Source organism: Pempheris klunzingeri, chromosome 5 (assembly GCF_042242105.1).
Source record: "Pempheris klunzingeri isolate RE-2024b chromosome 5, fPemKlu1.hap1, whole genome shotgun sequence".
Classification (NCBI taxonomy): Eukaryota; Metazoa; Chordata; class Actinopteri; order Acropomatiformes; family Pempheridae; genus Pempheris; species Pempheris klunzingeri.
In genome coordinates, this window is record NC_092016.1 from 20032746 (window position 1) to 20167836 (window position 135091).

The following is a 135091-nucleotide window of genomic DNA, read 5'->3' on the forward strand; positions in this document are numbered from 1 at the left end:
TCACACCAGTCTTCAACTCCCGTTTGACTCAAATGTGTGTGTCCTCTAACTCTAACAGGACAGAGTGCAGGCTCCACTCTGTCCTGAGTCAACACAAACATCGGCATCCAATACTAAATGGAGCTCACAGGCGAGTAAATACACTCTGCAAGTCTCTGTAATTACAGTGGCTTTAATTCTATCTGCTGCATATGTTCCATATTTTTCATGCTTAATGACAGTTTATGTTCTTTACTCACCCAGAGAGAGTGGCATCATATATCAGAGACTGGAAACAAACCCTACAAGGGGGCTCTTGTTGCAGGTGATCTGGCAGGACATGCGTGACCAAAAACAGTAAATGGGAAAATGAAAAAGAAGGTGATAAGAAGGCGCTTTTTTTTTTTCCCACTCATCTTGCTTTGATAATTGATGCCTACATGCTGCCCACACTTATATGTGTATATATGTTCAGTTACTCAATTAAAACCCTTGAGACGACTGTATAAAATATGAAACGTATTTGCCACGGGCCCCAGTGCAAATGTTTTTGTGAAATGTTTCCCTTTCAATGTGCATTGAAAATGTAACTCGAAAAGTTTGTTATGGTCGAGATTTGATCGAGGACTTAAGGAAATAAGTTCTGGATGCAGGCAAGTGACAGTTGGTCTCAAACTACGTTATGTGTGCTACGGCTGAAGAACCAGTTAGTGTTAATAGGGTCCCTTGAGGCCTGGGGCCATATCATAGTTGCACATCCTGCATAACTGAAACATGTCTGTGTCTTTTTCCCTAAAATGAAATGAGTAACTTTTTAAAACCCCACATTTTCAGTATCAGTCTTGTTATCCGTCTCTCTTGTTATTCTCTGGCTACCTTGACAGCCGACCTCCCGTCGCTTATCAATTATCAAAGCTTATTTATTGTTTAGAAGGCGATATCCACATGCACCACATCCGCCGATGTCTTATCGTCCCTCACTGGGATTTGCAGCTGAGGCTTGTGAGTCATAATTGTCCTCCATGATGAACTTGGAGATGCAGTAATCCAAATGTAATTGCCCCGGACCATCTGTCTGTCTGTCACTCCGTTCATTCATCATCTGTTCGTGTGTCACGCAATGTCTTCAACACTCCTGACTGGATTTGAATAAAACCTCAATGCACAATTATTGTGTTTGGACATCACTGACATCACAGTGTTGCACGATGGCAGCATTTTAAAGTTAAAAACGTTGTTTTTGAGCTAGAGGTGCAGTCGTCCATTTAGAAGAGCAACACAAGCAGTCAGACAGAGTTTATAGCTAAAAATTCCCAGCTTTACGTAAAACATTTCTTGGGAAGTGAAATTGAACTTTTAAGTAATTTCCCAAACCATTGGGAAATGCCTTTTGCAGAGCTGCATCCTGGTTCACCTTTGGCTTAGTGTGTACTTTCATAGCTGAGAGTGACCACAGCTCAAATACAGTGAATGATTATGATGAATAAGTGTGTTCACATTTCCACGTAAACTGAGTATAATTAATCTAGTGAGTACAATTTTATCAATATGAATGAAGGGTAAATTAAAACCACGGCTCAATTAAAAAATGGATTTAATTGATTGGATTTTAGGAAACATAGAAGAAGAGGGGAAGGGTGTGTCTCACTCCTCCATTTGACCAGTGTTATCATTTTTGACTGTACAGCAGAACACGGCTACAACATTTATTTGGTCATACACAATAGATCACATGTTTCTAGTCAGATTAACAGGAAACAGGAGGAGGATTTGTATCATTTCTCTATTTCAGGGTTGGTTGTCCTTGTGTGACAGACTGACACCTGCTCATTTCCTGCTGTAAAGCCAACAATTGAGAGACATTAAGTTGGTAATTTTCTTCTTTTTTTTAAAAAAATATTATTATTATTTATGTATTTTTGCCTTAATGCAGCCCTGCACAACCTGTTGGTCTGTTTAGGCTAAAACATCCTTGCAACTACAAAAACAATATGTGGCCAGATACATACTATATTAAGACAATGTACTATAGCATAAGACAGGGTGGGAATAATTAAGGGCCTAAACATGTGGTTGGGGTGCTTTTTTAAAAAAAAAAAAAGTATTTGTAAAGTATACTATTCTACAGATTGTTTCAGTGTTGTTGTGTTTTGCATACTCTGTACTTGTAGTATTGAGAGGCTCACCGCAACACACAGCAGGTCCCTTTAGGAACATTGTAGTGATTTTTGTTGAGGAATTAGCATGAATAAACAATGCACTGCTGATGGGAGAACTGCCTTACTGTGCGTTTCAATGCTAAACAAACACCCAGTGGGCCTCTCAGACCTCCTTTTATGCCTGTCCTGCAGTTAGGCCACATCACCACATGGACATGCAGTGGTCAGCTCTATATGATGCGTGTGCAGGCTGCAGGCCCTGTGACATACTTCAAATGAATGAGTAATTGCGTAACTCATTACAAAGCTGCATGGCTTGGGACATGCACAGTATGTGCTGAGGCCAGATCATCACTGATGGGGATTTCACAGTGACACAATGGAATTAATTTTCATGCTACTTTATGTTTTTGGCCTCCTATGGAGACCTGCACTGCTTTCAATGTGATGTTCAGGTTGGCGTACTTTAGGAGGCTATAGGGTGAGATTGCTCTGCTCTAATGCACTGCCACATTAACAACCGCCCACATGTCTAAATCGACATTTTTAATTTAGAGGTTTGATGCGCATGTTGCTGTGAGTGCATTTAAGGGTCGCTGGTAAATGACAGATTACGCACATTTGTGTGAGCCTATGTAATCCGATTCCGCTCCAGTTCATTCTGTGCAAATCTCATGTCGTCATACTGTAGACCTACAGTAGGAGCGCTTCAGCCTCACGCAGGCGCGACCAAACGACCGCAGAGCCATCCGACCATGATGCACTTTGCACGGCCGTGAGTGATGTCAACAGCTGCTGGACCACAGCCACATCACGTCCAGATCATGTGACATTAATTAGCCCGAGTCACGTGATTTCTATACATATAATTTTTTTTCTAAAATATTATTATTATTATTATTATTATTGTTGTTGTTGTTGTCACTAGTAGTAGTAATAGTAGTAATCAGGTACACTTTCAACACAAAATATAAGCAATAATATATATTGCATATAATCAATACACAGTCCACAATAAAAAAAAAAAAAAAAGGAGCTGTAAGAAACTTATAAACTTATATTTCATTCTCAAAATAAATAAACAACTTGCTTGACAAGTAGTAGTGGTGGGCTGGTAAGGCCTCGTAGTACTATAAATACACTACCCCTGCGCTTATTGTGTATTTTTATTTTAATCTAATATTGTTTTATTTTATTTGAATATTCAATTTCCCCTTTCTGCACTGTGTTTTAAATGTTGTCCTGACGCATTTCTTCATACACTGAACCTGTGTTTAAAATGTGTCCCCAGAAATAAACTTGCCCATCTCTACAATGGCTGATGTCCCCTTTGCCTTTTTACAGAAGGTAGTCCGACCATATATTTATTATCTGTGTGATTCTCCTACGAGCTCCTCTCGGTGTTTGTTTTTGGACTCCGATGCGTCTCCTCGTTGCCTCCATCGACTCGCTCGTCGCTCGACTCTCTCACTGTACACCAAACTCGCTGCGCTCTGACCACTGCAACTTTTGCAGACTCCTCACTCCACAGACATGTCGCACAATAGCTGAAGTAAACCGGTCACCGAGGCTCATCATCCGAGCCTGCAGAAACACACCGCAGGTGGGATTTGGACTGCACGGCCTCTCCTCCGGCGCTCCCCCCGCATCGGACCCCACGTTTGAAAACGCCTGGATATGAATTATGAGCATTTTCCTCACTAATGAACTGGGCCAGTAATGCAGGAGACCGAGGCGACTCTCTCATCAGTGTTTCAAGATGGCAGATTTTCATTGAGTTTTGAACAGAAATCTCGCTTTATTTTTTGCCATGAATAACAGAAATCCTTGCACCGATGGCCCCTGTATACGAAGGTAAGAGGGTTTAGAGAATGTGCTGTGTTTTCCCCCTGCGCGGGGCTCAGTCACTGAGCCTACTGTATCAATTGTGATACCATTGAATTGCGGCTGATACGGAGGGAGAGATGCGTTGCACCCTCTCCTCTTTCAGTCAGAGCCATTAAACATATATTTACATTATATTTTCCAAATCTCCCACAAGTGGGCTGTCAGATCCCCTGCAGCTGTGCGCATCAGTGCTTTTGGTCCCACTTGAAGAATATTAGTAAATACTAGTGTGCCAGTCGGAGCTGTTCCCCCGTTAAAATCGCGCTGATGAGGCTGCAAACCTCCCCAGAATAAGGTCAAAGACGTGTGTGTTTAACGTACAGTGGTGTGTGTGCATGTGTCCACACACCTGGGGGGATGTTGTCTCCTTGTCCTCGTGTTTGCTCCCTTTATAGACATTCTAACGTTAGCTGTGCTTAAAGAAGCGGAGGGAGTGAAAGAAGGTCGGAGACCGATCGGTCCGAGTCTCGCCTCTGATCACTCTCGTTCCTCCTCTCGTCGCTTCCCAATATTTCACACCGAGCTTCGAACTGACAGACTTCGGCTGTTTCGATGCGTTCATCTCAATGTTTTTAATCTTTCTTCCGGAAACCAAATGCAAATGCAAAGGCTTAAAAATGCAGCATGCTCGGTATCGCTGCAGCATCGTAGCTGTGACCAAGCCAGTGGAGAGAATGCAACCCCTCTAAATTGTTTGCTGTCATGCAGGTTTTTTTTATTTATTTATTTATTTATTTATCTATTTAATGATTGTTCCGAGAGAGTAATTCACACACATAAACAACGCGTCTTCTTTGCAATGTCGTTGCAAGGTGGGTTATAAATGTATAACAATGCAAGCGGCCCATTATAATCCGTGCATGCTCGGTGGTCTGTGCATGGTCCAACTGCAACTACACAAATACAACCAACAGATTAAATACTGTGATAAAACTGGAGCGTTACTATTATGGCCATGCATGCAGGTTTAGGTTAGGTTTTCATGTGATTCGGCTGTAGTAGTGTATCATTCAGAAGTAGTCCACTGTAGCCTGCAGAGATGCTTATTTGCCATACAACAGGACCTCCATCAGTGTTTAGAAAGGAAACAGGGGTTTGCAGTTGATCAGAAGCTGAGCAAACTGAATAGTAGCACAAAGCAAATCATGACCCTCAGTGTTTCCAATATTTATTTTTGAGCAGCCTCATGTTTAATATCTTTGTGACTACTCTATAGTCCCTCTGCTGGTGTTCAAGGGAACTCATTTTCTTCTCAAAAGCACCATTGCGAAAAGGAATAATTGAAAAAGTGATACTTTAACACATTTTAAAGTGACATTATAGAAACACCCCGAGCACAAGCGGGTCCCAGCAGGAATATATAGGTTATAGTATAGAAGGTGCAGTATCATGAGCTACAATAAGGCTGCATCAAACTCCTCACTCAGTGCTGTTATGTCACTGTAGGAATATTGTAGTGATTTTTCATTAGGGGTGTTGAGGCTTAGAGGCATAGCCTGAGACTACGGCGTTTCAACATGAAAAGGAAAGTTGAAATGAGACTCCTATGCAAAAGGTAATTAGTGTAAATTACATTCCCCGGCTTTTCCCTTCACCACAGAGAGGAGGAGAAGGGAAAGAGAAAGAGGCGGCAGGGGGAATTAATTACCTTGCCTGTCCTCCTCAGTGTTGGAGAGGGCTGTTATGTAGTGCAGTCATGGAAATGACCAAAGTCTCTGGTGAAAAATAGCTTTGGGAAGGGGGGAAGGGGGGAAGAGAGAGAGGGGGGGGGGGGGGGTGCCTACAGGGCAACTAATAACTTAAATCTATATGATTAACTACTTCTTTTGATAGTTTAATGTCAAGCTTGTTGAGGGAAAACATTTTACAGTAGACATTTGTGTTTTGTTTGCTGAACCCCATAATCATTTATCAGGAAGCATTTCTTAAACAAGGTTCAGATAGTGTTCATTATGCTTGTCTGCTTTTTCTTTTTTTTTTCTTTTTTTTTCACGTGTTTGCCTTTGGTCCTTCTTGGCCCAGACAGAAGGCCATCAGGCGGGCCCGCTGGCAGGCAGGGCAGTGGTCTGATCACCCTGGGAGCCTGGTCTCATAACCCGAACTGACACCTTGATGGATGTCTGATGAATGGAGCAGGTCCAGCAGCCTTCAGCTGTGGAAAAGCTAATATTCAGACACCGCCAAACCCTGCCTTCCCGCCTGCCCTCTTCCCTGGCTAGATATGGGTTTTGTGTTGTGCTGCGCTTGTGCGTGCATGTGCATAGGTCTCAATCTGTCTGTACACATGTGCCGTCCCCCATTTGTAGGGCAGGCCCACGAGAGGATTAGACAGCTGCAGAGCTGGGCACCAGGCAGGAAGGCAACTTCATTTGCAGATCTGCCCCTAACGGGTCAACCGGTATGAGTCCAGAGAGGATTCATTCATTCCTGCCTGGAAAAATGGACAGAGTATGACTCAGAGGCCGATGATGATGATGATGATGATGGTGGTGGTGACAGGCGCTGCACCATCACAGGCAGATTAATGTTTTATCTATCCACACGGCTATTATGTGTTAATGCGACTTTGAATTACCTTGTGGTTTCCAGGTATGGGGAATGCACCCTGCCCTTGCTGAGGGGACGTTACTCCTCTGAGAACAGACGGACAGAGAGAGACAGAATTTCTCAGAGAATGTCCTCAACTCCCTCCGTCTCCCTCCCTCTTCCCCTCATGCTTATTTGGAGCTGCTTGATTGATCTCTTCCTCACAGGCCACGACCCAGGCTTAGACTCCAAGGTTGCAGCTTTTTAAACTTTGATTAGAATTGCAGGAAGAACCCCGGGGGCCCTCGGAGGCCACGGCAGGGCCGCACCCCATGGCAGAGTGAGGGGAACCGAGGAGGGGTCTCTCTTCCTGACTGTTATGACAAGCAGGGTGGCGTGTTTAGCTCTTCACTGTCCACAGTGGAGAAAGGGAAAGGCCTGGGGAGGCAGGATAGCTAAACAGTTGGTAAGAGATGGGGTGATAGTTAAATAGCTCTCAGGAAAGAACAGTCATCGCTGTGCAAATCCTCTTAGGTGCCATTGTGAATGTTTATCCTGTTTTTCACTGAAACTCAGTGGCAGTTTTGATCTGTTTGTTGACCTCATGCATAACCTTATGACTTGTTTGGAAGGAGAAGAAGGAGTGATGAAAATGGATAAGCTGTCTTTACAAGTTTCGCTTTTGCATTATTCAAAGCTTCCTATCAGAAAAGGAAGCGAAATCCAGTGTTCGGGGATTCAATGCGCTATTGATTTGCTGAAGCATTTAGTAGAAGAAGCTGAGGCTTTAGAGGGAGATAAAATGTGAGTTCTGTGCGAGATGAGGTGTGCGTGTAGATCTCAGCTGAAGACGGGGGAATATGCGAGCTCTCTGATGTGCTAAAATAGTTCACAGGTGTGATCTGAAGGTTTTGGAAACAGATGGGGGGGTGGGTGGGAAGGGGAACGTCAGCCTTAGCTGAAATGACAGGTTAGTGGAGGCCAGTCTGACACAGGAGGCCCAGCCCTGAATATGAGCAGAATACCTCTGGCTATTTCAACAGGCTCAACTTTTCATATACTCTTTTCAGCAAATTTCTCTGGAGTAAAACTGCCTCCAGTATTCCAGCACATCGTTCCTCTGGCTCTGTTTTCACTTGGAGGAAATTCAGTTGAGATGCAAGGGGACTTTGCAATTCTCATTTTCTCCTCATTCAGTAAGCCTCCTGTTTTAGTGCTCCTGCCATATGTTTCAGACCTCTCTCGCGAAACGACTCTGAAAGCCGACCCCCGAGCTCCTTGAAGCGGGAGACCACATCAGTTGCTGACATTAGTTCATTTTTATCGAAGGGGAAGGGGGATGCTGGCTGGGATGGAGCCTCAACCCTGTCGACTGCTTACACAAGGCATTTCCGTGTTGGTTGTCATGCATGTGTGAAGACCCTTTCTTCCCCCCGCACTGTTGTTTCTCACTGTGTACGGTGTCAGCTTGTGTGGAACAGCTGCCTCTGGCTCTCCTCTCTCACAGTGTAACGTCTCCAGGCTCCGTTAAAGACGGAAACCAGTGTAACAAGCATTTTACAGTTAGTTTATTTACTGGCTTGTAACATAAAGTTGAGACCTTTTGTGAGGAAGTTGCAAAAATTTGTTATCTGCATTTAAATACTTGAAATCTATTCTTATGTGATGGAACAGAACACATCAGAGTACTTTTAATTGCCAGCATTAACACTTTAACACCCATAAGACATAGTATTTTAATGATTTAAACAAGTAATTTCTTCTCTAAATGAATTTGTAGTATTTTGGAAACAATTCTCTGGTTCGTGCTCTATTACCTAAAAATGTTCGCCTCTTGTATTTGAGGACGAGAGTGAGGGGAAAAAAGGGTAGATTAATGTCCATCTTAAATTTAAATCACATCTCCTGCTTAAGTAATATAGTAATGGCTCTGCAGCCAGGATGAGAGTAGCATCTGTGAAAAAGTACGATGCTGAGAGTATCTGCACCTTGTGACACATCCATTGCTTTGATCTGCCGTGAGAGCCGTGGTTCAGACAAAGGTTCACATTTTACTGCTCCTCAGCACAGCACAGAGAACGAGGCCTTTTGTTACCTTGGGTCTGTTAAGCGATAATTACACAGGGATTCCTACGGCATAATGGACACTTTATATGCCCAAGGTGTCAAATTGGGTTTTTTTTATTATATAGGTGAATCGTATTGCACAATGTAGCATGAGCACAATCTGCATTTTCAACGCATACCATATATTGCATGTTCACTTTGCAATCATCATTCGCCAATGACCACTCCAAATCCCACCCCCACCCACCCCGCGTTTCCCTGCCCCACCCCCACGTCTATCTCTTATCTGCCCTTCCATCCCGCTCTGTTTGTTGATAAGCCGAGAGGCCATTGGCCAGCACACATGGTGCCCATGTGACACTTCAGCAACAGCCTGATGGCCAGATTGGAAGCCCCCATGTATGTGTGTGTGTGTGTGTGTACATGTGTGTGTCTGCGTGTGTAATTGGAAGCTGGTCCGGGATGAGATTTAACTACTGAAGCTTTTTTGTTCGCCGTAATCATGACCCCCACCTGAAAGCCCCCAGACTCCCCCGTCGCTTCCCGCCTCACTCAGTCCCCCCCGGCTTGTCTTATTGCCATCACTAACCCCCCCCACTCACACACACACACACACCAAAACAAACCACGGGCTTGTTTTTGGTGCACATCGCCGCAGGTCTTAATCCTATTGTTGGTGATAATGCCACCCCCCCCCATACCAGTCCATTTGACATCGCACTCTCTGGAAGAGAGCTGCCACTGCTGGATCTATTTATCACTGGCACATTTGGACTTTCGACTTGACATGTCACATTGCACATGCACACGTGGAGCAAGCACAGAAGTTGAACAAAGACCTCAAATGTGGTGCAGAGACAACAGATGATGTAAGGTGCTTGAGCTGCATGATGAGGGCAACTACCACGCTCACAGCCACTTCATTTAAACAAAAGATCCTAACTGTCTCTTCATATTATATGAAGTGCGGGGTGAAAAATGGGTTGCAGTTTTTAATCAAGCCTTCCATAACCTCCACATTTTTCCTCCTGTTCCAAGGGAAAGACACATGGTGGGAGGGTGAGGAGGGTGAGGATGGTGAGGGAGAGGGGGAGGGGGAGTGTTGACATACAGTTATTGAAATGAGAAGAGAAGGACTGAATCACACAGTGAGATTAGGACTCTGAGGTTGGGGTTTTAGGGTATATGCACTTGTACTCATTGACACAGCTATGGGCCTTATCATGTGCGGTCAGCCAATGTGGACTAAGAGCCGCCACCAGCTCCATCACCACTACTGGCTTTGGCCCCTCTCGGTCATGGAAGGGAAGTGGAGCGATGGGTGGCTGCTGGCGGCCCCTTCACAGATGGCTGCAGGTACAGCGCTACGCTTGGCTGATAACCAAAGGACTTCAAAGCTCAGACGAGCACTCAAGCCCATTTCTGTCCAGAGCCAGGAGGCAAAAGGCACAGAAGAGAGAAAGGAGAGAGCAATAGTCAAGGACTGAGGTAGTCAAAAGAGTCAACAGGCATGGAAATTAGCAGCTTTAGCCCTTTCCTTTTCCCCCAACTTGCTTTTTGTGTAATTTCTGCACTCATATTTTCTCCCTCTTTGCATCCTGTGTGATTTTCATTATTGTATTACTATGAAAGCAGTCATATTGATACACCCCCATGCTAGCCAGAAATGGAAATAAGATGTGCAGGTCACTGTTACAGATAGGTGCCCCTCCCTTTAAAATTTTTTTTTTTTTTCCTAATTGAGTTCACATCAGGTATTCTCTTAGGAGTCCTGTATTCCCTGTTTCAGTACACTGTAAACTAACGAGATACAAAAGGAGCAGGAGGTGGAAATGACAAAATGTGCTGATAGGAATCTCTCAGAGGATTTAAGAAATATTGTTATGGGATGTAGTAGAATTGTCTCTATATCTCTTTAATATTCACATATTTAGAGAAAAGGATGTCTGCAAACCTGCTGAAGGCTGGAAACCAAGCTTTTATGAGCTTTTAAGGGATAATGTAGAAAGGGAGAGATGTTAAAAAGTCATTGATTCAATTAGACAATCCTGTGGCTCCTCTAATACCACTCCAGTACTCACATGAGAAAGCAGTGAATCTCCTAACTGTACGAAATGTTTCCTCACAGCATCTCTGAAGACATTTAGTAACATTCAGCTGCAGTGTAAGTGAATGATTATGGTTGTTTAATGGCAGTTGGAACCTTTTTTTTTTATCGAAAAATACAGGGTCTTTAGAGGGTTTTGACATGGTTTAGCCTTTACTATTCCTATTATCTTATACTGAAAGTTCTTCTGAAAGTGCCTTTTTTTTCTCTATTGCATTTTTGTAGATTTGTAGCTGAAGCACGTTTAGCCGTGACAAACTTTTGTGCTCACAGAAGAGAAACAATACTGACATTTATTGCTGAGAATGTTCCTCATACGCTCCTCGTGTAAGCACGGCCCATTATTATAAAGCTTATGTAAACTTAGCCAGAATTCAGGAAGAGCAATAGCAGTACCTGTTTATGTTTCTGGGCCCTAAAGTGTTTTGCAGCTTAAAAACACAGGCTGCGCACCTTTTAGATCCACTCCTCACTTCAAAGCCTCAGGCACATCGTGACCAGCCAGCAGCTCTGCCTGGCAGCCTTTTGAACTGACCCCTCCGTTCAGCATGAGAGACAGAGAGTGAGAGGGGGAATGGCAGAGAGATAAGGAGTGACAGAGATTGAAAAAGTAAGAAAATGGAGGGAGGGAGGCATTGGAGCTGAGGTGGAGAGATGAATACCCTCTTCTGGGGGCCCATGGGCCTCAGGGGCACTGCCTGAGGTCAGGGGTGCTTTGGAATGGTGGGGGGGTTGGGAGTTGGCTAAAGGGTGGGTGGGGGGGTCACTGGTCTAAGTGGGACTTTGGTGGTGTTGGGGGTCGTATATTTTACCCGTGGTCTCCTCTAACCTGTCTCCCTCTTACATGTGGCATCAGCACTGTCCGGTGAGGGGCCTGTCTCCACAGCCCCCCTGACAGAGCCCAGCAGCTGCTAGCACACACACACACACACACACACACACACACACACTCCATCACGTTTAGAGAAGCTGGCCCAGAAAAAGGCCAAAAGCTGACCTTTAGCTATGAGGACCTGTTCTCTTTCCTTCCCTGCTCTGGAGCGGCCCAGGCCAGGCAAGTTGTTTTTACCTCATTAGGCCGCTGTGAGACGGAGGCAGCGAGTGAGGAGCAGTTCTGCATTCATATGCATTAAACTTACAGACATTTGGGGATAAACATGGCAGCATTAAGTGGCATCCATCTCAGCAACATGGACCTCATTCAGACCCTTTCAACGGCCCAGACAAAAGAAATATCTCAGCTAAACTAACAGACTACCAGCATTTCTTTTATTCACAGTCAAGCATATTACAGTATGATAAATCATTATTTACTGGGTCCCCACAGCTCATCTTTTCCATCTGTTGAAATCCGTCTCAGCTGCCACTGAACTGGGAGTTTAGAGACAACTCAGACCACTGGAGCAAACCCAAACGGGCAAACTCTTACAGTAGATGGATCTTTTGTGTTTTCTGCTAAACAAAGTTTGGACACCTAACGGTTATGATCGTCAAACCTGCAGCTCCACTCTCCTTGTGAAGGTGTCTGCCTTTTATGCAAGCCTATTCAAATGTGTACTTCTCATTCACGGCCACTTGATATGTGGGTGTTCAACTGATGGTCAGACTAGCCGTTTCCTGCCTGTTTCTGTCTGCTATTTGTGACTGTGAGGACACTGTAAACATAATCGGCTGAAGTCATGATTTTCACGCTGAATCAGACGCAGAGGGCTGAGTTGGCTGGCCATATTTATTTCCTCAGCTGTGTGGCCAGAAAGACTCAACAGCCATGTTTACGACACACTGTCAGTTGGATTAAGGACACATATGCCTTGCTAAATTGGTATGTGAGCACATGTTTGTGTGTGTGCGCCATAATCTTTTAGAAGCTGTTTGAATATATAGCACGGTGGGCCCCTTTACTCATTCAGAAAGAGAGGAGGGACAGAATAAGACACGCTGAAGAAGGGGAGAGGGTTAAAAAGAAAACGACGATGAGAGATTAGGAGATTGAAACAATTTATTGAACGTGCATACGGATGAGTCATTTATGAAGGTATGAAAAGAAAGTATGAAGGCAAGAGTGCATGTTGAGGCATTTTAGAGGGAGAAAAAGGCATCTGTAGTTTAAATTAGTTTGATCTGTGGCCTTAATAGGCCGTGAGCAGCAGCTTCACACACCCCGCTGAAATATCACACACTCTTGTCGCCTGGGGAGGCATGTGCACCATCTCCAGCTTGTATTTGATAGCAGAGAGCATAGGGAGGTGGAGTATGCTCGAGGAGACAGGGGAGAAGAAGGCCGGCCGGCTGGCCGACCACATTTGGGGGGGGGGGGGTGGAGACAGGGTTGTAAAGAGTTCTGATGTGAGATGGCAAGTGACGACTGAAAAGCACCGGAGAGCTGAAAGAAACGATCAGACGTTAGTGGCCTCTTTCCAGCTGTCTATAAAACAAACAAGTAAAAAGATGTGAAATGTGTAAAGCATTTGCATTCAGGTATATGTTTTTCTAGCTGCTCATTCCTCTCTCTTTTTAAAAATAAGAAGCTAGACATCTGTATCAGTTTGCTGTTTTAATACAGCTGTGTTTTGGAAATACTGGAAGTGCTTTGCGATCGGTCCCCAAGTGCCTAGTCAGGTTGGACTGGTTCCTCTCTTGTTGGGGTTCATTGCAGGGTTTCGAAGGGGTGGGGCATTAGACTAATCCTTCTGGGTGTGTATGTATGTATAGGTGTGTGTGTGTGTGTGTGTGTGTGTGTGTGTGTGTGTGTGTTATGGGCTGGTGGTTTCATGCATGTTGTTACTACATAGCTTCAAACTTTGGCAAATAGTTAAGGAAGGCACCAACAGTCGTTAACTTGCACACACACTCACACACACACACTCACACACACTCTCCTGCTGACATGTGCATGCATGCATTCTGCACACATGCAGAGGGTTGTGCGTGCGGTGCTGGGTGCATCCTCGGCAGAGGTGGGCGTGTCGAGCAGGAAAAGCATTATTGCAGCTGTCTCTGTTGGATATTAATGCAGCAGCAGACTTTGACCCCTGAGTTCAGGAGCACACCCAAAACCAATTCTTAGCAGACTGTTCCATGGCACAGGACAGGACAGGGCAGGGTGGCAGGGTGGCAGGGTGGGGCAATGATGCCGTCTCCTCCAAACACTGTCCAAGGCAGTGCTCCCTCCAGCCGACAGCATTGCATGTGGCTGTCTCAGTCTCTGCCCTCAGCTTCACTCTCCCACTGTTTTACTTTCTCATTCTTACTTTGCACAACTGCACCAGTACTTTACTCACCTCAATTTGAGCTAATATTCCAAAAATGTCATAAAGAGTAAAGACAATAAACTCTTTAGGATGTGATGATCATATTAGTGTGACTAATATAACTCTGAACCTCGCACAATGAAATCTATTAGGCATCTTGTGCATAAATAACAATGAATCACATAAAATGCATTTTTCCCCAACATTTAAATTCTTTTGTTTTGTTTTTTTCTCTGTCAGTCGATTATTTTTGTCTTAGAACATAATTATATTTGTGTGTCCAGGAAGAGGTTAGACCCTTTAGAAATAAAATTAAAGTCTCCATCTCTGAAAGGTTCCTTTACAAACCTCATTGTACTCTGGGCCTTTTGCTGAGAAAACATCACGGTGAATGATGACTGAAATGTAGATAGCAAGCTGACAGGAACCTGGCTCCTTCTGTTTGTGTTTGCAGGCATGCTTGTCCCTTTGGCATCATTGTATTTCGTTTTGTGTTTGCATATCACTGGGCTTTGTCCTCCACTTACTGAAGCGCCATCTTGTCAAAACCTGGTGCGTTGCAATAGCAGCAAACAAGGCCGCCTTTCACATCCACACTAAAACCTCATACTTTGTCAGTAGATTATAGCACAACACAGTCGGCATGCAAAAAAAAAAAAAAAATCCATACTGTACTGGCCCCTCTCAAATCAATTTGCCATTGTACAATGTTTTCTACCACAGTGCACTCATCTGTGTGTCCTCCCCCATTGTTTTCTATGTTGGCTTACTGTTTCTTGCCTGCAGTTCTCATATGCTGAACTCATTACAGTACATTGTGTCCAGCTGTCATTGTTGATCCTAATGACATAAGAGGAAGTGTGGTGAATTGGGGCGTTTCTTGCTGTGTGTAAATGATAAGCAATGTAGAGAGCGGCTGCTTATCAGGTGTGGTGTCCCTGTGTGGCCCTGCGCTGGGTTTGCAACTGTAGTCAAAGCCACACAGCCTGATGCATACAGTGGGTGTCAATGGAAGTTCAGTCAAGCCATGAGTGAACAGGTGCCATTGGTTTATGGTTGGGCACGTTTTCAGCCCCCTCCCTCTCATTTTATACTGCCACACACAATACTTCTCACAGAATACGTTTTTTCTTATCTGTTCCACATAAGACCTTTTACCTCGGCTTCAGCAAGGGCATACATTACCAGGCCTCTTTCTTTCTTTTTTTCTTTCTTTCTTTCTTGCTTTCTTTTGGCAGGGAGGAAGTTGGGTGCTGTGCTTTGTACACTCGCTACACTCGTGATTTGATTAATAAGAAATCCAGTTCAAGCAGAGCCACTCTGCCACCACTCCCCCGCCCGCACTCCTCCTCATCGCCCGCTCCTCTCCTCCACCCTGTGTCTTGGTTCAGCGCCTGGTTGGGCTGACCTGGCAGTATAAACAAGGCAAATGTTTTTCTCACACCAGCCGTTTTACGACCACACTTACAACGTGAAAGCAGCCTCCTTATCTACTAACGGTTGCCCAGGGCACCCAGGCTTTTCAGCTTTACTTTAGATTAGAAACGTTAACATTTTAACTTATACTACACAAGTTATCGCTGCTTAGATAGACCCTAGGAAAGCTAATAACATATTCAGAGTATTTCCCATCAGCTGGTGTAAACTGTGTGCACCTCTTTGTACTGGTGCTCCTGTGTGTACCAGCATATGGACATTTGTGCACATTTGCTGGTGTGTGCCCGTTCTCGCTCATGTATCTATGCCGGCGTATTTGACCAAGTGCTGACGGAACATGTTATCTCACAGCTAACAGAACATGTTATATCTTTGGCTGTTTGCTTCCAGGAAGGCGAAAGTTGAGGGAGTGTCACATTTACAGCAGGCATGTTGCTGATTTACAAGCTGAGAAGTCCTGTGTGAGTCTGTCAAATAGCATTCATATTGGCCTCTTCAGCTGTCAATATGCCAGATGGATATTTGTCCTCTTTTGTGTATTTGTAAGAGAGTGGAGAGAAATGGCGAGGCAATACCAACTGGTCAAATACTGTGGTCAGGATGAGCATAAAGGCTGATGGAGCAGCAGCCTGCGTGACAGTATCTCCCCGAGAGCTCGTCTGATGCATTATTCTATAAATAAGCAGAGATGAGAGAGCTAAAAAAGCAGACAGGATGGTCAATAGTGGCCGTGGGTGAGAGAGGGAGAGAGATGTGCAGTGTCAAGCTCCAGCTTCCCCACTGAGGGCAGAACGCAGGCAGGAGGCAGGAACACAAGGCTAGGCTGCTCTGTATAGTCAATATGTTCCTCTTCACTGGTGCTTTCAATGTTTTGCTTTAATCCAAAGTCTCATTCGCTGTCCCAACTTCAGGTTTCCACCAGTGGTTCATTTAGCTATGACGCCCATGCACATGTAACAGATGCATATGCAGATGGGTGACAAATTAAATTGAGTTAGGAAACAAACCCAGATACAAAGTATCATTACAAAATACTTGTTATGGATGCCCAGTACCTTTCTCAGACACATCACGTTGGTTTTTCCTTTAGTTTGTTCTTCCATCTATATGTGTCAGAGTGTTCAGAGAAGGGACGGAGGTGTGGCATGCGCATGCAAACAGCAGCGAAGGGTGAGATAATGCTGTGTCTAGACAGCCAGAAGTTGTTTCATTAGCCCCCTCCATACCCAGTTCTGCACTGGGTTGTCCAGTAAAGAGATAGGGTACTTAGAGTGTCTCTATCAGTGTCGGTAGCCATTAGGCCTCAGGAAGTAGTCCAAATATATCCAGGCCAGGGGACACTGACCAGACGGACCTGACAATCTCTGGATAGTCTCCTAGCTGATGGCTGTGGTGTATGTTAGAACTCATTACCCTGATTTTATGCTTTTTACAGAATGTCATGAAATAGTACACGTCTTTCTATCTCAGCCTTAGATCGCTTTAAATTATGATTTGTACAAAGCGCAGAACTCTGAAGACAGGCACGGTCGAGCTGAATGATAAGCAGGTTTTATGTTGAAAGACTATTTGTAATTACAAAGGACTACTTGGCAGGTTTGGTGGTGTCTAAAGGCTTCCTCATCAATACTCTCTGTCATGTTGTCAGCGGAGTATAAATGACGGGTTTAATAAAAGAGAGCAAACAGAAACAGGTCACAGGCTAGAATGTGAGGGCCACTCATGGCCACGCTCTTTTCTGCTTCCCTCCCTTTCAGTCCGTCTCTCACCCTCACATGGCATGCAGAACGGCCCTGATCCTCCCAAAAAAGAAGATTAACAAACCCCTGACAGAGAAGTAATCTCTCTGAAAACATTGACTACTACCATTTCAACATGTTGCCTCTAAACAGTGGAAAAATGCCTCTCTGGCATGCTTAATTGCAGTATGTGGGACACACAGCGTTCATTTAGGTATGCTAAATGGAAAGCCTTGGCTACTGAAGGCATTCCTACATTGTAAATGTGCAACAATGGACCTTTACAGTTTTGCGCTTGGCATAGAGTACAGAAATTCAAATAAACTTCAAGAGGACATTTTCAAGGGAAGGTCTTTTGCACAGTGTTGTTTCTGACAACACTGTAGAGGGTTTGGTTGTTTAGATTCTAGATCATAAATATGTTTGAACTTCGCTTTGGGTGAAGAGTGATTTATGAGGACTGGAGCCACTTTCCCAAAGAAGTATAATTGGTCACATTGTTGCTTGTGTATGTTGTCATGAGATAACATTCCAGCCATTTGACCTTACTTACTTTTGGTTCATTTAATTACTTATCTGTGTTCCACACTGGCCTCCAAACTATTGCTGCTTGGTGTTTGTACAGCTTGTGACAAAACCAGCTGTGCAGAATTTCTTAACAAGGCAAAGCTGAATTTCCTTTGCATTTCTAAACATTTTTGTCAGCTATATTTGGGAGACTTCCCCAGTTTAGGGGAACATCTGTGTCCCTCAGTTCATTGCACTGGGTGGGCAATGTCAAGTGAACTCTTTGACCACTGACAGAGAGTCAATGAGTGACTAAGATCAGGGTTGAGGAGGAATTCATGTGATGCTAATGCAAAGAGCAGCTAGCCCTGATCTGGCCTTGTAAAGCTTCGGAGCTATCCATAATCACGCCAGCAGATATTTAATGTTGGAATTTTCCATAAGCGGAACAGGCTAGCTCTGTGTCTGTCCATCCATCTTTGTGTTCATCAGTCTGTGCCTGTGATTATCCTGTCAGGCTCCCAGTCACACACTGTTGACGCGGCTCTGTGACGCAACCCATCATTCAAATTATTTTTAGAGTAAAGTCCAGGCACAGGAATTGGTAATCCAAGGAGTGACATCTGGCCTTCAGGGTTTATGTGATTAGCAGAGAGCCTTGCCCCTAATAGCCCAGCGGACGATCTTCATTACCTCTCTGGACCAGCCATACATTCAGGAGTGACCGTGAAGTGATTAGACGTGGGCCAAAAAAGGAATACATCTTAATGATCATTCAGAACGCAAGGTGCGAATATCACGGCTGAGGCTTATGATAATTACTAAAGGAGGCATAGAAGTGCTATGCTACATCAGCTACTGTACAACCCCTGCCAAGCTCACAGTGAGCCCTCTAATGTGCACTGCAGCTTCAATCCAGCAGCATTAGGGCTAAGACCAGATGACCACGCAGATAACTAGTAAGTCCAAGCAAGGCCACAGAGAGACAAAAAAAAATCTAAAAAGGAGGAGGGAGAGAGATTAGGAGAGTTAAAAAAGACAAATGAAGCAAAGTATAATGGAGGGCTGCCAACTTCCTACTGAATTAATCTTCATCGCCACTCAAAGGGCTAATAATGACAAAGTGACCAGGCATGTCCTCTCCTCTCTGCTCTCTGTCCGCAGAATAGAGACCGCAATTATGGAAGTCCTCACGTCTTGGAGGGAAATGGTCCTCTAATTATCTTTGAACAGAGCAAACCTTCTCAGCTTTCAAACCGTCCATTAAAAACATAAAAGCAGTGTTTTTTCCAGCAGCAAACAAAGTTTAAGGGCTGTCTGCATGCTCGGATTTTTGTTAGTGTTTGTGTGCAAGCGGAGACCCTAACATTCTTTGATTCATGCAGCAGTTAATCAGCAGCGAGGCCTAATTGTGTGGGCGTTGGCATGGCCAGGTGGAAGCTCTTAGGTTGTTAGCAGTAAACTAATTTTGGGTTTACTGGAAACTGTTTAAACGTAGCATTACTACAAGTCTCATGTAGTCTTCCTTGTGTTGTAATAATCATTTCAATGTTGCAAACAGGCCTGTTTGCAAAGAGAGAGATAAAGAAAGGGACTATTTTTGGGCAGTTGTTTGCTTGGAGAAGCTTTTGCTTATTCTGAGGCAGCTTGTTCCCAGGAGTTCAGAGCACAGCCTTGCTGCAGTTTTGCTTTTGTTTTGTTGTCTTCGGGATCTGTAGTTGAGAGGGAGTTCAGTGCCCCTCTCCTGTTCTCATTGTTACTTGAACAAAATTTCTGCCACCACCTTCTCTAAACTGAGTAATTGTGTACCAATAAATGCAAGGGCTGGGTTGTGTAGTGGGGAAGGAAATTGCAATCATTCCTTGAGACTTTCTTTATGTGGGCCTGTTTTTGTGTACGGTTTTATGTTGCTCTGCTGTCTCTGAGGAGTGTCCCATGAAAGGGTATTCTTTTAGTATTCACCCAGCCTATTTACTTTGCTGCAGATGGGAACAGTGGGGAAATGGCATTTCCTTTTCATTCAAGCAGTACTCTATCTAAACCTGCTTATCTTTCTGCTAAACACTGTCGCTTTTATTTATGTTTTAAAAAATATAAAAATCAAAACAGTGACTTTCCGTGACGCAGTATCTGATGTTTTGCTGCAAAATGATTAGACGACGGTACTACTTACAAGCAATGTAATGCCTAACAACAAATGCTTAATGACATTTTGATTGTTATTTAATGCTTGTTACTTCACTGTGATGTTGAAGAGTTCAAGAGGTTAACCTGCTGACACATCAGCATATACGCTTGGTGTTTTAGTGACCTGCTCTGACCCAAGCTGTCTTTATTTAAAGCTACGTGCTACTGCTCGTGTTTCAGACACTCTCAATTTCCTAACCTCTCACTTTCATTCCCCTCCTGTCCTCTTTGCTCCACCCCTCTTTTCCCCTCCTGTCACAGGTATGGCCTCGCAAGTGCAAGTGTTCTCCCCTCACACTCTCCAATCAAGTGCCTTCTTTAGCGTGAAGAAACTGAAGGTGGAGCAGAGTTGTAACTGGGATATGACAGGGTACGGCACACACAGCAAAGTCTACAGCCACAACAGCAGCAAGAACTTGTCGGCCGCCAGTGGCCCCCTAGGCATCAACAGCTCCCTGCAGGTCGCCAGCTCCACCCTGCCCTACGAGCAGGCACTCATCTTCCCAGCCAGCGCGGGCCACATTGTGGTCGCCTCAGCCAGCAGCACTTCAGGGGCCGTGGGGTCTCTGCTGGGCAGCGGGGGTGGAGGCAGCAGCAGCAACAGCAGTGGTGGTGGCGGGGGCGGCGGCAGTGGTTTGGGTGGTGGGGTTGGTGTTCACAACCTGACACGCCGCAGCACGGTCAGTCTCCTTGATACCTACCAGCGATGCGGGCTTAAACGCAAGAGTGAGGAGCTTGACAACAACAGCAGTGTGCAGATCATTGAGGAGCACGGCCCACCGATGATCCAGAACGGAGCAGCCAGTGGAGCCACGGTGGCTACAGTGGCCACCGCCACCTCCACGGCAACGTCTAAGAACAGCGGCTCCAACAGTGAGGGGGACTACCAGCTGGTGCAACATGAGGTGCTCTGCTCCATGACCAACACCTACGAAGTGCTGGAGTTCTTGGGGCGAGGAACCTTTGGGCAGGTGGTTAAGTGCTGGAAGAGGGGCACCAACGAGATTGTGGCGATCAAGATCTTAAAAAACCACCCGTCGTATGCACGGCAGGGTCAGATTGAGGTCAGCATCCTGGCGCGTCTCAGCACGGAGAGTGCGGATGACTACAACTTTGTGAGGGCCTACGAGTGCTTCCAGCACAAGAACCACACGTGCCTGGTGTTTGAGATGCTGGAGCAGAACCTGTACGACTTCCTCAAGCAGAACAAGTTCAGCCCTCTGCCGCTCAAATATATCAGACCCGTGCTACAGCAAGTGGCCACAGCGCTAATGAAACTGAAGAGCCTGGGGCTTATCCATGCTGACCTGAAGCCAGAGAACATCATGCTCGTGGACCCGTCTCGACAGCCCTACAGGGTCAAAGTCATTGACTTTGGCTCTGCCAGCCATGTGTCCAAAGCAGTCTGCTCCACTTATCTACAGTCCAGATACTACAGGTAAGAGCTGGAACTTTGGAGTACTAATTTGTTTGGTATAAAGTGGACACAAAACACTTAATTCAGGTATTTTATGTAACATTGCGGATGCAAAGAGGAAACTGCACAGAGATTCACCCTGTTCATTCTGTGTGGATGGTTATTGTGCTGTCTGCATCTTGTTTGATTTATCCCTGCTTTAATAGGAATGTTTTCTTAGTTGAGCTGATTATTTGGCCAAACACCCAGATTTGCTGCCAGCCTCATGAGCTGCTGCTGAGGTTCTCTCTCTTCACTCTGATTCCGATTCTGCTTTTCTTGTTAGCTTTTATCCCTTTAGTTTACCCCCCTTCCAGTGTGGGATAGGACAGTAAAACTCAAAGGCTTGCTGAGTAGCCAGATGTTGTGTTTAATGTGATAAAACAAGCATGTTTTGGTGTTACTTAGGTCCTCCAAAACTTGATGGAGCTCCGGTAAAGATGCAACAGACTACAGGAAGTGTCTATGATAGGTTTAGGGGAAGAGTTTTCAGTAGAGGATTTTTGAAAAGAGCTCAGAGAAACTCCCTCATTGAAGAAGGGCACCAATCATGTGGGGTGGCAGCCGGCCCACAGGCTTCTATTCAGCCCTCTGCTCCCCAGGCCCCCGGACCCTCAGCCCCCCATCACCATGACTGGCTCCCATTTCCCCCGGGATAGAGATGAGGGGTCAGCCTGAGTTCTCCTGTAATATGTGCCTGTAATCCACACCAGTGGGCCCTGCATTAGAACCAGATGAGTCTCTGGGAAGGCCTTTCTTTCTTCTCCCGGTACTTCTTAAACAGTCTTTCTTTGCCCATACCAAACAGTGTCTTTAGGTTTCAGCAGAGGGAGCGTTGGGGGAACTGTGCGAGGAATCAAACAGTGTCCATGTCCATACAGAGACAAGCTTTGTTTGGGGCTCAGGCCTGGTGCCGGGGCTGAGGGAAGAACAGGTGTGTGTATGGCTCCACATACGTAAACACACACACCCCCACGCACACATGCCAGGTGGCGGCTCTGCTACTGCGCATAGTGCAGATTCTGTCGAGAGAAGTTCGTGGTCCCCATTTAGTGGATTCTGTTGATAGAAGAGTTTGGTTTTGTTATCTTTACAGTTTATCACTGGCTTTTTGAATATGCTACACTGAGGACCATTGTTTCCTGTTAAAACAGGAAGGTGGTAATGCCTGCAGAACTTAGAGTGAACAGTAATGGGATTCAACTGCTGCATTCACAAGATAAAAAAACCCGTTATGCTCAGAAATCTTTTATCACCTCTGACAGGTGTATTATTTTATCTGAGCTATAGTGTTTATTGAACTGTGTTTTATAAATACCTCTCCCCAACTGTCTCCTAAACCTACAGTATATTAAGATCCCTGTAGGGGAATTGGATTGTACATGTCAACAGGGCCGTGCTGTTATATCAGTTTAAGTAGCTCATCCTGAAGTAAACACCACTAGTAGCCTGCTGTTGTTGCTCCTGGGCTGTAGGTCAACAAGAAGGCCATAAAATGTTCCTGTTTATTTTCTCGGGGAGTGACGAGTGGAGGAGAGCTGAGGAGATCATCCCTTCATTTCCTCTTGGCAGCGTAGGAGGGAAAAGAAAGGCTGACATTGACCAGAAAATTACCCACCAGCCACCAAAAGCTAGACCAGGGACTTGGTGACCCTGGTTTGAGGCACTGGGAGTGGTGTGCTTGTGTGAGTGTGTTTGTGTGTGTGTGTGTGTGTGTGTGTGTGTGCGCATGCGTGTGCACGTCTCAGGGTTTTCTGTGCGGTATAATGTCATGCACATACAGTATGTCAACAACAAGAGTGTGTGTGCTTTACCAGGGCTCATTGTGAGGAATGAGGCAAGTCTTACAATTCAATTCAAAGAATGAGCTCATGGGAGATGAGCACCACGGGCGTCTCAGCATCGCATGCAGTTTGGGCAGCAAACAAACTTTGGCTGCGGGTAGAGTTCATGGTGAGTTCAAAAGCGTAGAGGAAAACATCAAACCATCTTTGATGATTTCAGATGAGAAGATAGCAGGATAGTTTCTGTGTCTGTTCTGCAGACAGTACCTTTACAGGGTTGATATTACATACAGGTGGGATTTGCCAGCTCCGACCTGCTGGCTGTGTGTTACACGATATCCTCCACAATAGTGAAAACATCCCCCTGTCGTATTCTTTGATTCTTTTTAAATAAAACATTTGTGTCGTGTCTTGAGCTCTGTTTTTTGATTGATGTGGTGAAATAACATGAAACTGGGATAATGGTTGAGGAGGAATCGTGCTTCTCCTCCTCCTCTGCTCTCATGTAGATGAGACCGAAAGGGGAGTCATTTTAAGATCATGGCTGTTTGCATTGTGGATGTCATAGATGGCGAGTGCTGGTGGTGTCGTATGTGCTGCGAGGGCCTTGCAAATGACTTATGGATTTCCCACAAGGTTGACTCATGCAAATAAAACACCAGCACTCAAGGTAAACAAGTGATGTGCTATTTGCAAGAACAGCTCTCAGGGTGCTTAGAGTTTCAACTTTGTTCGCTTCAGTGCTTAGCGAATACAAGCTCATGTATCTGAGCTCATCTATCTTTGTCAAATAGGGCTGTCGGTAGCATTTCTACACTTGGTGCCACTGTACTTGAATACAGTCTCCCTAATATTATTCAAATGTATTATACAGCGTCTCTCTGTCCTGCTCTTAAATATAATGTGCTGTTTATGCCCTGATTCCATCAACTTGTGACCTAGCCATGGTCCTACTTTTTTTATCCTCCTCTCCTTCCCTGCTCCCCTTCTCCCTCCTTGCCTATAGCTAATGATGTAACAGGTAAGCCGGCTAGTCAAGCTTACCATGTGCCAGATAAAGGGATTATTGTCTTGTCCCAGTTGGGCTTGTTTGTCCTATTTATTTCATCGGGTAAAGGCCATGAGATGAGTGGAATGCAGCAAGACATTATTTAAGTTAATGTAAAGTTTCCTGAGGCGCTGCAGCTGGCGTGAGCCGGCCTTGCAGTGGCTGCTGCTGCTGCTGGTGAAAGGAGGTGTAATGTGCAGACAGAAGCAGGGACGTTAGGAGAACCCACTCTCTCGCGCTACACAGCTCTCAGCTGGACTGTCAAAAAGGTCACATGAGTGCTGTGTGTTTCCTTGTCTTTACGTATATCCGTTATCCATCTGCAGCTATTTTCATAGGGAGTCTTTCTTCGGTAGAACGTGGTTCCAAAGCTAAATGCTCACTGTAAGACATGTGGTTTATCCAGAGTAACAGAAATTGTCTCATTTTTAATTGATTTGAGGGCCACCAGCAAATTTCCATTTCTGTAACTTCAGGAAACCAGGAACAATCTGTCAATCACACCCGCATCACGCATGGACTGGTCAACGTATGCGTATATTTGAGAAATTAAGCAGGGAGAAAACGTCTTTTCTAACGTCTTGTGTCCTGTACACATACAGAAAGGCTTCCTCGCAGTGGCAGTTTTACAGCAGCTTGCTCAACTGGCACAAGACAGAGGGACAGAGAAAGAGTCTGAGCAATTTCCTCTGGTAATTAAATATCTCAACATTAACAACCCAGAAGCCTGAAGCTCTTTTGCACATGCTGTACACATGTCAGCACTTGCCAGCTTGTACCTGTTATTTAACATGCACACATCACAGGCTTCATACTCACACACGCATGAGCAACCTATATAGTGCATAACACTACAGTAGTAGAGCCTGAGGAATTAGCCCATTAGACATTGTGGGTGAAAGGAAAAGGAGTCTACAGTGTCCGAGAGGGAGCGATGGGCTTGTTGATGTCACCAGTGATTCGAAGTGGCCAGTGTCTGTGTACTCTCAGTGCCATCAGTGTGAAGTAAAAGGCCTCTGGCAGGAGAGATCTGAACGCATCCAGTTGGAAAGTTCAGAAAAAGCCGATATTATGGCATGTTGGCAGTAAAGATGGGTGCAGCTGATGCTACAGTAGGATCTTACAGCCTGCCTTATGTCGTAGCCTTAATAACTGATGAAATATGTATCTGTCTCCATCAGGGGTGGTGCGGTTAGTTCTCGTGCTGAGGCGGCCGAGTGTAAGACGAGCCCCTGCCCCACCTGTCTATCTGTCTCTCTATCTGTTGTTAGCGTTGCACAAACCAGACAGACAGGGCAGGCGTTCCAGCACATTTACCCTGCCTCTGTGCGAAACATCAAGGGCTGTTTTAATGAATGAGGTTGCTATTAGTTACTGTTCTGTGAAGCGTGTGTTTAAGTGTGCGTGTGTGTGTGTGTGTGTGTGTGTGTATGTGCCGGAGAGGGAGAGAAAGGTAGGTAAACGCCAGGATCGGGTTGCTTCAGACGAAAGATGAATTAGAAAAGGACGGAAAGGCAGATTCACTCAGTTGCTGTTAATAGGGCAGATGTTAATGTGAAGAGTTCCCACAAAAGTATCTTGAATGGGAAGAAAAATGGGGGAGACGAGGGTGAAGTGAAGGAGTTGGGGTTGTGTAGAAGGTCAACGTTTGCAGAACCAGCAACACAGTTCCCTTGTGGCAGATTATTAGGTTCAGCCTGACTGGGTGGCTGCTGTGGCATGTTGTTACTTTTTTGCTGACTTTCTGCTTGTGTTTTTTTTCCTTTTTAGCTTTATATTTCCAGCTTGTGACCACTCAGGGCCAGGGCCATCCTGTTGTTGTGGATCCTGAAATCAACAGCTATTATCAGGATCTGGGGTATAAAAGAAAGAGCCCTAAAATGATAATTACTGCTCCCTGTATTCACTACTGTGCTTTTTTTATGACGGTCATAACACCTTAGTATGCATGACAGAGTCCTAATAACCTGTTTCTCATTTATAATTTGCCTCTGGGCAGCTCTTCCATATGTCTCCACAGAGCAGCCGGCAAACAGGAGACATGTAGCAGCTAAGCTAATTAAATGCTGGTAGTCAAGCATATGCATGGGAACATATACAGTAGTCGACCGCTCACAGTCATTTTGCAAAATAATGAATGAGAATTATTTAACTCTTAAAGAAAAAGTGAACTTAACCACCTAGCTGATGGATACACCTATCAATACGCTGACAGGCTGCCCGTGTGTGTGTGTGTGTGGGGTTGTGCACCCCTGCTACTGTGGAACTGTGTGCTTCCACGATAAGACAGAGCTTTCTGAGTTTCACCACATCGTTTCATCCTGGCTACTTGTCTTTGTTCTCCCTCGCAGTTCAATTTCCATACATTTCCCAGGATATTAAGCTGACGGAAATTAAGCTGCCTTGATAAAACGCAGCGAGCCGCCCACTTGAGCTCACTAAGGCTGCGATCTGTCTGCTCTATATTGATTGGCTTATTTGAAACGTAGGATTTTTCCTCACCTAAGCTTTTGGGGTGGTTAGCAAACGTCGGCAGCAAACAAGGAGGAACTTGTTCAACGTTACAGGTGTTTGTCGAGCTGCTGCATAACACCGAATGCTATGTAAGAAAATCACAAAGCGGAAGGTCATTAAAATGTCCAGATGCAACTGTAAGGTAGACTTTAGACCACAGAACAATGGAATTTTCTTCTCACTTAAACCTGAAAATCATTAACTGGACAGGTGAGATGTCTCACAGCAGAAGTCTTCTATTAATTTTCTTGCTCGCTGCAGATTTGTCTTTCTTTTCTGGATTCAAGCACCAGTGTTTTGGCAGGGTGATGGCTGCCATCAGCGGCTGACTGGCACAGGTGCCCCCGGGTCTAAATAAATCATGAGGCCTCCTGTGGATCCCCCCCTTCCACCATTCCTGTATGCCCGCCATCCCACCGCAGGGAGCTCCAGAAAGGGGGTAGCCCCCACCGCTGCACGCTGCCTCTGCTCCCTCCCTCCTGCCCTCCTTCCCTTTCTCTTCTTTCCCACCTCCCCTCACCTTTCTTCACCCCCCCCCCCCCTTCACCTCTTCCATCCACTTACATGAATATTTAAAAGCTAACACCAGGATAGAAAATAAGCAGCACATGCAATGAAGACTTGCTAAAGAAAAAAAAAAAGAAATGTTCATTTTGAGATGCTGAATTTCCTTTTCCTTTACTTTAAGGCAGGCCATGGTGGTATTGATGAAATTCAGAGCGGTCCAATTACAGAGGGAGAGAGTCACACAGAATGGAGAAAAACAGACTATCAACAACAGTCGGAAAGAGAGACAGACAGAGGGCAGGAGAGACACTGAGACTGATCCAAACTATAGCTGTCCAGCTGGGAAGAGGATTGGGGGGATTGGGGAGGCCCGGCAGGGACCTGCAATTGGCTCCATGTTGGCTCTGTGTGTGCATGTGTGTGTGCGTGTGTGCATGTGTGTGTGTGTGTGTGTGTGTGTGTGTTCGGACTGACTGCCACTGTGACAGAGAATGCCTGGTGTGCAGAGGCCCATGCAGGCTCCCATGAAGTTTTCAACAGAACAAAACAGATGCATTTGTTTTCTCAATTGTAGGAATTTGCTAATGTGCATATACGAGGGTAAATAGTTTGGCTAATTTGTGGCAGGCAAGTGGGCAGAGCTCTCCGTCGCTCAGCCAGCCAGCTGGGGCCCCTGTATAGAGAGAAAAAGAGGCTTTGATGACCCCCCCTCCCATCTCTCTCTCTCCCTCTTCATTTAGTATCATCCCTGGCTCAGCACAATAACTTGATTTTCCTCTAACTACCATTTTAACGAATTTATCTGCCTGCCTCTGTGTCCCGCCTCTCCCTCCCTTTTAAATGTGTTCATCGTGTTTGATAAAAGATGTTCGACAGCCTAGTTAAACATAGCTCATATTCATGGTGACAGTTGTCGCTCCATAAAAATGTTGCTATTTTTCATTGCAGATGGCAGAGTTAAATGAGGCTCTGTTCTTACCACAAGGGCTATTTTCAGCACCGCTCATAAAGTCGTAAAGCAACATTGCAATGTTACTTTCAGAGTCCAATTATTAACGCCACGCTTTGCTCACATTTATGCTCGTCAATTTCAGATAAGATCAGAAATGTGTTATAAAAGATCTCTCACAGAAGTTAAGAGGGAAAAGTGGATGTGCAAAGAAAAATTTGTAAATTGAAAGTGCATTCAAAGACATGGCAACAGCAAATAATATCTCAGGTTTGAAGATACATAATACAGTCCTGATTTACAGGGAGTTTTTTTCTATTAGAAAAAAGAAACGGATGGTTCAACAAATGAGTAAAGGGGCAAGGGAAGTTGATGAGGTGACATTTATCAACACAAAGGCTCTGATGTAGCTATCTGTGATCATTGTGGAGTAGTCTGGGCCGAAGCCTTACAGTACATAGCAATCTTGTTTAGATGCCATGGCATCGGCATTCTTTTATTGACCTTGCGTCTCAGTGATCTCCTCACATATGGATGTCTCCAAGGGTTTCTGAGGATGACCCAGCGGATCTTTTGATAAAAATGGCTTTTTTTTGTATTACAAAGGCCACTCAAGACTCCGTTCAAGCAGTATGCTAGTCATAAAACAGGTCTGAAGCAAATCCTATTTCACCCTAGCCTGATAAATAATTTAAAATGACTAATAGCGCCTTGTGACAGAGAATGTATCGCTGTGGTGTATCAGATTGCCGTGGTTTTGGCCTGAGGCGTAATTTGTTTTGAAAAATAATTACTGCTGTATTGGATCCTGGTTAAATATTAAAAGGGTTAGCATTAGGAATGGGGCAGCATCCAAGGGTGTTTTAGTTTACTTCTGGGCAAACCCGTTTCTTTAGACATCACTACTGCAGGCTGCCTCATATGGGAAAAAACTTTATATATATTTTATATTTTATTGTTATATTCAAACTGCTACATTGCAAAATTTCAGGGGAAAAAAAGAGAAGTGCAAACTAATGAACTTCTCTGTGTGCCTGGCCACCGAGCTTTGAAGACTAATCCTTCTGTTTTATGAGCGAGGAGCGTCGGATTGTCTGTTGAGTTCAGCTGGTTATTGGGTGTACAAGCTGGGAGGCACCAGAGAGCATTAAGATGCTATATATCAGCCCACAGAGGGAACAAAAAAGCATGTTCCAGTGAGATTTGTAGATAACAAAAGGAAGAAAAAGCAGAAATACTACTACTACTAAAAAAAAAAAAAAATTAAAACACCAAAAACAAGAAAAACACAAGAGCAAGAGAGCAAATTAATCACTATAAATGTGAACAGTAGCTGCTCAACCGTACTAGGCAATTTGGCCTGCGTGTGTGTGTGTGTGTGTGTGACTGGCTGATTAAACACAGAGGTTATGTCCTGTCCCGCTACACACAACCTGTTCAGTGTGCATAACCTCAAACCACCGAATGGCCTTGCACGATCAGCTGATTTACAGCATACATATGTCCTAAAACATATACACACACATACAGTAAACACATGCAATGTGGCACCAGGTGTTCCCCAACTGGCCTGTGATTGAGCTGAGGAAACACGGCATCTCAGTGTGTGTTATCAGCATGAACTGGACATAACTCACATCACCCCTTTAAACACAGCAGGGACGTCAGGGAAGCAGCAAACACCACCACACAGTCTTTCATTACAACCAGAATCTATATATCATCAAAAAAGATGGCCTCCATTTAAACAAAGACAGTGTTGTTGTCTAAAGGAGAAGAAGTCTCCGGGCATCAGCCAACTTCAGACACAGGACAGCTGAGGCAGGATCTGGAAAGATGAGATCTTGCTGCACCTTATTAAAAGCTCTTACTATAACCGTGTGCTCCAGATCTCATCTTTCCAGATCCTGCCTCAGCGTTGTCCTTTTACCCAATGAAAGGGAATTACACGCATCTCCACATCCTCTGTGGTTCTATTTCTGATGGCATTTCTATATACACACTGGCTCCAAGCAGGCTCTACTTGCCATTAATATACATACTTATGAGACAGAATTTGATAGGTCATTCACCAACACCACTCTTTCACTTCTCACAGTAATCCAGAACAACTAAGGCTTAAATGAAAGTGGATACAGAAGGATTTCTGTATGTATTCACACCCTAAGCAGAAACCAAGGCTCAGTACACTCAGTATAGACATTTTACACAAATGCATTAGCAAGCAACCCTGGATTCTGCACAAGCTGCTTTCAGCACGCAAATAAACTACGACACCATGCTCTAATTTGAGCAGGAAATACATTTAACGTCAATTACTTAAATAAAATGTCCTTGCGCCTCTGAAAAGTGTATACAAACCTTTTCTACCCCTTTTCTGTTCTGTGTTTTGCTTGAAATGAATGAAGAACATTAACACGCATCATTTCACATGAAATCTAAAAAGAGTCTCTCTGTTGCGGCTGTAGCCATAGCAACCAAGGCTCTTGTTCCAAAATTGTCCGTTCGCCTCTGAAGGTGCAACACCTGAACTAGACCGGGGCTGTTTTGATCTGCCTGCCTGCCCCAACCGACAGCTGTGTACTTTAGGGACACGGAGGGCCCTTGAGCCACACTCTCATCTCGATGCTATTGTTTGCCCAGGTGGGCCAGGACGCCCTGTCCACCCCCCCACCCCCTCCTTCGCTCTCTCTCTCTCTCTCTCTCTCTGCCCAGCTCTCCTTCTCCTCCCTCTCACTATCTCATTCCCTTTCGCTCTCTTCCTCTTTCTCTCTCGCTTCTCGCTGTCTTTGTTCCACAGGGACCTGTGGTCCAACTGAAGCTCTCAGTTACACAAAGAAACCAAATTGGCTTTCATCTACAGCCTGTTACCAACTGTGTGCATTGTGCAGTTGTGCTCCCTCTCAGCGCAGAAAAAGTATAGATTTTACCCATGACACTGTTATTATTATTGGCTTTGAGTCATACTGCTCCTTGCAGAAACACTTTCTTCTATGACAACTCCAGAGCAGGTTTCTAATTTCTTATTTAAATCTTTGGCATGACTTTGCTGTTAGCAGTACTGTTAAGTGCACACCCATCTTTCTGACTTTGAAGCAGGTTTTAAATGCAAAAAAAGCAATGATGTTGAGAAGCCCCCAGAAGCACATTTTCTACTTCCATCCTCGGTCAATATGTGTACCAAGCTCTTGACATAACACATTAGGTGCTGGAGGAGCACAAACCCCCCGAGGCCCTGAGTCCCGCACCAACCCTTTTGTTGGGAGTGTCACCATGGTGACAATAAGGCCTCAAGTTAGATACAAAGATGTGTTTTTTAGGTGTGTTCATTCAGTATTCATACTGTGTGTGCGTTTGAAAGAGTGAGGAAGAGGGAGAGATGGCCCACTTAGCATACCCAGGGTTTCTGGCCTTGTACGCAGCACTTCTCAGGGCACAGAGAAGAACAGCTGAGAAAACAGCAGGGAACTTTCATTAGTGATCCCTGCCCCTTGTCCCCTTTTCCCCCCCTTTGCTTCTTTTTACATCTTTCCATCCGTTGTCATCCTCCCTTAACCTCCCTCCCTACCCCTCTCCATTTCCTTTATCCTGACCTCTGCTCCCCCCCCCCCTCACACAAATCTGCCTGGCATTTCAATCATCACATCCAGAAGTCATATAGAATGACAAACTCAGAGTCATCCCTCTCAGCTGGCCATAAGTGCGGAGAGCTTCGATATATGCGACGATGATGCATTTCTGCATGCAGTCGTTGCCTTTTTTGTGTGCATGTTTCAGAACATTCAACAGAGCCTGGGCTCGTGACGTGTATGGACTATAAAGGAGTGAAAAACAAATATGATAACTGAGATCTTTTGATATATTTATACACAGAACATGTGCATGTTATATGGCACAGGTAAGTTGTGGAAAAAGTGTAAATATGGATACAGTTCTTTCCTTTTAGTACAGTACACAGGTGGTTAAGGGGAAAGGAGGTCACCCTTTGTGCAGGAGTGTGTGTGTGTGTGTGTGCAAACAGGTGTCCTACAGTCAAATATCTGTACCCACAAGCATCACAGACGCTGTGCTGACGAAGTTAACTCTGCTGCTCTTGAATCAGTCAAAAGCAAGCGTTACCGCAGGAGGAGGAAGTTTAACTGACTCCTTGAACTCATGTGCACGTCTTTGTGCTCGAGTCCTCCCTTTGACTCGTCGGTGCGCACTGCAGCTCGAATCAATCAGAACTACAGCACCTGTTCTGCAGAAATGCCGGCATCAGTTATAAAGGCCCTCTGTTGGTTTGTTTGTCTGTCCGTCTGCCTGTCTGTTTTGTTTGCATCTTCTTCAAGGGAGCGCGGGGAAAAAGGAGGAGAATGGATGACTAAGTGCAGTGAATCATAAATGAGTTGAGGAGAGTGCTGGTGCATTGGAGACGCTCAGTGTGATAGCACCAGCTACCTGTCACATTTCTGTCTGCTCTTTGTTTTCAGCCGAAATAAAAAAAAAGAGCTTCTTTCTCTCCTTCACAAGCTCGACCAGGTCTTGATTTATGAAATGAAGCCATTTTGTCGAGATAATTGCATAAATCCGGCAGCTGAAGCATCTGAGGACAAGTCATAACAGCTCTTTTAGATATACTGCAGACAGCTGAGGCAGGGCTGACACTGGACTAGAGCAAATCATTGGCCACGAATGTTGAGCCTGTGCACTACAGATGATGACCCCTCTGTCTGTTTCACCATATGAGTCCAGTTTTTAAAGGTTTATTTTACAGCAAGGCGGCTGGAGCAGAACAGTGCACCATAAGAATATATAAGGATTTATAGATTTTTTTTCTCCCAGAAACACAGTAAAGCAACTGTGTTAGCTGAAACAACCAGCAAATAAGGACAGCAGCATACTCTAACACACATCCTGCCTCCTTTTACCATTGTTAAGTTGGGAGTAAGCAGTGCTATTTGCATTACAAGGTTCCTGTGGAGCAGAATAAAACGCAGAGAGAGCTGTGAGCAAAACGAACACTCGCAGGGTGGCCCTGTGCTAATTGCGACCAGGGTGCATTTACTGATTATAGTTAAGTGGTCCAAAATGGTCCCCTGCTCTCTGTTGCATTGACCCACTCCCTCCCCTGGTGGATGTGGTCAATAGCAGGCCTGTTGAGATGCCTTTCCACTGAGGGAAGAAAACAGGGTCCAATCGTGCCTGTCTCCCTGCTTCATCTCCCGAAGCACCCGGGGAAGGAAAGTCTGAGGGAGGAGGTGCTGATTTTAAATGAGAGTTTGTAACAAGGTGAACAATGGAGTGGGGACAGCAGGAAGCAGCAGGCTGCTATTTTTCATAATTGACATGCCTGGTGAAATAAACGTTGAATTAAAATACAAATACCAAATTGGATCTGCAGAGGCTAAAATGTTTTCCCTTAAGTGTGAACAATGACTGAAAAAAAAACAAAGATTCAACCCATTTTTGTTCTTGAGGGTGTATATCTTTTTTTGTCAGTGCATGTGCGGCTCATGACTATTCATGCTGCCTGCAAAAACATGCAAGTGTGGTCAAATGGAAATTAATGGAATGCAAAGTGGAATGTAAATGTAGTTGCAGAGGGGAGAAATTAAATCCTTGAAAGAAACCCATGGAGGTTGCATGCGTATACAAGACCAGGTCAGCGTGTTGTATTCCCTCTCTTCCCTGTTGCCTGCACCGTAACAGGAGGCCCCGCAGTGGGAGAGCAGGCCGGGGGTGATATAACAGCCACTGGATCACACAGGCTTTGATCTCCCCTCTGGGTTTCTGAGCGACTATGGGATAGACTTTAGGCCTACTGATGAGGAGGTGGAGATCTTACACCCCCTCTAGTGCCGGCTCGCTAGCAGGTCTCTCCTTTTTACCACACAGAGCATATTTAGCCTGGGTGACTTTTTTCCTTGGAGTTGCTAGTGGATTTGTTTTCAGTTTCCTTCATTCACATGCATAAGCATAGAGTGGTGCAAAACTTCACTCTTCCTCCGCTTTTCTTGAATGTTCCTGATGCCCATAGCTGACTGAAGCACAACGAGAAACATTCCGGTTAAACTAAATCAACCATCTCTGGCTCTGTCTCTCTTAAAGAGTTATTTCCTTCCACATGTTTTTCTCAGAGGGGGGTTGGGTCTTACAGCAGGTCTAGTGTTTTACATAACCCCAACACAGTGATGTAATTCCTTTCCCCCTTTATGTTGGTGTCAGAAACACTGGGCTGTGTCCCTCTAGCCATTCAGTCTGCCCTTGTGTCATAATCTCTCTCATGGCTGGCCTGATCCTGCTCCAATTTATGTAATTAACTGATGTCACTGCTCTGGATTGCTTGCAAACATCGTATCACTGCAGCCCTGGTTTCCCTAAAAGTAACAAATCCTTGCAGACCTGTGGTCTATTAAGGCTGTTATTCACATAGCTTACAGTTATATGAGCGGGGATATTAAAAAGTCAGAAAATAACAAGCCCCATTACATAAACATGGAGAAGTAATTGGGGTAGAAAAAAGTTTCTTTTATTATAGGAGCTAGCAAAATTACTACATGCCAATTAGAGAGTGAGTGTTTTATGAGTTTGGCTTGCTGACGTAGGGCAATCTGTGTGTGTGCGAGTGTGTGTGCACACGGGTGTGTTGAGAGTTAAGGGTTAGCCTTGTGCGACTGATACAACACACAGCCTGTGCTTTTGAACACAAATACTAACAAGAGCACATAACAACCAAGCTCTGCCTTTACAACAAAATTTGAAATACACATAGCTAGGTGGGACTCCTTTTGTTTGTGTACATGGTTGGCTGTTTGCACTCCTGTATGCACATCTGTGTGTACAAGCACAAACAAACATCCAACTGTGCTGGATGATTAGATTTCCAGGGCACGGTCAGTGGCTCGTGTGAGTTCATGCATCCATATAGTGCAAGGCAAGACAGACTCTCTGCCAGGCAAGCAGACCTGACCTACAAACACTCAGACAGACATATGGACAGACACTAAAACCAAATAGACCAGCAGGACGACGGACAGACAGACTGGCAGTCTAGCAGATTAGTGAGAAACAGACAAAGAGACCTACAGACAGACAGATAGAGGGCAGGGTCTGGCTGCAGGGAGAGACACACTCTTTGAGTGAACATTTAGGTTAGGCAGACTGGGTGAATGTGTCAGGCTTTGCCGCTGCCCTCAGACATAGATCAAACATAGACCCAGCCATCCAGGACACATCACATCGCTCAAGGCCCAATGGCGGCCCTCCTGACTGGGGCAGGGACTCTGCCTCCCTCCCCCCGAGGGAAGGAGATCCAAGGACGTCTCCTGAAGTTTCCATGGTTGCATATCTCAGCTAGATCCAGCCTTGTTTGTTTCGCCTGCAACATGCTCCGCTGCACCGACCCACATTAATAAAGTGCTCGCAGACTTAACCCTTAGGTGGCCAGCTAGACGGCCAAACTAGCACGCATTTGCATGGCGCCATTTGTTCGGTGTTCCCATTTCATTGCTGTCGTGACATTTAGGCTAACATGTGATGGGAAATGAGCTTGGTTTGTGTTTGCTGTGTCCCATGCACCATACCTGATGATAATGAGGTGGAAAAAGGCCAGAGGAGAGAGGTGGGGTCAATATGCTAATAGTGGGTGTACATTTTGATGCCTCACTACCAGCATGGAGTGGTTTGGAGAGACGAGCTATCATTCTCCATCTCCTTTCCCCCTTATTATCCCCCCGTGTCTCTCTCCATCTCTGTCCTCCCCCATCCCCTGCTTTCTGCTCTCATCCCCTTCCATGCCCTTCACTATCTTCTCCCCCCCCACTCCATCTCCCTCCTGGTACTCCTCTACTTCATCCACCCCCCCAAATGCCTCTCTCCCACAATATGAGATACATTTGTTTTCCTCCGCCAGGCTGTGAGAGTGGGACGCGTGGCATGCAAAGTGCTGATGTGTTGGTTTCTGGGTAATTATAACATCCCTCGGTCTCCAAGAAAACTCTAAACTAATGTTTAATTTGCCTCTCCGCTCAAAGGAAGCCCTCCTTTGTTATTGCCGTGGCAATTAGCTGGAGCCAAGGCCCAGGCATTTCCTGTGATTGTTGTGATTTGCATAGAGAGCGAATCAGAGAGAGTATCAAGACCCTATACCCCTCTTCTCTCACTGCCATTACAGCCACCCACTCCTCCCATCCTACCTCTCTCACTCCTCCCTCTGTCCCTCTTCCTACACTACATCTCCATCAGTGGAGCAGAAGCCGAAACTTGTGTCCCACGTATCTGATACCTCTCTACATTGTGACTGATTGAGAGGAGGAAATGACTAACTGGGGGGCACAGCACAATGATTTTCTTTTCTTTTTTCAAAGACAAAAGAGTCAATGGGTCACATGTCTCTTCTCTGCACAATCCCTAATGGTTATCCTCTGGTTTCAGCCAATATCCTCTAATTAACTGCCTGTTTGTAACCTAGCTGATGGCATCCCACCGAGGATGGCGCTAATGGAAGTTGTTAATTAAAGGAATAAACATACTGTCTGTAGATGAAGATATGCATACTGGACACACACATGCATGCATTGTTTTGGATGTGGTGCAGCAGCAAGGAGACCTATGTGTAGTTAATGAGATCACTAGTCAAAAAGTAAACTGCTCGATGCTGGTGAGCACGCTGGCTTTGGTCCCGAGGGGAAACCATTAACTAGCATCGCTGTGTCATGGTTACTATTGCGTTTTCTGCTCTGTCCAGATGAGAGATAAATTCCCACTAAGTGTTTGATCTCAGGGCATATGCAGCTGCCGTGTTTTATGGCAGTGTTGTTACTGTGTGTCACAGTTCAGAGTAGTTCACAACTGGCATGCATTAGCCTACTTTATTAGCAGTCATGCCATGTTTGTGATCAGCAAGTACCTTTGTATCTCTGGATTTTAATGTTGCCGAAACTGGCCTTAATGAACTACGATACATCAGCTGATTTCCATTGAGGCCCACCTTTGCAGCTCTGCTAAGCTTTAGTGTCATTAGAATACCTGAATGAATTTGCATTACCTTATCAGCACCTGCCTCTGTGTCTATGCTTACTATAATAGTACCGCTGTGCGATATGATATCCACATTTCCTCCGCTGCTTCTCTCTTACGCTCTCATCAGATTATTAGAACTGGTATTTTCCCATTTGTGGGTTTTAGTGCTGAGAGCCGTGGCTTCGGGGAGCCTGTTTTAGTGGAGAGAGAGAGAGAGAGAGAGAGAGAGAGAGAGAGAGATAGGGGGAGAGAAAGCGAACGAGCGAGGGAGGGGTAGGCAGGGGGCTAATGGTGAGATGGAGGGTAAGCTGTAGGGGCTGTTAAACCTGAGGAGTGGGTAATCCATGAGACGGCACTCTGCACTCATCTGCTCTGGACTGGTGTGGCATGGTCGGCAAGTGGCACATCCAGGGCCCCAGCAGTCAGACATAGCCTCCTGATCTATATTTCAAAGCTGAGAGTAGAGAGGAATTCAGTAATGAGCTCCCATCTTCCTTTTGGTAGAGGAAGACTCTCTTTGTGGAACTAATTGAAAGTGGCATGTGGAGCGCCGGGGAGCTCTTTGGGGGCTGTGCTGCGTTTCAAGGGATGTGGAGAGATAAGCCTGCATGCCGCTGTGGCTTTTGTGTCACAGGTCTGAAATAAACAGGTCTCTTAGAGGGGAGTGGTGCACTTTACGGCTACGATTGTGGGTGCGGGGGGGGGGGCTGCCGGGGGTGCGGGGTGCCATGTTTTTTTGTGTGTGTGTGTTTTTGTCTACAGCAACCTGTGTCCATTGCTGAAATTACACCCCCACACACATTCCGCATCCCTCATTCTCTCCCTCCCCTTAATAAATCTAGTTTTCTGTGTCAGCTCATCAGAGATGTGATGTGTGTGTGTGTGTGTGTGCGTGTGTGCTCACATTTGTGCAGACACGTGTATGTTATTTGGGCTCTCTGAAGGAGGAGTGGCTCTGATGGGAGATGGACTTTTTCTATTACAGATATGGAAATGGCCCGAGACGTGTGCAGTTAGACTGATATACTGCGTGGCATTTACTGAAATGATGAAACAGAGCCTGGCCTTAAGTATTTACAGACACACACATCCATGAACACTAATACACCCACATGTGCGCGCACACTCACATTCAGAGACCTTGTACGTGTATTGCCATTTGGGGGTGTGTTGGTCAGATGTGTAGATTCAGCTTTTCTGTCAAATCGGCCTGCTGTGTATCATTTTTCTCACATTTGAGAACCTCATGGACAGGAAGGACCCATGTCGCTGAGGCTTCTTCATGAGTCTTTTTTCTCCACAGTGCAGCTCTGCACATTCCTTTGTGGTTAAAGCTGTGGGAAATGTGCATTTTCTCCTTGTACGTCTGCATCTTAGGGTTAAGTGGAGTTGGGGAATCAAAGTATACTCTGATGCTGATATTTAATCAGACCTGACTCAACACATCTCAACTCATTCTCAACTCTGACTGATAGTTTGTTAAATGATAGCACCCACCCTCTTAATGTCACTGCTGAGCTGATATGAAAAGGAGATGAATGGATTGTGAGAAATGTCATATCCCCAAACTGAATTTTCGATGATCCCCTCTTACGATCTCACCAGGGTCCTGTTTCTGTGGAGCTTCGCAACTTCTCCACTTTTATTTATTGCATTATGAGATCGGTTTCATATATCGACTGCTGTTGCTGCTCACTGGCAACAAGATAGCTTCATAGTCAGGGATGAAGTTATTAGGTTGTGTAGTCTGTTTGCTGACATGTCTTTTTACCCCTGTCAACATGACACACCTTAAAAGAAATTGCTGCTACAAGGGAATAAAACGCTATTCAATAATGGCAGAATTTGAAAGAACTCATTAACATTACGGGAGCTCTTTTTCATCTTGATCCGCTGTTGTTGTGGCCTCAGCCACTTTTGTCTAACCTTGCTGTGTAAACTGTGAATGAGCTGACTGGAACAAAGAAAGGACAATTTCTCCTCAAGAACAATCCGAGACACTGATGCAGGGGTGAAAGAGGGATGTGTTCTGTTTCGGGGTGTGTAAGATGGTGAGCAAAAGGGTGGGGGGGGTGTAGGAGGGGATGGTGATGGTGAGTTTCGAGCCAGGGAGACAGGGAACAGCCCAGCTCGGTGCCCAGCTGTGAAGCTGCCCCTGGGGCTTGGGGAGGCTGTGGAATGTGGCTGATGTGAGTCTGGGTTTGGACTGGAGATAGCAAAGGCCTGGGGCGTGCAGCTGTGAGCAGTGATGTCTGGGCGAAGGGTGTGTGCATGTCTATACCTAAGTGTTAAAAGAGGTAGAACAGAGGAAACTGAGAGATAATTTGTGGATGCCTTCATGTGTTTTGGCCTGTGTGTATGTCAGCTTATGGGCACGTTTGTATTTAGAAATGCCATGTTGTTTGCAACCCTGTACTCGCCACAGCTGAGGCCCCATCCCAGGGAAAGGAACGACATTCGGACTCATTTCCTGTTTGATGGTTCAGGGCACGCTCTTTCGCCTCGCTCACCAGAGACGTCTGGAATGTGAGACAGAACCAGATTACAACAAGCTACCTCCCTCAAGGATTGGTTGGTTTGCCAGTCAGCTGAGAGCAGCTTTGTTCAGAGCAGGCCTGTCAGGCGGAGATGACAGCTAGCTTTTGTTCTGGAGATTTCCTGTCCTGTCCCGACCAAAGGGTCGGTTAAAGTGCATTGAGGAGCCGCAGCACCACTCCCTTACCCTTCCCAACTCCTAGACCCCCACTCCTGTTCACTCCCTCCTTTTTTCCCGCCACTCGAATCCCACTGGTCATATTTCCCACCCACCAACCAATTATAGTGCCCTATGTGTCTAGGAGAAGTGATCTGATTGGCTGTGTCGGGGGTGTCTGGGAGGTCAGAGCTGTGTTCATTTCACACTGTGTCCTTTTGGACTCCCTCCAGCAGCACCCTCAGAGCGCTCACACAGACAGCAGAGGAAGAAAAGTGGAGAGAGGCGAAGAAGAGGAGGAAAGAGGGAGACAAATAGACGAGAAAGAGAGAATTCCTCTGTACACAGCCTTCAGTGTGATATGATTTCTTGCCTGAGAAATCGTAAATGTGTCATGTTTAGCACTGGTTTAAAATTCACATTGACTTCGGCAGGCACCTCCAGTGCTGCTGCTCAGCACAGTTTCTGCTTGTACTGTAAAACTGCCTGTTTGCTCTGACTCCACAACAAAAGGAAATGCTCAGGGCCCGAATACCTTTGTTGTGTGCGTGTGCTCAGCAAAAGAGGACGGTCTTCCCTCTGGGCAGAGTACGCTAAGACAGGAAAACACCTGGTTAAAGAAGGCAACCATCAGTTATAGAGCTGTCACAGGACATGCATATCTGTGTGGAATGTTTTTATCACATGTAAGCCATGATGAAAGCATATTTTTCGTCCGTTTCCTGGTATGAATTGTCATGGAAAAAAGATGTCTCTGTGTCCATGAAAGAGCTGAGCTGTCTGTCATTAGACTCCCAAGGGCGACAGACTCCAATCTCAGGTGGCACTATCAGTTCTTTTCATGCTTTATCATTTGGCTTGTAAACATGACCTTACTCCTGTAAGTGTCTTTGTTTATAGGTTTTTAACTTGAGTGAGAAATAAAAACCAAAGGCTATCATGTTTAAGGGCAATCTGACTTGCCTAGCCACCAGAAAAACACAAGGTGCTCAGCACTCAGTACGTGCAGCATATCCATGCATGGGTTTGGCCGAGTATGTCCCGCGGCCGTTACCGCATTATTCTGACCTTATAATAATAAACCTTATGTATAATATAATATATAGGCACAGTTAATTACTGACAACAAAGCAATTTTAAGATGTGATCTTGCTCTCTGGGAGATTAGGATTGATTCATGACATTTTACAGACTTGAAAGAAAAAACAACAATAAAAGTAATTCTTGGTTTCAGATCAAATACTTGCCTCCGAACCAGCAAAGCCCCTTGACTTCTAGTATTAACCCCTTCATCAGAGGTAATATGTACATCTTCTGGGATGTTCACTCTCATTTGTCTTTACAATCGCAAATCCACACCAAGCTGCCTCTTAAATTGATTTCCCCCTCTTGGTAAATCCAGCACAATGACACTTGCAAGGCAAATTCTAATTAAGAGAATAAATGTATGCCACTTCCTTCCTCAGTCAGACACATAAACGTATCCCAGCTGTGAATATGGCGGACATAGCAATGTGAGAGCCTCAAAAGATCTGATAGCAATCTGAGTTTTGTTCAAATTATTATTTAGATGGAATGGAATCTGCTTGCATGTCCTTGAGTGTGGCCACAGCAGCAGAAATAACATTGTCATTTTGTCCATAATAATTGAATCTTCAAGTATGGCTACATGAAAAGGATAATATTGTATTGATTGTTGCGATACAGTAATTGTTTTCCCTCTATAGACAATGTATAGCATATTAAATGCCAAGCATGCCTTCATTGTTTGTCATGTTAGATTGTATAGTGGACGGGAAGAAAATTATCACTCTCCATATGACAGAGAGAAAGAAGAACAGTACATGGGTATTGTTATTGAGAGGTGATTAACTTCGACTATACTTATAAATGACTGCAGGGAATTATTGCTTTGCCAAATTAATTACCTGTCATTGTGACTGATTGTTATTGAAGACATCTCTTATTATTATTCCTGCCTGCACTAAAAAAAGAGTTCTTACTGCATTTCACCAAGCAGTGGCAACATAAACACTAAATAACATATTATGTGCCTGTATCAGATTCATATGTGGCACAGATAGAGATTCGCCGTTAAATTTTAGGTGGAAGAATTGCTCTTGCTGTCTCTTAAAGGAAGAGGAGTGTGGCTTTTATTGAATGAACGTAACAAACACGGCCTGACTCATGCCCACACATATCAATGCATGTGTCTGAAAACATTTAATTACCAGCAGCAGTTTCTTAGCCCGAGCCCTGTGTATTAATGTGGCTTAAACTTTGAGTAAGAAAGCACAGAGGCAAACGCTAATACCTGTCCCCTGTCATGACATGGCTTTGTCCCCTCAAGGACTGATCCTGACATGATAAACTGTAGTTCCCATTTACTGAAAACACACCACACACACAGCACGACCCGTCTGCCTTCGTTTGTCTCAGCGAGACTGACTTCTGATGAGGCTATGAGAGGCGAATGGCCTATTTGTCCAAATTCCTCCCTAAAGCCTTAATAATCCTGGTGTTGTTTCTCTACGTGATGACATTTCTAATTCTTGTCAGGGAAGAATGCAGCGTGACAAACGGCGGTAAGAGTGTCTGAAGGCACAGCAGGCAGGTTGCATGCTGGGGCAGATAGAGGGACACGAGTCTGAGGAGGGAAGACTCGTGATTGGTAGAGGCTTCACCTTTCCCGAAGGACACTCTGGAGGAGACCGAATCTGCAAATTTTCCTCAATGCTTATGTGATAGCTGTCATGTACATGTGATGTTAATTGTGGCAGAGGGACAGGGGGGGGTTCGGTCGTTGTGTTGGATTAAGATCTGACCACATCTGGGTGACAATCGTGATCAGCCTCTGTCAGTCCGTCCCATCCGCTCTCTAATTAACCATGAGCCTGCTGCGCTCCAGGGACTCACCGAAGCACACGCAGGGAGCTGCACTGTGCATAGACAGACAGACACACACCGAGGCAAGCAGACAAACAGGCAGATAGGAAGAAGTCTGGGGAATCATATCCAGGAGGTCTGTCCCTGTGTTAAATTTTAGAGAGAGATGGGGAGCTGCTCTATAGGATCTGTGTGAGGTTTAGTTACAGCTCTCTGCGGCCCAGTAGCTTGTCGTGAGGCAGCGCAGCCTTGGGCACCGAGAATTCATGTCACACACAGCGGAATTTGATTAGGCAGGAGATGGTATTACTGCCCGACTGGGTGGGAGGAAGGAAGACGGTAGTCAAACAAGGGATAGTGATAGAAAAAGGGAGGGGTGAAGGGGGGGATGGGTGGAGGTAGAGAAATGTAGCTCATGTACTGTATGTCAGTGCACGCTGGGTTGGGGGTAAGGTGGAGGGGAATTTAGTCTGCCTTGCAAATGTCTCCCCCATGTGCTCTTTCACTTGCCCCAGAAATAAGGAACTAGTCAACCAGAGCAGCGTTTATGATTGAAACTGTGTATGTGCATGTGTGTTTTGTGCATGTGTTTGTGTGTATTGAATGGCAGGGAGACGTATGTCATTACAACAGTAGGACGGCGCCCCCGCGGCTCCTAGCTATATGTTCTCAGGCGCCGCATTTCCAAATGGATTTTCACCGTCTGTTGTTTTACCACATATCCAGTATGTACGGCTCCGCCAGCCAACCACATTGATTGAGCCCCGTCTTTCTCTCCCCTATCACTTGATCTCTGTCTTAGTCACCCTAAATCAACAGAATGGGACGTATCGATGCAGAGCCTTGCAGTTTCTTGCTCTGGACCGTAGTGGACGAAAGCAACTGCTGGAGAAAAGTAGACAATAAAACGACAATGATACCCATCAACCAGACAGCAGACAGACAGTCAGCCAGGCGAGCAAGCAGATGAGATTGTGATTGGTTTGGCCAGCAGTTTACATAACTGTCATGCTGGGCTTTTGACTGAAAGTCTGCAATAGAACATTACGATATGATATACTGTCTGTCTTTCGGTTTTGGCTCTGGGCCGCACTGGTTGTGGCTTGCACTGTGCTGAACAGATTGGAGCCAACCGAAAGGTTTAAGTCTAGCTCACTGAATCCCTCGTACACTCTAATTTGATGGAGTGATCAAGGCTTTGGTTTAAGTATCCCTCTGCCACAAGCAGACCCAATCTCATCTGCCTGACTGACCGCCTGTGCCTGTCTGCAGAGAGTGTGTCGCTGCCCATTATGCTGCTTTCCTGTCTGTTTTGGTGAATGTCACAGCCATGGTGACAGGCTTGCCAGCTGGTTAAGCTGGTTGACTGAGTGACTTCACGTTAGAATGTGTTATCATCTGTCTGCATTTCTGCCTTTAGTTTGGCTCTACCCGCTCCAAGCGAGCTCTCTGAGTGACCCACATATTTCCTCTGGGCTTGTTGACAGTGGACAGTCGTGACTAATAGAATATGAGGGTGCGATGGCATCATTCTTAAGGGTCAGCAGCGGTGATTTAATATTTTCCAAGAAAATCTCTCTTGTAAGATATACTTTTTACTGCCAGCAGGTGATATCAATTACCCAGTTATTATGTAGAGATTCCACTCAAGTCTTATTTTCATGGGGACTCAAGTCTCAAGTCAAGCAGAGCTGCACATGCCTGAGGTTTGGGTCAGTGTCTGGCCAGAGGCTGGTAGACTGGCCTAATAATGTCTGACCGTCAGTCCGCTACCCGGGAAGAGCTTGGAGAGTTGAGGCTCCTCTCTGCGTCCCCCACATTGTCTCTCCAGGCTGTCTGCACAGAGAGCATCACTGCATGACAGATACCCGTCATTTACCATTCGCAAATCCTTCCCGGCAGTCTTCCCAAGTAACGCAGAAGGGACAGAATGTGTGCATGCGTGTAGGTGGGTGGGTGTTGATCGGAAGGGCATCCATCTTCCATTGTTGTGCCCGCCCCACCCTCTCCTTCTTTTCCTGCCTCATCTCCTTTCTGTAGTTTCTCCCTCTCCCTCTACCTCCACCCAGTTGAAGGAGGTCTGTCCCTTTGACCCCTGCACCAGACGATGGGGGTTGGTGGCGTAGAGGGTACTGCAGGGAACCAGGGACAGCCCGCTGGTTGCCGGTGGAAATGAGATGTATTACTTATAGGATCAGCCGCATGCTGGAGAATAATAATAACCACAGGAAAGAGGTAATTACCAGCTGGGAACGATGAAGCACTGCATAGACGTCTAAACAACCTTAGCTGCGATGAAGCTCCGCTCATTGTTTGGTTTTTGTAGTTGTTAGTGTTGCTAATGGAAGCTCTGTGAACAGAGGGAGTAGAAAGAGAGGGCAGGAGGAAAATGGTACTACACTGCTTCTCCAAGGGGGGAGAAAGTCTCCATAGCAGCAAATGTATTTCCAGGCCAATAAAATGTGTGTTTGATGTTCTATATTACCCAACACTCAATCTGATACCTTATCTAACGCTGTTATGAACACGCTCAGTTAAAAAACAGCTTGTGTGTAATGACACAGGGTGATGCCATGTGAGAGAATGTGGCATATCCTGTGTGCTAATATTGAATGTGCCACACTGCGACGACAAGGCTCCATGCGCCATTTGTGCCACAGTGACAGGGGTGGCTTCCTGCCCACTGAATACTTCATTATATAAAACGCCTCAAAGAGGAGGGAGGAGTTACATGTGAGACTGGGAGAGGGAACTGGGACAACCTTTGAAATTTACAAATATTATCTATGTTAGCTCTTAGTTACAGCTGAGGCTGCTGAGGTGAACTGTACTTCCAAGTTGTGTTGAATCAGCATGAGCATACATGCTGCTGTCGCCCCGTATTTTACATTAGCCTGCTATCATGCATTTGAGTTGCTGTAATCACAACTTCTGTTGAAGTTGAGTTGCCTATCCCTGTTGCTTTCCGCACTATCTTGACAGTGCCACGCTTTTAAGGGGCAAATTATTTGGATGTCAATCCCTTTCTTGTATGAAGCATCCTCTCTCCCTTTTTCCCTCTGTTGGCTTTCATTTGCCTTGTTCTATTGCATTGCTTGACTCGCAGGGAATGCTTACATTTTTAACAGGTAAAACAGTGACAGCCTCGTCAGCGCTTTTGCCTGCCTTTTTCTGCGAGCGAGAGAAAGGAAAAAAGAGAGGGAGGCCTGTTTTCAAGACCTTGAACACCAGGAATGTCGCCCCTGCTTAGGGAGTGAGACAACATTTCTCAAGGACTCTGTGAAAAAGTTTGCCTTGTCCAGATATCCCCCTCCCCCTGAACCATCTGGAACACCCAGTCTCTAAATTTAACCACCATCTATGTGCATTTACACGAGCACTGGTATGCCGAGCCTGTGCACTGTGCAGCAATTTCTGATGTGATGAGAGCAGGTGGAGTGGTTGGAAAGGTATAGTTTATATTTATGTGAGTGTGTATATGAGTGCATGTATGTGTGTGTCTTGGGTTGGGGCAGGTCCCTGCGAGCCACAGGTGCACGGCAGGGGATGTAACTCTGCACATTGATTTCACAGTCAGCGACCACCATGCAATATATCTAGAAAAGCGCTTTTCTCTATGGTGCATCTTCAAAGAGGCTGTGGAGGAACCTTCGAGGGCATGACTATGCAAATGAATACCCCGGGGGAGGCAGGGAGTCATTCACAGCTCCAACCCGAGCCGTTTACATTAGGCAAGGGCAAGACGTGGGATGGAGAGAGGGGAAGAGGCAAAGAGAAGGGAGGAAATGGAATGAGGAGAAGGAGATAGAGGGTAGAAAAGTTAATGGCAGGCTCTTTTCTCTTGAAGTGCTTTTTCCTGTTAACACTGGATGGCTCTCTCACTAACCAGCACTATGCCACAACAGTGCTCTTAACATACCTGGTATAAGATCCTATATAGTATACATGCTGCTCTTTACTTAAAACTGCCTGCCTATTGAATAAAACATAGTTAAATAAGGGCCAATGATGAAGTCTTTGAAATAGAGAGGAAATAGATCAAACCATTACCATAAACTGGCTGACCCGTGTGTATGTGTGTGTGCTTGTGTGTGTGTGTGTGTGTGTGTGTGTGTGTGTGTGAGTGTGTGTCGTTGTATATGTGTGTAAATGCTGCAGGGTTCCAGGGATCCATCAGTCTCCCGTTTGGAGCCAAGCTAAGGGAAGGTCAGCCTGATGGATACATCCTGACATGCACACAGCCTGTGATGTCAGCTGTGTGTGTGTCTGCGTGTGTGTCTGCATGTGTGTTTATGTGTGTGTGGGCTAGCAGGCCAGCCAAGCGGAGGCACGGTTCAACAGAGCAGAGGGCGGACAGGCGAGCAGGGAGGGCGTGCTAGCCTGGCCTCGCCGCCCTAGTTTGAGGGGTTTGAAGGGGCTTTTGCTGGCAGAGGGGTTGCAAGGAGGGGGTGGATGGTGAGGTGTAGGGGTTGGCTGGGCTGGCAGAGGGGGTGGGTGCAGGGGCTGAGGTGTAGGGGTGGGTTGGGATGGCAGAAGAAAGGCTCCATTCATGAGTCGTGCCATCTCTGGCTCCCAAGGGGACTGGGGCTCATCAATGACCAGGCCAGCTGGGAGGATGTCAGCGTGCGGACTCTCTCCCTGTCTCCCTCCCTCCCTCTCTCGCTTTCTCTCTCTCTCTCTCTCTCTCTTTTACCATCCCACCCTCCCCCTTTCTTTTGTCTAGGGCCAATGCTGTCAGAGCCACTAGCCCGAACACTGAGGCCTCTCATGCAGTTGGGTCCCCACTGAAATCCAGAGAAAGCCTCTGGGTAGCCGGTGGTTTGCACACCGTCTGTACTGTATGTGACATCTATGGTCGGCAGCAAGAAGCTCACCACCACCCTCTGAGAGGCACCGTCTGTGGTAGCCATGCCAACTGGTGATGAGCGAGGTGGGGTGCAGCTTAAAGGGTGATAAATTGGCAGTGTCAGCTGAATGTAGCATGCTCAGATGGTCTATCCAAGCACTTCAATTCTGAGATTACCAGTTGACAAGAATGTAGTTTTTATCCACTCTAATGGTGTGGCTCTGTGGATGGCAATGTGATCCCTTGATTTTCCTTGTAGTGCCATCATGAGGTTGACATTTGTGGCAGACATTCATGTCCACCTCAAAATGAATTAATAACTTTGGAAACCGTCTGACCTTTAATCTATCGCCACCATCGGGTCACATTTTTAATTAGCTGCTTTTGACCAAATACCAGCAAAACTAATGACATTCTCGCCAGCCTTTTACTAAAAGAAACACAGAGCATAAAGGAGCCTCACAGAGCTTCTAGCATTGTTTTAGACCCTTTGTCTTGTTTCAGTCTTTGACCCACAAAGAGACATTGACAGACTGAGCATTAATTTCTTATAGACCCTAGAGTCATTCCTCCAATGTCCTTTTATGTATTCAAATACATAAGTTACATTTTGATTTAAATACCTTAGAATTCTTTTTAACACTAAACGCATGGCTGCGTGTGTACCTACAACAGAGATTAACTATGACATCCTATTGAGCATCAAAATCTAATCTGCATGAACTGTCAATCTCTTATGCTCTACTACTTTAGCAAGGAAGGGGGGGGCAGAAAAAGAACTAAGGTTTGTGAACTGTGCAGATGTGTCTGCTGTTTATCACTTCCAGTGAAAGGCCTGCATCAGCAGCAGCTGTGGGGCGCTTTTGCATGCGATGGCAGCGAGCGCGTTGGTAGGGGCAGATTTGCATTTGTGGTTTTATATCACGAGCGACGTCGTGTTACTCCCTCTCTCTTCCTTCCTCCCTTCCTTTGCTCTCTCACTCTCTTTCTATCGCTGTCGTTTGCTGAATGGGAGGAGCTTTCTGTGAGAGGCAGAGGAGCCATGAGAACAGGCAAAGTAGAACACTGGAGCATAACCCGGGAAGGCTCAGGCTGAAATGGATCCAAGCATAACATCAACACTAGCAAATCTCTCCATCACACACAAGGCCAAAGTCCATGTGGCCGTGGCACACAGCTATAAACACATGCATTAGAAACATTGTACTAAAGTTGAAAACCCAGTATTAATTACACTTGGCTGAAGTTGGCTTTTATGAAAGCCACCTTTCTTTCATATGAAACGTGGCACGTTATTTTTTTTTTTGCTTGTTTGTGAGCTAGTGTGAATACCATACCATGAGGATGATTGGTGTAAGAAGTTACTTAGCTCAGTAACAACGGGGAAAGTTTAAGGTCCTGCGGTCTGCATGTGTCCACAGGAGTCACAGTGATCTGAAGGACCATCTGATGAAGGGTTTCCTGCGGCTTTCATCTCCACAATGCGTTTTGATGGGGGAGAATTTCCTTGCAGCGAGTGAAAAAACAGCCTCATGTTGTGAGAACGGCCTCCGATTTTTTTTTTCAGCTTCCAGTGGCTCATACATATTTTTGGTTTCTCAGAGTCAAATTAGGTTTTTTGAGAACTCATACTCATGCAAATAAAAGGGTAAATGTTTTGTGTTTTTCTGTAGGAATGCGTGAATCCTATTTAGATGACAAATTCATTGCAAAATTCATTGGGCTGGGCTACAGTATATTGGTTTCATTATACTGTAAAAAAAAAAAGAATACTGCAGAACACAATTTTTTGTGATGATGATGGACTGCTGACTGCCTCTATTATCAGCTTCTCCATATACAGCGTGATAAGCAACGAGCTGAAAGTACAAACAGAATGGTATTTGAATATATAAATGGAAGAAAATCCTCTTCCGCATCTTTGTATTGTTTCGTGTTCATCAAGGGACACACAACCGTCCTGCAAGACCTTTCTAGTGTGCTTGCCTCTCAGGGAGGTATTGTTCCTGTCCGGCTTTTATTGTTCCCTCTCCCTCATGTCCACAGTGAAACTCCAGCCACTCTAACAGGCTGTTAGAGGAAGATCGTGCTGACCCCAGTCCTGGTGTCCATCTCTTCTCGTCCCTACCTTCAGTAGACCTCGCTGTTCCCTCTGCTATCGCCTCCTAGCAGGCTCCTTTATGCCTCTTTGGCAGCCCCTTGATAGACGTCTCGGCTCATTGTGTGTGAAGGTGTCTTTGTATTGGTGTGTAATGGTGCCCTAAGATACTGTTGCTAGAGTGCTGTCTTGGTGTCTGTTCCGCTGCTGCCCTTGAGACCCCAATAACCACCCTCTGTGACAGGAGCTCTTCACTGAGCGAAGCACTGCTCCCCCTCATTTGCTTTATTTGTGTCTCTGCCGCTCTTGAACTCTTTTTCCTTATGCAGTATCTCATCGTCTGTCCCCGCGCTGTCTTGTGCCTTTCTGTATTAGACATATCTCAGTATACGGTGAATCGGCTATGCCTTCTTTTCATTTTGCCCTTTCGTCAGCAAGCAGTGAATAGATGGCAGGGGGCTACAGTTGAAAATTTGCTTTTAAGTACGTGAGGTTTGTTTATTCATTCTCCTCTAAACCCCCCAGCGGCACTCGGACCGCTCACCCATCGACCCCCTACAGGCCTATAAAGTGCTATAGCGTCCCCTCATGCTGTTTTCACCATTCTTTGTTTCCCTGGTACCTACAGTTCCAGCGGGACTGAGGCCAGGCCCCCTCGTCCCTCTCTCTGCGACCGAAACTCTGCCAGAGCCCGCCTAGGCTTAGGGGGGAGCGCTAGCCTAGTTACCATGGTCACGGCAATCAGCATTGTGAACTTCGCTATGAATGAAAAACTTTCCAAGATCAGCCTTGAGCTCCCAAGATCTGCGTTTCATGCTGTTAATATGGCATTAATAGATAAAGAGGGATTTCAGTTTTAGTAGCTCCGTCTAGATTGAAGTTATAGATAGGACAAGAGCTCTGCCTATCACCCCCCCTCCTCCAGACTGTGTTCTCGGTTATTTTAAGCCCCATCAGAGACGTGAGTTTACAAGATGTGTAATAGTCTTTCTGACAGGATATAAAACATGTTGAATGAAAGTTGGGAATTGTTTTGGACTTCAGTGCTGCTCAAATGAGTGAAACAACATTCCTTCTTTTTTGTCAAATCATAGATATTTATCTGTTCTACCAATGAAGTGGTTTCTTTGTGGATCACTGTATGCATGTGTATGTGTGTGTGACTGGAAAAGGCCATTGTCTTGCAGTTAAGGACTGACTTTATTAACTCACATGTAGCCTACTAGAAGCCTGGATGAATCTCTTTGCACCCTCCACAGTATATTTATACTGGCCTTATATTTATAGCACAATTGCCTCCATGTTGCCTTTTGGCTGTGGTCTATGAAATAAACATACAATCGTTCCTCTATGCAGTCGCCATGTTTTGATTACCAGAGATGGAGCGCAGTGAGTGGTGGTGTTATCAATCAGTTGTCTGCAAGGTTGCACCTTGGAAACTGTCTAAACAGCTGATATGAAAAGGAGCGCTCTATTGACTTCAGTGAAAATAAATTTCAAGCTTTTTTCCAGGCTACACTGAGTGATCAATATTAGGATAACAGCCCTCAAACACTGCAGATTAATTGAATTATCTGTCTTGGTGTGGAACTGTAGAACAGTGTCAGTCTGTGAGTAAAAAATGTGTGTTACGGTTGTCTAATTAAATTTCATTGGCGTTGGGAATGCTGCTAAAAGTTGTGGACAGTCTCCAGCTCACTTCTACATATGCAGCGTTTATTATTCCCTCTTCTGACCTGTGCGCACCACACTGGGCTCTGAGGAAGTGTGAAAACAAGGCTTTTGCCGTTATGACATTTATGGAAAATTGCAATGTGGTCGAGTCACGAGTTACATTATGTCTTATTTTTCTGTCTCACTCGCAGCAATATACCTTTATAGCATCAGCTCTGCTCTGTGTGTTCTTATTCATTTAGTATAAGAGAAAAACATCTCTTGTCTAACCATACTGTGTGTTTTCTCTATCTAAAGGGCTCCGGAGATCATCCTAGGCCTGCCGTTCTGTGAGGCCATAGACATGTGGTCCCTGGGCTGTGTGATAGCCGAGCTCTTCCTGGGATGGCCCCTCTACCCCGGAGCCTCAGAGTACGATCAGGTAACATATAATGATTGCTTGGACCTTCAAACTGTCTCCTGACCTCTGAGCAACTCATGATTGTGTGTGTTTGGGTGCTAGCATACTTTTGAATCATGTGCAGTTATGCTCATGTGTATGCATTTGTGTGTGCTCTCTCTCTCCACGAGCGTGTGCTCGTGAGTGTGTTTGGGAGGGTGGGATCGCTTCTCCAATCCCCCTGACAGCCCCTGATGATTCTTGCGCAGCCTCCCTGTTTATCTGAACAGATGCCACAGAGCCACTTGTCCAATTAGCGCAGCCCCTGTGCTCCAGAGCAAGACATTGCAGCGTTCCCTTCTCTCTATCAGTCAGACGAGGCTCAGTGGGAAAACCTTGAGCAAGTTGTGCTCCATCACTGAACAAGCTTGGCTGATTTTTCACATGCCCGAAAACTTAGCAAAGTGTCTCATTTACAAGTCTCAAATCAATCTTAGACTCTTGAGCTGAGGTCATGTTTGGGTGCTATGCATATTTCAGCCACATAAGTCTGGAGTAGTTAACGTCAGCCTAGATTTTCAAACTGCCAAAAGAACATCCATCCTGAAGTTTTAGCCTTTTTTGTCATTTGCAGGAAAAATTCACAGCGTGCCCCAATTAAATGCAACTTATGGTTCAATCATGCATATGATGTGAAAATTCTCAAATGCATTTTTCATCCTCTGTCTTGCAGATCCGGTACATCTCACAGACACAGGGCCTGCCTGCAGAGTATCTGTTGAGTGCAGGGACAAAGACCACCAGGTTCTTCAACAGAGACCCAGACTCCACCTATCCTCTCTGGAGACTTAAGGTACAGCTGAAATGATACCAATGCATGCACACAGGCACACAAAAATTTCAAGCTGGTAGCATCAAGAAGATCCCTCTAGGAGCAGGTGATATTTCTGCCAGCAAAATCTGTCATTGATGTTCCAGAAACTCTGGCTGCACTGTGTGAGGCATTTACAGCCTTGTGTCTGGCTATAAACAAAGTGAGAGGGTAATGAGAGCAAAATGGATCTGTGTGAGAGGATTTGGCAAAAGGAAGGCAAGCCTGATGACTCCAGCTCAGAGTGTGTCTGCTCTAACCCCGTTCCACTGTCCCTCTACGTAGGCCACTCAGTGCGGAGGTCCGCTTCTTTCTTTTTTTACCCTAATTAACTCCAGTTGAACTTTAGTGTGCCGCACAGTGAATTTACTCACTTGAGTTCTTGATCAAACTGCAAACACTGATCCATCTCTACAGGGCATGGTGTTGTTTTTTACCAGTGTTATTAAGATTGATCTCTTCCAAATAGCTCAGTGCATTTGTTTCTTATGAATCCCAGTAACATACCACACCGACATATTGCATATGTACATAGTGTACATGCTCACAAGTCTGCTATCCTTGGGCTTTTAGCAGTGTCAGGTAGAAGCGTTTTCACATTCTTGCTCAAATTTAAGAATTTCTAAGTCCATTGTTGTCTGAGTTGATTGCAGCATTGCGGCCAATTCAGTGACAGATTATTGATATCAGTACTGTAGCTCATAATTTTCCAGTGTCTTTGGTATGTGGAAAGCATCAAACGTTAAGGCGCCTTGTCCACCTTTTTTTTTTTCCACTCTGGAGAGACATTGCTTAGCTTTAATTCAAACTCGCCATGTGTTTCCATGTAACAGCAGCTGTGTTGCTTTGCTGACTGTAATTAAAAAATATCATGTGTTCAGTCAGGAGGTTTCTATAGTCAACACAGATTAGCTTTGTGTAAATCTAATTCCTTTGAAAAGGAATAACCACACGTGTTTATACTAAATGCGTGTCCTAGTGCACTTGAGTAAAATGTGTGTGTGTGTGTAGTGCAGTTTACATTCTGGATATTGTCTCAGTGATATATTGTGCGCCTCCACATGCAGTTTCCCTCACCTTCCCTGGCTGTTAGATGAGTGTTTGTGTGCTACCCCAGGGTTGCTCAGAGGGCAAGCCGAGTCCTGCTGCACATCAACAACAAGAGGCTGTAATGAGCCAAATGTAAATAGTGCGTTTCCAGAGGGGAAGTGTGATGGGATTTGAGAGGAACATCTGCTTCTTGTCTCCCGCAGACTCCAGAGGACCACGAGGGTGAAACGGGGATCAAGTCCAAGGAGGCTCGCAAGTACATCTTCAACTGCTTGGATGATATGGCACAGGTATGCTGTTTCACCCTCACAGAGCATGGCTTTCTTCCTTCCCACAAATAGACATATTACTTGCTTTTGCTCTGTCTTTTTCCTTCAATCACTTCCACCTGTCTCACATTTGAAGCCTCGAGTGATGGGCCTACTCAGGTCCGAGCCGAGTTTGATCCATCACATCCCGAGGATTATCTATCATATATCTGAAATCCTACGGTTTTTATTCTGCCAAGACTTGAACTCCAGATGCGTTGTAGCTCTGCTGCTGTATAGAATTTTATAGAGTGAAATGAAAGCAGCTGTTCACTGAAACCCCCTCCTCAACTCTGCTCTGCTCTTCATTTTGCTTAACCGCTGTCTAATAAGTTACAGACTGACATTTGAGCTGAACATGTGGCGAGACTGGTTAATGCGTTTGATATGTACAGTTTGCTTTCTTATTTAAGCTGGAGTGACTGTTGTGGCTATGTCTCCTCTTTGTACATACACAGTGCATGTTAGCATGTTGAGGGCAAATTGCTGTACTTTCTCTCTCCCCCATCGTTCTCACTTACTAATTCAGGCACACATTCACACATTCCAGAGGGTCCCCACCAGTTTTTTCGGACCAGCTTGGTCAGACCCTCACCATATTGTGTCTGCATGACTCAGCTGGTTAGCCCCCCTCCCCCGCCCACCCCCCCGCAGCCCAGCATGTCACCTGTGGGATTGTGCCTGTTTAGAAAGATCTTACATAACCTCAGGAAGTGATTTATATATGGAAAAGCACTGCCTCTGTACACGTCGATATCGAATGTCACTTTCCTCTATGACTCAGAGTGAATTCATCGCTGCACGGTGGGAAAGTTCACGTGTAGCTATGACATTTTGATAAGACGTGCCTGACAGTGAGACGATAGTGAGTGTTGTTTTGCTCACCCTCACTTGGCCAAATACTGGTTCTGCTGGCAGATATGGCAGCGGTGATGGAAAATTACAACGTTTTTTCTCAGGCCCCTTCAAATCTGTGACAGTACTCTCTTGTCATCATGCGCCTCGATCCTGCCTCTGATAATGACTAGCCAAGAGATAAGAGTTAAGCAGGTGAATTATTTCTTTGGGAATATGGCCAGTTTGGTACACAACCAGCAGCAGCCTCTGGAAATTGTCCATGTGGATACGCAACACATGTAGTGACTTAAGTGATGGAGACAATTATGGTTGTCCAGTAGCGCCTAGGGCCGCTGTCAGGCCTGTCTGGAAATAACATGCAGTCGGCTGGGATAAGATAGCATCGCTGCCTGGGCATGTTGAATTTACAGTTACTGTACCGCAAGCACACACACACACACACACACATGCTGCACAGAGTTTAATGAAACCAACCTGCACTGGTATGATATCCCCTGGGTCATCTCTGTCTCCTACGCTTCAAGCTCTGTGTCCCATCTTCCTCTCGCTGTCGCAGCCAGACTCAGTTTACTACAGAAACACAAAGGATATACAGCAGAGCTGCACAATCTTAATGTGGGAAAAAAAAATGCCTAGTTTGCCCCATCTCACTATCCTGACCATATAAACAAGTCAGCATTGTGGACATCTGCCTCCGCGTGTATAATGGATGATATAGCTGAAGGCCCTGAAAGACAGAGGGGCTGGGTGCCAGGAAGAGATAATGAACCTCCTTTCAGACGTGGGAAATGTGGGGAGGCTTTAGTCACAAGTATATCTAATTTGAGTAAATCAGAGACCAACTCACAGCGAATGCAGGACCTCGCTCAAGGCCTGTAGATGGAAGGAAGGCCGGCACTGCTCGAAAATGGATTCACTTTGATCTCCAATCCTTCGATATCTCTGTTGATAGAAGCGAAGCCATAGCAGGAGGAGCAGCATGGTCTTCACCTTATCTTTCTTTTATCACATTCACATACAAATACACTTTTCCTTTCCTCTATCGCTCTGCCCACTGACAAAATAAAGTTTATGGGTAAATCTGCACATGTAGCGCTGTGCAGAAGACAGGCCTGCATCCTGCATGCCCGGCTCCACATCTCCTGAGGCATAGCCCAATCTGTCTCACTGCTCGACATCTGCCATCCCTACCCTTGCTCCAGAGTGGCATGTCAGTGCTCCTCACGGCACAGATGTGGCTCCATAAACAGCCGTTGAAATGCAAGACACGCAAGGCTGACCGTCTTAGTTGAAGCCCTTTGTCTTTATGTTTTTTAGTGACCATTTTCTTTTCCATTTCCATTCATGATTAGAAAATGTCAGATTTTTGCCTCTTGCTGTTACTGAAAGGAAATGATGTATGAAAATATATTTTCTATCCAGTGAATTTATGTATCTTAATTTAATGGATGATAGGAAAATTCTTTTACCTCCTCATGCTTTTTCCTATCCAGTCTGATTATTGTGGCACACCTCAGCCAACTCCCACCTGCTATGCATGTGCAAGCAAACTGTGTACATTTCCCAAAGTCATCTCTGCCACTAGCAGAGGACGATGTGATTATTTCTTACCCCGTTCTGCAGATTATTCCTTTATCACAGCCAGCGGAGATGGCAAGCAGAGAGGAATGGTTACAGAGCCTGAATAACCTGCATAGAAAAAGAGTATTGAATCAGATTTGCAGTGTTGACTGGCAGCACATCTGATAGTCCCTGGAGCAGGCCTACAGATAAGCGCTGCATCTTTATTAAAAACAGGCCTGCTCCCTCTGCATGGCAGTCACAATAAACAAGGCTGTCTGTCTGTTGCCACTGTCCGTCTCTGCCCTCGCACCGCCTGACAATGTGCTTGTTCACTTGAGTCTGGACCTGCTATATCATGACCTTGTCCCACTTCCTTCATTCATCACCTCACATGACAACCCTAAAAGTAAACCCAGGGCCCAGAATTAGTCCCCTGCCTAACAAATCAATTCTCCCTACTTATGTAGCTTTTCACTGGAGCAAAAAATCTGCACAAATCTGCTTTGCCCAGTATTTATCCACAACCTAAGCCGCAATGTTTAATACAGATGAAGCAACATGATGTTCCAAGGCAGCTTCCCAGAACTGCCTCAGAACATATTTAGGTTAAGTTGTCTCATTTCTCCGAGGCGCTCGCAAAATGGTGTCCTTTGTGAACGGGTTTTTTAACGCCTAGCCAATGGCAGCATTTATTGGGTTCATGTTTTTTGTTTGTCTTCACATCTCAGGAATAGATAAAAATCTCAGTGAAGGCGCCAGGAGATATTCCGAGTGGTGCTATAAATACCAGTGCAAATGTTTGTAATGTCACTAAGGTGCAAGGTTATCATTGGGCTCTGTGACACATACACACTGACACCCTAACTGATGAGGCCTTGTGAGTATTAATAGGCCTCTGTATGGGAAAAAGCTGTGGGAGAGATTTTTCTCTGTCGTCTGCAGAAATATTAGAGACTCCGAACACTCATCAGCCACTGAAAAGGTATTTGAAATGCTAAGATACTTGTGTGTTTGCTTCGTTCTTCCAGGTGAACATGACGTCAGATCTGGAGGGGAGCGACATGCTGGCAGAGAAGGCTGATAGGAGGGAGTTCATTGACTTGTTAACGAAGATGCTGACCATCGACGCAGACAAGAGGATCACGCCTATCGAAACGCTCAACCACCCCTTTGTTACTATGTCACATCTCCTCGATTTCCCACACAGCACACAGTAAGAGCTGCACAGGCCATGTCGTTGTTTATATAAGATCATTTCAAACAGTGAAATAACATCCGCCGCTGTCATAAGATACAGTACTCATTCTGTTTGCCGTCTCTCTCTCACGCTCTGTCCGTGCAGTGTGAAGTCGTGCTTCCAAAACATGGAGATCTGTAAGCGTCGTGTCAACATGTACGACACAGTCAACCAGAGCAAGACGCCCTTTATCACCCATGTGGCCCCCAGCACCTCCACCAACCTCACCATGACCTTCAACAACCAGCTGAACACTGTGCACAGCCAGGTAAAACTGGAAATCAGACATCCTCACGCAGTAGGCAGCCACTGGTGGTGAGCTTATATGCTATAAGATGCAAGTATGTTAATTATTTTAGCTATGGTTTACCACATTTCCATGACTGGTTCCACTAAATTTCGGATTGAAAAAAATGGAATAAGAATGCAGCTGTACTGCATATGTATGAAGACATGTATACATAAATGTATATGTATCACAAAGGATACTTAAAGCTGAGCTGAAAGCCTCAAGGAAAAATATGACGCATGCATCTTGCTCAGTCAAATGCTGCCTTAACCAAGTAATTGTATTTTAAACACCCAACTGTCAGTAGCTGAACAGCTTAGCATCCCATGAGTGGCTGTTTGTCTCTTTGTTCTATTTTTTCCTGTCTGTTCTTCCTGTCTGTCTGCATGTTTCCAGGCTTACTGACCTGCCTGTCTGCCTTGGTGCATGTATATCTGTCTGCCTGCATTTCTGTCTGTGCCCCAGGTCCTGTGGGATTGTCGCAAAGTGCTGATTACACACATGACAAGCCCCACTTCCTGCTTGCCTTGCATTCTGGGGCTTTCAGGCCTTAAGAATCCCTTTACCAGGCTTCCTCTCTTTTCCCCTCCTCTCACTCCTGTCCTCCTCTGTCTTCTCTTCTTCCCTCCCATTTCCCTGGGTTGAGCCTGTGGTGCTTTGCCGCTTCGTTCCCGTACGGTCTGTGAATCGAAACTGCTGACTTTTGGCTTATACCGGAATCACCGAGCGTCGGGTGGCAAGGTTTTCCAGATTGTGCTTAGTTACAACTCTAGCCCCCCACCCACCCCTCTCTTTAGTAAACAGAGTTCTTTATCACCTACTATATCGAGCAGGCTCACACTGTGTAGCATGCGACAAAAACCCCATCTTGCTGTGATTTAAATGGATTAACATTCCCTCAGCTTGTCTTTTCTGCGCTTGGCTCTCAGGGCATATAGACAGGCTTAAGTTAGTGATTTATTCAGCTCGATTCATTTGCAAGGCTGGAATGCATCTTTGGCTTGTATTTTGCTGCTTCCGTGCTTGTGTATGATGAATGTCACAGTGCTGTATTGATTATGTTCCCTCCCCTGGTGTTCATCGAACACGCTAAAGAGAGCAAATGAAAAATGAAAGCGCTGTCTCTGTATTTCCCTCCGCCCCAACTTACGCTTAATGAAAGGGCTAAAATTAGACAGCATCTCGTGGAGCAAATACTACTTACGAGCCGAGCAAATGGTGTCTCTTAAAAGCATTTGTTTGTATCAAGGATGTTCCCAGGCAGTCTTAGTATTCCACATGTCTTATTAATGGTCAAGACAGGCTGGAGTTACCTAAGCTTACATAATTATAGAATGACTGTTGGCTGTGAAATATTACTCCTGTCAGGCGTATTGATTTGGTGGCTAGATAGTGAAGCTGTGACATGAAATGTCAAATTTTGCTGCAGCTCATGATATTGGCTCATATTGATTCTGTAACATTTACATTTAAACAGAATTATAATGTGACTTCCTTATGGCTTTAATGCTCACCATTCAATAAGGGAAATGTGTATTGCTGACATATAAAACATACAAAGCATCAATAAATTCATGTTCAGTATATTATCACAATATAGTATACATTTCCTCAAATTTCCACAAATGCATCATTCTAATCTAAATATTGGATTAAAGATTCTAATCTTATTAAGATTTCAAACTAAATGCTGTTAATGATACAAAATGATCGAATTCTCAGTCTAAAAGTGCTCTGGTGGCGTTTTGCTCATTGATGGTTGATTATTCAAAGAATAATCGCGTAATTGTAGAATTGATTGCATCTCTCCTCACATTCTTTCTCTCCCTCTAATTAATCAAATCAGCGGTCCCTAGACACGTTTTAAATCAGTCGGACAATTTCCTTATTCTTCCATCGGCTCTCATCAATGATGGATGCCCCGCCATCCATCTTGTTTTGATGTGGGGGTTGTTTTGCATCTTTATCTGTGCATTATTTTGTTCGAATACTGCTATCTTTGTGTTTTTACCATGCCTGCTGTTCAACCTTTCCTCCTCGGAGAACCTCCACTTCCCTGTCATTCCCATCAGTACCTCCACTCTCGTGATTTTTATTTTGGTCCCATCATTCCTTTAGGCCACCAACCTGGCTCCCTCCTCCACCAACAATGCCACCCTTTCCTTTGCAAGTCCTGATGTCTCCATACTAAACTACCAATCTGCACTCTACCAGCCCTCCGCTGCCTCCATGGCAGCCGTGGCCCAGAGGAGCATGCCTCTGCAACCGGGGGCTCCTCAGCTTTGCGCTGCTCGGCCCGACCCTTTCCAGCAGGCGCTCATTGTCTGCCCACCTGGCTTCCAAGGTAAGGAGGTCTGACATGTCAGCATGTATTACGAGTGGAGAGGATGAGATTTGTGGTCCTCAGTGGAAAACGCAAGACCGCAGCCATGATATGAGAATACAACCCAATTAAACTGGTACCCTTCATACGGCACTATAGTCAGTTTGGCTTCTTTGTGCAGATAGTCCTGCCTTTTTGCTAGCTTTTTGTCATTTTGTTTTGCAGCTTTAGCCTTGCACCCCACGGGTAGCGTCAGTCGTACCATACAAATGGTGATTCAGTGATAACTTGATGAGGCAATTAATCATTTGAAAGGAAACGTTATATCTTTGTGTAATGCTTACTCACTCCCCTTTGTCTCCTCTGCATTTGCACTGGGAGGGCAGAGGAGCTCTAAGGCATTATTCTGCTTGTTTATTTATTCTTCCTGTGCAATGGGTGATAAAAAGAATTTCCATTATTAGAAACTGTTTTTATGCTATTGCCATGACTACTGTTTTTGTTTTCTTAGTGTTGCTGTGTTTAAACATAGCGGAGGGGTTTTGACATCTGTTGAAAGAGGATAAATCAGTTGCATATATAAGGCACTATGTGATCACTCGCTCTTAATTTTGCAGATGGCATGATGTTGTTTATAAGTGACAAATTTGAAGGTTATTGCCATACTTATGTGTGACATCCTCTGTGCATGTACTTCACTTGTCCACAGGGCTCCAGGCGTCCCCCTCCAAGCACACCAGTTACTCTGTGCGGATGGAGAATGCTGTTCCCATAGTGACGCAGGCCCCTGGTGCCCAGCCCCTTCAGATCCAACCTGGCCTGCTTACACAGGTAGGACACGATTAGACTATCACAGAGAAAGAAATAATGGAGTTTTTTGGTTCTTAACGAAAGCATTGCCTGTCGGACTTGGAACTCCTGGCACTCAAGCAAAGCTTTCTGCATGCCTTTTTTCATAAGCCTTCACTAAGAATAGTATCTATCGATGGAGGCTGGAAATCACTCAATGTTTGTGACCCTGCCCCTGCTGGCAGCTGTTTTTCCTGAGCGCATTCAGGCCAAGCTCTCCTGTGCATCGCTCCCTGCCTCTCTCTCCTCTTACTCTCTCCCCCTCGCTCGCGCTCTCTGCTGCCCTGCTCTCCTGGAGGCTGAGGCTGTCACGGTCTGATGCACACAAAGGCAGGAGCCTTTCACACAGAGAAGGCCTTCACTGGAGCCTGCACAGTAGAGCCGGTGCTTTAGCTGCTAGTGTACAGTTGTTGGAAGTAACAGAGAGTGACTGTGCATCACTCTTCCCTACACACACACACACACACATGGTAGACCACTTCCATCGCCACACCACCTCTTTCCCTATGGAAATTTCCATGAAAGCTTTAAATATCCCTGAGAATCCAGGGAGTTTGAAGCACTCCCTTATCTCCAGTTAATCATGCAGTAGGCAGGCAGGCAGCAAAGCTCTGTGCGTGTATGTGTGTGTGCGCGCCTGTGTCTCTATGGTGGGTTAATCTGTCAGATACCAAATGGTGATTAGCTCCAGGGCTGCTTCCAAGTCAGGCGCTCCAAATTACAGGCCTCAGAGGATCCTGGGAGGTCAGGGGAAGCTTGGATGAGGCTCTCCATGACCAGAGAATTAAAAACATCACCAGGTCCATGGATATGATGGTTCCATCGGAGGCAAAATAAAACATCTAGGTCTCATTAAGGAAAATGTCAACTATATTGAATCATATATCAAGTGTGAATCACACATTGCTGCCATGCTCTGCAGGTATTCATCCCCGTCTGCACACATGTTGAACAAAGACAGGCAATAGTTAATGTAAGCAGATGGTTTATGTAGGCCAGCAAGCAGCACAACTAATAACTGGGTGTGCGGTGTGCGTGTGTTTATTCCTTTACTGTGGGAGGTCTCATAGGCTTGGCTGAGTCGTTGTTTGCCTCTTGGTTACATTCTCCCCACCTGTGCCTTCACTCGCCCACTGCGCTACCCATGCACCCTTTGCCCGCCTCGAACCCAGGCAAGATCAGCCACAAGCTCCCTGGGTGTGCAGAGAGGGGGCAGAGTGAAGGAGGCTCCAAGCAGGGAGGCAGGGAAACCAGCAGGACCTTTATCTGGAACAGGAATGCAGAAAATGTGGAAACAATTGGGTAGTAAGAGCTGGGGCTCTCAAAGCCCTGAGGTGACAAAGGGTTTTCACCCGGGGAGTGTAGGTCGAGCCGGGAGGCAGTGGGCCGCTGATAGTGATGGTAGGCTTTGAGAAGAAAGAAAACGGCCTGTCGGCCTCTTAACTGGGTTACCATTTCAGGGCAGACAGACTGGTTACACAACGCAGACGCCTAGTGAGAGAGGCATGTAGAGTGCCAGGAATGGAGATAGAGCGAGCAGAAGGCGGAGGAGCAGGAGATAGATGGATGTATTAGAGTGTCTTAATGGCATTTTGATAAAAGGCCTTGGATGTGGTCGCAGATGTAAAGACCATCACCAGCTCCAGAATGTTCCATTAGAGATGTTGGTCATCAGTGCACTGACAAGGCAGCTCTGCTGGCCGGCACATGCCCCCTGCAGCACTTCCACCATAGGCTGGTTAGTTTGGACTTTGCAAAGCGCTCAGACAAAAACAGCTCGACTTCCACAACCCTGCAGCCAGACTGCAGAGAAGAGCAGCTACTTTCTGTCAGAAAATAATAGAAACAGACAGCAAAGCAAAGATGTAAACACAAAGATAAAGGTTTAGATAAAGCTGAAAGATAATGGTAAAAACAAATATTACCATACCATATACACATAATGTCTGCTTTGCATTTTATATGGTGCCTCTCTCTCTCTTTCTCTCACTTTCTCTTTTAAAACGTGTGTGTGCTGCAGCACATACTGATGCTGTTGTAAATAGATGTGCAAATGGTATTAAAGGAACAATTCATTAGCCCTGACATTAAAGTGGTAATCAATAGAGCTGCATTAAACTATTAGGGTTACACACACAGTAACACACAAACACGCTCTGGCATGCATGCACACACACTCATCTTGGCACATCTTGGGGCATATTATGCCTGATACTCCTCCTGTTCTGCATCAGAAATACAAAGTAGCCTCTTTCACCGCTGCTTGAATAGGTCTACGAATTTAATTAGAACATAGGTTGATTTGACTCAAGTCAGACACATAATCACACTAATACGAAGACACACACACACACACACACACACACACACACACACACACGTACATACACTCATGCACACACACAAGACAAAGAAAGGAGCTGCTGTACATCTTTATTAAGTCCTGGTCTTATCTCTTTTGTCGATGGATGTCTCCTTGAAGCTGACGCGGTTCATTTTGCATGCCCAGTAGCTAGTTTAAACCAGCTATTATTCATTTTTGAAAATATAGCGTAATTTATCACAACACCCTCAAACTTATCAGCCAAGTCCAGTGAGTTCCCTTTGTTCATGCATTTATAACATTTAGATTAAAAGATGCAAAAATGATCAATCATGGATAACTTCATATAACTGCATTAATACAATTCATAGTCGGATGTTTTCTTACGGGTCAGCTCACTGTTTTCTCTGTATCTATCTTTCTGTCATTTCAATCTCCACTTCTCGCCCCCACCCCACCCCTCTTTGTTTATCCCCCACTCTGTGTTCTCCTACCTCAGCAGGCCTGGCCCAGTGGCACACAGCAGATCCTGCTGCCTCCAGCCTGGCAGCAGCTCACCCACACCTCAGTCCAGCATGCCACTGTCATCCCCGACTCCATGAGCAGCACACAGCCTCTTGCCAACTGGAGGTGAGCAACACTGCTTCCTTACTTTTTTACTTTGGAGAGAATTCATTGATGTCTGAATACTGGGGCCTTCAGTTTACAAAACCACCTTTCTTCACACAAGGATTTGGCTGGATATCTACATCTGTAGTTTTAAAGCAACAAAAACGAAGCACTTTGTAAAATCAAGTTTATATGCAAAAAAATCAGAGGCAAGTCTGTAGTTCAGACTAGATAAATTGATTTCAAACACCTGCGGTGGTTTTATGGCTTTTATATGCGTCAGTGTGCTATAGGAAGATGTTATGGCATAAGACTGATTGACCGAGGAGCCTGTATCTCCCTGACAGCTTGTCCTTTTATCTTCAATGAATCACATTCCCCACGTGAATACTGGTGCTTTTATAAGAGCAGCTTTACCTTGGGGAGATGGGGTGTATGTACATGTGGAGACATCAAGTTGAGTATAGCCTGTCACTGCCATGACTCGATAAATGGATGGATAGATGGGAGAAGGCGATCTGCTGGGAGATAAGGCGTATGCAGGTATATAATGTGTATGGGGACATGTATGCTCATATTCGGTCGGAGCTGTCCATCCATGACCAGACACCCCCCTTCCTTGTCTCCCTCCCTTCCTGTCCAGTGGCAGCTCTGCTGTCCTCAGAGAGACGATTGGGAAAGTGTCGCACTTCCTCTGCAGAGCTATCGCTCCACAGCTGCTGGTGTCAGCTCCTCTGCCCTCCCTCTTTGCTCTCTCCCTCACTCGTTCCCTCTCTTCCTGTCGTCACTCTTTAGACAAGTTAGCTGCTGCCACCTGCAGGCTTCTGAGGGCAATACTTACCCTACCTTTCTTCCTCCTGATTGTCCTGGCACATCAATGTGTTTACCAGTGTTAAATGGTTTGCTACTTCACTTGCAGGTTTCTTTCTGCTGTGGTAACATAAAACTGTGTTATATTACAGGAATTCCCATCCTCATGGCAGCCATTATAATCCCATCATGCAGCAGCCAGCCTTGTTAGCTGGCCATGTCACGCTCCCGTCCAACCAGACGCTTAATGTGGGAGTGGCACATGTTATGAGGCAGCCCTCAACCAATAACAACTCCTCTTCCAAAAAGAGCAAACAGCACCAGATGTCTGCCAGGTACCCTAACACTCTCTAACACTGGAGACTTACTATGCATCATCACACTGGAAGATCAACCCAAAAAGAGCATGATGTCTCATAGCTTTCCATTTGGTGCTCTTTGATCTTCAGCATCTGTATATCTTGCCCTGTATGTAACACACTTCCCTGTCTTTCTATTAGGAACATGTCCGCCTACGAGGTGTCGTCCTCTCAGGCGGTGCTGTCCCCACAGCGCTCCAAGCGGGTGAAGGAGAACACGCCCCCCCGTTGTGCTGTACTACAGAACGGCTCGGCCTCCAACTGCGTGCCCCCGCAGGGCTGTGGGGGCGGCGGGTGGGGGACTAACGAGGTAGAGCAGGCTTCCAGCACCACCCGCGACCATCAGCACCAGCACCACGTCCCCAGACAGACCATCATCATCCCCGACACACCCAGCCCTGCAGTCAGCATCATCACCATCAGCAGTGACACAGACGAGGAAGATGACCACAAACAGAACAATAGGTCGGCTTTGGGTTTTAATGTGGTTCTGTTCAGCTGAGTTGACACGGGCCAAGAAGTTTGTTTATCACTGGGGTTACCAATGTTTGTAATGTTAATGCAAAAATTGCTGCTGAGATAAAAGATTTTGCAGCAAGGACAGAGAAAACAGAGACCTCTTTTGAAACATGGCATCTGTCTGCTTTGACTTAACAGGATAGAGATGTGTTTTCACCATTGCCTGCAAAACTTGTGTTTTTCTGTGATCACATGTTTTGGTTTTAAAAGCTGTATGTGTGTGTCTCTGTGCCACTAACATCGGATGACTGTGTGACTATAAAAGTCATTTAATCTTAAGTCATAAGATGCTAATAGGGCCACCCAAAGCCAGCAGTGGTGTTTTGCAACCATTGATCAAGTTTATTTTATAAGTGCAGTCATCTGTTGGCAGAAAAACAAAGACGAGTCTCGCATGGTGTGATATGCTGCACTGAAACACACAGTAAGCAGTCACAGAGTAGGAAAAAAAGAAAGCTAACTAACGGCTTTATAGACTGCAAAAACAAATCAGAAGTATGTCTTGACACTAAATGTATGTATTGGAGTTAAGTTAAGGGTCTATACTATATACAGTATACTATTAACGAGAGAATGATGAACATGATAAATACAGTGAAAACATTTTACAAATAAACCAGCCTTATAATGTTAATGGTCTTTCCTCTCTTGTCCCCTTCTGTTTCTTCCAGTTTATCTTCAAAGCAGCGGAAGAATGTCATCAGTTGCGTGACGGTCCATGATTCACCCGACTCCGACTGTTCCAGCAACAGCCCCTACACTGTGGAGTCCAGGCTCCCCAACAACAACAGCTACGACACAAAGACCACCATCCTGGACAACTACAACAACGGGAACCCCCGCACCATCATCATTCCCCCTCTCAAAACCCAGAACAGTGAGGTCCCGAATGAGTGTGAGCGCCTGATGCCAGGTAAGTGACGGATTCTTTCCTAAAACATGGCTTCAATGCATTAGCTAATAGCTATTACTTTGTAAGCAATGTTCCCCACTAACCAAACCCGTATCCTCTCCTGTGCAGATGCAATGAACCATCAGAATTCAGCTTACAAATTCAAATCCTCCAATGGAGCGTTATCTGGCAATAATCACATAGCAGGGGGCGGGACTGGAGGCGGGTCCTACCGTCAGCAGCGCTCAGGGCCACACCCCCTCCAGCAGCAGCCTCTGAATCTCAGCCAGGTATGATGAGACCTGTGTTATTGCTGTCAGCATGTGAATATGGCTGTATGAAACCTCCGATCTCAACTTTTTAGGGCCGTGTTTTGGAAGGATACTTAAACATTTTGGAAAAAAAAGCTTTATTTCTTGCCGAGAGTTAGATGAGAGGAGTGATGCCGCTCTTGTGTCTGTATCTACCTAAATATGAAGCTACAGCTAGCAGCCAGCTAGCTTAGCTTAGCACAAAGACTCAGAAATCTGCCTTCCAGCACCTGTAAATTTCAAAAAAACTATTCCTTTTGGGTTAATAATGCATTTCTGACGTTACCCAGTGGATTGTAAAGGGTTCCATATACTTGAAATATCATATGTCATATATCATGTCATGTCATATCTGAGGCTATGAGTCTTTCCATAAACAGTAAAAAAAAAACCAACAACAAAGAGGAGAAAGAAAACCGTCATTCAGCCCCTCTATCGTCTCCTCTTTCAGGCCCAGCAGCACATGGTAGCCGAGCGAAATGGAGGTCATCGGCGCCAGCAGGCCTACATCACCCCCACCATCGCCACTCAGGCCCCGTACTCCTTCCATCACAATAGCCCCTCTCACGCGGGCAATGTTCACCCGCACCTGGCAGCCACACACCTGCCCAGCCAGCCCCACCTCTACACCTACACAGCCCCTGCTGCTCTGGGCTCCACCAGCACCGTGGCCCACCTGGTGGCATCGCAGGGCTCGGCGCGTCACGCAGTCCAGCACGGAAGCTACCCACCAAGCATCGTCCACCAGGTCCCAGTCAGCATGGGCCACCGCGTGCTGCCCTCGCCCACCTTGCACCACAGCCAGTACCAGGCCCAGTTCGCCCACCAGGCCTACATCAGCGCCTCGCCCGCCTCCACTGTCTACACTGGATACCCGCTGAGCCCCACCAAGGTTAACCAGTACCCTTACCTCTAGAGAAGACACTGACTGACACTGGAGAGCCTGACCCAGCTCTGCTGCTTCCCCCGAACCAACCCGCCCTGAGCCCCGTCGACACCTTAAACATCCTCTCCTCGACCTCAGTCATAAACAGAGACAGAGGAACATGCAATCCTCATGAAACTGTCACGTATAACTTGAAGATATAACGACAGAGAGAAAAAGAATAAAAAGATTCACAGCCTCTCCAGAAGGGAAAGATGGGGTTGCATTTCAGAGGGGTACAGTTCAAGATGTTTCTTTCTTCTTTTTTTTTCCCCTGAAAGGCCAGTTTTTGCTTTTATTTGTCTATCCTTTGCTTTACTTTATGAGGAAGGTAACGTCTCATTAGTTTTACATGGAAGTTTGAAACAGGCCTTTTGGGACAGTGGAGGGTTTCTGGTTTGTTTTCTTTTATTTTCCCCTCTTAAATTTGGGAAGTGACTGTTGAACAGGGGTTACTGACTGGAAGTTCAGAATCCCAAGAGACTTGGGAGAAGGTGAAATACGGAAACCTGCTGCTCTTCAAAGAAAAAAATATTGATGGCCTTGAACTGTCTTAATATTTCCAAATCATTCATGGTGTGGGGAGAAAAGAGAAGCAACTCCCCCCACTCCACCTTCTCCAGCCGAGGAGGCTTCTGGAAATATAACCAACAGAAGACAACAAACTTTTTAGTGTATTTATAGATATTTTTTCCTTTATGTTTCACCTTTATGACGATACTTCAGTTTTAGCTAGGTGTCTTAGCTGGGCCCCGTTCTTAGAATGTAGCAGTCTGCACCTGTTTGTTTTAAGAAGAAAACTTTTTTTTCCTGATACCAATAGATTTATTTGTTTCTCTTTTTTTCAATGTGATTGCACAAAGTGGTTATAATAACATAGGCATGTACAACGTGATTGTCTGTGTGTGCTACTGTCAGCCATGCGTGTGTAGTCCACCTCCTCAAAATCCTCTCCAGTCTTTAGGTTTTGACCATTGTTCCCTCGTAGTGCCTTACAGATATAACGACACAGTTTACTTGGCTTGGATCCTGAAAGCCACAAGAGACTATAGCTATACTTAGAGAGACATGTTTCCCTGGTTTGACATCCTAGTCGGGGCAGTTGTAGCTTTCTTCCAGGTGTAGGCTCAGCCCTTGCTCTTTCTTGTCCTTAACGACAGCGTCCTATAGGTGATGAAGATTAACGTCAGAGTTGATATCACGCTGAGCTATTTTATTATGTGTGCATGAGATAACTTGCCTGGGGTACTTACCAAAGTCATAGATAAATTCTTGTTACATTTGCTCTGGATATTAATGTAAATACGAAGATGTACAGTATAGCTGTAGCTGTAAACCTCTATCACAGTGGCGCCCAAAACGTGGCTTTAGTTTGGAATATTTTTTTTTTTTTTCTTTTTTAATCACACTTGGGAATTCATGCTTCGTGATTACAGAGAATATAGCTTGGTTTTCATGTACAGGGAATGAGTTACAGTACAATGTTTGAGACACAGTAGAGGTCGTTTTTTTCTTTTTTTTTTTTGTTTTTGCTAAGGTTAAAAGCTAGTCCGAGAGAAGGGCCTGACAGAAAGTGATCTTTGCCATGAGGGTGGTTCTCCGAGGCTATAGATAGCCAGGGTGCAGCAAAGAGACAGAGCATGGAGGGTTGTTTGAGAGAGATACTGTGTAGGCACGAGTGAGGGCGCTGGTTGAAAGCATAGGGTCAGTTTCGGTAGGGACCGTGGAGGGCAGGGTGGAACTCTCTATCGTAAATGGGACTAAAATGGTAGCAAGTTGGCACTGAGCAGGTTGATAGTAACACTGAGCCCGGGTGGTCGGTAGGAGCCGCAGGAGCACTACCTTACCTGAATGCACACTTAGAAGGCTGACATGAATCCTTTTGTTGTTGTCATTTGTCGCTGTTGTCGTTTGTCTCTCCAGCAAAGATAATTGGAAGTTATTTGTCGAGCTTGAGGTTTGGGTAGAGTCTCAGAGCTGCAGGAACAGAGCAGAAGGGAAAAGCTTGCAGCATACACCTGGAAGGGCACCTTGTGGACGATTTGTTGTCACTGTCCATTTGTCTTCGAACCAGGTACACCACACAGTCATCGCCACGCCAGCTGAACGGGACACCTGAACACTTAGAGAACCAATAGGGCTGTCGCTTTGCGTGTTTGCTGCTTGATTTAACAGGCTTTTTTTTTTTCTTGTAGCCAATGATACAAATAATCTCCTCTGTTAATTTGTCCTCTTGAACGTGGGCAGATCATAACCGCTGGTGGTTTAGTGAAAGCCTTCCCCTCTCCCTCATGGTATGCCATAGTACTTGCATTTGAAGTGATTTTTTTTTTTTTTTTTAACTTAACATTATCTTGAACTTTTTGACATGGCTGTAGTACATGTTGTGTTTATTTTTTAGAGATTGTTGCAATAATTCTTGTGGATGTTTTATCAGAGTGTGTGTGTGTGTGTGTGTGTGTGTGTGTGTGTGTGTGTGTGTGGGTGTGTGTGTATTTTTATTACATGTCAGGCTCATTTCTATTTTGTAACCTGGGGGTTGATGTACAGTTATATTTAGTATTCCGTGGGGGTGGGTGCACCTGTGTAAAGTGTTGCAACACTGCTGATGATAGTAAGTGTTGAGTTGATGATAATCCAGTGGGGCCCTTATGGATAGAGGCTTGGGCTCGAGGGTGTCACACCCAGGTTTAAAATCCACCAATCTCATAAGAAAAAAAACAAAAAAACTCCTGATGGGCCAGAGAGTGGTTTGTCATCCTGGTACTTGTCTCCACTCCCCGTCAGCTCCAGCATGCAAGCCTAGGGTGCGGGCAGTTAAAGATGTGATTACATAGTATGTTGCTGGTTACATCATTCTTCTCTGTTTTCTTGTTGTCTTTTTATTTTCTTGTACCTACTTAATTTCCTCTAGGTCGCTGGGGCCTAAGCACACACGCATAAGGGAGATGATTTTCCATTGAAATCTTTTGGCTCCTCTGTTATGAGACAGACTACTGAAACATTCCACTGTTTGAGGGAATTTGGCGTCACCCATGCTACACTGCTGTCCTGTCCCCTCTCCTGTCAGCACGGGGGAATAGCGTCGTCACACCAGGACTTTTTTCGCTCCTCCCACCAAAGAATTCAACAGATCGATCATGTACAGCACAGCACAGTACAGTACAAGCAATCCTCCACGGCGCTGGTAGGGCAGACAGGCAATAACTTCCGTTCTCATCTTTAAACGCTTAAACAAGTGCTTTCGAGGACATGTTGCTTCACCCCTAAGCAAATGCATGCGTGCATACGATGTGCAAAGAGAGGATTCGACATGCTTAATGCATACAGTCATTCGTTTGTTTAGAATCTGGACGTTCAACTATGAGAAGAGCTGCAGTCTGTTTTAAAGCTTTTTTTTTTTCTGTTTCACTCCTCACACTTGATTGAATGGTCAATAATTATCTAACCTCTCTCCAAATTGTTAAGCCAGTTATATTTTTTACGTTGTTGATGTTGTAGCTTTATTGGTGTTGTATGAAAATGAATTTGTAAAAAACAAAACCTTTGTTTTACACTAGAATGCCATGGATTAGAATGACCTGTAAAAATGAATTAATCAAAAATGAACCAACTATACCTTTAAAAATCATGGTCACCTGCACAAAATGAATGTAATATGTGACCTGCGGCATCTGATATGGCTTTAGATCTTACTCAGCGGGTGACCATTCATTTAGTTTCTACACCATTTGTGGCCATGCACGATGCAATAATTATACATCTGATCCCCAGGAAAACCCCATGAGAGGAATAATAATGTAAGATTACCACTCTCCTCGTGATTAGGGGATATCAAATAATCACTATTTTCTCAAATGAAACATCCAATTAAGAGAAGCCCTGTTTGCGCAGCATTGTGGAAAATGACTTGATGTGTATGATACCTTTTGTCTGTTGCTCTGTTTCACATAACCAATGTTTTGTGTTTTATAAGAAAGGGGAATCAGAAATGTGAGCATTAACGTAGATCGAGTGACCTTACAATTACCAAAATGTGCTTAAGTAGAGATGTAAAAATGTTTTGTGTTGTTGAGGTGAGCGTAGCCTTCACAGCTAGCGACTTTACTGTGAGAGTACTGCCTTTCAAACAACCAACAATACCTCCAAAGGTTAAAGGTGACATCTGAATTAGAGAAAAGTAAACAAGGCAGTCTCTCTCTCTTTCTCTCTCTCTCTCTCTCTCTTTCTCTCTCTCTCTCTCTCTCGAAGCCTGGCATTCTCATATAAAATACACTCAAACTTCGCTTATGGTGTTATCGTGAGCACTCCTCCTGGAGCTTTGGAAACACTGAGAAACATTCCTGAGAGCACGATGGCTCACAGTGCTGCGTTAGTCTTCTTCAGACAAACTCCTCCAAGGTGACTTGAAGATCTGCAAGAAGCAAACATGCACCCTGCAGCATCCAGCCGCACACTCGCACCGTTTAAATCGTTTGGCAAAGTCCAAGCTGCTTCCCAAAGTACAAAGGGGTTAGGAACAGGTGTTAGGTGGATTAATCATGAGCTGATGTACATTCTGTCACCAGGAAATTCATAATCTAGCTACACAAGCATTCTTAAAGCCCTTTTGGATGAGTGTGTATGGTTTTTTTTTTTTTGTTAAACATTTGTTGAGGAGAGCTGCTCCTTTTGCTGGCTGTTCCTTGGGGGAATTCAGGGTGAGGTGGTCAAGGTTTGATGCCGTCACTGATAAAGGGGGTGTCAATGGAAATTTAAGAACCAAAACTGAATCAGACACAATTGTTTTCCCGTTATCGTCGTTTGTTGTAATTTATGGGGGGAAAAAACAGGCACAGATATGAATTCTTTTCTACCACCGTAAATCCCCCAAAATGCTGCGCTTTAAGATCTTTGGTCCGACTTTACATAGCTGAAAACTGCAGCTTTCCCCCGTCTTACTTTCAGAGAGATTTCTGGCCAAAGATCTTTATTTTTGTGGTGTCCATGGATTGAATCTAGAAGTGGTAAACCAAAGCTGCATTCAAAGCCAGATTTACCTGTTTACGCCACAAAAATAATCATCTGAAGCTCAAGCTCACGTCACGGTCCCTTTTGGTGTATTCTCACAGTAAAACAGTAAATTGGGTTCATAAAAGTGACTTGCACGACAATATTCATGCAAGTGGTAGGCCTATATCAGTTTATTTGCATTTTCTAAAGACCTAAGAGTGCATCAAACCCTGACCCCCTTTTGTGTCCATTGCTGTATGGTTTCTCAATGGTGTAAAATCTCATTCTTTGTCGATAAAGCTAATGTGTGCTGCAGTATTTCCTAGTATACTTCTCTGTTAATTGTCTTTTCTTATTTACTTTTGTTTATTGAGGTGTGATGTCTCTTTATTTCAATCTGTTGATGTAGCGTTCTATGTATACCCTGTTCCTTAGCTTAATATTATTAAGTATGTTATGAGAATGGATATTTTACTGGCTTTATAGAATGTTTAAATAAATATAATAATGACAATAAGAAGAAGGATTAATTAAACCTCCTAACAAGTTGAGAACTTGCTACTAAGCGCTTGTGTTACCATTATGATGTTGTGTGCTTCTCTTAATCATTTTCGTTGTAGAAAAATGGAGTGAATTTATATTAGGCTTCGAAAAAACTAATGATAGCATTGTAAATTTTACGGGAGGATTTTAACAGACAAACAGCTTCGTCAAATAGAAGAATATAGTTATTTTAATTGTCCTCTTTACTAACTGTAGGGTGAGAAGGGGCTCGCGTTGTGGTGAACTATGTTATAGCTTGTTATTCACTGTTACTTTTGATCATTTTTTCGGTCTCCGAGGTGAATCGAGTTATTAATGAGAATTTGTATGCTCACATATGCATATTGTATATGTGTAGAAATGTAATCACACTTTGTCTTGGATTTACATTAAACTGTTAAGTCACGGCACCAGGCTCCTGTTTTCTATTGTGGCGTGTGTGTGCGTGTGTGTGTGTGTGTGTGTGTGTGTGTGCGTGTGCTTGAGGATAGTAACTTTTCAGAAAGGAAATAAAAATATACAATAGTAGGCATATATATACTACACACTGCTTCTAAACGTCAAAATGGCCCCTGAGAAGGAGCACCCAGTCTAATCAGGTACATTAAGCATTCTAACTGTGTTGGTGGACCATGGCTGTCGGGGGGTTTACTGTTACTCAGAGCCAGTGGATTTATTTTATTTCATACAGCTATTTAAGGCATGTTTTCCCCTTGGTGGGATGTCTCATGAATCTGAGGACAATGGAGCCATTCCTCACCTTAAGTTCACATGTTGCTGAGCACACACCCTGCTGAAGGGCAAAAAAACAGCCCCGAGCAAGACATTGAATCCAGAGGGAGTAAGAACTATTGGTTTCCCTTATCTAAGTAAATGTAGAAGCACCAATATATGAAGAATATCATGTAAAAATACTAAATTACAGAGAAAAGCCCAAAAGGAAAAAAGACTTAACTTGTTAAAGGCATCAACAGTAAACATAGTCGTGACAGAGGTGCAATGCTATGGTAAGTGTTATAGTGATATAGTAGTGATATACTATTTTATAAGATTCTAAAACTAATGCATTAATGTGTACGATGTGTAAGTAAAATTATATTGTAACAGTTAGTCGAGGCCGAGCTGATTTTATTTACTTTATACCGTTGGATAGTTTGTTCTACAGCATTATTTTGCATAGGCTCATCCCCCTGTATGTCTTCTATGTCAAATCTGAATCCGGAAAGTAACTAGCAGCTGTAAAATAAATGCAGTTGGGTAGGAAAGTACAATATTTGTGTCTGGATTGCAGTGGAGGAGGCATAAAGTAGCATAAAATGACAATACTCAAGTGAAGTAGAGGTACCTCAAAATTTTGCTTTAACACAGTTAGTTATAGATTATTGTACTTAGTGCTACTTGGATGGACATTCCACCACAGCTTGGCTCATGGTGGCTCTTATTATATCAAACTTGAGTCATGTTGTTAATTTTCCATGACATGGATGTATGGATGGATGGATGGATCATGGCACAATTGATCTGCTATCGGCAACACTAGTCTTACCTACACTGCCACTAGGTGGCGGTGTGCACCAAAACATTAATGCATGTGTCAAAGCTGACGTGATTAGGTTATGCTGATCATCTCCGTTTAATTCAAGCACAAAACCTTGCTCAGCATGATGTTTACAGCATGCACGGGGGGAGGGTGGGGGCACAACTCAAGCTCTGCAGAAAATGGCGCAATTGCATGACAGAAATCATGCATTTACAATAGAAACGAAGTGCGCATCCTTGTTGAGCCTTGTCAGATGTGGAGTGTAAACACTGGGCTTAAATAGGCTTATAAACATGGATGAAATAATGAATCAAAAGGCTTAGGGATACGACAACCAGTAGGCTACATCAAAGGAGAATCCTAGAGGAAAACTGCTTTGATAACCTGATTTCTCTGAGCGGGACTAGAAGCTAAACTGTATTCAGCCAGCTGAGCAGTGGTTTATCCATCCACGGCTATACCTTGTATATGTGCATCATCGCACGAGGCAACGTTGCCGTGGAAGCCGCAGACGCCAGCGGAGCGGGACCAACCTAATATTTAAAAGCCCACTTTGACGGAAAAGAGCTGCAGCCAATGACAGCGGGCTGAGATGTGTAAGGAACCAATCAGATCGCGAGGGGGGCGGGGCTATCCAATCCTCCAGACGGGTGAAGGTAAGTGTTACCAAAAAGAGTGTCAGATGAGAGCCAGACACCAGCACGTCCACTGGTCGTCCACACTGAAATAAGTCCCAACGCAGGCAGGTGGTCACACGAAGGTTAACGACGGAGCTTTTTATTTCACCCAAGGATATTTTCTCGTACACCAGACAAAGGAACTGACAGAGTTGGAGCTCCCTTTTTGTTGGTGAGTGTGAATGCGCAGCTATGAGCAGGCTGACAGGAATGGCTGGAGGAAAGGAGAGAGAGACAGAGAGACAGAGACACAGAGAGAGAGAGAGAAAAAAAAAATCGTGTTATCTCTGCACTCAGAAGCTAGCTTTGGGGAATATTAGCAAGAAAAAATGCTAGCCAGCCCGTGTTAGCATGTCGCCTCGGCGCTGAAACGAGAGAAGTAACCTGCTTGTGTAGCCTTGTGAAGAGCCACATGACCGCTAAACTTGGAAGTAACGGGACGGGATGTAGGACAAGAGACTGCACTGTGTCATGATGAGACCCGACCGAGAGCTAGCCACACAGCCGGGGGATGAAGTCTGTGCTGGGTCTGTGTGCGGTCCTCTTACGCCTTAGTCACCACGGTGCACGCTTATCCGCCTATGTGGAGTCGGTTCGTTCATCTAATGGGATGATAATTCCTCATTTGTGTTTGTTTGACTAATGTTGTTAACCCCATGTTGCAATGACCTAGTTGGCCATGTGCATGAAATGTGCCAGGTCTGGCTCACAGTATGAAAGCGTCAGACCACCAATAGAGCCCACCAGTTTGTTATTTATCTTAACGTGAGCTGCAATTTCTTTTGTATTATTATTTTTTATAATATTGATATTAATATATTGATACTGAGAGTGAACTGACTCAAATATCTCTTTTCACACCTAAAACGAACACTGTAGAATCTAAATGAAAAGTACCAGCCCATAGATGAAACAAAATGTAGTCAGTAAAATGAAAAACAGAAATTAATTATCAATTCTACAAGAATCATTATCTCATTACACATCTGTCCTTTGCTCAAATGAGCCTCTGCATGTGCATTAGGAAAGTAACTATAGTCGTATAAATATTTTGTCTCATTTAGATAGTGTGGGATTATATGTACCTTTAGCAGTGTTTGTTTCCAATAAATGACAGATTATTTGGAAATGTGGTTGCTTTGTTTTGATTGTCACACTGCTGCTCTTTTGTTTTCAACAGCCATTCTACGTTGATAGCGCATATCACAGAAGGAAGGGCTTCGTACCAAAGGAGATCCAACCAGACAAACCAGGAAATAACCCAAACCTCAGTTGTCTCGTCGAAATGAATCTTCTCTTCCTAACTGGGTGAAATGCCTTGACCGAACTACCGCCGTACCATGGCAGGTTTAGTCTCCTTGGAGGGTTTGGTGGTGATGCTCAAGGCTCTTATGCATGCTCATGGCCAGCGTGCAGTGTTTCTGGGGATGACGGTGTTGGTAACGGTGATCGCAGCTGACTCACCTGTTGCAGGTAAGAGAACACCTTTCTCTGGCTCGCACAACATGATCTGCTAATTTGTACCTTGTGTTACGTAAGTGACACAATCAGTATCGTGTAGGCCACAACATTCATTTAGCTTTGAAAAAGAACACTGACGAGTTCAGTTCATGATCATCTTGTAAGGTGATAAATGCAAACCAGACTGGGCAATGGAGATAATGATGAGGGGATTGAAATACCCATAATGTTGTTGTTATTTCAGTATAAGAGGTGGCAAATCAACACATGTTAAAAATAGTGAATATGGTATTTGTAGGACAATAATGTCCACATGTTGTTACCCAATAAGCATTTTTATGGTTTACATGAATTAATCTAACCAAATGGCTACATAAAATGCGTTAGGTTGAAAGCAAACAGGAATGTTACGTAAACGTGTTGAGTGTGTTAATGGCATCCAAGATCCAACGTAGGTGTAATCAAGATCTCTATCTTAATGGATTAGTTTCTGGTAGTGGTTTCCTTGTACTGGATAAGGTTTGAGAGAGGTCAGAGGCTTAGAGCCATCTATCTATTCTCCGTACCACGTATCCAATGCAGGGCCAGTAGATCTTTTTAAATATTTGAACCTATTTTTATTTTTTTTCTTTAAACTTTGTTGGCAGAGGGTAGGTTTGCAGAGCATGAATGCACATTTTCAGCAATATTTGACAAGGTTACTCATAGTCACATCCAGGAGGGGGTTAGTACAAATACGGTCTTGTTTACGGACCACTGAGCAGCTGCATTGGCACAGTTGAGTTTATTATGTGCCTTGCTCAAGGCCAACTCAACCAGCGACCTCATGAGCTTGCTGTCCTAACCTCCAGACCACTGTTGCCAACTCCTCTACTTAAAGCTCGTCAATAGGAAGAAATAAGAGCTGACATATAGCCCCAGTTCTTCTAAACTTCTAGTTTAATATACAGTTTGAAATAAAAACGCCTATGTCTGGTAGTTTAACTTTGCATGAACTTTGTTATCATTTTCACGTGAGCAAAGGCAGGGCTGCTATGTGACCTTGGATAGTTGTGATTTTCTTAATGAAGATAATTACATGTTGAATTGTGGATTTTCACAAGAGGCATTGTGGCTCTAACCTCACGGTGCACAGACTGTGGAGGTAAACCAATTTCCAGTAATTAGAGAAAGAGAAAGGGTCTAAATCTGTCCGCTTGATGGGTGTTTTCCCCAGGCTTACTTTTATAGGTAGTGACATGATCCCACCAACACCCCCAACCCCCCATCCCCCTCATTTCAAGAGCAGCCAAAAACTCATGATATTACGCTGTAATAGGATTATGTAGTCAATGCCAGGGTTGCGCAGGATATCAGGAATTAGAAAATCTTAAACCCATTCTCTTATAATTACACCACCACTCACAGCTTCTTAATTCACTGACTAATAATATGGACTACCAGCTTTATTCAAGTTATCACTCATGCATTTCTGAGGCCACTGGCAGAGAATCCAAGTTATGTTTCAGATATTGTCAGACTTGGGAGCTGGTATAGACAAAATGCAGTTAAGCTGTACTGTAAACATATTCAAATAATTGCAGAAGTTTGAAGTTTTGATATTTCTGCATTTGTAGAACAAAGCTTTCCAAACATAATTTATTGTTTCTTTTCATGTACAGCTTCCATTAGCTCTAGGATAGGATTTACCATTCTCTTCTTTAGTAAGTTCTTCAATCTACGTAATTGGGTAACTTTTAAAGTTAACATACATTTTGTTGCACTTCATGTTCCTCATTTCCATAGAAAACCTTCATTTGCATAACGACTTTATCGGGGTTGTTTCATCTCTTTCGGGAGGATATCCTCTGCCAAAGCAGAGAGGCTGACTGTGGTTGATATTTCCGTGTGGTTTTGATGATCACACTACAAGCTAAATGCAACACCTGGAGGAGCGCCTCATAGGCAGCTCTCCTGTGGCAGACCGTAAACCACTGCATCACATGAGAGTAGATTTATCAGCCATGGTTTGGACAGGTTTCACACAACCACATGCTGTTCTGAATTAGCCTGCTTAGCTTTGAACGTGCTACATTTGGGCAATCATTATTGCTGCATAATGGGAACGTCACAGGACTTAAGTATATATGTATTTTTATTTAAGAATTGTAATTGTAAAACAACAGGACTGTATAGTAAGAGTCAGGTTTGGAACATTTAGATGTGTAATATTGTGCAAACAGATAATTATGCTACATTGCCTTTTATAGTTTAAACTTTAAATAATTCTTTACTACTGTGTGTCGATGATGATTTTTTACAAGCTAAATAAGAAAAAAATGTCTCTTTGAAGCTGCCCTCAGTTTAGCTTATGCCACTAAATGGAAGCACTGTTATCAGCCAACTGCCCAATAGATTGGCTCTTTTGAAGATTGGTTCTTCTTTAGTACAAGAAACATAGCAAACAAGGCAATGAGTGGAATTTGAGTGCCATTTGTTCTCATTAGCGGATCTTCAGCTAATCTTCAGCTTCAATGTCAGATTCACTGGGTCATCTTAGGTCCTTCATTCAGGGGGAGAATCATCACTGCTCTGGGTTCAGTTGTGCCCTTTAAAAGAGCAGTTTAAGAATATTGGCTTTTACTGCTAATTATTTATATTAAGACTCATACTTGCATACTTAGACCTGTTCCTTTGTACAGTAAGTAAGTAGAGCTCATTAAGTTAAGCCATGAACAAACACTGTTTCATCTTGGATATGATTGTCCCTGCCTGTTGCACAAGACTAAACAAAACACTCTGCTGCTATGCCATAGTTATAGATACAATTAGTCTAAAACTTAAATTAATAAATGAATAAATAAATTAGTTAAACTCTAAATATTATGGCAACTTCCTACCCCAAAGTAGCCCTAGTTATTATATAACAGGAGGTGCTCATCATCTTTACCCATCACTATGCAGTTCAATTCATGCACAGGATGACAACTGTGTTTCCATGGTCTGTTTCTGCAGTGAAATCACCCGTCACACAGCTTTCCTCTTACATACTCAGAAAAGCTCACTTTATAGTTTCTAGGTCAAATAGAGCATGGCGACCTACGTATAATTGTTCCTCCAGACCCGACATCATACAGTAATTTTCCTCTTTCTTTCTTCCCTTCTTCTCTTGGTCTTTGTGGCCCTCTGCTCAAAAAATAGTTCCACATCTGTATCCTAAATCTAAAATGAAAGCTCTTTACAAATAAAAAGGACATAATTATAAACTTCATGAGTGATACTATAAAGTGCCTTTGCAATTTCGCCTCAGTCTCTCTCTCTCTCTCTCTCTCTCTCTCTGTCTCTCTCTCTGTCTCTCTCTCTGTCTCTCTCTCTCTCTCTGTCTGCGCTGCAGTGGCTGGCAAGTTCAGCACAGAAAGCTGCAGGCCAGCAAAGTCCTGGCTAATTACCAGAGCGGTCCGTTGCCATGTGAAATGTGATCTGTGTGGGATGACAATATGGCCATTCATTATTCATTAGAGTTGGGAGCCAGTTGCAGATCAATGGGCAAAACCTATCAAAAGCCAAACAGTGGTACTTTAGCTCTCACCAGGCCTGCAGCTTGACCAGAAAGATCTGTCCCAGAATGATTTGGAGAGCAGCGGAGGCTGGTCTGCTGGTCAAGGGTGGGTCAATGATCGCAGATGGACACATTTTAAAAACAGTCTTTTTTAATGTTGCTCTTCCACTTGCTAATCAGTATCCATCATCATCTTTCTGCTTTCACATTCACACATCATTTTTATACAGTCAGCTATTCTAAGGATGGCTGCAGTTTCATTTACCTAATTTTTTCCAGTTGTCTGCTATTACCTGCATCAGACTGGTAGGTTGTAGGTTGTGATGTGAAGGTACCATAGAGGGGTGCCTGTGAATGTACATCTGTTAGTGATTTTGTGTACCCTTTTTGAGTTTTACCAATTTTCCACTGCAATTTCAACATCCTACAAGTGTTCACACAACTCACTAGTGCTTTTTTTAGCGTGTGTTTGCTTTGTTTTTGTTTTTTTAAATTAATTATTAATAAGTTACCTCATTATGATTTGTTAACTGCTTTGGCGATCCTATTTAAATTTTTATTTTTGAATTTTGACTGTGTATGACATTGTTTTACATTGATTTGCTTTGTTATTTGATTCATTGCATAGCACTTAAAGGACACAGGCCACTCTACAACATTATTTATTTATTTACACAACAAAAGTTAGTATTATAACCATGTCTGACTCATTTAGCATTATTTAGGCACTGAAAGCATTTAAATTGGTGTTGTTCGAGAATCACCAAATGCAAGCTATTCTTCTTTGATATTCTGCCTGTGTCTATAATCTCAGCTGTAAAACTCAGATATCTCTCAGACTGTGATCTGACTAGAAACACTGTTGCTACACAAGCCTGCAGTAAACCTTAACTTTCACAAATAGCTTGCCCTGACTGTGCTTACACTCTTACTGTCATTTGCAGTCTGGCCAGTGTTGGGAGCTTGAAATGTACAATGCAAAGTTCACGATTTGGCAGAAAGGCAACATTGAGGCCATATTGTGCTGAGCCCAAATCACTTTGTGTGCTGATGAACTGCAGCTGATTATTTATATATTTATCAGAGCAGATGGTGCGGTTCAGCCCGCCTTCTTTTGAGCTACTCCAAGCTAAATCATTTTGGTTTGGACCTTTCAACATCACAGTAACTATTTATAAGTAACTAACCCTGCACAGATATTTCCTCTATTACCTATTAGAAACTGTCTTCCTTCTGAGAGAGCTTGACCTAACTCAGCAGACAGTGTTTGTTCTCCCAAGACCTAAAGTCTGAGAGTGGTCTGTGCTGGGAGGACTAAGGCAAAGTAGAGGAAGGTGCTGAGTGACACAGTCCTCTGGGCCTCTCTGGTTACAAGTCTTTGCCTTCCTCTCTTTCGAAGAAAATCAGGACTGCAGAGAGCAAAGGATTGTACCCAAGTTTGGGAGTGTGTGTGTGTGTGTGTGTGTGTGTGTGTGTGTGTGTGTGTGTGTGTGTGTGTGTGTGTGTGTGTGAGAGAGAGAGAGTGCTTGTCCCTGTGTGCATTGTAACATAAGGCTTTTCTTAAAGAATGACACTTTGGCATTGCACCATCATAATCCACTCTTTGAAATTGGTCATACTATTCAGTATGACCAGTATTCAGTATTGAATTCAGGGGAGACTCCTGTGAGTGTGCTGGTTGTGGAGCTCTTATGAACGTAACTCCTTAAATCTGTTATACAGTAGCCCGACATGCTACAAATCCCCAAAGACTTACTAAAATGTTCAGGAAAGTCAGCTTTCCTTGAAGCTAACAGTACCTTTAACTCAGATTCCCTCTCACTTCCTCTGTTACCTCTCTTCTTCTTTCTCAATTAGACTCTCACACTACTCCACTCCCTTCCCCTTATCCTGCTCCCACTGTTGTTGCTCTCCGATTTATCTTATCTTATAAAGTATTCCCTAAGGAAAACAAAGCAAGGGTCACATAAATGTTTGATAAACAGCAGGCAGGTCTCCATCCTTAGGCTCATTTTTGGCCAAATCAGACACTGAATTAAATCATGGTAGATGTTGTCTACCTCTCCAACTACAAAATGTTATGTTAGCCTTACATTTATTGACCTATTAGGTCATGGGAAAGATTTGGATTAGCATTCAAGCCTAGATTCTATTTCTACCTATTCTATTTCTAGCCTTCACTTTATTGTACCTAATCTTTACTGTTTGATCTAGGCTGAATTCGACATGTCAGTGCACTGGTGTAGGTTTATAATAAATGGACCCTTTCCCTTGTCAGGTCAAATGATCGGGGGCTGCTTGAGCTTTGGCACAGAGATTGATCTAATTGAACTTCACTGATAAAAACAATGGAATCTTTCCCATCTTAAAAGCCTCCCCGATAAACCAAATGTCAACACAGCCCTATCTTGATCGTTCGACTGCAGTCAGCATACGCAGCTCCTGCCAACTGAAAAGAGCCAGTCACGCAATGGGCTTAGCTGAAAACAGAACCATGTGTGGGGTTGTAGTTAGCTAGCACTAATACCAAAAGACCCTTTCTTCTCTCTCCTCTTTTTTTTTTTTTTTTTTTAAATAACACAACCATTAAATTACTTTTTTCACAATGAGGAGTCTGGCAATCATAGGAAATGATATCATTAGAGGACTCTGTAATTGGTATCTCAGATTTCTCAACACACATGGGAATGTATATGTGCATTATTCTGTGTGATGTGTGCACGAGCACACACATGCTCACATCTGTGTGCTTCACAGCTGTTTAGCTGACATTATTTAGTACAGCTTTATGTCCTTTAACTCGGACATAATAACTCTTGCCCTCAAAAAATGAGCGTGCTCATCCTTTCACCAGGCAAATCATAAGCCTAGTTGTTTTGTCCGTCACCTTTCACATGCCCAAATACTCCACTGCATTAAAGCACAGCGATTCAATTCAGAGTATTGTCTTGTTCCCTTTGTCTGTGTATATGAGTGCAGAGTCTGGTCGAGGAGAGGAGACCAGGGGAAGGTATTTTCTATGATTCAATTCCAGACATCAGCAAAGGGCTGTCTGCACACAGGCATTATCAGGTTAATTCAGTTTCAGCCGTGGGATCAGTAGTCATGAGAGGACAGCAAAGCCAAAATCACATTTTACCTTACTCAGAGGCACTTGTGTGTTGCTATCTTTTCTCAGTTTTCACTGTTTTTATCGTTTACTCTGTAGATTTTATATTGAAAACACAGAAAACTACATTAAAAAATATATGAAAAATATGCCAATAAGAAAGAGTTGCACTGCAATAAATGCAATAGTCAAAGCAAAACATTTCTGTCCCTCTGTATTACAAGAGACATCTAAACGTATTCTTACTCATCTGTGAGTTTGATGAGGCTATTCAATACAATCCTCCCACTGTGACTGCCCTTTAAGAAACAAACCGTTAGCATTCTGCAAAGGTTAAATGAAACACGTAAAAGTAAAACAAGCAAAACAGAAATGTGATACCAATGGGAACACCAGAGTCAAATACGAAAGGCATGTTTCCTCTGCCAACCTTGTTTGTATGTGTGATAAGGTCTTTATTCACACACATGGGGCCTCTGTAGAACTATTCTAAATAGTCAGACTCAGACACATATATGGGTTAATGGAGAGCTGTGATAATATGATTTTACCAATATCCATTCTGGGTAAATGGGTTAGTGCTATTTCAGATGCTTGAAGTTGTGTTTGCCATCAGTACTGTCTCTCTACCCTGTCCCATTTCTTTTATTCAATTGTGGGGATTTTACAAAGGAGCATCAGATCAGCCAACAGCAATAATAATCCCTCTCTTGGCAGAATCCTTTTTCCATGATTGCTTGCAGTGATCCAAGCCTGCAACCGGATGTATAGACAGAAGAAGAAACCAACCAAGCCCGAAGAAGAGCATTATTTTTGTGTCACCATCATCTGCTTCAATATGAACAACATGGGTTTTTACTTCACTTTTATATCAGCTGTTATATATGGAAATGTATTAATACATCTACAGCAAAGAGATACTTAGATTCTTTCTCAACAGAGGCATTCAGAGATTGTTGGGGGTTGGTGGAAGCAATATTTTGAAAGGGCGGCTTTGAGGTGTTTTTGCGAGGGGCTTTTTACACTGTTCAGTTTACACGGAAGATTCACGATGAGACAAGGTGAAAATTGTATCTACTTGCAAAACACTGTGGTCTGCAATTGTCCAAAACCTGCCAGTTGACACCGCCACCACTGCCGCGTTGCACCGCCACTAGATGAGACAGCGTATCGCCAACATGGCATTTACTGTATCAGCTTCCTGTTGAAAGCATTCATTTCTGCCAAGAATACAGTGAACACCATGTTACCGCCATGTATGGCTAGCTGCTGTCCTGAGGTTTCTGTGGACACTGGCACTGAAATGTTAGACGGAAAACTGCTCTGAATTTCCCTCTGTGAAATTATCAATAGTCACTTTCAAGTTGTTTGATCATAAAATGTTTATTTCCACCATATATTTTAGGGTTCTCCAATTCAGGTAGAAAATTCACCTCCCTAACATTCAAAAACTATATTGAAGTTCATTTAGGTCAGGTTAGGAAAAGAAAAACTGAAATCAAGTCAAAAACTAGTCGCTCAAATACACTTGATTAATAATCAGGTCTGAACTCAAGGGACGGATGGCAAGACAATTCTGAATCTGACTTTGAGAACCCTAAAATGATCCTGGAAATAGGGTTTTTGGAATTGTACATCTTAAAAGTGACTTTTGAGAAGTTCACAAAGTGAAGATTCATACAGATTGACAGTCAGACATTCAGTGAAATACATTCTGTGGTATTCAAAGTTTTCATGAAGATTAAAATTAAGATTTTCAAGATGAAATGTCAAAATTCAGTAGTCAGATGCTGATATACATTATTTCCAATTACTATGGCAATGATTTGTATTTTGAACATCATATTACTAGCCATGGCATTTGTTTGACACTTATAATTGCTATAGACATGGCTTTTTTGCTACCTGGGAAACTAATGATAATGACAGTATCATCATTAGTCCAGTTAAAACAGATCTGTTATTTGGCATTCAGTGACATGCTTTATAATGATATAACACAGAATAATAAGCAACATGAGTTTCAGGGACTACGATTATCCTATGATATTTTTCATGGGGTCGGTAAGGGACCTGAATAATGGATAAGGGCGCTGTGGCCCAAAAAAGGTTGAACTACTGCTCTACATGACCTTGCAGTTGCTGCTGTGCATCATTGGACTGATAAATGAATAGAGGTTATAACACAATAACACATACACACATACAGTAAAAGGCCTAGAGTAAATGCCTAGAAACTTGTTGGATATGTTAACTTGCCAATTTGGTCAAATGCAAATTTATTTCAGTTCATGTACAAGGCAGCTATTCATTAGACTCAGTCTAGGCTAAAAGACACATCAAGGCCTGATGAATAGAAATGGAATCTCATTAGCCTGGGATTTTTCATGTGATGAATAAATGAAAACCTGCATTAATTCTTCAGTGTTATCAGAATAATGAGACTGCTATATTTTTTTCGTTTGTGTGTTTTATGAGCAGATGACCCAGGGTATTATAACATCTTTCTGATTAAGGTTATATGAGTCTTTGTAAATTAGACATATAGTTTATTGCTGATGTAAGAACTCGCCTGACCCTGTTTCTGTTAGGAGGTTTTATTGGCAGTGAAATGAGGATCTGTTGTGAAATTGATTCATGTACTCTAAAGTGAGGAAAGGTGACTGAATGGGACATTGAAATTAGGGAGAGAGAAGAAAGAACTATACAGGGACATCTACATGTCAAGCATTTGACATTTATGCTCTCGTGACCTGATATTTAAAGGTCTCCCTGTGCATGGGTGTCAGTGCTTAGTTTCATGGACAGGCCCAACAATGAGTGGCCAGCCGAGTGTGACACACTCGTGTTTCGGGGGACAGGTGGCAGCGCTGCTTAGTCTTGACGGCCTTTGTCAATTACTGTAATGTCAGCCCCAATTCAGTCCAATCTCACTTGGTCGGTGCCCGGCTGCTGTCTGTCGCACTGAGCTTTGGCTGCCATTACCTAAGATTAGCCATCATGTATTAAGACCATGACTACTTAATTATTAAGGATAACTAGCCGGGCCTCGCTACAATCATAATTCAGCTTTAGCGTAGCAGAGTTTGGATGTTATGTTGTAGGTTTTTGTTTTAATTGTTTATAACAAGATTTTTCTAACTTTATTTTTAACCCCATGAAGTTGAAATTAAACAGCAATGTTGTAGTTGCACTATGTACTCTGTCTGTCTGTGTCCCATGTCCTTAACTACCACCATTATTATGATCATCATCCTCACAATTGTCATCATCAGTACAATTATCAGAATTATCATCAGTCACCTGCCAATAATGGACTTTGTCTTAATTAGCTTGATGTATTGTCATCCATTCATGCATGCTTAATTGTCCTAAATGTGACCATAAAAGGATTAGTTTATCACTGTAGGTGTGTGTTGAGATGAGGTGACATTTTGGGGTCATGCACCACAGAATGACCTCAGACATCAGCATGATCTTCCAACAAACATGGTTTCCTACTGAGCTTGCCTGTATAGTCTTTGTCTGTACATTTACATGCATCTGTAGCATTCAAAATGCTGGCCTATGTTTGTTTACAGCCAAAGTCACATGCAGTGTTGATAAGAATAATGTATGTTTCAGTAAACAGAGAACGACGCACACATTTGTCCCATGCTGTGCTTGGGCTAACACAGATTATGATTGTGACAGTGGGCTGTAGAAGACTTGACAGAGCACAGCACAGCAAATGCTGCAGCTTCTTATTTCCATGCTCTGTTCTTGTGAATATTTATAACTTCACAAAACCGAGAAATCAGGCCAACAATAAACAGCCTGTATAGAGCAGGCAACTAGATCCTCCTATTAATGGTCTGCTCAGAGTGTGTGCATCTGCCCAGCTGTGTGATAGGCCTACATCCCAGGAGGATCAAACACTTGGCACAACAGACAAAGAGCTGTGTGGCATTTTGGAGAATGTTGCAGCACAGACTAGCCTTCAGAGAAGAAAGTCTTGGCTTTTCCTTTCCAATCCTTTCCAATGGGCTCTGTTATAATTGCATGTTGACTTAATTAAGGTACCAGTGTAGGTTATAATTAAGTTGGGAGGTTTCTCCTGGGCCAAGCCAGAGGCAGTCTTCTTGTATGAAGCGATGCAGTAAATTGAAGATGACGCTCCAGAAGTATATTCTTTTCTGTTTATGCTTTTTATAAGTGATCTGTTCTGTGTTCCCGTGTTAAAAATAGGTCCTCTCCCTCAGCTGATCCTGAGGCTGTTTTCAAGTGTGTGTGATTCTGCGGAGCCTCTCTACATTACAAAGAGCAGCAACATTACCAGCAGCTGTTGAGTCACTATGTAAAGGCGGTTGGTTGCCTGCTTCTGGCAGTAATGGCACCTTTAAAGTTTTATTCTGTTCAATACCTACTTTCAGGGACAAAATACAAGGCGTGGACTGCATTGAGCTTTAACAGAATTATTCTGGAGCATCTTGGTAGACAAGTGGTTGCAGCACATGCCATGTGGCTGTACGATTGCAACTGTTGCCTGTTGTTTTAAGCTCTCTGTGCGTATGATGGTTCATTTCAGTCTGTAATTCCAAGAACTATAAGCTAGCATCTCCTTTAATGTAAGTAGGACCTTAACTTATCTCCCTTTGTCTGTCCTGGCAATTATCTGCCAACATCTCCTCTGTCACTGCACTGTGAAGGCAACCATGCATAAAGATTTCTTTCAGCAGAACCATGAAACTGTTTGGGCTTTGAATGTTAATCTTATTGGAAATGTCTGAAACACATTTAAGCATCTAAAAGAAACAATCTTATACAGCTACATGGTACTGTTAAAAGGTCTATTACCATGGACTATTTAAGAATTAGCCTGCTCTTTTCCCTTCAGCTCATGTAGACCATGATCACATAGAGGAAATCAAGACACTTCCCAAATTAAATCATGCATGATACACTATGTTATGCAACATGGAGAGAAAGGCCCCTGGCACTCAAATTAAGTTGGAAATGTGTTGCATAAGCCACATTTGCCATTTCAACATTTTGGCTGGTCTAATGTCACCCTTAAGGATTTTAATGTTGTGTGTAAGAGGTCGAGTTGCTTCCTGATGAGCTGAAAATTGCACCATCCATCACTCCAAGGTCAGGTACCGTAAAAAAGGCTAGGAGATGTTCTCCCCGGAGTGTATCGGTAAAGAGCTCAGGCCATCAATGTGCTGAGCCAGAACAACCACTCATTCCTTCTGAACATATGGTCAGTGCAAACATGTCAGCATATTTCCTTACTGCAGTTCAAAACTGGAAGTGTGGAAAACAACCATTGTCAGCTTTTGTTATGATTCGACATTGCAGCCTAGCAGGGTCTTTTCATTGTGGTAGTGTATTAGCTTGTGAATGTTTCCTCCCTCCCTCCTCTTATTGGCATTTTCCTTAGCTGTAATGGTTCCATTTTGTTGCCACATTAGCAAATGGGGCATTAGTTAAAGTGGTGATCAGGTCTAATGATTTTTCTCAGAGGTCAACAAGCATGCAGTGAAGAGGTAAAAGGTAGTTGTTTTACATGTTGCAGGTTCCTGTAATATAAGTAGACGGAGCTGGTTGAATAGCTAGCGTTGTCTCGTAAACCAATTACGCTATTTCATAGATCTCAGATTCCAACTTGAATCAATACTTGTAGTTTATAAACCATCTGTCAATATAGTATTGATTTTGTCTAAATATAGGCCAATGTCACATATAACATTCTAAACCCACCACAGCTTTTTCCTACAGATCCAATGATGTGTCTTGCTGTACTGTGTAGTCTATTTATCACTGTGACCTCTTGTCCAGAGGTGAACAGTGGTACAATGAGTCATTTCAGGATGAATGGTAATCCTATACATCATCCTTTTGAGCAAGTCAAATATTTTTTGGTATTTTATAACCGATCAATGTTCATTTTGGTAATTTAGGGCCCAGAGGTCCAACACCGTTTTTTTAAATTCCAAATTGAAGTCATCCCACTGATGTAATGCCTTTGTTGTTCATGTCCAGTTATACAACATAGCTTACAGGAGGGTGCCTGCCTGTCTGCCCTGCAAAGTCATGTTTGGTCTCATTCTGCCGCTCTGTTGAACAGTTTGGCCACACTATTCGTGTTAAAAGTGATAGAATTACAGTTTATTGAATCTTAAGGTTTGCAACAGACCAAAATGCTGTCATGTGTATAAAAGCAACTTTTCTTAATCACTTACATCCAGAAGTTGTGGAGAAAATAGATATTTAGACTTACTTTCTAAACTATATTTGTACCTCCAAATATACAGTGCATTATAAATAAAATGTATTATTATTATTACTTTCCATAATAATCAAGCAAAGGTCCTTAAAATTAGTGAGAAATCTGATGGAGTGTGGAAATGATAACAGTCAGTAGTAGCAGCCTAGTTTGAATTACAGTCCAGCCCTCATCCCTGTATTTTACTTTGTTTGAAGTCAACCATGAGTATTTCTTTCACTCAGTACTAAACTGAAGCGTTCTCTTTGTTCCATTGCAGATGAGTCTCTGATAGACTCCACACACCACCCCATGGGATTTCTTGGAGATGCTCCAAGTTCAACAGGGTCATCACCATCAGCCTTACCAGTGTCACATTATACTGCCTTTGCAAGCCCAGACTCACCTGATGCCCTGCCATCCATCTCTGAACATCCTCTTTCCACTTCATCATTAAGCCCCCTCAAACCTATATTGTGGTCTAGTCCACAGTTTGAGGCACCAGCTAAACTTTCCACAGACTGGAAGCTGGCCAGGACAAAATCTGGCGAACAGTCTTCCTCTCTCTCTGCAACTCCTACTAGATCCAAACTGCAGCCTCAGTCAAATACATCCATAATATCACCTCAGTCAGGTCTAGATTCTGAGCAGAAAGCAACTTTCAGCGAGCAGCAGGATGGCGTATCAGAGAAAACCCCGGCCATTGTAGCCTCACTTTCTGGTCAGCTTCTTGAACCTCATAAAATGGCTTTTGCTGACTCTCATGATGACTCTTACAGTGATATTCTGGGTGTGAACCCGCTGAGCCTCAGCAGTGCCCCCTTGGAGGAGGATAAACCAACGAATGGCATAAAGATGCTATCCAACCCAGATGAGATTCTGGCCCCTGGCTACAATGTGCCTTTCATCATCCCCCACCCTACATCACCTGTATCAGAATCCACTGAGGTTTCTCCAGAGGACTTTTACCCCACCAACACCATGGAATTGGACTGGGGGTCTGGGGACTATTTGGAGACCATGTCATTCATGAATTCAGATGGAGATGACTACGCTCTGGTCACCAAGGTGCCCTCTGACTCTTATGATCTGGAGGACTATACAGAAAGCTATGACACATCCTTCCCTTCCAGAGTGGGCATATCCCCTTCCTCCATGCAGCATTTTCACGTTTCACCTTCTCCCAGCCTCATGACTGCATACAGCACCATTGTTCCACATAAATCCATCTATCCTTCCTCTTTTTCCTCCACAATTCACCACACACTCGAACCTACTCCCCAAGCTAACAGTGATATACCCGACGCATCAGACATAGATTGGCCCGATACTTTCACAATTCAACCAACAGACGTCCTGTTACCTGACATGAACAGCCTGGAGTATTACACCACTCAGTTGACCAAGGAGAACAACAGCTCGGACACTGGAGCTGAACACAGAGGCAACATTACTGTGGTGTCCGTCAGCACTACAGACATCACACCCGCCAACAGCCTCTCAAATGATACCAAACAGACTGAGGATGAATCCTCCAGTGATCTGTCGGGATTTGAGCCTCATGACGAGTCAACCACCGTAGTAACCACAGAGGAGAGTCCCCAGCTGATCAATGCCACTGAGCCTTTTCTGGATCCTTCCATAGTCCCAACCCACTTCTTTGATCCCTCTTCTTCTGTTTGGGGTGGTCAGGTGTCCACCACAGATTGGTCTGATCCTACAGTAACTGTTGGCCAGGATGGCACTGTGTTAACAGAGGCTATGCTACCCAGTGCGACACCTTTGCTGCCAGATGAAGTAACGTCTTCCTCCTCTCTGACAGATGTCCACTGGTTTGTTACAGACTCATTCCCCCAAAGTACCATACACACCTCTTCTGTCTCATCTGAAACCACAGCCATCTCCCCTGTTCCCACTGGCCATGCTGCCAACACCACAGCTGGTACAACAGACACAACTTCCCCAGACATTACTTTCACAACTGAACAAACTCTCAATTTAACTTTAGTCTCAACTGAATTGGCGTCGAATTTTACTTTGGTCCCCCCAGTCATGTTGGGTGATCAGGGAATGACTGAAGATGGAGTTGACATCCCAGCCACAATGACCTTGATCTCAACTAGCAGTGAAGCTAATACAGTCTCTGCTGTACCCACAACTGCAGCTGCCACCACCACTTCTCATCAAGCCACAACTAGAACTACTGCCACCGCTGAAGCCTCAACTAATGTTGGCATCATCTCTACCACCAGTGGAAAGAGCACAACTACAGCGACAACATCAAGACAGTACCTCTGCACCCTTGACAGGCCTGCATATTTAGTAAAAATTGGTACGGTTGGCATTTAATTATGCTTTGTGTTATATTACAACACACTGTTATGTAATCTACATGTATGCTGTGCAGTGTGTATCCAAATTCTGAGTTAAAACTAAACTAATGTGAATTTGAAATGCACATATATGAGGACTTTCTTATAATATAATTGGACTATAACCATTCTTATGCTTTCTTTCTGAAGGTTTTCCCTCTGGGGCCACTGTTGGGTATGCCAAAACACAACTGAGAGATATATTGAAGGCAGAATTCAACAAGTCAGTGGAGCTGCAGGTAAATTTATTTAGATATTTAATTGATTTTGAGGTAATAATGGAAGCTGGGACATGGAAGGACATACAATGGCAACACAGGCACATTATGATGTAAAAGAGATCCCATTACAATATAAAATGTCTTGTAATGGACCTCACATACAGTATGTGTATGTGTTGGTTTTTGTGTGAGTGAGTGTGTGCAGATGAACCACGAGGGGCAGAACACTTCCTGAGTCTTTTATCTGTGGTGGTTCTGTGATAAACAAACCACAGGAGTAGTCGTATCAGGAGCCACAAGATTGCGATGAGCTCTCAAAAGCATCAATGTATTTAACACGAGCCACTTATCTGGGAATAAATGACTGTGATGATGATTTGTCTATGTCATTTATTCCTGCTTTGTCCGTGAAGGTTGTGGACCCCCCACCAAGGTTTGTGTTTCGGGTGGTGTCTGGTCCGGTTGTATACACAGCCATATCTGTCATCAATGCTCTGCGAAGGTCTGGACGCCGCTTCTTATCTGTGTCTCCCAACTGGACAACACCAGATAGAAAATATCAAATTCACACAGGTAAATGACCTTTCGACAAGCTGTCTTGTTGTCAACATTTGAATAGTTTGTGATAACCTTTATTTTCAAACTTGATCTCAAACTCTTGTTTTCACTCCGTGCAGTGCTACAGTTTGTTCCCAGTCACACAGATGTGCGGTTTTGCAACTTCAGTGAGAGCATTGAGAAAGGTTTGACCATGGCCTTTGCAGAAGTGCGTCGGCGCTCAAAGGATTCAACCAACTTCACGGTGCATGTAAGTGGGAGCAGAGAAGCATGAGTGTCCTCGCAGCAGACCTCAAAGCTGAATGACCTGGTGCTGGTAATCGCTCTAGTTGCCTTCTGAATAAAAGCCCTTGTCTGCCAGAGCTGCATAACTCCAGTGGACAGTTAACAAATTGTATTATCAGTCTGTCTGAAAAGGAAAAAGTTTTTTTGTCAAACAATGAAATTGGATCGCTACAATATTTGTGCATTGCCTGTTGCTTGTTTGCTGAGTGAGCTGACCCCAGACTGCCTTCAGTCACTTCACCAGTGAATGGCTGTGATTGTAGCAGCATAGGCTTTTGGATTTTCAGTAAATGAATGCAGAAATAGTTGCCTGGAGAGTCAGAAAAAGCTAGTTTGTTAACATCATTGCTCCCATGGAGTCAGATTCCTTCCATCCATCCATTTTCCATAATTTATGAGGTCAGGGTTGCAATATCAGCATGGTAAGAATGCAGTAGTATCCCAAGTGCCCTAAGCATTTCAATTGGCTCCTTCCAATACAAAAGAGAGGCTATTCTACTACAAACTTCTTTTAGATGTCCACGCAACCTTTGAGCACAGACACCCAGTAAAGGAAGCTCATTTTGGTCAGCTGTGCCTACAATCTCAGTCTCTCTGTAACTACACAGAGGATATGACCATAGGCTAGGGTTCAGGCATCTTCAAGCTCAGCTCTGTCCTTACTGTGGCTGCCCCTGTGGACAGCACACCAATCCTTCAGCCCATGTCATTCTCCATCTTACCACCACTCATGAACAAGACCCCAGGACACTTCACTTGGATTCTTGTTCTTGATGGAGTTCATGCTCTAGTTGTTGAGTATTAAAGAAGCTTTCTGCTTGTTAAAAAAGAGCTTATTTGTTAATGTAGTTAGTTTGCTATAGTAGCATTTTTCTATAATCATATGACAATAGTTAGAATAAATGTAAGGATTAAATAAAGCATTTGTTGCAGCATGGAAATGTTTTATGAACAACTAGCAAACTGTGCCCCGGGCCACACTACCCAGTGATTTTTAGATTGGGAACTTTATTGTAACTCTTTAAGAGACAAGCGAGCTTTCCCAGAAACTACATCAACAGTAGAATGGAAAATGTTTAGTGCATATTATTGCATAATTGTCTGTCCGCTGAACACCTCTCTTTGTAATTGTGTTTTAGATTTTAAACATCACCATGGCTGCTCCTAAATATCAGGAACAAAGGCTAATGAGGCAGCCGGTGGACATCACCTTCACTGTGCGCGGTCCAAGGGGTTATCTGATGGGGTCAGAGGTCAGCAATGCCCTGATGAAGCTCACAGTGGTGGAATTCAGCTATTACATGGGCTTTCCTGTACTACAGATTGCTGAGCGTGAGTTTTTTCTCCCCATTTTCTCCCCATTTTTTCCCCCTTACTCACGTCATCTAAATTGTAATAACTGATGTGTTTTCTAATTCTGATCACCAACGTTGGACTGAATTCAGACCTTACTCTACTTAAACAAAATTGTGTACCTGTCCAACAGCTTTCCACTATCCAGAGTTGAACACCAGCCAGGTGCTTCGCTCCTCCTGGGTTAGAACAGGTATGAAGGTTTCAGCTCTTGGCATGGTGAAAAGCTTCTAAAGCTACTCAAGTCTGAGACTTTGTTCTGATACTCTGCGTGTTTCTGTCTGTGTTCATAGTGCTTCTGGGTGTGCTGGACCAGAAAGTGGGTGAGAGGACCTTCCAAGCCAGCATGGAGCGCCGGGTTGCCATGTTACTCGGGGAGGCAATGGGATCAGTCAGTCGTGTCAAGAGAGCTACCACTATAGGCAACAGCAGTGTTCAGGTACTGTATTTGTATCTGTGTCAATTAATTCAATACTGTGGTCATTCATTATATTCCCAACGACAGCCTTTGGAGAAGTTAATCCATGCAATCTACCAAACCTCACAAGAAATTCATGTTGATCTTTGACGTTTCTACAGTTAGCTATGGTTTTATTTTTTCATCTAATTTAATTTAATTTGATTTAGTTTTTCTTTATTTCAACATACTGTGTTTTAAGATTTCTCAAATCAAGTGAAACTAAATTAGAAACAAGTCAAATTGTCTGACCTTACAGACAGACTTTGCTACTTGTTTTAAATTAACATTTTATGGCCCAATGTGAGACTATTGGTTATAGGTAAAAAAACTAGTTACTAGTTTAATTTCTTGTTCATTGCACATCGAAACCTTCAAAACTCTTGGAAGTTTGTTAATGGATTACTCACTAAATCTTGAAAGCCTCCTTCCTTATACCATTTATATAATTATTCCCTGATGCAAGCTCCCTCTAACTACCTTGTGTGAGTACTGAGGCCTCATTATGTGAGCGTTGCAGTGTTTGTAACCACTGAAAGCCTTACTGCTTTACTAATCAGGCTCTAGCTTTTGTGGGTTCGCTCCGCACCTGCTCAGCTCATCTCAAAAGAGACAGGATAGGGCCCTGTCTCCATGGCAACAGCATCCCATTCAGCTCAGGGGCAAGCCTCTCAAAGACCACAACCTCACGAGTCCTAGTTGTTTCTCCTCTTCCTCATTTCTCCGGTCCTGTTACTTGATGTGAGCTCCTGTGAGCCACAGAGCCGCTAAGAGCAGATCAATTATTAATTGTTTCTCTTTCTCTCTCTGTATCCTGCAGTCGGGATGATTAAGAGTGTGTCTCTGTTGTTGAGAGGGTAGACATTATGGAGTGAGAGATACAGAGACGGGGGTGGGTAAAAGTTCCAAAATCACAGGCACAGGAAGAGCAAAACACTCAGATAAAAGAGACTTGTTATGGGAGGCGAGAGATGCATATTTCATCTGACCTCATGAAGTCTGAGTTCATGTGGTAGTCTTTTAACAGGGATGTTATCGCAGCGGTAGCAATCATCCTTAGATGAGTGGTAGCCTTTTTCTGACCTTTGTGCCTCCCGCATCGTTGTCTCCATAAAACCCACAGAGCATTTGAGGAAAACATGGGACCATATTGATGTCTGTCTCTGTCCTAAGATTAGATCTCTAATTTTAGGTTCTGGCATCCTTTCTGCCTTTCAAAATAAGATTTTACACAGTCAAAAATATGAATATGTGCTATGCATAGAAACCTTATTATCTTCCTACCAGCCTTGATAGGATACTGTCATTTGACAGGCTAGTTAGTTTTTTTTTACATTTCAAAGCCTCATCTTTGAGTGCCTGTTGGATATGATGAGAGTGAGGTGACACAGACTAAGCGTCTGAATTTCAGAAGAATCCTTTGTCTCGCTTTCTTACACACGTATACACAGTCGCATATCTCAAACAGATGCCCTAGACCGTCATGACAGAATCAGTGTGGTGTTGTCACCTATTAGAATACCTTATGAGTCTGCCTGGACAAATAAAAGAGGAGGCTGAATTGGGGTCGTGCAATAAAACACACATTCACACTGCCGTCTTTCCACTCTAATAACCGTGCATGGACTGAATTAGAACCTGGATGAGGGAGCTTGCCCAGCCGTTTTTCTGTGTCAACCCAGGCATGACCTGCGCTTTACTCTTTCCAGTAATGCAGACAGCAGACTGTGCTGTGCCTCAGGGCACCCAGAGGGAGACTGCGCACACACAGATATATTAGACAGCATGGAGAAATATTTAAACAATAAATACTCTGATGGGAATACAGAACATGAGTTGATATGTCATGAGTGTGCTGTTTCTATATATTTGTGTTTGTGTGTACATTTGTCAGTACATGTAGAACTTAAAACCAATACACAAAATAATGGAAACACCTCATGTTGAGCTCTTGAAGCTGTTATAAGTACATCTACTCAGGTGCCATGTTAAGTTTAAGAGGTGTACAGTACATACAAAACAATAAAAGTATTTGACATATAATTTCTGTGCTTGAAGACATTAAGTGAATGTGATGGTGCACTGCTATTTTAAAAAAGCGACAGATCAGAGAGTGAATCGTTGAATATGTAGTTTCACAGGGATGTGTTATCAGCGGCTTGCATATCACATTTTAATACAGCGTGAGGACACTAAGGAGGCCAAATAGTTGGTGCTTGAATTTTGTTTCTGCAGCCACAAAAACTTAAAAATGATTAATCTCACAAGATACAAATAAAAATGAGGTACCACACTCTCCATTAAAAAGTCATTTTTATTACTGAAATCGTGACACTTTGCATTAAAAATGGAATGTCTAATGAAGGTCCTAATGAGCAGAGGGTGTAGTGCCTCATCCGCCATGGATCCTACGTTCGTTTTTGGAAGTGCTTTTCCAGTTGCCTCAGCACTGTCTGTTGGGACACAATTAATGTTAATTTTAATGGACTTGGGGATAAACAAACGGGTAAAAAAACAAAGAAACAAGTTTCATCAAAAGAGATGCAAAGACCTTTAACAAGATAATTGCTAAAAACCACAAAACTGAGGATTCCAAGCAAGGGTCCCTTCGCAATATGAATAAGTAATAAGGTTTATTGAGTGTCCTTCAGCCTTTTTCCGACATCTGGACATGTTTATGTTTGGAAAAAGACATAAGATGCCACGATGTCTGCTAACTGCTCTAAAAGAGCAGTGGACAGTACCGGCAGCCTTCTCATAGCAGTCAGTAGGCCTGGTGATTGCTTTGTGTAATTGTATGCCAGCCAATATATAATATAGGGCCCTGGCATCCTTTCCACATACAAGACAATGTGTCCTGTGGAACAAGGAGTGTTTCCTCATTATTTCAATATACCACTGTCCCCAAACACATGGCTAAACAAACTGAAGAGTTTATTAGTTATTGAAGAGTTATTGAAGTGTAGGATGCAGTCAAAATCTCCCATGACCACGCCAATCGGCAAACTTCCTGAACTTTTATGGGAAACAGATTTCTATCATTTCTGCCACTTAAAGAAATACTCATTCTCCAGTAGCTCAATACAAACAATTCAAAACTTGGCTAAGAGTGTTTAGAGATGGATTAAAGTTGCTTTGAAGCCAAGGGGTGGCTTTAAATCTTATTAGGTATTGGATTTTTGTTCACTAACCTGCTATTTTATGAATCTGTACATCTCTCTGACTCTCACTTCGTCTGCACTGTCAAGAATAAAGCTTCTCATATCTGCACTAATTCTTATACTACACAATTCCATGCAGATGGTTGGGCAAATGACACACTGTACTTTTTCTGCTTTTTATCCCTCCCAGGTTGTAAGTTCGAGCCGCCTGGTGGGTGCGGACCATCCCTTGGAGATTGTGTATTTTGTGGAGCGTCCCGATGGTCAGAGGATGCCTGCAGTTGAAACAGCCAACCTACTCAACGGCCTGGACGTTCAAAGGGCCGCCATTATCCTGGGATATCGTGTCCAAGGCATCTTGGCACAGCGTGAGTACCTCTTGCATAGAGGATAAATGACATTCGAGGGCAGCAAAGTGATCAAGTGATTAACAAGATGGTCCTTGACATGGACAAACTAAGTGAAAGCTCCCAAGCATTCACATTGCTGTAGTGTCCTAGAGAAAGACACTGAGTAATAGAAAAGAAATAAAGTTTCCTGCCTGTGGATAAAGACAATAAAGAAGGGATGATACCACTGTGGTTTTGTTGGTATATGACTTATAATACATTGCACTGCTAGAACTGTTTGGCTCTTTGTTATGTGATTGGTACAGTTCAAAGTAACTTGTCAAGGCCTAGCTGGATTAACCAAGTAGTGCTAGATAGGTGTTGGAACAGAGGGATACAGAAAGAAAGACAAAGAAAGCAAAATTAGGAAAACAGTTCATAAGAATCTAGTAAGAAATAAGAAAGATACAAGCTGGCTTAATATGTTCCTTTGTATGTTTATAGTAACATTTGAGCTAATTATCTCCCTCTGTACACGCTGTACCAAAAGCCTGTCTTCCTCATTAAGAATCTAAACAAGGGATGAAGGCCTAATGAGAGCCCCTCAAGGGAGCTCTGTCTCTGCACTGACTGTGTTCTCTTTCGGTACTTTCCCTGGGGATGAATTGAGTTTTAATTAAGACTAATGAAGGTCTGCATTAAAGAGTACAGCAGTGAGACAAGAGCCAGCACACCGACGCTACTGCATGTTTAGCTGTGCATTCTTAAGGTTTTTGTTAATATCCTTAAAGGGAATAAAAGGACATGCCTGAAATATTGAACCACAAATCAGAACTGTGGTGCCTGAAGCTGAATGTAAAACCAAAAAGTCCCTCAATCTCTTTGTCTGTAGCTGTAGAGAAGGTGGCATCCCCCTCCTCTGAGACTGAGAACACCAACCTGTGGATCGTCATTGGGGTGGTGATTCCCCTCCTCGTGGTCATCGTCATCATTTCCATCCTGTACTGGAAACTGTGTCGGACAGACAAGCTGGAGTTCCAGCCAGACGCCATGACCTCCATCCAGCAGAGACAGAAGGTAGAGTTCGATCAGTGTTGTACAGTCTCTAACTCCATTGTGTCGGTGTGTCAAAGTCATTTCAGATTTACAGTTCATTTCTTCCAATGGCATATATTTGAAATATGTAAGTTCACAGTAACTGGCACCTCAGTCAGTTCTGTGAAATTCTTCATCAGGCTGAAAATTAAAAAAAAAAATCAAAGTGTTATTTTGTAGAATCATAGGAATAGTTTCACATTTTGGGAGAGAAGTAGTTCCACACAGCTTGTGACTTTGAATTTTAGTTTGGTTACAGATGAAACACTCAAGATATAACATGTCAACCAGGTTAGCCACGACCCCCTGCTATGCTGCCCCCAGATATGAGCGTGATATGGATCTTTTCATCCAACTCTCAGCAAGAAGCGAAATGACAGTATCTCTCAAAATGTCAAACTATTCCTTTAAATCAATGGCAGATTTCATTCAAGAACAGTTAAAAACGTAACCAGAAAGGACAGCTGTGATTGATTGGCAGTGATAATCACGATCAAAAGCATGCCAATGTATGTTTTTAAGTTGTTTTGTTATGCTGTGTTAAACAGCATTTCTGTGTTCTGCATATCTTGAGCAAAGGCTCAAGGCAGCAGATGTGGAAAGCCAGCAAGATGAGACCACTGTTAAACTAAATGAACTGCTAATTAATTAGGTGTATCTGTCTTTGCCATGATTGTGCTGGAGGACTCAGAGAATCTGGACCTCATCATTTCTTCTTTTAGATGGGATTAGTTAAACTTTAATGATCCCAGGAGAGAGACTTATTACAGGACATGAGCTGGATTAGAAGTCATGATGCTGCTAGTACATGAATTGGGCCCCTGCTGCTCCTTTGTTTTATTTAAAACTTTTTAGATATTTCCTTACACACTCTTTTTGCTTAAAGCACCAATAACAATCCTGCCCTTCACTTCCCCTTTGTCCCATTTTATTTTTAGTGAAATAATCACACTTGGCCGCAATGAAGCTGTTTCCTGTCTTAGTATTGCTTCTCTCAACAATTTCCTCTGGGATAAATAAAGTCATTCTTATTCTTATTCTTATTCTCTCACTCAGCACACATCCTTTTTCCCCTGAATTAATTGGCACAAGAGAGATTTCTACTGCTCTTTGAGGTCCCTCGCACTGTACTTGCTGAACAAAATACTTATTTTCAATAATGAAATGACAGGCTATATAGTCGCTGCTGAAAATGGGGTCAGGTTTACCAGAAAATCAAAGACCAAGAAAGCATTACGTGGCACTGACCTATGTTCTGGTGCTTAAATTTAGCAGAGCACTATGCATTTGACATACATACTGCATAGTAGTGCTAATTTATTGTGATACTGTCAGAGTAGCACACACGTGCAGTGCTCTTCCTCAGCTGCTGCTTCACAGCCCCAGTGGCTCTTTCATCATTAAGTCAGATGTTTCTGACACAGGAACACCGCTCCAGTCCCATTTTAAAATAGATATGTTTTTCATGTTGTTTTGGAAGGTGTGTATTTATTCAGCTTCCTGACGTACTGTTTGATCTTCCTGTCTGTCTGTGTCTGGCCTTCATTCCACATTCCCCTTCTTTTCTTTGCGGTTGAGCTGAGTTGTGAACTAAAGCCTTAATGCAATGAATCTAATGTGCAGAAGTAACTTACACTTAGCCTGCCCTCTCTGTTTAACACAATCATCTGTCACTTAACACCACTCCCCCTCTCCCAGTCTGCTGCCTCATTCAGAGAGTCAAGAACCTCCCTTCACCAGACACTCCCTCCAGCTAAAAAGCATGTAGATTTTAGTGAGGATGAGTATGAGGAAGAAGAAGAGGAGTATGAAGAAGAAGAAGAGGAGGAGGAGGAGGAAGAGGAGGAGGAGAAGGAGGTTAAAAGTGGGAAGGTACAGAGCAATGCCTAGTGGTTTCTAGAAGATGTAGAAGAGACCTACTTAATGTGTGTGTTTGCTGTCTGAACAGTAGTGGGTTAAATCCTGCACGGTTATATAAAGAAGAAAACAGTAGTCAGTAGTTAACAGTCTCGCTCCTGAGTTTTGAGATGTGTCAGATACAGAGACGGTAGCATCCTCACTATAAGTACTTATGCTATCCACCATTGCTTCTGCTTAGAAACCAGTAGCCCCTCCCAAGAGCAAACACACTATGAGCAGTGTGGAGGAAGAAGAGGAGGAGGAGGAGGAGGAGGAGGAGGAAGAAGAAGAAGAAGAAGAAGAGGAGGAGGAAGAGGAGGAGGAAGAAGACGAGGACAAAGATGGGCAAAAGAAGAGCTTTAAAGCGAAAGGAATTAAACTAGAAGAGCAAAGAAGACAAGAGAGCAAAGCAATGATAATGAAAACAGGAGGGATGAAGAAAGAAGACAAAATGAAAGTGTTGACTAAAGGGAGGAGAGCCAAGGAGGAGGTATATTGTGAAGTAGCCATAGAAACTAGCGCTTGTTAGTGTTAGTTAATAGGCATTAGGATCTGGGAGTGTTGGTGTGTTTATAGTCCATAGAGACTGAGGAATATACTATATCACTGTATTGTGAAGTGGTAGATTTATAGACGTCATTTTGCATGTATCAACTATTTGTTTTGATTCCCCAATTTGCCATTAGACCAAGCTTAGTAGTAATTAGTGAGTATAATGTGTGGGAGATATCAGTAGCTGTGTGTTTTCTTTCATTCAGCCCCAGTGTTAATTATAATGAAACGGCTTTTACTATTTCAGCTGCAGCTTGAATGCTTCCCCTTTCAATGACTGGCCTTGTTTATATGCCGTGGAGAGCAGCACGCACAAACATATACAAACACACACACACACGCTCTCTCTCTTTCTCTCTCTCTCTGTCTCTGTTCGGCTTAGCAGTTTTATACTGGCAAGCATCACACTGGATTAGCAGTTTTATACCAACAAGCCGCTTTTAAGCCAGACATTTTGCATCACAAAACTCAGCGAGTGTACGTATAATTCAGAGAATTAGCAGGAGCATGTCATGTAGCTCTTCTCTTCTCTTGTATACATATTTTGGTTCCACAAATCTGGAGTTTGAGTTGAGATCTGACGTCCTCTGTTTACTCGTTTGCTGTTGAAAAGTCCCGAAGGCTTTACACTCAAAAAGACTCACTGCTTCCATCTCCAGCCTCCGTCCCCCCCACCACCTCAAAGGAGAGCAAGCCGCTCAATGTTTCCCCACATCACTCGCCGTCCCTCATTTTTATATTTTTCCTCTTTATTAATTAATGTCTGTCTCCCTGCTGGACACCCATTCATCAGTATTTCAGCCTAATTATGTACTCATAGCTTGTCTTTCCATCTCTCCGGATATCACTTCACTCTAAGCTTTTGGTGTGAAGTGAACTTCAGTGCACCAGCTTTGGCTAGTCACTGTCTGAACTTGCTGCATATTTGGTGTAAACTGCAGATTGATGTCATTATACGTCAATGTCATATTTAAATATGATTCCCGTTAAGGATGATGAATACTGCTTTAATCACTACGTCCCTGACATAAGGAAAATATATACAGTGTTGTCTAACTCGTGTCTCTGTCCTCAGTTGCAGGCTCCCAGTGTGAAAGGCTTTGACTTTGCAAAGCTGCACCTCGGACAGCAGAGCAAGGATGATGTCATGGTGATTCAGGAGCCTGCACCGCCAGGGTCGGGCCCTGGACCCCTTCCCATGTCCATCAAAGATGGCCTCAGTCCATCTGAGAATGGGGAGATCCCGACTCCCATATCCAAAACCTCCTCCACCAAGGCGTCCCGTAGCGGTCGAAGGCGAGGAAGGTCAGTGCTCCTTTGTTGTACAGGGCAGGAGACTGAAAAACTGTTCATCATTAGCTCAAATAAATATGAAGAAATTAGATCATTAAATTACATCAGCTCATGTCTATATTATGCTGTCATAGGTTACATAACAGTAAAAAGTACCAAAAAGATGCCCTGAATTAGAAAAACCAGTTCATTTTAGACTAGTATTTTACTCAGTGATGGTCACTTGGTCATATTTCTTTATCCAGAACCTGGCCAAAACACTCACTGTTTAATTACATTCAGCTTCAATCCTCTATCTGATACAGATATTAAGATATTTATTTAGACTTTTAACAGAGCTTGTTTTTTACCCCATCACTCTGATTCTCCACTCATTTCATTTGGGACAGTCAGTGAACCAGACAAGAAGATTTTGACAGATCCTGAGATCAATTATTTATGCACCAGTCAGTGAGGGACTTCCGCTCCTGCTTTCTGTCAGTTTGTCTATATCTCTTATTACGTTATAATAACATACATAATATATTATGTTGCATTGTGTATATTGTGCTATATGTACCAGTTTTGATGCATTAACTCATATCTGGGTTTCATAGAGATATTTCAATTTGTTCATTGTAATGATGTGTTCAGAAGAATTTGTGTACTATTATCATCTCTCAGCTCATTAAATGCTCTTACTAATAGATGTATGACATCAAAATATTAGTGTAGCAGCTATTGCTTAATGCATTTGCTCACTTCACTAATTTTGTTTTATTAGTGTTGGATTGATATTGGTTCTTTCTCCTAACTTGATAGCTGGCTAGACAGATTGATTCAGAATTTAATCATTTGGTCAGTGGAAATACTTCTATGCATTTACCTCTACCAGCTTAAGGTCATATTATCATTTCTTTGAAGGCTCCCTCCAGTTTTTACCTCTCTGGAAGAGCACTATTTTGATTTATGCATGGCATTTCAGCATGTTAGTGTGTTCTCTGGCTTCTATTATTTATGTAAGTGTGTGTGTGTTTTGGGGGTAGGATCTCGCCGTCAGACGGTGACTCGGTGGTAAGTGACCATTCCAGTGAGCGAGATTCAACTGACGAGAACCTGAGAGCCCACGCCACGCCCAGCGACAGCAAGCAGACCCGTAAGGTCCCCATCAATGTTTTAAATGGCAAGTGGCCTTGGCAACACTCACATCACTCCTCCACAACACAAAGAGCGAATACGAGGGGGGAGGGGGAGGGAGGAAACTAAAGGGTTTGGGCAGACATAAAGCTGGTTGAGTTGATTGACAAGAGGGCCAGATAGAGGTCAAGTAAGATTGTGTGAAGTGGTGAAAAGAGACAAAGCAGAGAGAGACTGAGGGGAAAGTGCAGCGTCAACCCAAACAGTGACAGAAAGATTACAGAGGGGAACAGTGAAGGTAAAAGAAACACCTGGTAGGAAGTCTACTCAGTGGTCCAATGAAGTCCAGAGAGAAGAGAGAGAGAGAAGGGAACAGGAGGGAAAAAATAGCTGAAGTTACTCAGTCTGACAGCTTGTTGATAGATTCAAGCCTGCAATGTCACTCAGAGACTACGTGCTGGAGCCAGAGGCAGCCAGGCACGCAGACTACAGCCTGACTCACCCACAGAGGAATGGTCTCTGTTTTGTTATTGATAAATCTCTGCCTGGGACTGTATATGCGCTGCCACAATGTTTAGAAGTAGGTTGTATATAAGACACTCAGTGTTATGTAATGTCTCGCTTTCTTTTTGCTCATTCAGCTAGTGTTTTGATCAATGCGTTTTCTGCTCATCAGAGGAGGCTCCCTCCTTTCGGTTCTCTGATTAATGAATTTCACAAGACTACAGAAGAAGCTTTTATCAGCAGAGGAAATGTATCACCCTAGATGACTCACTTGCCTCTCTCTCCCCCTTTGCTTCTCTCCTTTATTTATCTTTTCTTTTCTACATTTAAACAGCACACCTGCTGGCCAGCCCTTAATTCACTGGGTATTTTTATTTTCACTGTCAGTATACAGGAATCACTTCTATGTTAGGTGCTTTTATCTGATTTTCCTTCTCCTCAATAAAACTTTTTTTCCTTTCTATTGCGGTTTGCAGGCAAGAATAGAATTGGTAAGAGTTCATCCTCTTTGCGTCTGTGTCTCTATAGACCTCAGGCTTGACCTCCAGCAGCTGTGTCTGTGTGTTGTCTGTTTGCTTCTGTGGTAGTTTTGTGCTCGGTTTATTCTCACCATCCATCACTGTCTACTGAGCTGTCAGTCACTTTGTAGAGACAATTAACTTCACAAACAAAGGCAAAGCCATTGTTTGAAAAGAAGTTTAACTTTTGAAAATCTGTGTTTATTTCATGGTACCACCGGAAACATTTATTCCAAACTTTTGCCATAAGTCATATTTTAAATATAATCATGCTAACTAGATAATAAGGCAAATAATTTATAGAGATCCTTACACAGTAGTCGTCTATTCTCTGTCCCCTAGTTTAAGTCAACATTAGCGTTTAGACTGGCAATGACCACGCTGTATTGACTGAGTTATGACCTCTGTTATTCTACTTTCTCGCTTCCTTCCTCAGGTCCTCCCCCTGTGAATGGCACAAACGAGCAGCTGTCCTCAGCCTCCATCTTTGAACATGTTGATCGGATGTCTCGTGCCACTGATGCAAGCAGGAGACTCCCCAACAAAGTCCAGCTTATCGCCATGCAGCCCATGCCTGTCCCACCACTGCACAGCCCACCCATCAATGGCAAAGTGTCTGACACCAACCAAATCAATAAAGAGGTTTGCTCCTCTGACTTTGTTGCATGGCAAAAATCTGATAACAGGGAGGAACGATTTCGAAATGTATTACTTTATATTGACATTATGTAAGACACACAAAGAAAATTCATCACACTCTGATCACATTGGAACAAAGGCAGAAAAATTGGTTTGGATTAAAAAGATGAATAACTTAATATTTGCAGTGAAAACACACTGAATTATCTCCTGGAAGACTGGCAGCACTGTCACCTGCTACTGTCAGATTTCCTATTGTATGAGAAAATTACAGCATTTCAAGCTCAAATCTGCTCTTTGTCAGCTACAGAGGAATCAAAGACTTAAATTACTTTTGTCAGTGTAATAAAAACCTAATAGAGCAAACGGCAGCATTGGTGGTAATTTGGAAGATCTAATTCACAAGTGTACTCATTTAACGGTCATTCCTGGTTGAAGTCTTATCTCATCCACAGTTAGTTTAATCTGCGCATATTTTAAGGATTTTGTTTTATGAGGTAATTTTCTCCTCAGATCCAGGTAGCACTGAGGCATAAGTCAGAGATTGAGCACCATCGTAACAAGATACGACTGCGTGCCAAGAGGAAGGGTCACTACGACTTCCCGGCCATGGACGATGTGACGAGCGGCCTCGGGGATGCAAAGGACCAGGATCGCATCTATCATAAAGCACAGATACAGATCGATAAGATCCTGGACCCAGACGCCCAGATACCCTCCATCTTCATGCAACCTAAGAAAAGGTTAGCCCTCATGTTTTGGGTCATTGCATTTGTTTGGAAAAGCTGATCTGCGCATATGGGTGTATAGGATGGACTACATTTTTCTGGCCTGGCTTGAAGTAAATAAAAAAATAAAAAATAGAATAGATTCAATAACATATCTCCATTTTTTTTCTCTCAGTGGTCGAGGAAGGCGCTCTCCCAAACAGAAAATGAAGGAACAGCTGAATGGAGGCATGATGGAAGCAGACAAAGACCACCTCATCACTGAAGATAGTGATGCTGCTTACAAAAAGTGTCCTGGTGTCAACAATGTGGCCTATGTAGTGAGTATTACAGGAGAATAACACTTGTGCAAGCTTACATATATCCTGTCTAACCTCCACTTCTCTAACTAATAAATATGTTGTGTCTCTTCCAGTCGGATCCTGACCAAGGCCCTGGGTCCCCTCACAGGAGCCCCTCCCCCACAGACGACGTCTTTCTTGGTCCCGCTTCCTCTCCACCAGGACACGCCCCTCCCCCACCCCCTTACATGCCCCCACAGCCCTCCATTGAGGAAGCGCGGCAGCAAATGCACTCCCTGCTGGACGATGCCTTCGCCCTAGTGTCGCCCACCTCTCAGGGCAGCACAGCAGGGATCACTCTCCCAGGGGTCAGCACCAACCCCCCTGGCTCCAGCCCTCCAGGCCGTGGCCCCAGACCTTGGGGTCCCTCCTACCCAGCTCTTAGCCCTTTCCCTGGTGTAAGTAGCCATCCCAGACACTTGTATCTACGGGATGCTTTAGATGGAGCATTAACCATTCAGTCATCATCAAATCATTCGCCTTTCATGTTACACCGAACAAAAGCATGTGTAGCCAGCAAATCGCTCTCCATGCCATCTAAGCTTTAGCTAGTCTAAGTTCCTGTAATCTGCATTCTCTCATTCATCTGTTCTTTTCACTAATCTGGGGACAAGCAAAGAGAAACAGACTCCCTGTTTAAATTTGTAATCGCAGAACAGACACAACAGTCGATAGACACGTAAAATCCTTTGTATTCACTATCTCCTACCTTTCTCAAGGTTTTTTCAGCTCATTCTCAGCATGAAGCTTATAGCTTCAAGTTTAATCGTTTCTTCTCAGCAAACTAATCAGTTAAGTATTCCTCCATCTGTCACCTGCGCGGAGCTTCAACCTTACAACCCCTGAGACTCTGCAGTAATATACTCTGCATATGCCTGATCTGCATTAGCTCCTTTCAGTGCAGGCCAGTTTTAAATAAGGTTCCGTCTTATAACTGCTCTGAAAGCCGCTGGAATAACAAGCTCAGTGTTTGCTTTTGTATTTGTGTTTGTACTTATTTTTAGGCTTTGAGCAGTTTCTTAACACATTAAGCTTGGAGTCCATAATACTGTGCATCTAAGACACACTGTGTACGTAGTATTTCATGTTACGTGGGCCTGACAAGAAACAAAGTAGAAGCTATAGCATCTCCCCTTCTTTGAGACTCATACTGAAGGGTAGAGCTGAGCTAAAATTAAATAAAGATTTCCAGTGCCCAGGGGTATTATAAACAGTATGAGTTGTTTAGAGATGGAGGGGCATTATATTAGAGTTAGAGGAAGCTGTAAAATGTTTTGCCCATTAAATTACTGGGATTAGATTAGCAGCGAGGCGTATGTTGTCAGCATTATGACTGTAGAAAATACTTCATCAGTATGTTCCAGATAGAACCACAGATTACACGCTCTCAATGGAAAAATAGAAGTATAGTATTTCCTGGTCATGTTATGTTAAGTTTTTATGGTACTAACACTAAACATATTCCGTTATTGACTACAGTGTAATTATTACTGTGATAATGGAACTTCCTACTTATGTTGTTAAATCCAGACGTAAATGCATTTTACAGCTGTCAACAGTAATCACAACTGTGTTCGTTATAGTCCAACACCAGTGTTCACCCCAGGTGACAAACACAGAGAGAGATTTAACAGTGAGCAGTGGGGCCATAAAAAGCTATTTGCTGGTTCTGCTTTTGCAGGTTCAGTGCTTTAATATGCTGCAAAAGGTCAGCTGTAAAAAAGAAGGATATCCAACAAAACCATGCTTGATTAAAAACAATACTGAACCCACCGTCCAAATATACTGCACAATGCATAAATAAGCACAGCATTGCTGTGCTTTTATAAAATATATCAACATCTAACACAGGCTCTCTTTGTATCTGTTTGTATTTGCTTCTGCTATATCTGGATACAGTATGAAAGCTGTGACAATGTTTTTTGAATATTTTATAAGCTGTTTGTACCTGATAGCCACAAGTGCAAACACTGATGCACGTTAGCTGCCTGTTTTCCATCTTTTTCATTATTATTGTCACTTACTTTCTGTCTTTCTGTGTCCTCCCCAGAGGTTCACCGAGCTGAGCATGTCCCCTTCTTCTGCCCACGGCCTGATATCAAGGTTAGTAGAGTGGTCAATGAAAATTGAGTATTGATGTATAAATGAATAAGTAATGTGCTGATTTGACACACACTTCTTCCTACACCAAAAGGATTTCTATAACTATCAGCTTGATTTCCATCCCTTAACCGGTGGCAATGTTTTCTTTTAGATGAGTTGGGCCTCGTGAATAATGAAGGAAGAGTCATTTTTATTTTATTGGTCTAATGGATCAGGCCCAAGCTGTGGTCTTTTAGCTGTCTCCAAAAAGACCAAGGCACCCACACATTTGTGTCATAACACAGATCCACACACTGTGCAGGCACAGCGCCAATAATTTAAGCAGCTTTTTTCATGAAGTCATTCTCTAGTAAGCAGAGCAGCCAAAGGAAACCTAGCTGATGTATTCAGCTATTTGAGCACATTGAAACTAAAGTATCATTGGCAACTGTCAGTAACTAAGTTGTACTTTGTGGTTGTAAATTGTGAAATGTTTAAGACCAATTTTAAGTTAATCTTATATTATATATCATGCATGCAAACACAAATAAATACACATGAAGTCCACAGCATAAAATGTCCACTCACACAAGCAAAATTGTGAGCAGCACTGTAAAGTGATTGGTCTTTATAGTTAAATGAATGAAAATAAATTTCTTTGTGTCTCAGGCAGGGCCTTGGCTCGAGCTACCTGCCACCAGGAGAGACAGCAGGGCAATGTGAGCAGCTCCAGCCAGACAGCCTGTACTCCAGCAGGGGCCTCTACGCTGATGAGCTCCCTTCATCTGCCAGACCGCGACCAGTAGGGGGAACTACAGGTACGAGTGCAAATTGGACACATGCAGACACATACAGGCAGCAATAAAACTGGATTTAGATGTTGCACTGACCTGCAAACAAAGACCATGGTGCACATACGTCTTAATTTCAGTTCCACGTCTTACAGCTTCATTTAATTTCATTTTGACAGAAAAAGAGAAAAACTCATTAATCAACACTTTCAAGTCAATAAACGTATGTATTGTCTATACAGTGTTTGAACAGTTTATTTTAGATCAATTCTGGATTTGGGCCACAGTGCTGTTCCATAATACAAACACACACCTCCGACACATTGAAAGAGCCTCGCCTGTCTCTTAAATTATTAAAGGTGCTGGCGTGATGCTGCTGTCGTCATGTGACTTACACTAATAGAAATGGATTCTGGCATTTACCATACTGAGTGCAGCACAGCTGAGTGCTTTTCAGACTGTACTGATTATATCAAAGTATGTTAAAGCAGCTGCTGTAGGTATTGTAGCTCTTATGTTTGTGTGTGTGTGTGTGTGTGTGTGTGTGTGTCTATAGGCACCCAGCTCCATCATCTTACACAGGTGGGATTGTCCAGCCGGATGAATGGTTACCCAGCAGGGGTCAGGGCTGCTCCGGGCCAGAACGGAGGCCTTGGCTGGAACCACTACCATGACGAGAATTTTTCCAGGGCAGAGCCTGAAAAAGATGCAGTGAGTGAATCACAGATTTAGTTTTGTTATGACCAAGGTCTTCTTTCTTGAGTCTGCCACAGAGCTCCATGGTAGTCCTAAAACTGTTAGAACTACACCAGTGAGCCACCGGGTGACACGTAAATTACCATGAACATAGACACTATGGTTTATTTTGAGTGGATCTCACATGTAGTAAACTGTCCTGGAAATGCTCACTAGAGCACCAAACGTGTGTCAATCCATGGCAGAAAATAATCCCACAACAAATGCACTATTTAATCCATTCTGAGAAGCGTATGCTGAAAACTACAATGCCCATCAGTTATAGGAAGTTTTGAACCTTTTATAAAAACTACATATTTGTCACCTGATTTTAGACATTGTCAGTACAAATGAATGTGCTTAGGGCTCAGAGCAGATGAAGTCTCAGATATATAAAATAATGCTGTGCTGCTCTAGAAATGTCTGCTAGTTCTCTCTTCTCTCTTACTCTCCTGTTCTTTACATTTTCCCTCTATTTTCTTCTAATTTTTTCCTCCTCTTGTCTGTCTTTTTCCATCTGTTTGTCCTTCCTTCCTGCCTTCAGTTCCTGGACTGTCCTGACTACTCGTCCTCCTCCTCTATCTTCCAGACGCCCAGAAGCGCTATCAGGGAGCCTTCGGCACCCCCAGCCCACCTAGACACCACAGGGATGGGCTATCTCTCAGCCCCACCGCCCCTGGATACATCTCCTCCAACCCACTCCTCCGCCTCCCTGATCAAGGCCATCAGGGAGGAGCTTTTGCGTCTCTCCCAGAAACAGGCAGCTGTGCCCAGCTACCACAGCTGAAGCCCCGGCCTCCAGTCTATTGCTCTTAACCAGTCATGCCACTGACCCTGCCTGCCTGCTTCGCCTAATCTGACATTACTTCCCATGGAAGTCCCTGAGGGTGTACAGCAGAGAGATTGTCCTGCTAAACTGAAGTGAAGAGGTGGCTACCTGAGGAGGCTGCCCTCGTGAAAAACTGAATGACGGGATGGTTGACACAGCTCCTAGACTATTCAGAGTACAGAGTCAGATCAGCCGCAGTGTGTCAAATCAGAGACAGTGTAATGAAATGAAGAACATTATGAACAGTATATGCTGGACCTTTAAAATGAGACGATATGTCTGGACTGCCCGTGTGTCTGTCCTGCACTTCATTGTGGATCAGGGAAGGACCACGCCAAGGTCTGGCCACTGTGGATCCACATTCTGGACTTATTTGAGATTTCGCTGCATTTCTTCGGACTCAGTGTTCTGTATTCACAGTTTCCCTCTCATGCTGCCTTCACTAAACAGAAACGCCCCCTGACGCACATTTCTTTAACTACCATACAGGTATTTGTTGTTTTCCGATGCAAGCCCTTAACCCCTTTATCGCCATCAGGTGCTACTTCATGTTTTCTGCCATGATGAGCCATGCTATGCCTTGACACTGTGATGTAGTTCACCCGACCCCATCTACTGTACGAGCCTACAGTAAGGTCGTAGCTCACAGCCAGCGAGCCAGTTCAGACAGCAGGCACAAAGGGGCATCCATAGAGACTAATGACACTCACAAACACTACCTATTCTTTCCGTACTTACTGCAGTAGCACAGATTTAGTCTGTATTGATATTTTTTGACCTCTTTAGTTACAGTACATGCTTGTGTTTTTGTGGACAACTTGCATTCATGTCCTGTGATTTTCTTTAGGTTTAAACAGCCTGACAGACATGAGAAAATGGCCTTGAAATCACTTTAATCAAACATGACTTGAGAGGCAAATGTTAGAGATACAGCCACAAACGTGTTACAGATAATGAATGAAAAATTAGGATATGTACTTGACAATTAGGATGTACTGTATGTACTCAGTATTTGGTTTTAATTTGATGCACTGTATGCAGACTACTCGGCACGGCTCAGGTCATTCAAAAAGAGATTCCTTGCGGACAAATCAGTGTTAAGACATTTTGATGGGTCTTGTGGAGGATCTGTTGATAAGGGAAAGTATTCTGTTTTAACATGAACTTGTATCAACTATGAACTGAACAACCATCTCTGTTTCTTGCAGTAATCAAAGTTTGCTTTGCCTTTTTGTTTTCACAGGAAGGAAATAAGTGTACTGTATTTTTTTGTCACTTACGGTTTACTTCAGCCAATCATGTTTATGTGCTTTTTTTTACGTTTCTTTGGATTTACCTTGCCTCGTGTAATTTCGCTCACCCTAAATGTCTCTCAATCATTGGACTGGTTGGAAATCATTCATGGTTACCTTTTTTTTTAAACATGACCCTCCCCCGACGTGTTATGATGTTTTGGGGCCTGAAGTGATATTTTATTTAAATGAAATAAAGAAGATTATGGATTTTAAAAAAAGCAAGGCATGAAGATTATGTGTGTACCAGTATCGTGCGGTGGAGAGTCGAAACATGCCACAGATGCTACCAGTGTCCTTCCCATCCTTCTGTGTTTGTGTTGCGATGTGCCTTCTGGACTCACCTTCAACAGATGAAGTACTTTCGTTCTGTCACACAGTTTCCCCGACTGTGATCACCAGCCCAAGTCAACAGTTGGTACTACAAAATACTTAAAGGGCGCTGTGGCTGTTGAGCTGAAATGAAAGGTTATCAAACGTAGTCACTGTTTGGAGTTTCCTTCACTATGCAGGGAAAAGCGTTGGTTTCTGGTTTTCCATTTCACCTCTCGTGTCCATGTTTTGTGTTGGATCTCACACTGTATGCCTCCATCTGCTGGTTCTGTGCTGTAACAACAGCCCATCCACTTTTTTAATTATTATTTTTTCTGGTGTTCTTGTTTTGTTCATTTATTTTTTTCTGTGTCTTGTATTTTGTGAAAATCAACTGTTGGCTGGCCCAACTTCATGTTTCATTGCTGTTGCATGTTTAATTGTTGTATTTCCTTTTGTTTGTTTTTGCGCATGCTGTTCCAAAATTCTTGAAATACAAAAGGAATTGTCTCTCGCCGTGTCCTCGGATTTTAAGTTCATAACCACGAGTCTCTGTACGATTTGTTGTGTCTGTGAAATCCGTCCTAACTGTTTTAACACAGTATCGCCATTACACAAGTAGACCTGACAGTGGGCACCAGTACTTAAACACTAAAGTTCAAAGCCACCCTAAAAGTAAGGCCCTTTTCTTACATTCCTGTACCTGAAAAGCTAAAACACACCGTACAGACATTGTCACATCTCATGTCATTCATTCAGGAACAAAAGTGCTCCTCCAGCTGTTGTACTTACCTCAGACAACCAGAGGGTGTCAGTGCATTACAAGAAAACCATATCCACTTTGTTCACAACAAAGACGTCTCCCCGTGCTGTGGATGATGTAACCTCTTCCCAAGGATGTTTCTAGGAGTTTCTGAAAAGCGGTTTTATGTGCTCTGAACTATTAATGGAAAAACTGTGAATATGACCCAAAATAAGGAAGGGGAATGATTCTGATTATGTAATGCTGAATCACTGTGGAAGGTGTTGATGAGTGATGCTTCTGATACCCAGTGGGTACGATTTCATGTTTTTCTTAGGAGCAATAATAAGAAAATAGAAATGCTTAGTGTGTCGTAACATCATGATATGAATAGAAATCAGTAGAAATCTGTTCAGTAGAACTGTTACTGGGAACAAGGCAGCATTTCCACAAACGAACAAATTAGATCAGATGTAGCTGACTTCGGTGTCAGTCATTGTGATTAGTCCTATAGTGGGCTCATGCTTCCCCTTGTGGCGAAGGAGCACTTCCTGCCCATGTATTGAGTTCTGCCTCATCCCATCAGATGCTTCTCCCCCTCTAATCCCATCACAGGATCTAAAGCCACTGAGTGAAGCAGCTAAACAGTCAGCAAAGCTCCTGAACCCACTCTGCAGGCGGTGGACCGCACACAATGCAGCAAGTATTAGACACACACTCCGATGGTCACTGCATTGATCTTTTAACAGCCCGATGGTGCACATACGGAGAAAATAATCTGGTACAGGTTTAAGCAGTGAGACTTGTTCACGTTCAGGTGATCACCTCCTGCTGCAGTAATGTCTCCTCGGGTCTGATCTCCAGCGCTGCAGCTCCAGATGATTTTCAACATAGGTCACGCATGTTATCGTCCGTGGCAGTGTCTGCAAAGATCAGCAGATCGGCGTAAACGTTCAGTGGTCATCTTTAATTTCATGCTTAATCTTCCTCTAAATTAGATTCTACCACTTTAATCCACACGTCATTGATCTATCACGCTCTGCATTCCAGAGGTTTTCCCTCATATTTGACATGCATGTGTGTTTCTGTCCATGTAGGTGCAGTTTTGTTGGTGTATTCATGCTGGTCGTCTTTTTCTCATTCTGTCTCTCTCGTGCCCTGTAGGGCTTAAGAGTGCCCCCTCCTGTCCTGTCTGGCTGCCCCTGGCCCTCCTTGTGGGGTCTAAACCACACACACACACACACGCACAGTAATCCTGATTGTGTGTTGCCCTGTCCCGGCTCAGCTAGCTGAGTCCAGCCAGGCCCAGTGTAGCACAACAAGAGCACACCCAGGAGTTAATCTGGATCATGACGGTAATTACTGCCGGGTGTCCAGCCTGTAGGAGGGCAAGGCTGGGGGGTGAGGGGGTTGGTATAAGGAGGGAAGCAATTGTCCACTAAGGGAGGAGTCAAATAGGCAGCTCTACCCACTGACCTTGGAGAAAACTATGAGGGAGGGAGGGAGGAAGGAGAGAAACAGGGAGGGAGGCAGAGCAGATCCAGGCATTAGCATACTGACAGAGTTCCAGCACTGCAGATCTCTCTCTCTCTTTCTCTCTCTCTCTCTCTCTCTCTGTGTTTTCAGCCACTCTGTTTTTCATCTGCCACTGAAAGACAAGCAGAGCGAGGAGGAGGACAAGTGTGAAACAAACCCTTTGACAGATGAGAAAAGAGGATGTCAGCTTCATAAGCACTTGTGAGTAGACCGCTATCAGCTTGCCATTCACTGTGAGTGTGTGTTTGTCTAACTGGGTACGTGTGTGAGTGTGTGTGTGTGTGTTCTGTATGACAGGAGATGTAATGCGAGTCACATCTCAGGAATTTGTGGATGCAATAGGAAGAGTTTCTTAAGCAGAGCAGACGCGATGTCTTTCCGCACTGTTTGTTTTTGTAATCGAGGTATATTTTTGTTTTCTCCTTAGGGGTGACTGGGTTTGATGCAGTTTTAGTCGCTGACAGTTGTGTGCTGTGTGTAGGCCTGCAGTATCTGAGAGTGTGTACACACAGCACATGATGTTCCTCCAGCTGCCTGTCAGAAACAGACATTCCTGTGGTTTAATGACGATGAATGAGCAAGTATCTCAGCAAAGTCCCGCGATGGCATCCATTACAGCTGTAAACATTGATGTAGTGGTGATTCTGTGGAAGGATGTGGTCCCCTCGTCCTCCTTGTTTACTAGCACGGCGCTTTTTTTATTTTTTATTATGCAACGCTCTGCATGCTGCGTTGTTACATAGCATCGGAGCTGCTGCCTACAGTATGAATCAATGGCAGCAGGATGGGTTGGCTAACAGAGACACTGCAGCAGCTAGGCATCTTCCGCAGCATCCAGCTGTGTGCCAACTGGCACTGCTGTCACCGAGTGATGTCACTGTTTCACTGTCAGTCACTCACTTGTGTGTGTGACTTCTTACAGGGGAACGGAGCAGTTGCAGTTCACGAGGAAACGGCACATTTCTCAGCCAGTTTCTGCTGTTTCTGTCATCTTTTCCCCTTCTTTTTATCACCACAAGTCCAGTGATGATGATGCCACTGCAGCTCATTTGCTGTCTAATCACTGAGCCACCCCTCCTCCTCCCCTCACTCGTCCCCCTTCTCTCCCCCATCATCATCATCATCATCATCTCCATCCCCAGTGCAGGTTATCTTTGCTCTGTAATTTGGGTCACTTTCTCATTTCTCTGTCTGACGTTGGCGTCAGGAAGTGAGGCAAGAGGGGGAGGCAGGGACGCAGGAGGTTGATTTCCGAGCTGGAAACAAAAGGTTGTAAGGAAAAGGTTACATTTTGTGCACGTGTGTGTGCCGTGAGCAGACTCATCTGACGTAAGAGAGAGGGGCTATGGACTCCCTGCATCATCTGTTTTCATAACAGATGAACAAGCAGCTGAGGGAGACAGGAGTGAAGGTTAAAGAAGGGTACAGGAAGAATGTGATGGGGCTTTTTTTGCCAGAGGCAAACACTGCCCTACTTACTGAGTTGTTTAATGGCACAGAACTATATTTTCTCTGAGGTTAGAACCAAAAGTAGCTGCTTTTGTTGCACCATCACGCTGGAGTGTGCCAGTTCAGGAAACTATTGTTTAGTCAAACTCTTTGTCAAGGTCACATTGCAGGTTATCCCTGTCTCCCTCCCTCTCTGTCTCTCTCCCTGTCTCCCTCCTTACCAGGCTCTACTGTACCAGAAGACACAGTGTGATTGTGCTGGGCTGTGCTGAGTAGGAGGGAGCGCTCATGTGATGTTCAAGGGGGAGGTGAATAGCTGTCATTCATAGGAGGGTGCCCGTTTGCCTGGCAGCTGCCCTCTGCTCTGACTTCAGACACCGATCCTGCCTGTCAGCTGCTGCCGGGCTTCTTCCACAGCTGAACTGTTGTCCCCTCGGCCAGAGGGTGTCACACATTAAACATTTTATTGTGATAAGAGGTGTGGTGGAGCGACAAATGGCATTCAATCCAGCTGATGAAGTGTTATAATTGAGCGCAGTGTTATAATTTGAAACATCCGAGTAGAAATCACAATATGTGCATGATCACTGAGCTTTTCTGTGATTTATTACTATACTCTAGATATCAACAGATGTTATTGAAATTCAGTCAGTCGGATCATTCTACAATCTTCCCTTGGTAGAATGGACACTCAAAATATGGTTATGAGGTGTACAGTGAGCACACTTTTACACAAAAGCGATGCACGCTATGTAGTCCAGTGGCAGAGGTATTCTGTTAAACTTTATAAAGCTGCCCGGTATGCCACAGCTGATCGTCTGACAGCGTTAATCCCTGCGGACGGACACTGGATCTCTCTGCACTGCTGTCCTGCAGACCGCAGCCTCTGGATGTTTTCAGGGCAGTCAGCAGCAGCAGCAGCAGCAGCAGAGTGCAGCTCTGGCAGGATCAGCCAGGCGAACGTTAGTGTTGAGTGTGTACACGGGAAAGGAGACTTTGCACCAACTGTGTCAAACCATTAACTTGGAGTGGGTGAGAAAAAGCCTAAACATGGCAATAAGTCATGTGTATGTGCATGCATCCCAAACATACTAATAACCATTCATATCTTTTTTCTCTCTGTGCATGGACAGCACATGCAGTCTTTGCACCTGTTTTACATTTCAAAGAGCGTCCTAATTGGTTCATTGTTTGTGAGCTGTCCGCACAATAACCAGCAGATAATCCTGTTAAGCTATTATTTCTCTAAAAGCTTTGTTTTGGTCAGCAGATGGACACTGCAGGGGTGCATTTGTCTTTTTTTTGTCTGTTCTTGTGTCTGAACTGACCAACGCACACTATTTTTTCTATCGCATTCAATTTCTCTTTTAGTTTATGTTCCAAAAATCTAGCTTTTTTCTGGTGTCTGTAATTTGGTTACTCGAGGAAGCAGATAGAAAGATTTTTTTCTTGTACAAAGCGCAAAGTATCATCGCCGTGATCCCTGTGGACCTGATGTGACCTAGCTGTGACTAAACATTTCTCTGTAAATAATCTTAGAACCTGTATCTGATGGCATTGACGGAACAACCGCAGGATCCAAAACATTTTGTGCACCAGTGAACACAAGTGGGAGTCCACAATGTAGCATTGTTAGAAACAGACTCAGCATCTCCCTCCGTCTTTTTCGTTTCATCAGACAACTCGCTACCCATTGTAAACAGCTGCACTAGCCACATCTGGAAGACAAACTTTCATTCTCGTCTGAGGCAGATTATCTTGAGCTGTGCATGGTTTATGAAAAAAACAAACCTCATTTAGCATTGCCTTAATGCTCCTCCTGAGCAGGGAGTTGGAGTTTAGCTAACCTCATCAGCAGACATCAGCGAAATGCAGTGTGCTGTGCTAAGCATACAACGAAAGGAACACAGGGTAACAAAAAAGAATGGAAAGAAAAACTGAAATGGTTGAAATCGTTGGACAGAGCTGCTTATATCCTCTGACTGCAGCCCAGATTGAACTCTGCTTCGACTCATTTGCCTACATTGAAGTTTGGATTTGTCTTGCTGGTAGAAGCAACCCCTACAGATCTTGTTTCACCATTTTCTCCTGTTTTCCTGTACGAAAACCTCACAAAGTAGGGTTGACTTTGATTATGAGCCCATTTTGAAAAACTCATTCAATGTTGGAAACGGGTCTTTTGGGGTATTTTTGACTTTCTTAGCTCCCGGCTGCTGTATTGTGGTCAAGACCACCTCGGATTCTGAATTTATCAACCACAAAACTTTATTGGTAACCCTCCATGCAGAGGGTCCATACATGTATTTACATAAATTAATAAGAAAGAACAAGTGGTATATTATGAAGATTCCTGACCCTGTAAACAGATTTCTATACTTTAACAGCTGAAGTGTCCATCAGTATGGGGACAGTCAGTCATTGTCGCCTCCCACTAAGCCCCTCATGACTCTTGTTGGATGTTTATTTGACTCTACAGGACTTGAGTTAGGTGCTTTCATCCTTAAGCGTGGATGAATGTTGTTAGTCCTAAGGTGAACTGACACTTGATAGGGCCGCACTAAAAGACCTACACAGTTTAAGATGAAGGGCAAAGAAGAAGAACGTTAGCTGCTGGAGACATTTTGACTTTGACTATTTTCTCCAACAACGCAGCTTTCCGTTAAAATAAAAAGGCTGATGTTTCATTATGAGCTGTATGCTCATTGTGCTGCACAGGGAACATATGGGCACCATATGATCATGTGATTACACTGTTAACTTCTGTATCAGATTTCTGATTGAATACATACACACAACGAAGAAACATATAAACAACTCCGATGTACTACAGTGACACACACAAGGAAAACCCATTAACCATGAGTGTGACCTTATACGATGCCTCGTATGAGAACGATTGTGCATGTCGGTCACAATGACACATAGAAACATACTAAGCCGGTGAGAGGCTGTGCTGTTTCTAACAGACAAAGACACATCTGTTGGAGTTTGGATCGCATTTGTGACTGTTGGAGAGATGCAGTTCCAACAGATCTCCCTCTTGTCAGATGTGTTGTCTGCTGCCCACTTATGCTTTGTTTACACCTCCTCACATAACCTGTTTCAGATGTGGGTGACCTGTTGCAAGAACGAGGTCAGAGGGCGGGATGGCCTGAAGGCGATGGCCTATTGTCAAAGTATTCAATCAGTCCTTTGCAGATCATTTCATCTGACCTCCATGCTAACTCTGTAACACGCGCAGTGTGAAATGAGAACGAGTAGCTCTGAGCGGTTCTTAAATAGTTTGCCCAAATATGACAAGAGATCAGTGAAATATCCCAGGTATCCAAAACTTTTCAGCACAGCAGAAGCCTAAACCCTCCACAGCTGGCTGTCATACTTGAATGACGAGCCAAAGATCACATGTAGTCCAAAGTTTCTGTAACTGGAGTTGATTTTCTGCCAAAATCAGCCACTGCACCAAATTTGGCAGCAATGAGACCGGAACCAATGTTGTTTCAAAGTCTGTATCACCATCAATTTTCTCCCCACGCCTTAGCTAGAGCCCAACCTTCATCAGGAGAAAGAAGAGGGGGAAACAGACAGTGCTTAAACACTATGATTAAAGTCCAGTTGGTCCAAATCAGCTAACTGGGTTACATTAATTTTGGTATAAAAATTAAATTCTGCTTGTCTTTGTCTTGTAGAAAGTACATGTCTTTGGCAAAGGTATATATGGTTACTCACCAAACATACAAAATAAAAGTGCACTTATCAATATTTATTCATTATTATATTAACAATGACCACATATAATATGAAAAGGGTCGTTCATAGCAACAAGTCCACAAAGAATTATCACCCAACTCAGCAGTTTCCTTTAGCTCTATGTGGCATTTTAATGTTGTTCAGCTCCTTGTTTTGGTTTAACGGCCCCCAGCTTAGCTTTGGTTGCAGAGGCCAGCAGTTTTGGGTAAAAATAAAGTTCTGATATGTTACCTGCCTAGCAAAGTGAACTAGCTGATTAACGTCGAGCATTTAATGGCTGAATATTTTTTCAAGAAGTGGTGGAGACCAACAACTGAGCTAAAAGGAAAGAGTGGCCAAAAAAACAATAGAACAAAATAATAAATGCAGTTTTAAGCACTTACAGCAATTTGTTTCCAAAACATTAGCAGTTATGTATGCAATGTGTTAGCATGAAGCATCATATGTGACATTTCTGTCTTTGTGTTGCATCATTACGTACAGCACATATACTTTATGTAAGTACAGGTTACTATGCATGAGTGTGTGATGGTGCTTGTGTGTGAAGTTGGTCAGAGTGAGAAGGAACAAGTTACTCTCTTCAACACATATACAGGCCAGTGGGTGTTGGCTTGAGGTCACACACGGGGTCAGACGTTCATAAATAGATGCAACACACATTTGGACATAGGATTCATATCCAAACACACATGCACTGAGGGGAGGGAGTCCAAACTGGACTAAAATTTTCACTGCAGCTGTCTCCCTGGTTCTTCTTCCCAATCCCACCAGGATCAGCTTTCAAACAGGCGCTATGTCAGTCACACAACGACCAGGGGTTATGAAAGAAATGTTCAGTAGTAACACTGTGGTGACAATATGACTGATGAGAATTGATAGCCGCGAGAGAGCTGTCGACTAGCCACCGAGCATTAATACCAGTGGTTTTGACACAACCATACCAGTAATAGTATGAGCTCACACATTCAGTTTTGCCAATTGGTCAGTATTAGAGATGAATGTCACTGATCTCTTCAGATGCAACTGGTAAGGTTGTGTAACAGGGGGATTTTAGAGTACCCATTACAAACATGTGCACGACGATATCATTTTCAACCAACTAACAGCACAAATGGAAGTTTAGTTGTTCATTTTTCAAAAATGGTGAACATTTCGATCTTATCAAATACACTAAAGAAAATGTGAAAAAATGAAGAAAACAGAATTATAACTTCCAGCCTCTGTGTGTCACAACCTGTGAACTCTGATGTGTGATAAATATGGCCTCCACTTAACTGCGCTGTTGAAGTCAATGAGGGAAACTGGCATGAGGTTGTCAGCGAGTGCTCCTACTGTACTGTATATTTTTTCCACATTTATATTAGCCGACTGTCCTTACATGCATAGCTTGAGTTTCTAAAGTGACTTTTGAAAAGAAACCGAAGAATGTTAAACATGAAGTCATTTGATTACTTTGCCGGAATGGCCTTCCAATATTTATCCTCGTTGCGACATTTTATCCAAATAAATTAATTCTTATTTTTACCGTCAGCTGAATTTTCTCATCTTGGACTGCTTGGTTTCTTCATCACAACAGTACTAAACAAACTCCCATGTAACTTAGTAACCATCCAAAATGACACAATGCATTGGGGGACTCGTGCATGATCTCGGCACGAGACAGTGCTGCTGCGGAAATGTAGACTGTAGTGATGAAGGGTCCAAATTGAATTCTAGATTAAAGAAAGCCTGTCTGACTGGGTGGGGATTCCAGCTGGGCACTCATGCAGGTTCAACACCCGAGGGACAGATGGAGAGCTATGCATGAGCAGCCCTCAGCAGGGAGAACAGCAGGGATTGTGCAGAGAGTAATGCTCATGCCATTTTCATAATCCACATCTCTCTACATGTACTTCATTGGACCGGTTGAGCTCCGGCCAACCTGCCACATGGATTGTGGGAATCTTCTTTGCCCCAGATGTATTCTGTATAAATTCCTATTGAATGTGGTTGGGTACGCTGGGTGTGGTTGGGCTTCAGCGGATTTTTCCCTCAGCAAGGGGAGAATGGGTTCATTTCAGGCTACAGCACTTAGCTGTCTGCACCACAACAACCATACCTGCTTCTGCTTGTCCCATATCGGCCCTTAGATTAGAACCACCTCACTGAGCCCCGAGTCTTTGTCAGGCTTCTTTTCTGTCTCTATAAAGGCCAGAGAAGAAGAGCGGACATGGCTCATGTGAAAACAGCCACACGGAGACAAGCTGCTGACAGGGCCGCTGTCCGAGAGTGCAAGGTTACCACGGCAACCCATTAAATCACACCAAAGTAAGGCTGACTACATGATTTGGAGTTACCCAACTTGACACTCCACGCCCTCACTGGATGACAAAATTATGGGATGCCTGCTCCAGCTGAGATGAGTTTTGTTCTTTTGGGTGACATCCAGCTTGTATACAGGATACGTGCACTGTTATTATGTTCTTATGTGCATTCAATCCAGCTGCATGCCGTTGTGGCCTCTCTTTGATAGGTGAAGTATAATAACTTCGACTAAAAGGAAAACTGTTATGTCATTTTCTCCACAGACTGACACGTGCAGTGAAGAAAAGTGAACTCACTTTTCTCATACAGGTGGGGGCGGGGGGGGGGTGTTTTTATGAGGTGATGATGGCAACTGTTCCTTTCCTCCGGTAATGATAAGCTCTGTGGTTCACGGAGACGAGGGGACACGAGGGAGAGAAAACAAAGACATGAGGTCACAGATTAGAGCTGATGTCAGGACAAGAGCTGCAAGCCAAATGTGATTCAGACACACACACACACACACACACAAGCATATCTTCAGTGGCTTACTAAAGTTCAGCACTTCGTTAAACAGAAATTCACAATCCAGAGAAATCCTGAGCAGGGTTTGGCACTGATGTCTACTGTCCACCTGCAAAAAATGTGTCTTCAAATAATATATGATATAATAATGAATGCTAAGCTAATGTGTTTTTAGCATCTGAAAATGATTATGCCCAATAATTATAGTACAAGTAGTATAAATAATAGAATCCCTGCTTTAGATGTCGCCATCACACTCAAATGCACTCTGTACCACTGAGAGTCAGCCAACAAGATAAAGCCAAAGAAAGCTTGCTGGTGGGATAGCCACGGCTAGCTTTATCTAAAGTTAGAGTGAAATGTAATTCATGCTTCTGCTTTTCCACAAACTAAATGACCAGATAGCTGAACTATGATGGTGAAAGTCAATTATATTGGAGAAAGTATGTCAAAGTGCGGTATCTGTGTTTTTTAGGTATGAGGTATGAATTTGTACTGACTGTTCTCATCTTTTGTAGGCCTGTAAAGATCACTGAACTGTGGATCATCACCAAAAATGTATCAGTCTTCATTTCAAGAGCTAAAATGAGAAACCCTCGAAGATCACATTTTAAAATGACTCATCACTGTCGCTGTGACTTATCATTTGTCTTACGTTCATGCCAGCAATCATTTCAGAAGAAAAGGCATCATATACGTCAAATTAAATCCATCTTAATTCAGAGGAGCTCATTTTTGGAAGAAACTCTTTGTACTTTTGTTTTGTGTTATTCGTCTGCCATCTGGAAAGAATGTGGGTTTCAAACAGATAGTTACAGAAATGCAGTTTGACAGCAGGATGGATCACAGTATAATTAGAAGATTTGGGAAAGTTGATACAAATTATTTCTTTGAATCAGCTTCAGGACTATTCTCTTTCATGTGAAACTGATGAACATGGCTTTTGAGAGTGAGAAGAAAAAAACCTGTATGTATACAATATTATCTCTGAGAGGCTTTAATGAGTCTTCTCTCACTAGAAACATGCTCATCTTATAACCTCACTGAGTTATGTTCAGTGTTTATGTATCCAGACACACTGCAGCAACACAAATGTGCCAGAGGCCCCTCAGATCAAAGTATTATTTCATACTTTCGTGCCTCATGAGGAGCCAAGTCTGTAGAGCCTCATCAGGCCGAGACGAGAAGCGGACATGACATACAGCATAGAAGGCCTCTTCAGTGAGGTCATGCCTCAACTCTGGGATTATCACAATACCTGGACTCTGACGTGTTCCTCTCCTCTCCTTTACTGTTATGGAAAAGCTGTTTTTCATTTCACGATTAAATACATTTGGCTGTGATGGTGTTCAGCACTAAAGCTGGTTTGCTTATTGATGGAAACCTGCCAGGGGGTTTTTCAACTAAAATGCATAAGTGTAAATAGCATTTATCTTCATTTAGATGATGTTTTGTTTTGTTTTCCACTCTTAGCTTGTCTGTAGACAGTCATGGCCCCCAGAGGATGAATCCTGATAACGTTGGTGATCCCCTGACTTCGCGTCTGTGATGTCAAACATATGTGGTTTTGAGTGAGACGTCTCAACAATTATGGGTCAGCTATCTCACCGTCAACGATCAGATTTACACGAGATTTGGCACTGACGTTCATGTTCCCCACAGGATGAATTGTACTGACCTTTTTCATCCCATTATTCATTTAGCACCATCATCAAGTCAAAAATATTATTTGTTTTATGGCCAAAAGACCTGCAAAACCAATGACATTCCTGTCAGCCTCAAGTGTACTTTGTGTTTAGTGGTTAACATCTAGCTGACATACAAACTATTTTATAGTAACAGATAGAACATATAGTAAACAGTATCTGCTAAACATCAGCATGTTAGCATTGTCACTGGTTAGTGTTCACTAACTAACTAAGTATTTGTTTTCAGGCCACATTTGGTTATCAGTCACTTGGCGTCACCACTGCTGTAAAATCACTGGCTTCTTTCGGTCTGTTCCTCTCTAAAAAACCATAACTGCTGATCATGCAATCTTGCTTCCAAGTGATTAGCTGAATGCTTCTATCATGTAGATAATCCCTTCAGATCTCAGGCTGTAGAATCAGTTGTAGGTAGTGAGAGGAAGGACTTAATGTCTTATTTTTAAAAAGTGTCAGGAGAGCTTAGAGGCCAAATCTCTGTTTGATCCCAATCTGTGCCTGTGATAGAAGCTACAAAGAGCACAAAACGCAAGTGTTGGCAGTGGGATGAATGAATGGCTCTGAACGTCTTGTCAAGGAGTGACAAAGCAGGGCAAACAGCGGAACAAAAGAAGTTTTGTTCTTTTAGAAGATAACAAATTCAATTACTCTGCCTTCCTTTGATAACATTTCTGTTTAAAAACCACCGTTCAATGTCATGTTTATTCAACACATGGTTTATGTAGATAATGCTTATCCTCAGATATCCTTATTGCCATGTTTGCTTTACATGATTGTGGGCGGTAAAGTAACAGACGCTTAGTGTGCGCCTTAGAGTTTCTGCATATGTGACTATTTCTCAGAGTTGCAGAGACAAGAGTGCATGAAGTGTAGCGGAATGCAGAATGAATACAGTGTCGTGTGTTTGTGTGTTTTGGCCTAGAGGTGGAGACAGGGATGAGCTCCCTGTTCTCCCACTCTTTGTATCCCAGTCGCTCATTACAAGCGCTCTTTGTGCCAGCCAGAGATCACATGTCACAATATTTGAACAGCTGCAGACGATAGTTGTGTGTTTGCTCTTTTCCATCGACATGGAGGGCAGAGATCTGGTTTGATAAGATGGAGTGTGAGAAATTGGAGAGCTGAGCAAAAAGAGAACAAGGTGACAAGGTGGTTTGGGATTAGTGTCTGTCTTCTTTATTGTTTTATTCAGAAAAAAATTATTGGAATATTATCATAATCCATAGTTTACCATACAGAATGCCACAAACTACTAGTACATTACTGAACATTACAGCACATCTACCATAGACACCAGCAAGGTATAATCAATATGATAATATGATATGATTAATGTGATCACAATTATCAACCATCAAAAAGAGTGACATCTGAGAATAACAGATCCAGGAGGAATGACGGATCAATTTGTTGCTATAAGACACCACTAATGGATTGTGTCAGAAACCCAGTTAGCAGAGTCTCTGACAGCTTCACTCATGCTGCCACTTCTCTCTTGCTCCATTAACCTAAACATGTCATTATTAAAGCTGGAAAGCATCAAATATGCACCTTGCCTGCATGTTCTTACTGTGTTGGGTGTATGACCTTACACCTTTTTACTTCAGCTTATTGGCCATCAGTAAAAAAAAACCAAAAAAAAAAACAAGAAGTTGCCAGTTTTTTGTCTCCACTTGCAGTTTAACTTTTAAACAACTGAACCCTCCGGCTGCATCCGTCTTGCAGACATGCCCTGTTGTGTAATTCCCAGAAAATGGCTGAGAGCCTGAAGGCTGACAGCCAGAGGTTGCTCTGCAGACATGCAGCACAAAGGCATCTGAGACAGAAAATCATCATTACAGGTGTTTTTCAAGCATCTGGCTTGTCTCTAATGTAGATCACAGCTATTGAACAGTCAAAAAGAGCTGTTGATAAGAGCTACACAACGTGAAATACTGTGTAAATGTTTTTTTCCCAGTCTTTTGAAAGACAAGAGCTGCTATTGTTGTAATAGTCAGCCTCCTGCAACAACAGTGATCATTGATTATAATGTGGACCAAGTATGGAAAAGTGTGTGTGTGTGTGTGTGTGTGTGTGTGTGTGTGTGTGTGTGTGTGTTGTGGTATTGCTTGTGCATGAATGTGCATGTGTGTCCATGTGTGTTTGTCTATGGTCTCAGTGTAAAGACAGAGGGGTGTTTGGTTTCTGTCCTTGGGCTGTGTTTGTGCACAGGCTCTTTGTGAAAGCTGCAGGACGTGACCATCATGGCTGCTTAGTATCAAGTTCAAGACTCGACTGAAACCATGACCTCAGCCTGTCATGGAATTACTGAGTCAACATTTGCCCAAAGGAGTTGCAATTAACATGCAAAGTGGGGGCCGAAAAAACCAAAAACTAGACAAACAGTGCAGTCCGGATCTGTTTTCACCTCATACGTCAAGATCAAGCTGGGGTCAAGCACATTTCAGCTTTGATGCAGGAAAGAGCATTTCAGCCCAGCTTATGTTGTCCTGTGTGATAAGCTCAGGTTTTTGATCACAGATAGACAAAATCCTCCTGCAGGCCGCTCAGTGTGGAGGACTGTGCTTTGTACGTGTAGTGATTTGCACTGAGCTTTGAGGTCTTGGTGTAAACTGCAGCTGAGCTCTGCATTGTCTCTGGCTGTAATGAAAGCTTTACTCGGGATTGTTTTTACTGACTACTGATTACAGTTAGCACCTGCTGTAAATAGACTGATCAGGGTGGTACTTTCACAGCAGCTTCATAGTCACTCTGGGAAGAGCAGGGAGGGATGGAGTGCATGGAAAATTGTGCAAGAGAGAGAGAGAGACACACACACAGACACACACAGAGGGCACCTTGGCAGTGCAGAGCAGGGCACAATTAAAATTCTGGTCTGGTCACAAGCTCACTCTATTTGGAGTATTCAGTATCTGGTTTGATGAGGGGACTGCTCATCTACTGTTTCTCTCATGAAGTCATGAAGTGCAGAAAATATGTTTCTCATGAATATAATATCAAGCAAATTTCCCTTAAGGAAAACATGCCTTCTGAGTTCCATCAGTTGAGTGTTGCTATTACATAACTGGACTTATGACGTGTCTAAAACAAATCCATTATCATAACAAATGAAGTTTTGCAATTAGGTTAACATGCACCATATGCTTCATGCAGTCTGGAGGTTCTCTGTTGCGCAGCATTTTCTCTCAGCTATCATAAGTCTGTTAGTGCTATAGATAGAGGAAATAACATGAACCATCACGTAAACATCCACGGCTGGATGGAGTATAATCTCTTGGTATGACATAATTTAACTTATTAAACCATGTAATTCCATGGATTTAGGTGCAATTACCCATTTCCATGCTTTGTTGTGTCTGGTATGTTTTTACTCTGGCAGCGTATTAACTTCAGTAGGGCAGGATGATGGTTGATCCTATTAAAGTAAGATTAAGTTATATAAAGATTACTCTCTGTGGAAGGGGGAAAACAGTATGAGTTAAAAAGGGATCCAGCCTAGTTTACCGACCATTAGACTGAATGAACAATATACAGTATGTTAATCTTTGATAAGGGCCTAAATGAGCGGAGCTAACACCTCCACTAACTGCTTTTCCCTGGTCATGTGTGAGGAGACATCACGGGCTGTTGGGTGCAGAGTTTTTTGGTCTGTGTTGGCTATTTGTATGCACACCTGGGTGTAAATAAACACAGAGCCGAACTGGAAATTCAGGATGATCTCTGAGCAGACAGAGGAAGCACAAATGTTTGTGTAAAGTCATGCAGTGCGTATAATATATTATGTTTTGCCACCATGTTTTGTGCTCATATTGGCCAGGACAGTTGCCATAGCAACCAGATTTTCGTGTTTAAAGCCTTATATCTGCCAGCCCACGAGTAAGTGCAGTGATCTGCAGCAGTCTGCCAGTCAGGGATTGCTTTGTTAAGGTGAGTCCTTGGAACTCTGTAGTCATGAAAACTGGCTTAAGTTTTCATAAAGACAAAGTCGCACACAGACGCACACACACACAAACCAGATGCTGACAGGCATCTTTGTGCTGCACAAGCTGGTTTTGCACTGAGTTAGTGCAAAACCACTGAGTGGTGGAGTGCTTTTTAGTGTGTTTCACATTGAGTGTCCCACAAAGACCACTAAAGGCAGTCCTACTCTGTTCACTGTGTGCCTTTGATTTGATCAGTGAACTAGTGTGTGTGCATTCTGTTTGTGTTCCAACTGAACTATAGAAGATCCATTCTCCTGATCAGTGCCCTGTAGTCACTGTGATTTCTCTGGGTGCAGAAAACTAATCCCGTAGAGATGACAAATGAATAGAATTCATTTAGCTAAGAAAAACACAATTTTTTACATTCACCACTGATGGTATCTTGCCATGCAGATACTGTTATTTGTGCCTGTTTTAATATATGTACAGTATATATACACTGTTGCCCATAAAGTTGGAATAATTGTTCAATACCTCCAATTTTGTTAAAGCCTGAATACACAGTTTGCAAAGGTTAATTGTGGTTTCACTGTGATGTGTTTGGAAGAGTTTGATCAATAAAGTTGAGAAGATATACACTTTATTTATCAAGAATAAATCACATTGTCACAATCATTTCATGAGAAGAGGTACAAAAAACATTTTATTCCAACTTTATGGGCAACAGTGTACCTGTGAGATTTCCGCTGCCAGGCAAAGACGAAGGAGGTGAAGGGACTTTCATTGTAGTACGACAGGACATTAAGTCCCTGGTAAGATGTTAACAGTGAAGTCTGGATTATCCAGCGTGTCAGGGACAGTGCAGATAGGTTGATGCTGAATTCTCAACCATGCTAGAGGCGTGTCTGTAGGCTTCATCCTGTTGATGTACCAGTTTGGTCAAGTTGGAAATCTTATATTCAAATTTATGGTTTTAAGTGAAATATCCTTTAAAAATAGCTTATGTGGTCTGTTAACTTTTCATCTAGCAGCACCACATCAGGTGCTCACAGTGCTTTGAGTACCAAAAACAAAATTCAATTCACCCCATAGGTGTGGAAGCATTTAGGTGAATTGACTCTTATCTTTTTGTTTAATTGTCGACTAGCAGAAGAAATATTATAATAAGATAAGAAATATGTACTGTGGAAAAGGGAGGGGAAAACAATATTTCACTTGTGGACATGAGTGTTCAGCATGGGAACCACACAGAGCCAAACCTATACAGACACGTACAGCAGTTTACCTTTGGCCCTTAAACACCCGAGTCATTACAGCCACAGCCATACTTAGGCCAGGAGCGTCTGTGTCGCCGAGGATCAGGAGGAGGTCGGGGACAAAGGGTCACAGCCGTGACTTCTGACCCTTTTAACTTCTAGGAAAGATCGGATTTATAGCCTACCATGGTAGCAGTTCACGGACACAGTGAACGGCCAGCAGTGTGAGAAATGGGTCCAGTGTGGCCGCACCCTGACCACTGCTGCTGTTTCAGTCCTCACACAGCTCCGGTCTGAGGTCTCCTAAACACATACGGATAAATTTAGACTGGCTCAGACTTGCCACAGACACAGCCAGACCTCCTGAAATCAGAACTGGTTGTCTGTCCTTTCTATCTTCCTGCCTTGTGTTTTCACTCAGTAGCTTTTATTCACTGTCTTTGATTCCTTTGTTGGACTCCCTACCAACACACACACAAACACCTCCCTGTCTCTTCATTATTTCTCCCTCTACCCATCATGCTCAGGGGCAGCCGACTGGAGCTGATTTACGTAGTGTTTTCACAGGGTTAGCGCTCCTCTTTCTGGAGGAAATTAAATGTTCAAGTTACAGCACTGGCTGGATTCATGTTACCTCCAATACTGATGTGACTCTGGGAAGACCTTTTTCAATATCACTTGTTTGGACTGAGAGGGTTCATACTGTGTTCATCTGTGGGTTTAGTGCTCAGCCTCAGTGAGCTGCCTCTTCTCAAACATACATGCATCTTATCAGTTTGTGAGCAGTTAGAGTCTATGGCTGGATTCACTCAGCACTATTGTCTGTGTGTATGAGCCTATGCGCTTATTCCTCATCATCATTCATTATGGTGATGCGAGGTGAAAACATCAAATTTTACATTAAAAGCTGATCTTATTTGATCAATACAGACATGAGTTCCAGCATTCTTTAGTCACATATTGATATATTATAAACTTTTAGTCAGTCTTGCATAGTTTTTATTATTATTATTATTATTAGTAGTAGTAGTAGTATTATGAGGAAATTAAACATAGATATGTCTGTACTATTACGAGCATGTCTGCATTTAATTTAGTCATTCTCTGGATAGCGTGGATTTGCCATCAACCTGACTAAGCCGTTACACATATGATCTCACTGTCAGATTACTGTTTTCATGTGCTTTAGAGAAAGAAAAAAAAAGATCAGCCAATTATGTCAGGTGGATTCACGTTTGAAGTGGAAAGTGCAGGTGCTGTAGGATATAACAGTGCTCTGCAGCAGTACCCCTGCTCTCTCTCCCTGTCTCTCTCCCCTCCTCTGCAGCCCAGTGCTCACTGGCCCGTAACAGGCTCCTGATGACAGGCCACGAACATGATGAGACCGCCTATTAGCGTCACTGCTCTCATCATCGCCTCCACCTCCTCATGCTCACGGAAGAGTGAGAGGGCACAGAGAGTTTGTATATAAGACTTGATGGAATTGTGGGGGGGGGGGGAAACCAGTGACAGCATCATATGGATGGGATATTCAGTGACATGACATCCTCTGTGTCTGGGATTCATTATCTGTGGCCCATGTACAACCATGCTGTGTCAGTCCTGTCGGAGAACTTCACGGCTCAGACCACCGTCCACACACAGAGGCACAAACATGTGGGCTTTATTCTGCTCCACCACCATTTAGTATTTAGTGCAGAAATGATGCTTGTGTAAAACTGTATCGAGTCATAGTATTTTAGTTTCATTGACAGCTTGATTTGCTTGAGTCTATTCACATCTTTTATCATGTTTATTTACAAATCCCTTTCTCTCTCTCTCTCTCTCTCTCTCTCATCAGAATGAGCATGAAAGCAAGAAGGTGCTCAACAATTTTTGGTAAAACAATTTGCGACCTCAGAGAGTCAAGAATGAATCCATTAAAGAAAATGTTTTTAATTAGAGTGACTATCACCTTTATGTCTGAAGTGTGTAGAGAGACAGATGGCTGTGGAGACAGTGGGACATGTTTTATTAATAAAGCTCACTGCTTCGTTATAGCATTAGAAGAAAAATGGCTACATAATGCATAGCCCTGGTTGACATCTTACCAGGGACTTAGATTCCATAAGCAAATGGAATACTAGAAAACACACATTAAAGACAGCAAAACAGTGTGATTTTGTTCCACAGCTGAAATATGCATCACATCCTCTTTGGAGGTTTTTAAAAATTAAAAATGCTATTTTGCATGAAGAAGAAGGAGAATTTCTCTTTGTAGTTTTCATTAATTCCACACGATATTTAATTTTTTCTCATTTTAAAAGCGTGTTGAGATACTTATTTGGACAAAGTCCAAAGAAAGGTGTGTATTTATTAAGTCGTTTGTATAATTGTCCTGCACTCTAATGTAATGACACACCCAAAGATGACAAGTGTCTCCATTTTTGTCCAACTGAGCAAAGAGTCCAAATGTCAGTATCTATTTGTGTCCATGAGGAAATGGAGGGTGCACACACAAAAACGCCTCCCTCCATTTGCACTGTAAAATAAAACAACCAAAAATGAACTGGAAAAACAAACCAGATGGCCAGCAGCTCTGACTAGACAACTATGTATGCAACGTAGGATTAGTGAGACATATTTTTGAGTTGCTCAATACCTGCTCAATACACATGACATCAGCTCAGCAAAACCAACATGAGATTCTCCCAGAACAAGAACATTTCTCATCTCTGGCAGAACTGGACCGATCCCAGGCGCTTACACAACCGCCTGGACAACAAGCCTGGACCATGATTACTCATGTCATCGTTTGGAGTGAGCGTAAAATTGACAGAGACCTACTTTCCCTCAAATGGGGTGTAAAACACCCGAGCTCTCTTTCAGAAATCTTTTATTGCCTCGATGAACATGGAAAGCTTTTTTCTCTCTTTCACTCAGCAGCTGAATGCTGCTTTCATTGCTGCTGTTCCCATGCCAAGTTTTTCCTCAGCTTTCAAGTTTGTAAAACGCTTGTAAAATGTATAACAGCAGGACGCTGTTATACAATTATGGCACATTTTTGTTCAGCACATGCCCATTGGTCTGTGTTAGTTTTTGTATTTTTATCACTGTTGACGCTACACATAAAGCTCAGAGTGCAGTATTAATGTCCTCTCTTAATTCAGGAAATATATTTGGGTCATTTACTTGTCGACATTAGGAGCAGAGACAGCACTCTGCCTAGCGATTGTTTATCTCAATGAGCAAAAGCTCTATTGTTTCCGTGTCTGAATGTTTTTATAAGCAGTATGAATATTATTGTGTCTAAGAGTTAATACTCACAGTTATGCATCTGTCTGGTATCTGCAGTGCTATAAATAGCTCCCTGCAGCCTCTGTAGGAGAGGCTGGTAGAAGTGTGGTAGGCCAGCAGGTCAAGCTGCCACATATGGGCACTCTAGTATGCCTTGTAACTTGTTACTCCTGTTATTTCTGCATCCCGCTCACTGGCAGTTTGGAGTGCTGGAGCGCATTTTAGTGGCAGCAGGAGCAGCAGCAGCATCACAGATGACAGCAAGCAGTAGGAGTGGGGGGGTGGGGGGTGGGGGGTGGCAATTTCGTTAAGTAAGCCAGGCATCCTACAAGTCAGTCAGCATGCCGCTAAGTCAGTCAGCTCCACTTTAGCTCAACCCCACCTTAAAAAAAGACGCCCATTGTGTCTGTGGGTGCTTGCAGGAGGATCCCTCCCATTTGGGAACCGGTGGGGCGTGTGACATCACCACCCCCGCTCTCTCTCTTCCCCCCCGTCCTATCCCTCTTTCCTTACTTCCATGCGTCAGACCTATCAGCGCGCAGGGAGACACGGTCACGTGAGAAACCCCCCCCCCCAGGTCTTGGTTACCATGGCAACGAGCACTGGTCCAGGCAGCATCTTGCTGTGGTGAGAAGAGACAGAGAAGGGGGGAGAGAAGGCGGGAGGCGAGGGAAAAGGGAGGGAGGAAAAGAGAAAGGGAACAAATCCCAGCCAGAGGAATACCTTTTGGACCTTCAGCTTGTTCCCTCTGTACAGTGAGTGCTTTTTATTATCCTCTTTCATCAGCTCATCACGGGCGAATGAATGGAGATCTGATGCAGCCCATTGTCATCTGTATTTGATAATGTGATGTGGCTGATGCCTTTGAAGATTTCCAGGATGACATCATGTGTAATTCCTTTGTTATGTTGGGAATGTGTACAGCCTGCTTCACCTTAGGTAGACAAGCCTTTGTCTTCATGCTTCAGTCAGCATCCACTGATCCTCAGTAAATGGCTGATGACAAACCTCAGTCAGTGAACAGAGGCGTGGTGAGAATCAAGGTGCTCTGTGCAATTACAGGCAGTTTCATAATGTGGTGGAACTCTCTCTGACGTGTCGTGATCCGGCGTTCTGGTCCTGACTCCTAATCTCAGCCCTCAATTTTCTGTCTTCCTTTTTCTCTCTCATTTTCACACAAGCAGACCCGGTTGACTTCCCGCGTCCCCTTGTGGTTTGTTTAATTAGCAAATTCGTGCAAATCCAACTAGGACAGCTTGTTCTGATTGGAGACCTCATATGTGGAATGTCCTTGTGGTGGT

General features: G+C 43.6%; 2 protein-coding genes across 3 annotated transcripts; both read left to right on the forward strand.

The window, feature by feature from the left end:
• Nucleotides 1-3858: 3858 nt before the first annotated feature.
• hipk2 (homeodomain interacting protein kinase 2) lies at nucleotides 3859-69251 on the forward strand. Of its 2 annotated transcripts, none has more exons than XM_070831053.1 (15): nucleotides 3859-3992; nucleotides 20108-21284; nucleotides 51601-51724; nucleotides 52416-52535; nucleotides 53807-53893; nucleotides 57361-57545; nucleotides 57675-57837; nucleotides 59977-60202; nucleotides 60891-61012; nucleotides 63853-63983; nucleotides 64925-65107; nucleotides 65273-65596; nucleotides 66322-66563; nucleotides 66672-66832; nucleotides 67305-69251. In XM_070831053.1, exons 1-15 carry the CDS (start codon nucleotides 3974-3976, stop codon nucleotides 67767-67769), a joined length of 3729 nt encoding a protein of 1242 aa, XP_070687154.1. In that variant the 5' UTR covers nucleotides 3859-3973; the 3' UTR covers nucleotides 67770-69251. The 2 variants fall into 2 exon arrangements, with proteins under 2 accessions (XP_070687154.1, XP_070687155.1); XM_070831054.1 differs by having other exon boundaries at nucleotides 60073-60202.
• Nucleotides 69252-76870: 7619 nt separating this feature from the next.
• Nucleotides 76871-111716, forward strand: LOC139201740 (UPF0606 protein KIAA1549). The gene is made up of 23 exons (XM_070831144.1): nucleotides 76871-77003; nucleotides 90166-92217; nucleotides 92408-92496; nucleotides 92892-93051; nucleotides 93156-93286; nucleotides 94461-94653; nucleotides 94808-94867; nucleotides 94968-95113; nucleotides 98483-98660; nucleotides 99514-99698; nucleotides 101415-101588; nucleotides 101815-102105; nucleotides 103243-103472; nucleotides 104486-104622; nucleotides 105557-105571; nucleotides 106035-106240; nucleotides 106751-106980; nucleotides 107141-107285; nucleotides 107381-107704; nucleotides 109357-109409; nucleotides 110058-110206; nucleotides 110736-110892; nucleotides 111476-111716. The coding sequence occupies exons 1-23, from the start codon at nucleotides 76871-76873 to the stop codon at nucleotides 111699-111701; spliced, it is 5664 nt and encodes a 1887-aa protein (XP_070687245.1). The 3' UTR covers nucleotides 111702-111716.
• The last annotated feature ends 23375 nt before the right edge of the window (nucleotides 111717-135091 follow it).

Coding starts and splice junctions, on each gene's coding strand:
- hipk2 (XM_070831053.1), top strand. Junction 21,285..51,600: donor CTACAGTCCAGATACTACAG/GTAAGAGCTGGA, acceptor CTCTATCTAAAG/GGCTCCGGAGATCATCCTAG. Junction 60,203..60,890: donor CTGCCCACCTGGCTTCCAAG/GTAAGGAGGTCT, acceptor ACTTGTCCACAG/GGCTCCAGGCGTCCCCCTCC.
- LOC139201740 (XM_070831144.1), top strand. CDS start 76,871: ATGGCAGGTTTAGTCTCCTTGGAGGGTTTGGTGGTGATGCTCAAGGCT. Junction 106,981..107,140: donor TTCATGCAACCTAAGAAAAG/GTTAGCCCTCAT, acceptor TTTTTCTCTCAG/TGGTCGAGGAAGGCGCTCTC. Junction 110,207..110,735: donor ACCAGTAGGGGGAACTACAG/GTACGAGTGCAA, acceptor GTGTGTCTATAG/GCACCCAGCTCCATCATCTT.